Raw genomic sequence first — 144179 nt, forward strand, 5'->3', positions numbered from 1 at the left:
GTAAGATGAACATGACCCACCCAAAACACAGGTGACCTTCTGGATCTCTTTCTGTCACATTTCCAGTCATCATTCATCCAAGAGAGATTTTTATCCTTTCAAAGCCAAAGACACAGATTTGAATAGCCTGTCCAGTTTCTCCTAATCTTGTAATTTAATATTAAAAAGAAGATGTGGTGGGAGGAGAACTTAACTACTTTTTCCAGGTTTTAACTACTTTTTCCTGTTAAAACCATTCTTGTCCTTTTAATATTTGTTACAAATAGGATAATATCCCCAGCTTTTTACCTGTCTATCCTGACTCATTTTTCTAAGGTCTCCCTTATCTATGGATGAAATTCACTAGGGCATTGGCCTAATTTACCTTGGTGTTTGATCAGCACTAAAGTTGTCATCTATCAAATGATTAAGAGTTTAATAAATATTTTTCTGGCTGGACGTGGTAGCCTGTAATCCCAGCTACTCAGGAGGCAGAGATTTGAAGATGGAGGTTCAAAGCCAGCCCTGGCACTAAATAATGAGAGACTCATCTCAAATTAACTACTAGAAAATGGGAAGTTGGGCTGTGGCCCAAGGATAGGGCAGTAGCCTTGAGCTGAAGGCCAGAGCCCAGGCCCAGATTTCAAGCTGCATGCCTCATGATGTAATTTATCTATATCTATATGGTAAATGCAAAGATATTGCAGCTACAATAAAACTATATATCCTCAAGGATAGTTAACATAGTTCTACTAGTTGGAAGTTAGACTCATACATCTTAAAGGTAACTTCCAAATATAAAACATTGTCATTAGATTCATTGGATATTCTGATTGAGAATTACCACTATATTTAGTAGCTTGGATTTTCAAACTTCAAAACACTAGATTAGAATGAAATACTTTGGTACTGCAAGCCCATTGAACATAAATTAATATTCTATGTTTCAGAGGTTTGAAATCATAGACTTGCGCAGGATAATAATTATAAGAATTAATTTTTTTATCATCATACATGCTTTAATGATAAGAAACAGCTCAATGTATATGTCATGTTTAAGGTACCTAGAAAATTCTTTCAAAGATTTAGACATGTTCATATGTATTGAAATGTATTTGTAATTCAGTAAGTACATATGACCCTTAAATACTTGGACTACGCAATTGTGCCATTAGGTTGGGTTGCATTTCTTGCCGTGAGAACATTCACTTGTCCAAACTCAAAGAAGAATGGGATTGGAGACAGGACGTAGAGTGAAAGGAAGATTAGTATTTAATTTCTGTCTTGAAGGGTGACTGTTGAGAGGGTATCTCCAGAGCACTCCTAGGAAATGTTTCATCTTCCTAGTGTCCTGGTATCTCCCGTGATGTCCCATTGCCTAAGGACCACGGGCTGTACAAGTTTCCTTCGGGTCTCCCAAGCCTCATTATTTTCTACTAGGGAATTAAGACACGTGTCTTGGGATAGATTGAATTGCAGAAATTGATTTTTGTGTATCCACACCTCTTTGTTATCTTTTAGCAGGAAAGTTTCCAAATATGTTTTGGCCATACACATGTTTTTTTTTTATTTCATTTCTCACTTCATTATGGCCCACTCTTCTCCTATTTATTGCCCCTTTCTTTGTGTTTAAGAACTTTTTAAATGCATGACCTTAACAGTTGCCACTGTAAACTCATGACCAGGTGAGACACCTTACTTTGAAAATGAATGCCAATAATCATCTCTTACACCTGCCACCTCACATTTTAATTATAGACCTCAAGCTCTCCTACACTTATTGAGTAATGTTTTTATAGTTTCTTACTAGTCTCCATTTATATCAGTAACTTGGATTCTAAGATAAAGATTCAAAGTTCTATGCATCTTTGTTAATACGTCCAGAGGGTTTTTTTTGGGGGGGGGGGTCCTGGGGCCTGAACTCTGGGCCTGGGTGCTGTCCCTGAGCTTTTCAGCTCAAGGCTACCACCCTACTCCTGAAGCCACAGTCCCACTTCCCGTTTTCCAGTGATTAATTGGAGATAAGAGTCTCATGGTCTTTTGTGCTCAGGCTAGTTTTGAACTGTGGTCCTCAGATCGCAGCCTCCTGAGTGGCTAGGAGGGAGCCACCAGGCCCTGCCGTTCAGGTATTTTTTAAAGCCTATCATCAATTGTTTTAATATTATCTATGATTGTGGATTCCTTTTTCTCTACCTGTTAAAGAATTAAAAGGTAGGCATGTGTTTGAAGTACATAGACCAAGTTTATTTAAAAGGAAAATCAAAGAAGGGAAAGAAAAATAACAAAATGGACTTTCTGAGAAGGGAATCTAGAGACATGTATCCTTTATCTGAGCCCACCTTCTGTTCTGCCTCCCCAACTCCCAGACCCTTTCAAGGAGGAGCGCATCTTTGATTTGATTGGTTAAGTGATGGCACTCCATCACCAAGACCTTTCTAAGTGGATCCTATGCCTCGGAGCAACAGCATGGAAGAATGATGCCTCTGCCTTACTTTAATAAAGCATGGGTCACAGTCTTGCTTTGATGGTAAAAAATGCGAGTAGGGAGCAATCAGGAATCAGAAGGCAAGAGCATGAAGAGAGAATCTTTTCCATTACAAAGGAATAATCCTGTTTTAGAGTTAAACATCCCCTCCCCCTTTAGCCTCTACAAATCTAGTGATGATGGACCATATATTTACTGTTTTTACCAAAAATTCACTGCCTTGTCACTGATCCTTCTCTCTACTCAAGATCCACTTTTCAGAAAATAGGTTGAGTATTGAGAACAAAATCTTTTAGAAGATCTGGATCCCATCTGGAAAGCTAAAGCCACGTGATGAGAAGTAACTGACCCTTACCACAATTGCTGCTCAATCTAGACATGTCTCTGGCCTAGGGGGAAGGAATTGATACAGACTGGTTGCCTTTCCTGTAGCATCTAGATCTGGGTAATGGGATTTACCAGTGCTTACCTGCGGCCAACTTCCTGTCTCAATACTTTCTCTTGTTGATATTATCTAGCCATCATTCACTATGTATGTATGTGCAGTGAGCTCTGCTATATACCTTATATAAGATAATACATTCAATACTCAGGATAATATTGAATCATCATTATCATCAAGGAAGGAGACTGAGGTTTAGATGTTAAATAATTTACCAAGATTTAACTATTTGTAAGCAGAATTCCAGCCTGGGCTGTTTCTGTGTCTTTGCTTTTAACCACTGTACATGACAGGCTAGATTTAGTAACAGGGAATTCTTATATTTGGTTTATTATTCTTTTGTAGAGTGAGAAAAGAAGAATTTCTGGGACAGGTCAGTAAGAGAAAAACAGAAAACCAAGACAATAGCCTAGGAAAAATATTTTCCACATTACATTCTGTCTTTCATCTTCTCCTGCCTCCCTATGAGGACACAGCTAGAAAGATGAGGAGACAGGGAATTTATATTATTTGTAACAAGTATCAAAAGGACCACCAGACTCAGAAGTGAAAACCAAGAAGTAAACTGAAAGACTAATACTGAAAAAACTTCCCTTTCCTCCATACTCCATTTTAAATTTAATGTTATATTTCAGAAGTAGGAGAGTTACAGAGGAATCATCTAGATTTGCTTTGTCCACTGAAGTCATAAAAATAAGAGAACTCGTTTTGAATATGAGAAGACAGAAAGTTTAAAAGGCTTATCTGACTAAACAAGTCCTGACAGTAGGATAGACCTCACCCATCTTACCACTCAAATATCTTTGCCAAAGTTTAGAAATGAGTTTACTTAGCTCAGAAAGTATAAAATCCAAACATTTGAACCACAATCTTGAGTCTTTAACTCTCACTTCTGGATTATGAGCAGAAAGTATTTCTCTTTTTTCTGCATATCTCCTTACTTTATTTTATTATATAAATAGGAGTTAGGCCCTTGGGAAATTGAGTTCTCATACAACATGCAGGCAGTGGGTTAAGTTAAATCTAAACACAGAGCAATGAAAATGAAGCAGGATATACAACAAGAAAATGAGGCATGGTCAATTTACAGCAAATATAGGAGATATTCATACATGATTTAGGGACCAAAGTCATTTAAGGGAAAATGAGACAGAATCCTTTGAGGAAACTGAGGCCTGGTGATGACAACTTAAAAATATGATATTTAGAAACATAAAAGTGCCATCATTTGCTTCAAAGAGATACAACAAGATGCATTCCTTTTTGAGGGATGCACTCCTCATCCTAAGAATTAACACTTGACTGATAGAATGTATACCTTCCTGAAAAAAATGCTTCTCAAAACTTAAGCAGTTTCCTACCCAAAATGTAGGTAAGAAGGCACTTTCCTTATCTCAAGGATATGGATCTGTTTAATGGCACGATGCACTCTCATGTTGCTTCTCTCTGGGGCAGCAACACAGGAACGGGGAGGGACACACCGGGCCAGCCTATATTCCCCCAGGAGCCCAGCCAGATGGTAAGTATCAATGACCCAGCCCTCCCTCAATTGCTGGGGAAGAAAAAAACCACGCTGAGTCAGAAGCAGTGTTAACCATGAAAGCGCATCAGATCTCTCTGCTGATCTCTGCTGATCTGATCTGCTGTTCTTTCATGCTCTCTCTTTATTGCGTCAGACAATTAGTTATATACTGTTGGGGTAAGAGAAGGTGGGAACTGGGAAGCTAGCCAATAGGAAGAGGGCCACTGGGCTACCACTAAGGGTCTGGGTGGGGACTTTCAGGTACTGGGCAGGACAGGTGCAGGAAAGTGCGCGAGACCTGAGCTGCTGCAAGACCCACGAAGCTGCGGGGGGCTCAATAGAGTCACATACACAGAGATACCTTAAGAGCGGTATGCAAAGGACCGAATGCCTGGTCAAAGCCCTTTAATTGCCGCTGAGCCAGAATCAGGCCTCAGAGATGGAGGTCAGGCCCCAAAGTCTCACCTGCAAACAGTTCCCAAAACATCCAGAAATTCAGAAAATAACACCAGGAGTGATTAGAACAAAGACAAAACACCCAATTTTGTACAACTTTGAAGCCAAATTCCCATACCTTACCATACAAGTACCCCCAACTGCCAAAAGAGCTGTGTGTGTGTGTGTGTGTGTGTGTGTGTGTGTGTGTGTGTTGTTCTCTCCCACTCAAGAGTATTCACACACTGTGTGTGTGTGTTCCTTCTCTTTCTGCTTATCTGTTGTTTGCTTTTTGTCTATTTTTCTGTTTGTGTGCTTGCTTGTTTGCTTGCTTCCTCAGTAAAGCTCCACCAAGTTTTCTTACCATCATGATTTGTCCAGAACTTCTTATTTTGCAATCAAGGTCAAGAATCCTAAATGAGGAGTTCCTAAATTTAAATGGAAACTTACTAACCTTCACCTGTGTTCAGTGACAAACTGAGGACAGAAGCTAAAGGGAAATAAGAATGTAGAAAGATACCTTGGGTAGGGCAAAAGGGTAAGGAAGCAAATATGTGGCATTGAGTTTGTAGTGCCAAAACCCTGTATGAAAATTAAAAGGCACTCACTGTTGTGAGGGTCCTCAAAACGTAGCCAGACGGAAATACATTAAAAAAAACACCTTAAACAATGTAATTGCCATGGCTTAGTCTGAGTATCTTCAGTGGGATCATTCTGTTTATCAAATAAATTTTCTGCTTCCTGTTCATCTGTTGTACATGACTTTCATTCTCTCAGGGTCTTCAGTCACAAATTCCAATTTACACCACTCTGTATTAATATTAAATAAATTCTTGCTAAACATTTCACTTTGTCATACTCTCTCTTTTTTGTGACACACCTTTAAATTCTTTTCATGCATGAATCTTAAGGACCTGTGATTTTATCTGAAGGATGAGGGACTCCTTTATCCATCCTTTAGTGATACCCCTATGTTTGGATGTCCTATTGGACATTAAAAATAATGGTCATAAAAATTCAAAAACTTCCAAGATGGCTGTGGATGACTGGAAACTAGTTAAATTTTTTCTAATGAATGAACTTTTGAGCCTAAGAATCAATAAACAGGAAAAGTGCAGCTGTGTTTACAAAGAGGCTTCATAATAGTCCAAGTCAGAACTTCTTAGTTATTCTCCCTTAATGAGCTCCATATGATACATGGTAGTTTAAGAAGCTAATGATCACCTTTGTGGCTGAAAAGTGGACAGATTGTAACTAAAGAATGGCCCAGTTACTTATCAAAGCAATCGGATAGAATACTGCAGTAACATGCCAGATTTTCTGAGGAGGAAATTCTCCAGAGCCCTATGGTGAAAGGCTGGAGTTTGCAAGTTCATCAGACGGACATTGATTGATATTGAATGTCATTTTCAACCATTTACAACTCTGGACTTGAAGGACTGACCCATGAGAACAGATAATAAACTGAGTTGGATTTTTCCAAATTGAAAATGATTTGCCTCCATGTCTTGCTTACCATTTCACAGAAAAGTGTTTCTGTTCCAGTCATCAGTGGCATAGGGTGAAGCAGGGCTAATTGAACAATAAAATCTCCACTCTGTGGACATAATTGGCAAAGGACCTATAGTTTCACAGTTCTAGCTAAACTGTGGGAGATGGGGACCCATCGCCTTTGTGCTACCTTACAGACAGTGATTTTACTTTGTATGATATCCTCTACATTTTCATTTGTAGTATAGTAATTTGTATGCTGACATACTTTTCCTTCTTATAATATTGATATACATTTACTTAATATTGAAAGTTATATTTTATTCATCTTTACAATTAAAAAAAACTTTTAGTTGTACTGGGGCTTGAACTCAGCCTCACACTTGTTCAGCTTGCTTCCTAGAGTTAGGCTCAACTGAATCATGCCTCTAGATGTGAGATCTGTCCGACAGATCTCAGCCTTCTGAGTAGCTAGAAACAACCATGAACAACTGATTCCCAGTAATACTTTTTAGAGTTTTTTTTAATTAACGTGATCCTTACTATATTATATACCTCATATATGTGTAGCTACATACAATTTTAATTCATTATTCTAATCTAGAATGGTTGATAATTATCTTGAGGTAGGATATATGGGAAGTTTAATAATATTCATAGAAGAAAATTGCCAGCTGCGTGTGGTGGCTCACATCTGTAATTCTAGCTACTCAAGAGGTCGAGATTTGAGAATCATGGTTCAAAGCCAGTCCATACACTAAAGTCTGTGAAACTCTTATCTCCAATTAACCACCAGAAAACCAGAAGTGGCATTATGTCACAAGGGATAGGGCAGTAGACTTGAGTTGAAGAGCTCAGAGACAAAGCCCAGGCCCAGAGTTCAAGCCCTAGGACTGACCAAAAAAAAAATATATAGTAAATTGCCTTTGTTAGTTGAAATACAGAAAATCTTACTGGAACAGAACTTACGATATTTTCTGCTTTTGTTGTTTAAAGATATAATAACATTTTTATTGTATTTTATGTTGGGATAATGTATAGAGGGGTTATAGTTACATTCACCAGGTAGTAGGTACATTTCTTCTCTAACACTGACACCTCTTCTCATGTTTTTTTTCCCCTTTCCTTCCCCCCTTCTACCTCCCAGAATATATATATATATATATATATATATATGATATCTATAGAGAAAATGTTAACTATGTTTAAATCCAGTTCTGACACACACATACAATACCCTCCCCCACGCACACCTTGAATCTTTTCTTTTTTTCTTTTTTTTTTTTGGTGGGTCATGGGACCTGAACTAAGGGCCTGAGCACTGTCCCTGAGCCTCTTTGTGCTCAAGGCTAGCACTATCCTACTTAGCCACAGCACCACTTTTGGTTTTTGAGTGTTATCTGGAAATGAGTCTCCCTGGGATCTTTTCTGTGCAGGCAGACTTGGAACCACTATCCTCTGACCTCAGCCTTCTAGGTAGCTAGGATTACAGGTGGAAGACAAAGGCTCCTGGCTACCTTGAAGGCTTTGTATTACTATTAACCCCATTAAAATCTGTGATCTCTCTTGTGATATGTTTATACGTTAAAAGACAAACAAGCTTGACACCTTAATCCTTAGAAGGCCAAGTCTAGTTTCTTTTTGAAAAAGGAAAAGTGAGTAACAATGTTAAATTGTTGTTATATTGCATAAATATCCAATAATTTCAGAATATAATTTGAATTTTAAAATTCAAGACCTTTTTTGTGCTAGCATTGGGGCTTGAACTCAGAAAATCTTGCTATCATTTGCTTTTTTTTTCACATAAGGCTGGTAATCTATCACTTGAATCATATCTATATGTCCACCTCTTTTGCTGGGAGCCTCTATGACTTTTCTGCCTAGAAGACAGATTTGAATTGTGACCCTCTGATCTGTTTTTTGAGTAGCAAGAATAACAAATGTGAACTACCAGCACCTGGTAAATTTATTCTTTCACAGCAGAGTAATAATATTTAACAAATTATTGAAGCCAGGCATTGTGGCTCATGCCTGTAATCCTAGCTAAGGAGGTTAATTGCTGAGGATCGCTGTTTTTTTTTTGATGGGTCATGGGGTTTGATCTTGGCCAGGGCCCTGGTCCTGAGCTCTTCAGCTCAAAGCTATAGCCCTACCCTTGAGCCAATTCCCACTTTCAGTTTTCTAGAAGTTAATTGGAGATAATAGTCTCAGGTCCTTTTGTGCCCCTGCTGGCTTTGAACCTTGATCCTCAGATATCAGCCTCCTGAGTTGCTAGGATTACAGCAGTGAGCCACTGCACCCAGCTAAGTACGGGAGATCTTCATCTCCAACTAACCACTAGAAAACCGGAAGTGGGCTGTGGTTTCAGGAGTAGGGTGGTAGCCTTGAGCTGAAGAGCTCAGGGACATCGCCCAGGCCCAGAGTTCAAGCCTCACCACCTACCAAAAAAATGTTATTGAATAGAACAAAAACATTTAAATGTTTTAACTATCTTTTTTTACACCTATGCATGTAATCTCAAGTTGTCCTAATATAAATGCTAAATTGAGTGTTTTTAGATCAGCTTAATTTCAGTTCTTCACATCTAAAGGAAAATATTTTAATTTCATTTGCCACTGGAGATGAACTCTTATGACTAAAACACTTAATATTGAATAAAATATGTGTTACTTGAAAGGAGTATTTGAAAAAGTTTACATTCAAGATCAGCACACTGAAAAGAAATGAAACATTAATCAGTTAATGGAACAGAAAAGGAACAAGCCACATTTATTACTCTGATCATTGTTCAACATGGTAAAGGACAAAAGAAAGGTGATATTGATCAAGATGCATCGTATTGGGCTGGGAGTTTAAATGGCCTAATGATAGAGTGCTTGCGAAACATGCATGAAGACCCCAGTTATGTGAAAGTTTTTAGATTGTTGAGTAATGAAGATAACTGAACAGCTCTGTTTTAAAGAAATTAATGTCACAATTAAATGCAGTATCTGTCCCTGGACTGAATCTTGAATAGCAACAGACCATAGAGAGGTAATTGGCAAATTTGATTTAAGTCTCTAGATGGTGAGATCTTATTGTTCATTGTACTATTATAGTTACGTAGAGAAACTTCATGTGTTTCAGGAGTACACAACTTCAGTGCACTGAAGATCATTTTATCTGATATTTTGCTTTAAGAGATTTAGAAACATTTATCTCCTGTACATGTAGTGGGAACCAAGCAAAGCCAACGTGAAAAGAAAAACATGAAATTTTGCAGAATTTGGATGAAAGATGTATAGAACTTCTATGTAATGTTTCTTCAGCTTATTTGGAAGTCTGAAACAATGTTAAAACAGTAGTTTCTTTTCCTTTTTTATAAATAAAAGAGTAATATGTCCACAATGTAAAATGGAGTATGAGAGGTGGCTAGGAGATTGATTGGGCATATGATGGCAAAAATCAGTTTTAGTGTTTTTGGAGGGAAATTTGAAAGCAGTTACCTACAATTTAAATGTGGACATCTTCTAATCCAGCACATCCATTGTAGTATCAGTCTCATGCAAACATTCACATTCATCCACAAAGGCATTTATTGTGATTTTTTGGGGAGTAATTGTTTGTTTTAGTGCTGGAGATGGAACTCATGGCCTTATTCCTGTTACTGTATTCTTGTAACACAGTTGGTTTTGCATTAGGAATAAAGGCCTTCAAAAAATAAATAAACCTATATTTCTACTTGGAAAGAAGTCAAATTAAGGCCAAAGTAGTTTTTCCCTTTTGGAAGAACTCCAGTACACATCAAATGGGAAAACTGTAAAAACTTGGTATGTGCCAGACTGCTGAGAGTTCAAGCATAAAAAAGTTTATTGGAGGGGATTGTACAAGAGAGAAGGTACAGGGAAGTGTAAGAGATGCAGGGGAAGGGAAAGTAGGAGCATGGGAAGGGGAAGGGAAAGGGAAGGGCTGCAAGAGCAGAACTAATAATGGAGGGGAAAGGTGTCACTCCAGGGACGTGCAGGAAAGAAACAGCAGAAGTGATGACATCACAGATGTGCCAGGTACCTGAGTAGGGGTGGGGACTTCTAGGGAAGGGTCATCCGTATACCAAGGGAGACCAAAAAGCAAGGGGCCATTTTCCCCAGTGGACCTAACACTTAGAAACTGTACTTGAAGCTATAGATCATTTATGCTTTCCTTTACTCATTACATTATCTTCAGTATTTAAGGGTTTAGCTAGAGGTTGGAAATGTGGAACATCCACACAGGTTAGATTGCCCTGGATTGAAGTTACTGACTCTTTGAGAGAAAGGGTTATGAACTATCAGAAAGATGGGCGAGAATGATGGAAGGGGTGACATTGATTGTACTCATAAACTTACATGTTGAATTGAAATCCCTTGTATAACTATTTAAAGATAATTTTTAAAAATAAAATTAATTCACAAATCGTTAGCAAACACAAATCATAATCATTCATACACACTTAGTTATGGGATAGATATTTATATCTACTTGAGTATGAAAATCAATCTTTACAGACTATCAGTGTATTACAGAAATCATTCACATGATTTTCAGCAAACCAGCAAATATGTTTTTAAATAGTGACAACTGTCTTCAATATGGTACATCTTCTACCAAAAAGTCTAGAGTATGAATACGATTTGCAATAGATTAAAAAACATACCATAAGCAAATATCACAAATAAAAATATAAGTGATTTAAATCACATGTATGACTAGATATAATTATATATGTGTGTATATATAGAGATAACTACATAGTTACATTATGGATTATGGTAGAATATTGAAGTTCCATAGGATTATTTACTTTATTTCAAAATTATTCAGATATATATGGAGCATGATTTTGTAACTATGAGTACTATAAGAAATTTAATGAGTAGTAAGATTAATGAAAGTTAAATTCTTCAATGAACTGCCTAGCATTGAATTCTATCTGGCATTTTGCCTAAGCAAAATATATTTAACTTTATTATATTAATTAATTGGCCAATTGGCTTATTGGCTATTTCAAAGTCTTGTTCAAAACGTTCTAAACAATGACCTTATATACTACTGTGGTCTAAAGTTTTATGTAAATTACTGAAATCTCTAATTTTAGTAGTGGCATCAAGAAATAGGTATATTAGATATGACACTGGTAGGAAATGGGGAGCCTTAAGACTAAGACTTTCATGTTACAACAACATCAAAGTAAGTAATTTTAGTCATCTACACTTTTTGCAGAAAAATAACTCATAATTAGAAATGAAATCTAAAGTAAGAAAAGAAACTACTCAGTCCTTGGTTGTTTTGTAACATTTTACAAAATATTCATATAAACAAAGGGAGTGAATTCATAAGACATTTTAAATTTTATGTAAAATATATCAGCTTTTAAACAAAATAAAGGTGTTAAAATGCTTTGATGCACACACACACACACACACACACACACACATATATATATATATATTTCTAACTCAAGTTGCCCCTATGAATAAGGTACTTATTTCTTCTGAGATTCCTAAAAATGACATGAAAGTACATATTTACTACTGCATGCCAATTCAAAATACATGATATTGTTATTAAGGCACAAAGCTCTTTTGTACTTTGTATCAACAAATGAAATGCATGAAAATATATTTGTTTTAAGGTGCATTAAGTACATTGATTTTTATCTTAAGTACATAATTGAGACATTTATCATTTATTTGCTTTTATTTTATCAGAAGTCAGAATCCTATAGATATTCATGTAAGCCCAGATTTCCTTTTGTTTCAAAAATACCTACTATGTTTTATTATATGGCATCTTGAAACACAGGCACACTTTTAAAGGAGTTGATTTTACACATTAATAGTTTCTGAATTTTATTTTTCCACAGAACCTGCATAAGTATAACTGATATGCTTCTACTTACAAAGCTTAAACAATATTTTATATAACTGCTTCAACTGCAATAATACCATCTAAATTCATACAAGGATAAGATGGCTCTTTTTAAAACCTACAAGAAGGAAATTGGAAATGCTGCATACATCAGAATGGTGACATTGATGGGGTTGACGTGCATACTAGTGTTTCATCAGGTTTATCAGAAGAATTTGCAGGTTACATTAACTGAAGATGATTGTTTGGGTTTATATTATGTAGTAGGCAGATCTTTTATTCATTAGTGAAGCAGCAGGTTTGCTAGACATATATACATCACCATTACAGCACAGACATTACAGGATCATGCTGCCATTCAAAAGTAAGGTGCTTCATTTGATTGCAATCAAATGGCATTCAAAGTGCATTTTTTTGCTATGAAAATGCAAAAGTTTTCACAGATCAGCATTTATGAATTGGGTTTGTCACAATGAGATGGGCTTTCATCTTATACAAATGGAAAAGACTTATCATAGATATATAGACCAATATATAACATTGAAGAACAAGAAGCAGAAAGGAAATAATGCTCTTGCATACAGATCGATTCGCTTTGCTGCTGTTGGGATAACAGGTTTGGCGGGGGGAGGCTTCTTATTGTTCTTTGCCTGGGATTTCCCAAGTCCATTGTTGACTTCAATAGGCTTTCCATAGCAGTCATAATTGGATAGTTCAAAATCTCTTGGTAGGCTTCCAACTATGCTGAAGTCATTAGATCTCAAATCAGACTTAGAAGTACAAACCTTTTTGCATCTGGTCTCACCAACCTGAAGATAAAAATTAAAGATAGACATATTTAGAATCTTTTTATTGATAAAAAAAATCTGATTTTAAAATAATTTTTAAATTAGTCATGAAACAGATGGTACATAATTATGTGCTATTAACAATAAAATATGTATAGGTACCATATGTGTTTATGTTCCATAATGAATACATCAAATATATGTATATGTATACATGTACCACATATGTACCTGTGTGTATATACCATAAGTATTTATATATGCATGTGTACATGTATAGGTACATATGTATATGTGCATCATGTATATATTACCAGATATGTATACATGTACTATAATTTAGTATAGCAAATTATATTAAATATAGACCTTATTTAGAATCTTTTTATTGATAAAACATCTGATATTTTATTGGTAAAACAAATAAATACTTTTAAATCACTATCTTCATAAGAGACTATGTTTTCCCAAGAAAGAATCAACAAGGTAATAGTCATGTGTTTAAACTATCAGATTGCTCAAACATTCAAAATACTGCCTAAATAAGCTTTATGTAATAGAATAAGCTTTTGCTTATTTCATGTTGAGGATTCAAAACACAAATCAACATTTATTTTAGATATTACCAGGCTTGTGATGTTTTTAGAATTTTTTTTTTCTTTTGTGAGTGTACTGGGGCTTGAACTCAGGACCTTCTCCTCTTGCTTGGATTTTTTTTCTCTTTTCCCACAACATTTATTTAACTTACATCAAAAAATATTTACCATTTGGATACAGGTTTTTTAGTGAGGTTGCAGCAATACAAATTCATAGATTTTACACGAAAGACATATGAATCTTACATAGTCTGGCTGCTAGAATATAAAATTATAGTGGAATTGTATTACTTAAATTTTTTATTGTAATGTGTAGTGGGGTTACAGTTATATTCACCAGATAAAGGATACATTACCTCTCATACATTGATACCCCTTCTCATGTTTTTGTCCCCATTTCCCTCTCTCCATCCCCTCCCCATCATCTTGTTTACCCACCTCCTCTTTCCTATTTTAAATAAACAAACAAATATATATACACAATATATCAGGTAACAAAGTCAGATACTGTAACAATATTACAGATTAACTAAAGGGCAACAAAAGAAAAGAGAAATAACATAGTACATAATGAACAACAATAACATAATATAAAGCTCTTGTTTCCATATCCTGCAGATCCTTTCATTTAGCTTCATCTTACGTGGCCTTATTAGACCTAACAGACATCTGCAGATTATTCTACCCAGCAACACCAGAATATACATTCTCTCAGCAGCACATGGAACATTTTCTAAAATAGACCACATTTTAGGGCGTAAAGCAAACCTGTGCAGATTTAGAAACACTGAAATTATTCCCTGCATTCTCTCAGACAACAAGGGAATTAAGTTGGAACAGAAAACCAATCTCCACCAAGTAAAACCCTGTAATGCATGGAGATTGAACAACACATTATTGAATCACCAGTGGGTCATCAAGGAGATCAAAACAGAAATTCAACAGTTTATGGAATTTAACAAAAGGAGCACACAAAATACCAGCTCCTTTGCTTGGATTATTTTTGGAAAGACTATTGCTCTCTCACTTGCACCATAGCTCCACTTCTGGATTTTTGCTGGTTAATTGTAAATAAAGGTTTTAAAGGTTGGTCTTACAAAGCTTCCTTCAAACCTCAGTCTTCAAATCCCAATCTCCTGAGCAGTTAGCATTATAGGCATGAGCCACTTAAATAGTGAGAAAATAAAAGTCTATCCTTGTTCTAATATGTAAAAATGACACACACAATAGAATACAAAATGTAGGTATTGCAGAAATCTTGAACTGTGAGGTTTGATTTCCTTATTGATCCTATTTCTAATGGGATTGCTTATAAACAACCTACATATTTGTCCCTCTAATAAGACAGACTATCTCTTAACAAGACCCACAAAAAAAAAATCAAGAATGATCACAGAAGCAGAGACTTTCTAGTGTCAGGCATTTCCAACTTGTTCAATTAAACAACCATACTCAAAAAGCATAAAAAATTATATTTACCTCAGCTAGACTATATGGTACAGAGATCTGTCAACTCCTAATCTCTAATTTGTTAACTGAATCAGTTCATCACCAAATCAATAATTAACTCCAACTGAACTCTCACAAGCAATAAAAAATGCCCAGAAAGAATCAGAGGTGTGTAGGTTAATCTGCAATGCCTTAGTATAACATTGTAACAAAAGGACACAGAGATATAATGTAGATTCTTTTCCTTTAGCTAGTCCTGGGGCTTGAACTCAGGGTCTGAGTGGTGTCCCTAAATCTATTTGTGCTCAAGGATAATGCTCTACTACTTGAGCCTCAGCACCACTTTCAGAGTTCTGTGAGTAGTTTATTGGAGATAAGAGTGTCATGGGGGCTGGGAGCTTGGCCTAGTGGTAGAGTGCTTGCCTAGCATGCATGAAGACCTGGTTTCAATTCCTCAGTACCAAATACATAGAAAAAAGAAGTAGTGTTGTGGCAAAAGTGGTAGATCTCAAGCCCTGAGGAAGCCCAAGGACAGTGTTTAGGCCCTGAGTTCAAGGCTCAGGACTGACAAAAAAAAAAAAGGGTGTCATAGACTTTCCTCCCCAGGCTGGCTTTGAACCACAATCTTCAGATGTGAGCCTTTTGAGTAGCTAGGATTACAGAAGTGAGCTACTAGAGCCCAGCCTCCTGACTTTCTTGATCCACCCTTGGAATTTTCATTATTGACATGTGTCAGGAATTTACTAAAGAACAAACCATCTCATTGTTCATTTGTTCTATATCATAATTACTCCAGTTTTTTCTTTCCTTTTATAATACATCAAGTAGTTATATAGTTCTATTTATATTTTGCAAGGTTATAATTGGATAAAAGCATGAATCTTATTCTCTAAGAGTATTTTAGCAACCAGGAGACTGTCCTTTATTTCAACAAATGCTGATAGACATTTCCTTGGCAAGTGCCAGATGAAATGTTCAGAGATGAACTGCAAAAGTATGCAAGACACTGAATGCAATGACAAGAGCATAAGAATTTATTACTCCTGCCAATCAACACATTGTATCCTTAACATTACACAATTGTTATTTAATTTTTTCCTGATTAAACCATTTTTATATTCTTTTACAATAGTAGACAAATACTGACTTTGTTATTATAAATGTAGACCACATCTATATTTTCTCAAACCTGTTGGCTAAGAACTTTTTGAAAAGATGAAACATGTACCTGGAACATGTTGATAAGGAGAAACAGAAATTGAGGAGTTAATATATTGACTTACAGAGAGACTGCTCATTAAAAAAATAGCCCAGATAGAAAGGACTTCTTTTTTAATGGTTTTTATTTTAGTTGTGGTAGGACAAATTGGGAAAAAGCAGATTTTCCTAACAAACTCCATCTCACCCCACTTTTATATTTTATTTTTTTTATTGTAATTAGTAAAAGGGTTACATGATATTTGCCAGATAGAAGGTGCATTAATTCACATACATTGATACCCTTTCACATGTCTTGGTACCCATTTCCCTCCCCCCCCACACTCCCCACCCGTCTTGGTTTTCCCCCCTTCCCTATCAAATTTCAAATATCCAAATACAAATAAATTCAATATATCAGATAACAAAGTGAGATACTATAACAATATGAGATAACCAAGGGACAGCAAAGGAGATGAGAGACAACATAGTACATTAATCACCCCACTTTTAAAATGTGCAATCACAGCCTACCTAGTGGGAAAGCTGTCCTGAGCCTGAAAGAGCTGACTCTGTATCTGTGTGGATGTAACCATCCAAACATCCGGATAAATGTGTGTAACATGACACATTAGATGTAGCTAATGAGTTAATGGAGCAAGAAAGGGAACAAAGGTAGTAACTAAAAAATAAATGTTATTGTGGAGTTATATACATTTTTTTTAAAATTTTAGCCTCTAGTTGTTTCCTATTCCATTTAGGTTGTCCAAGTTTAACTTTAAAGATGACTCCTTTCAGCAATTAGTCTACCGACTAGGCTCCACTGCATGTGCACATGTGTGTACAGTGCTTTTACCCAGGGCATCCGTACCTTGCCTATTATTGCTACAGACAGACCTGCAGCCAACAGACCGTGCTGAGAGATTCAGCTTCATGTGTTCTCCGAAAGATGCCGTAGCTCAAAACCTAGATATATAAGGCCCTATAGGATGAGGCTAAATGAAAGGATCTCCAGGATATGGAAACAAGAGCTTTATCTTGAATGATTGTTGTTCTTAATGTACTAGGTTATTTCTCTTCTCTTTTGTTGCCCTTTGGTTAATCTCATATTATTACAGTATCTGAATTTGTTACCTGGTATATTGTATATTTGTATGAATATTGTAAATTTATATATACACCTGGTATATATGTTTATTTATTTATTTGAAATAGGAAAGGGAAGGGGGAACAAGATGAGTGGGAGGGGGTTAGGGGAGGGAAATAGGGACAAAAACATGAGAAGGGGTATCAATGCGTGAGAAGTACCCTCTATCTGGTGAATATAATTGTAATCCCTCTATATATTACAATAAAAAAGTAAATCTACCTTGCAACAGAGAGAAAAAAAAGAAGACAAAGGAGAGAGAGGAAAACAGGATAAATGCAGTTATTTGTGTGAATGAGGGTAATGTAGACTATGATACATTTTGTATATCTGAATATAGTTAAAAATTAGATATATTTTGGTTTGCAGATTCACAGTAAATGACTTTTATGTATTGAAAAAAAGGCAGAGATGGTACTGAGGCTCAAGGACAGTGCTCAGGCCCTGAGTTCAAGGCCCTGAACTGGCAAAAAAAAAGATTAAGATAAAAAATTAAAATGCTTACTATATGATGTTTTCTAAAAATCTGAATAAAGAGAAATATATTTTTATGAAAAAAGACAAGATTAGCTAAGTTTTGTGACATAAATCATTGCTTTGATTGGAGTAAAAGTTAAAAGCTAGTATGTCAGATCTTTGCGTAATCCTCATACCATCAAAACAATCTTCAACGTCTAGAATGCTATGACACTGCAGTAATTTCTTTCTCCTTTAAAATTCTCAAAACTGTATACAGGCACTAACTCTGCTTCAGGATCTACTTGCCAAACAACAAAGCACATTAATTTCTACAATTGACATGGGAAGCATGACTTCCTATGGCTTATTTTTATTTTCTCAGTTGTTCTCTCCTATTTTTTTTATTTTTTATTTTTTGCCAGTCCTGGGCTTGAACTCAGGGCCTGAGCACTGTCCTTGGACTTTCTCAAGGCTAGAGCTCTACCACTTGAGCCTCAGCACCACTTCTGGCTTTTTTTTCTATGTATGTGGTACCAAGGAATTGAACCCGGTTCTTGGTGCATGCTAGGCAAGCACTTTAACCACTAGGCCAAACTCCCGGCCCTCCTATTTGTTTTTCATAAATAACAATGAAGTGAATTTCCCATGGAAATGCACTTATTATAAGTTATTTTTTACATGTCTTAGCGTCTGCAAGTAACAAACCATGTGACCAGATTTATATAGTAGACCATAAATTTAGTATTGATATGTTAAAATCTTAATTTCATTTATATAGTACTATACTTTGCTTCTGTAGCTATTTATTTATTTATTTATTGTAAGTCCTGGGGCTTGTATTCAAGGCCTGGGCACTATCCCTGAGATTCTTTTGCTCAAAATTAGCACTCTATCACGTGAGCCACAGCACTACTTCAGCTTTTCCTGTTTATGTGATACTGAGTAATCAAACCCAGGGCTTCATGCATAATAGGCAAGCACTTTACCATTAAGCCCCATTCCCAGCCTCTGCAGAAATTTCAATGTTAGCTTTTCTTTAATATTAATAACATACAAATGCATTCTTAGATATGTTATTTGAGACATGTTAGGTTTTTAGATACATCATTCATTAAAGTATTGCTCAAATATATTTGAGGATTCTTGTATTTACAAGCAGTAGTTTTATGTGTGTGTGTGTGTGTGTGTGTGTGTGTGTGCGTGCACTTTTGTATGCAAATGTTAGTGAAGCAATTTTCTGCTTGTAAGAGTCCCCAAGGTTCTTAAATAAGTTATGGTTCATAAAGTAGTTGTCAAGTCTTTTCTTGTTCCATTTATCAACAAGAATACACACACAAAAATGCTAATTTTTACTTAATGCTATGGAGATCTTATCATTTTATTAAATATATACATGAATGTACAAGAGTTTATAAGAACCATTTTCAATATTCATATCACATAAAGAACAAAATGATCTATTTAAATAAAACCATAATCCTATCTAACACTGTTAAAGTACATTTTGCTATATTAATGGGTACTTCTTAATCCTCAGTTTTTCTTATTATCAATATTTTTCATTTATTATCATCATATAAACTTATATGACTTCTAAAAGTTAATAGTCACAAAACTGAAGTAGCTTGATAACATAATGGACACTTGCCACTTAGATTCTCTTTGTGATCTCTTAAATTCTGAATCCATACACATTTAAAGTAATTCTATTTTATACATTTCAAGAAATAATCTTTCTTGATTGAAGACATAGGCATGGCCTAATGGGAATTAGGTTCTTCTGTATGATAAAAATTGTTGAGAGGAAATAATCTGATATATTCTTACCCAGTTTAAATTAATGCTTTCTCTTTTTGCCAGTCCTGGGCTTGACCTCAGGGCCTGAGCACTGTCCTTGGACTTTCTCAAGGCTAGAGCTCTACCACTTGAGCCTCAGCACCATTTCTGCTTTTTTCTATGTATGTGGTACTGAGGTCTTCCTGCATGCTAGGCAAGCACTATACCATTAGGGCCAAACTCCTGGCCCAGTGCTTATTTTTAAGACATGTATATGCCATAAAGAAACAACAATCTTATTTGTAAATCAACAGCAACTTATTTTTAATGCATTCGAAATTGTAGGCATGACTACTGTTTCCTTATTTTCTTTTGGTCTAACAAAGCACTGTATGTAGTGTACATTTAAGCGTTGGAAATCGGATGATGGGTTGGGTTCCAATGTCTCATGCTTGTAATCCTAGCTACTTGGAAGGATGAGACCTGAGGATTGTGATTCAAAATCTGCTGTGGCACAAGAGTCCTTGTGAAAACTCTTATCTCCAGTTAACCACTAGGAGACTGGTAGTGGAGTTGTGGTTCCAAATGGTAAAGCATAGACTTCAGTAAATAAGACAGCTTCTGTGTGGTGAATTCAAGTCCCATGACTCTCTCTCTCTCTCTCTCTCTCTCTCTCTCTCTCTCTCTCTCTCTCTCTCTCTCTCTCTCTCTCTCTCTCCCTCTCACACACACACACACACACACACACACACACACACAAAAAAAAAAAAAATAACAAAAAGGAAATAGGATAACAGTAACAACTTAAGATGCTCAAACTTTTTTGCTTGAATGAAAAGAGAAATACCCGAGAGAAACTAGTCACACAATATTGAACAGGCTAAAAACATGCCACCTTTACAGTGAGAAAAAAAAAACCCAACACTGTTCTACACATGGTATATTTTGTGTTACAATCACAGTTATCAATGTTATACGAAAAACTAGATTTTAAATCTTTTTGTTTTTATTACAATTTACTTTCTTAGTAAGCACAATATTAGTTTTTAATAAACTCTTAAATTTTTCTGCATTTTAAATTCCATTATACTTTTACAAATTTATATTGTTATTCTGTCTAAAGAAGTAAATCATCTTATTAAAAATGTGTTTTTCATATTGTTACTTTATCTGACTTTGTTACCTGGTATATTGTACATACATTTATTTTGAAATAGGGAAGGGAAGGGAAGGGGGAAAAAGATGATTGGGAGGGAGTTGGAGAAGGAAAACAGGGACAAAAACATGAGAAGAATATCAGTGTTCAAGAAGTAATGCACCTACTACCTGCCGAATGTAACTGTAACCCCTCTATATATTATCCTGACAATAAAAAATAAAATAAAATAAAACAAATGTGTTTTGGGGCGGGGAGTGTGGCCTAGTGATAGAGTGCTTGCCTGGCATGCATGAAGCCCTGAGTTGAATTCTTCAGTCCCATATACACAGGAAAACACAGAAGTGGTGCCGTGTCTCAACTAGTAGAGCACTAGATTTGAGAAAGCTTTTGGACAAAGCCCAAGTACTGAGTTCAAGCCTCAGGACAGGCAAAAAACAAACAAATAGATAAATAATGTTTTATAAATCAAAATCCACTGGAACAAATGCATTTTGAATCCTAAACCATTGCAAAAACCATTGAATAACTAGGTCATAATTAAAATATTTCCATTTTTATGTTTTTCTTTTCATTTCCAGGTATCTAATAAACATATGAATCTATCAAGTTATAGATTTAATATAGTTGATATGCACTTTAACTCAAACTCATTTGGGGGCTCATATTATAATTTTGAATCCCATTTCAAAATACATATATCATATGGATACAGTGTTTATTTTTTTTTTGCCAGTCCTGGGCTTGAGCTCAGGGCCTGAGCACTGTCCTTGGACTTTCTCAAGGCTAGAGCTCTACCACTTGAGCCTCAGCACCACTTCCGGCTTTTTTCTATGTATGTGGTACCGAGGAATCGAACCCGGGTCTTCATGCATGCTAGGCAAGCACTTTAACCACTAGGCCAAACTCCCAGCCCACAGTGTTTATTTTTAAAGGCCCATTTTACTTGTTGAAGTATAAAAATAAGATTTGTTCCTTATGATAGAATAAAACTTCAAGTTTATGCTTCAATTTAATAAACCATTTTTTCTGGGTTCTGGGCTCATTCTCTAATACAAGAAGAAATAACAAATATGATTGCAAAAACTGAAAGACAGAATGTCTCTGCAAAGAAAAACTGCCAACAAAATTCATACACACACACACACATACACACACACACGTATGCATGCATATCAATGGAAAGTTTAGAAGTGAAAAATACAATAACCAAATTACAAACTTGTTTTGGGATCAAAAGAAAAACAGTACTGCAAAGGAATAACCAGGGAAATGAAAGAACAGAAAGTGATGCTCAATCTCAGTGACAAAGAGAAAACTGAGTAGAAAAAAAAGAATAGAGCCCTAGGAACACAGAACTATAAATGATCTAGTATTTGTGTTATCAAAGCCTTGGGCAGAGAGAAGGAGAACAAGTCTGAGAAACCACTCAAAGGAGTGTGGCCTAGTGCCAGAGTGCTTACCTAGCATGCACAAAGCCCTGGGTTCAATTCCTCAGTATCATATACACAGAAAAAGCCAGAAGTGATGTTATGGCTCAAGTGGTAGAGTGCTGGCCTTGAGAAAGCTCAAGGACAGTGCCCAGGCCCTAAGTTCAAGCCCCAGGACTGTCCCCAAAAAAGATGAAAAAAGAAAAGAAAGAAAGAATAAGTGCAAGCTTCCATATGTAGAGCAAGATCTAAATCTACATTTTGCACCAGTTAACAAAGTCCCAACAAAACTAATCCAAAGAGATCCATTCAAGGATTCCTTATAATTAAACTTCTAGTCTTTCAAAATTGAAATCAACCTCATTGGAATTCAGAGATAAGTGACACTTTACTTACAGGGACTAAACAACAAGAATGGTTAGTGTCATGAGAAACCATGGTGGCCAGAATGAAGTAGCACAAATTAGGTGTTGGAACTTCCATCCCACAACCTTATATCCCAGGAAAATACCTTGCAGGAATCAAAGAGAAATCACACCAAATCAGACCTCCTCAGAGTCATCAACAGAGTTTACCCAAAATAAGGGACAAAGGAATTCTTCAAACAGAAGTGAAGCAATAAAACATAACCTTGGAATATCAGGATTTATTTTAGAAACTATTTTTGATAAGAAAATAAAATCTATAATACTCTCTAGTGTGATCCTAAATGTATGTAGGAACAATATTTATGACATATATAGAAGCAAACAAAGAAACAATGGGAAGTAATGCCATGTTACATCACAAAAGTAGTTAAATGATGATACATGAAGGCTGTGGTAAAAGTTACATATACAAAACAATGTCTAGAGGAAGCAATGAGGTACTAATATGAGAAAATGCGCTTAAAACAACATATCGTGCTCAAATTGGAATTCTACCACAAGTCACTCCCTCAAAACCAGGAAAAAGAAAACAAAGAAACAATGAAATTAGAAAATAAAATTCAGATGGCAGCCTCAATATATACTAATAATTATACTAAGTTTAAATGCTCTAATACACAATCTAATGCCAGGTGCTGGGGGCTCATGTTTGTAATCCTTACTACTCAGAAGGCTGAGATATGAGGACAGAGGTTCAAAGCTAACCAGGCCAGAGAAGTGAATGAGGTTCTTATCTCCAATTAAATACAATAAAAACAAAAGTTGGAAATGAGCTGTGGCTCAAGTGCTAGAGTAATAAAGTTCAGGCACAACACCCAGACCCTGAGTTCAGGCCCGAGGACAGGCAGCAAAAGAAGATCATTCACACATCAACACCATCACTTCTGTAAGTTAGGGTAATTCTACCTAGCAAAAATGTTCTCCCTGCTCTTCATGAAGAGTCTTTGATTAAAATGTTACATGACCCTTAAAACTGCAGCTAATCCTTTAAAGAAGGGTTAGTCCCAGTGCCTAGAAAATGAATGTAATGACTTAACAGAGAAAAACATTCTCACCTGCAGAGTGCTAATGTGGACAGGAGTGCCCGGGCCATTCACAGTGTGCTTTTTAGCTGCATTCCCACCCTTTCCATCTGCTTGCTCTGCCTTAGCGATCCTGGCCTTTTCTGCTTCCACTCTTTTGGGGTTGTTCAGCATCACTTGGACAACGGCGTACTCCACCAGGGAGGCAAACCCAAAGAGAAGGCAAGCGATGAGCCACACATCAAGAGCCTTTACATAGGACACTTTGGGAAGTTCAGCAGCCAGGGTGGTGCACTCAGAAGCCAAGCTGAGCACTGAGAAAATGCCTAGAGGCAGACAAAGAAACAGTTGTGAAATGATCTGCATTGTTCTTTCCTCAGCTTCCTCACCAGTAACTTTCCATGGACCACGAACAATTCACTACATTCCTGAAAAACTCAAGGACCAGAATACAGTAATAGAAACATGTTTTCTATGCAAAGATTACTGATTATGGTTGAGGAATATAATAATATGTGTAAATAATTACTTTAAAAATAAATAGAAATTTGTCTAGTACCGGTGCTTGATATCAGGTTTTCTGCTCAATTTTTTACTCAAGGCTCTAATTTTCTACCACTTGAACTCTGCTTCTGGCTTTTTACTGGCTAGTTGGAGGTGTCTTTCAGTTTTTCTGCATGGGCTGGTTTTCAACCAGGATCCTCAGACCTCAGCCTACTGAGTAGGAATAAAGTGTGAGCCACAAACAGTGCCCTGCTTAAAAATAAATTGAAATTAAGCCAGGCACTGATGACTTATATCTATAATCCTAGCCACTCAGAAGGCTGAGATTTGAGGATCATGGTCAAGGCTAGCTCCGGCAGGAAAGTCTATGAGACACTTATCTTCAATTAATTACCACAAGCTGGAATTGGACCTGTGGTTCAGTGGGAAAGAGCTAGCCTTGAGCAAAAAAAATTAAGTGGCCGTGAGTTTGGCCTAGTGGTAGAGTGCTTGCCTAGCATGCACAAAAACCCAGGTTCGATTCCTCAGTACCACATACATAGAAAAAGCCAGATATTGTGCTGTGGCTCAAATGGTAGAGCTCTAGCCTTGAAGAAGTCCAAGGACAGTGCTCAGGCCCTGAGCTCAAGCCCAGTAATGGCAAAAAAAAAAAAAAAAGCAAAAACAGAAATTAAGAGCAAGGCTTAAATCAGAATATGGTTTAAAAGGTAAAAATGTCTAAACTACTGCCAACAGCTATGAGGAACGAGTGTTACTTCCCTAGTCTCTGATTAGAGAGTGTTACTTCAGTTTTCTACTTTGTTTTAGGGAGATTTCAGTTGTAAGGACAACTAAATCTGAGCAAGAATAGAACATGCAAGGATATTTTCTGATACAATTTTTTCACAATCTAAAACACAATAGAAGAAACAAACTAGACACCTCTATTCCAATTTATTTCTAAAAAAATTTAAATGATCCCAACATTTCAAGGAAAGGAAGGAAATTCTTGTTTTTTTTTGTAATATTAGCTATATATGGAAATCAAACATAATACAGATCACTTGAGGTAAGATAGTTAAGGCTAAGAATAAAACCACAAAAATTACAATAATGCAATGTTTTCTTCCCACTTGCTATTTTTAGGAAGGGGATGAGGAGACATGACTTTTTGACACTGGCTACCCCAAACACACTGGGAGGCTTGGTCAGGGTTAGAGGAGACTCACCTTAAGTCAGGAAGGTAACGTTTAAGTAGCCTTCATAAGTCCCTCTCACTTGGGCTCTGTAGTTTTCTCTGCTTAAATTTGAATATCTCTCAGAATTACTCAATACAGCATTCTAATCACTAAATGCTTCTTGAATAGGTTTTCTTTTTCTCTCTCTTCTATATTTGGTAGATACTACATTGCTAGTTGTAACCAATAAAACGCTGAAGACATTATTCTTTTTTTTTTGTCAGTCCTGGGGCTTGAACTCAGGCCTGAGCATTGTCCTTGGGCTTTCTCAAGGCTAGAGCTCTACCACTTGAGTCACAGCACCATTTCCAGCTTTTCTATATATATGGTACTGAGGCATGGAACCCTGGGTCTTCGTGCATGCTGGGCAAGCACGCCACCACTAGGCCAAACTCCCAGCCCCGACAATATTTTTTAATTATCATATCTCAAAATCTTTATTACATAGAGTAATATATATCTACAACAAGCAAACCCTCAGCCTAATTTTAATTATGTTCTAAAATCTAAGTGCCAGTGATTATATATAGAGATTCCCTTTTTGAATACTTGTTTGTTAAATACATCATTTGAAATATGATGTAAAAATCAATGTTAATAAATTCTTCAATAAAAAAGCTTCTGACAAGTGTCCAGTTTTAAAGAAAATTAGTTAAGATCTAAGGTTACTAGTTAAAATGACGTTCAGAAAAATGTAGTCACATTTCAAGAGAAATCAATATTAGATATGTAAAGACACAATATTAGGTAAGCACCCAATTTACTATTTTCTAATTTACTATTATCCTCAGTTCTGAAGATAAACTAACAATAAATTAATATACCTATATAAATATATTTTAAAACTTTGTAGACAGGTGCTCGTAGCTCATGCCTGTAATCCTAGGTACTCAGGGGGCTAGTTCTGAGAAACTTGGTTCAAAGCCAGCCTATTATCTCCAACTAACTACCAGAAAAACCAGAAATGGCACTGTGGCTCAAGAGGTAGAGCACTAGTCAGAGCTGAAGAGCTCAAGGACAATGCTCAGGCTCAAAGTTCAAATCCCACAACTGACAAAAAACAAGTTTGCAGGGAAGTGGTTCACATGTAGTCTCATCTCATCTAGTCAGGTGTCTGAGATTAGAAGAATTGAACTTCAAGGAATGTCAGAGCAAGGAATGAGAAAGTACCTCAACAGAAAGGCTAGGTACTCTGACACATGTGTGTCTTCTTAGCTACATGAGAGGCATAGTCCAGGCTAGCCCACACTAAAAAGCAAGACCCTACCCAAAGCATAACTAAAACAAAACACTAGGAACAAGACTCAAGACATAGTGCATCTGCCCAGTTCCTGATTTCTAGCCTAGTACTACCAAACTCTCCCTGGTCAATAGTATAAATCCCAAGATTTTCTAACCTAGAACAGGAATGGGAGAGAAAATTCCAAGATCTTATTAATGATTCCACTCTCAATATCTGCAGATATTAAGTTGGTAGACCATCTTTCTGAGTCAATTATATTCTTTTTCAAATTTTAGGTATAAACCTATCAATCAAAAACAAGTCTTAATGCCTTGAGACAGAGTACAATGATGGCTGTGGCTGCAGTTCCATGGTACTTTTCTCTTTTCCTTTCTTCCTTCCTTCCTTCCTTCCTTCCTTCCTTCCTTCTTTCCTTCCTTCCTTTCCTTCATTATCCTCCATTTTCCCCTTCCCATCTCAACCTTCACATTAAACGGTCTGTTTTATGCATAATATACATGGACTATAATGGCAGCATTTGTCCAGCCTCCCTCAGTCTGTTCCTGTGCCTAACCTCCACCTCACTTTACCCAGTTCCCAAAACACGTATCCACTTCCTGATAGTTGTTTTGATAGGCAGTACTTTCGCTGTTCAGAGGAGTTATGACTTTGGATTCCTCCCCCAAATATACCCTCCGTTAGTCAGTTTGTTTGTGTGTAATTATATTTTATGTGAAAAGTCAACTGATGTGCTTGAACACTTTCCCTAATATATTAGGAAATTTATTATAGAGAATAGGATACAGAAGGCTTTAAAAGCACTGTGATAGATTTTATATCACATTTGATAGAGAATACTAAGAACTATATTAATTTGGGAGTGACAAATTGAATCAAAGTAAGTAGAAAGAAAATAAATATGAGTGAACAATCAATAAAAAGAAAGCAAACAAAAAGTAGTGAAATCAAAGCTTTTGTGTTGTAACTATCAATAGAATTAATCAGCTTAGCTAATCAAGATAAACAAGAACTGGTCATTTTGCAGTATTGGGAATGAAAGTTGGAAAGTGCTGTAGTCAAACATAAAAAGAAAACAGAATATTGAGAGTCTCTGTGCTAAGCATGATAGCTCAAAGCAACCAGAAATCAGTTGATGTATATTTTAAGATCAATTCAAGGTCACTACTATAGGAACACAAATAAAAATAAATAAATAAAAACTATTCATTTTGAAAACTCACAATACATCCTTAAGAAAAGCCCTCAGCAAACTACTTTATTAAAACTTTACAGCAAGTTCCTAGCCACCCTGAAAGTAAACTAAATATCAAATCAGTAGTGTGTGGTTCGACTCTTCATAGATTCAGAAGTCAAGCATCACTAAGTCATTCTTTTAATCATTGCACTAGAGACTGTTAAGTAGGCTCTGTAGTAAGGCAAATTAAGTGTTAGTGAAGATATGAGACCAATGTCCCACCAATGTCTGCACTGTCAGAATCCCAAAGTAGGAACAACCCAAATGTCCTTTACTTGTTGGGTGGAGGAACAAAGCATGATAAAGTCATATTGGAATATCATTTAGAAACCAGTTGATAAACTGGCAACATGGTCACTGGTATCACTTGAAAACTCCCAGCTTCTCTTTCTACCCTAAGTTAGCTGTGAAAAGTCTAAAATCTACCCACACAATTATACAGTCACAACCAGCAGCAATGACTCCCTGGCCTGTGACAGCACATTGCTGGACCTGGCTCCTTGTGTTTCCAGGATCTCATCCTGTTTTCCTCCCACTGTTTCTTCATCTTTTCCTTCACTGTCTATTGTTTTTCATCAAAATTGTCTATCTTACTGTGCAGACAATTAAATGAAAACACTTGTAGCTCGTAAATACATACAAATTATATGTACCAAGTGAAAAACATTTTTATTCCCATTATTTTCCCCTCTTTGCTTTGACCAAGCACAATTTGCTTTCAGGCTGCCTTGGCGTCTGTCTCTTGCTCTCTTAAAGCTCATCCAAAGAGATTTTCCTCTGTCTTCACCTCAAACCAAGGAAGTTATAGCAGCAAAGATAGGTGTATGTTGTTGAATTGAGTGCCAATGCAGAGCTCTAACATCACTCAAACTGCAATCTTCAGACACAACAATCCCATTTCCCTTCAGCCTCTCCTAAGGCAACTTCTCTATCTTCATTCTCTATGATTCCATTCACTCCCATTACTTGAAAAACCACCTGTATGCTAGCAAATTTAAAGTTGTTGTTGTAGCTTTCACTCTGCCAAGGAGCAGAAGACGAGGCTAATCAAGTACCTAGGGTTTATGTCCACCCAGCAGCCATCTAAAGAGCTAGGATAGTGTGGGAAACTAGAAGTCTGCTTGGAGCTTTTCCCACCTCAATTAATGGCTAATATCATTTTTCAGTGTTTAAGCAAAAGAATTCTTTATGTTAGGCTTGACTTTTTTTTTCCCTCCACATACCTATACATTTTTATCATCTCAGCCTTAGTTGTCACCTGCCCTCTAGTGTACAATGGAATTACTTACCTGGATTATTGCCCCAAGCCCCTTTCTTCTCTTGCTTTACATCCTATCTTCAACAAGGAAATGGATTAAAATCAAACTTGGCCAACATTGGTGGTGGTTCATGTTCTAAAGTCTTTTGGGGTCTTTTGGGGAATATGCATTCCACATCAGATCATGTGGTACAGTCTTATAACTGGCTTAACTGGGACATGTCTTCACTGGCCTCCCTCTGCCTGTATGTTAACCTCCTCACTGATCCCTACCACCCAGGCACGACCCTGTCTCAGGGTCGTGCCCTGAGGATTCCTGTCCAAGCCCACACAGCCATCTTCTAACTATCCCCGGTTTCTGCTTCACTTCTGTCATTTCTACGTCTGAGATCCCCTCTCCTGAGACTTCACCTGACAAGCCAGCTTTTCTCCCTAATGCCACTATCTTACTTGTTATCTTCTGTATTTATAGAAAGATTTCTATCCAAACATCGAATTGCTTTTAATTGTGGTACTACGAGGGTTTTTAAACTTCACTAATCTTTTAAAGTAATTTTACTTAACAAAATGTATTTAATAAAAGAAAAAGTAGAAGTGATTAATTGTGAGCAATACCCCGAATACACAGAAAATATTTGATCTCATAAACACTGATAAAATCGAGTGTAGATTAAAATATTGACTCAAAACCAAACACCACCTTCAAGTAATAGCCTACCATTACTTCCAAAACATATGATTTTGAATACTTGATCACATTTTCTATTACAAAAAGATCTGAGTAGAAAATCCCATATCTAAAATGCTTATTACTAGAAATGTTTCTTATTGCTGTATTTTTGGTTTTGGAATATTTGCATGTATACTACATGATTAATTAGAGAGGGAAATCAAGGTTAAATACAAAATTTATATTTCCTATAATGTGGCCTGATAGATATGATACAAGTCTTTGAATGCACTTGCATTCGGACTGTGACTTGTTATATTGAAGCCAATTATGGGAATTTCCAATTTCAGACTTGGGAAGGCTCCACTTCTACAGCACAATCCTGAGGTAAAAGAAAGGTAGAGAAACTCTTACCCAGCGGCACTCTGGCAGCGCTGGCATCTGGATTGATCCAGAAGGACAGCCAGGAGAGGACCACAATCAGCAAAGTTGGGGCATAGACACCCATCATGTAGAAACCGACCTGTCTCCTCAAGGTGAAGATAACCTCTACACACGTGTAGTAGCCTTTAGAAACACAGAGTACAGGGGTGAGTTCTCAGATATGTCCATCTGCAGAAGTCATTCCTACATGTGGAAATCATAAGACACTTGTTCCCAGAGCTACTAAATGTCAACACCACTACACAGTTTTTTCCTAAGTGTACATAATTTATGTGCTCCCAAAGTATGATATTCTGGAACATTCTCAACTTGATGGTTTGTCACTTCTTTACAAATGAGAAGTAGAACACATTTACTGAACACCCAACCAATCGAAGCCAACTACTGACAAGTGTGTCCTATGGGCAAAATGCCCTATGGGAACAAGAAATAAAAGCAGAAAATGAAAACAGAAAGGAGAGGTCTTTGAATACACAATACATTTTTAGTCATATGTAGAACGCCTGTGGAGAAGGTACATACAGTTTACAACATTTTTCCATATATCTTTAAAAAAACCTGTTTAATTAAAAAAAAACTCAGGGAGTATTGGAAGGAAGGAAACATTAGCAAAGGCCAGATGTTGGTGGTGTCAGTCTATCCACACAAAAGAGTGCAATGTGTGAATTCTACATATTCCTGCCCAGTCTTCACTCCTGCACACCTGCCTCTGAAGATCTCTACTGGAGAAGATAACTTAGATTTTCACAAGCTGAGACAGATGCAGACTTCTTTGCAACATAATTCTAGGACCATTATGATATCAAGTAACTCCCAAATCATGAACCACTCGTAATCTTGTGAGGGCCTAAGAAAATAAATGAAAGATAAAAATATTCTTGGATCTCTTCCTCTTACTCAAGAGATACTTCCTGGTGTTCTAGATTATTTTAACTAGGGATTACACTAAACACAAGAAGGCTATTTACTCTCTGTGTGTATATATATGTATATATGTATACATACATATATATTCTAAAGTTAAAATAGCTTCAATTGTTTTTTACTTAAACTGTGTATAATTATTTGAAAACAATGAAGATAAGTGAGCAGAGATTAATCAAAACAGTTATACCAGAAAAGATGATGCAACTGTCTTACAATAAAAAGTGATATTTGCCTAGTCTTCATAATTAAAATAAATATTCATAAGTGTGGCATGGAAATCAGCTGCATATTTATTTATGACAGTACCTAGAGAAGCATATACATTCAACAGGCTCTTAATAAACGCTGACTAAAAGAAAGGCTATTTGTATTCTGATACCAGGAAAGTTAGATGAGGAAACTCTCCTTTACCCAGTTTGAATTACAACTATTGCTGCCTCTGAGAGAGCAGATAGACAATAAAGCTAAGTGGGAACCAACATAATTAGTTGATTGGAACAGAAGTAAATCCTAATTATGCCTCATGTATTCATATTATATCAAAAACAAAAAGAAATAGCTTTTGATTAAATTTTACTTTCATGAAAACTAGGCAATATATCAAATCTTTCTAGGAAAATATATTAAAGAAACCTTTCTCTATGTTCTTGCTGCCTGAAAACAAGAACATATGTTTCTAACTAGCCATCACCTGCAATATTCAGAATCATAACCTTTAATATACTGCGTTTAAGAAGGATCTCAGTACTTTCTAAAATGTGGCTCCAGGTAAACTTGCTTTGTAAGAATATCACTTTTTCATGTATATTTTATTTATACCACTGCATGTATACTTACTGAATGTGAAGTAGAAAGGAATACATTTGTGTTCATATATACACACACACACACACACACACACACACACACACACACACACACATATATATATATATATATATACTTCACTATTATTTTGGTTGTGACAAAGATCCTAAAATTTTACTGTAGAGTAGCACACTTTAACATTTTCTATTCCACTCCACCATATTGTCATCCTAGATGACATTAGTCCTATGTTGTGCAATGAGTTTCTGCCATGTTCCTTTTGCCCAGGTGCCACTGGAGCAGTTTCAGAAGACGTGGATGTGTTCAACATGAAAATATGTCTGATATTATGGTGATTTGCTCCATAAACTTTTATGAGAAACATTTGATCTTTTTTTATCTTTCCCTAGTACTGTTGCATTTATGAGAGGCAGGTGGGCAGCTAATTGATATAAATGTTCACTGGGAAAATTCAATTTAGTTTCTATTTCCTATAAGGTTTTATTTCATTATGCAGTCAGGATCCTAATTTCGGATTTTTTGTATACTTTCTTCCCATATATCACCCCATCTTTGTTACTTAGCTACTAGAAAACGGTAATTATAATAAAGTTAAGCTGAGTCATTACTTTTATGCAGATTATATACTGGCCATAATTTTGCCTATGCATTGCTTTATTATAAGTATCTACTAACCTTCTTGCTCAATTTTCCACACATCATGAATGAGTTTTAAATTAGTCTCTCTATATTATCCAAACATCAAACACATTTTACTTATCCTTAGATAATGGCTTATGTCAATGTTGATAAAGTACCCAAGACTGGAAGCATTGAGAATTTTTAATTGTAAGACTTTTTTTTTGCTGTTTTCTGTAGCTAATAAGATCTTAGAGGGCTTATTTATGATGAATTAAAAATGACATAATTTTTTTTCTTCTAATTCTTGAACAATCAACAAAGTTCTTTCTTCTATGGTACATCCAATATCCTTCTAAGAACTAATATGTACATTTAGTTTGTTTACTTATTTATTTCCTTAGAATATGAATCTATAAAGAGCAGGGATCTTATAAGTGAAAAATTGAACACAACAATGATTTTAAGACAATCTATGTAGTGTTGTAACACCTAATTACAAATAATATTATTAGTTTTATTCTTGTCATTATAAATAAATTGAGAAATTGTCACTCGTACTGATAATCCTACCTACTCAGGATGCTGACTTCAGTCTGAAGTCAGACAAGGCAGAAAAAAACAAGAAGACCTTTATTCCAATTGGTCAGAAAAATGCTGGAAATGGAGGAATGATTCAAACAGTTGACAGTCATAGGTGATAGAGCTGAGTGGAAAGGTAGAACTTGAGTTCAAGCTCCAGTAAAAGTGTAAAAACTTCCCCAAACAGCATAGACTCTATGTGTTTTGAAATGGTAACTTTATAATCTGGAAATGGATAACTATTTTCAAATTATAACAGGACTCAATTGGTAGTGTGACAGTATCAAGTTCAATATTCTAGTGATTCTTTAAAACAGTATCACCTTTCTCAAGGTGACTTTGCTTAATTAGCCGAATGTGTCAGAGGATATTGAGATACATAAATTAGAGGATTATTAGGATAATAAATCATAACATTCCTGTAAAGCATTTAATATAATTCCTTTTCTAGCAAGATGTCAACAAACCATCTATTTAAGTATGTCTCTCAGTGAAAAAAATACTCCCAGAAGGGCCGGGAGTTTGGCCTAGTGGTAGAGTGCTTGCCTAGCATGCACGAAGACCCGGGTTCAATTCCTTGGTACCACATCCATAGAAAAAAGCGGGAAGTGGTGCTGAGGCTCAAGTGGTAGTACTCTAGCCTTGAGAGAAAGACAAAGGACAGTGCTCAGGCCTTGAGTCCAATCCCATGACTGGCAAAAAAAAAAATACTCCCAGAAGATGACTTGTCAATCTCGAACAGGTGTAATTTCCACTTGAAGGAGCTCAGATAGGTCAAGGATTGCTAAACCTATCCCCATGTACTGTGATAGAAAGTCAGTTGGTCAAGTTGGTCAGTCAGTCCGTCAGTCCACCAGACAATTATTTTGCACTTTACTTATTTTATGTGTTGTATAAAGGAGCAAGCTAGCTAGTTTAGAGTTACCTATGCACCTATGACTTCACTGAGTACTCTGATGGTCATTTTTAAGAACATTATCTTACTAGAAAAATGTTGCTGTTATTAATAATTATTAAGATTTACTTATAATTATATAATTGCACTATATTAGCCATACATTATTATTATTATTATTATTATTATTATTATTATTATTATTCCAAACTTCTGTTCAGTCTCATACTGTCTTGTGTCTTGCTTGCTCATGGCTGACCCTGCACTTTTGAGCCTAATCTCTAGTCTAGTATTTTGCTGCTTAATTGAAAATGTAATCTGATTTGCCTTTGAACACTTTTCTCTTGGTCTGTCTCTAGTAAGTAGAATTACAGGTATGAGTTACCAGCTTCTGGATTAAAACTTGACAATTATTTAACAGCATGGTTAGTTGATTGCTATTTCTCTTGTGCTAATGAACATAAGGTCTATAAAAGAAAAGATTGCTTATTTAAAATGTGATATAATCGGCCAATGAATTTGGAAGCCAATAATAAATACTAAAGTTAGTTCCTTGATATTTGTAATATTGTATAAATAGGTATATTTTATATTCAATAGTGTAATAATATAGCCTTCTGCTCATATATCTTATCTGTTTAAATTCTACATGGTTATACTACTATACTACATAATAAGAAATTATATAAGCATTTCCCATGTGTAGTGACTTTTAAATTCTAGAATGTAGATGCTTTGTCCAGCCTTCTGAAACAAAATAAACAACTGAAAGATAAAAAATGAAAGAAATTACAGTATTGCAAATCAATATAAATATTGCCATAAAGTTAAACTTCATTTTTATCTTTTGTCACCATTTCATTCTCGAGATAGAATTAGTATTGAGTGGCAACTTAAAAGATAAATTGGTTATTACTTAACTACTATTAAATTAAATAACACTAACAACAGCATTTAACAACCTCAATGACTAATAACCACTAGTACACAATATAAGGTTAAACAGCAATTGTAGTATAACAGCAGTGTGTGCTATATTTCTGGCAAAACACATTGCAGTTTAATGAGTAAAGATAATCTCTGTGTTTTTCATGATCAGCTGTACTAGGATTTAGGCAAAATACCACAAAGGGAATAGTCATTGGTGCCCAATTATCTCACACTCTTGATTTTAGCCAAGCATGAAGATCAATATTCTTTTATAGCTAACAAAATAGGTCCCACACTGTATACGAAGACAATTGATAAATACAGATGGATGACATGGTTCATATCCACAAGGTTTAGCCCTGAAAAAGTCTTCCTAAAAGCAAAATTTATTGGTAACATCTGAGAAACTACTCTCTGGGAAAGTTTGCGTGGCTAGGATTAAAAATGAAAAACCTCTCACTGGTAGACATATACAGAAAAACACATTTATCTGCTAATCAAAATAATTCAATGAATGCAATCCTTTGAGAGATTTAACATACAATTGTGAAGAAAATAGGATTAAAGGAAACTTACTTCAGCTACTTTTCAATCATTTCTCTAAGCTTGTATTAGTATTTAAGTGCATCTTTAGAATATATCTGTTTTGGAGGATTATAATGGCTCAAAAGCCATATAGGATGAGACTAAGTGGAATGAACTTCAGGATATGGAAACAAGAGTTTTATCTTTGTGTTTGTTGTTCTTAATGTACTATGTGAAGCTATTTCATTTTTCTTCTTTTCCCCCTAAGTTTTATCCTATATTGTTACTGAATCAGACTTTTGGTACTTGGTATGTTGTGTATATGTTTATTTGGGTATTTGAAAATGGGAAGGTAAGGGAATAACAAGATGAGTGGGAGGGGTTGGAGGAAGGAAAGTGGGGGAAAAACATGGGAAGGGGTAACAATATTCAAGAAGTAATGCTCCTACGACCAGATGAAGGCAACTGCAACCCTCTGTACATCACCCTAACAATAAAGTAAAATAAAAAGGAATATACCTGTTTTGTTTAATTAAGAGAAATCACTTACCAGTACCTTTGTAGTACTTTGTACAGTTGCCATATTCAATATCCTCCTTTTTGATATCAAATTGAGGCAAGGCAATTTTTTCTAACTGAACAGGATCCCCTGACTGCCAGATAAATCGTAAATCATCAGTTGTATAACCAACTATAAACAAAAATAAGCAAATAAAATATTAGATAGAAAATTAGCTATTAATGCTTTTATTATTTTGTCTTAAGAAAATAGGATTGTTATATGACATTATAGTTTATGCTGAGAAGTAAAATTCACACCACTCATAAGAATATTATCTCAGGAGTCACAGATAATCATTTTAAAGACAGAACAAGTTCAAATACCAATGTCTTGTTTAATCGCTAAATTCTTAGAGCATTCTATCTATATATGTCACCACTTCATGTCAGAATTCTTTAAACCCTGTCAATAAAACTTGGGGTACAATCTTTCTGGATGTATATGTTTACAATCATGCTTTTTGTGACCCAGAAATTTTTAAGTTCCTTATATTTTGAAGAAATTACTGCACAGTTTCTTCCAGGAATAACAGTGAATAATACAAAGCTATTCTTCAAATGGGCATTATGACATCACCATTCAGTCTCCTGAATCACAGGTACTACAGCCATAGTTCAAGGTGTATGGCATATAACAGTCTATGACTGAATCATCGAGGTAATCTGTTCTTAAAAATATTACAGCCAGGTACCAGTGGTTTGTTCCTATAATCCTAGCTTTACAGGAGGCTGAGATCAGAGGATAATGACTGAAAACCAAACGGCAGTCTGTGAGACTGTGACTCAGAAAGTCAGAAGAGGAGCTGTAGGCCAAGTAATAGAAATCTAACCTTGAGCAAAACACAACTCAAGGCCAGAGCCCAGGCCCAGGGCCAGTAACAAATTATAATAATGATAATGATAATGATAATGATAATGATAATAATACTTAAAAACATCAAGTAAATGTGCATATACAAAATACACATTTTTATAAAAAGATACATTAATGCATATAAACCCTAAAGATATATAAACATATAAATCTCATACTTAAGTTCGAAGAAAATAAATTTCGTTAAAGGTAATATAAATCAGTATTATTCTAAAACCAATAAATAACTCAAAATAAGTAAGTATAAATTTTAATAAGCACATATGTTTTGTAAGTGTATTGTTTATTACTCCTTACAGAATTAAGTCATGACATTTAAGTACCCAGGCTGAAGAGTACTTCTCCTGCTTATATTAATATTTCAATGTATATTCCATGCTTACATTTTTAAAAATATAATACATCATTTTTCTATGCATTTATAGAAAATTTTGATTAATATATTCAGAATATATTTATAAACTAAAAAGCTCAAATCTTGTTAAAATATTTTTTCATTCATCCAACGCAATTTCTTGGCTGGATTTTGGAGAAATTTTAAATTGTCTTCAAATTTTCTGCCATGAAAACATGGTTTTAAACTCAGAGATGATGCTATTGTTCCATGTTGTTTTCTTGACATTTGCTTTATTGCTCATTCACAAGAGAAGGGCACTTAAGGAAAGTTAGAAGTACAAAGATTCACATCAACTGAACTAAATGCAGACTAGAAAAGATTTGTCTATCTCAGCATGGCTTGATAGAGTAAAAGAATAATTATAATTCTCTCAAGTGATGTAGTGATACTATTAATTACTTATGACTAAAACAGGTCTGTTTTATCATAGTTATATAAGGTGTTAATAAGATATCTCATTTAGACATAAGCATTGCGTTTCATAACCTCTAGGAAGTTATTTACATACAGCTCTCGAGTTGCATCTTGCAACGCTGTGTGTCCATGGGGAACAAAGTCAAGTCCAAAGGGCATGAAAGAGTAATCGATAACCTGAAAGCAGGAACAGGGAGATAAGAAGTACTGCATGTACAGCTCTATGTGATCCATTCATTTGACAATAAATAGAGACGTGGTAAATATCAAATGGTACCTCATGCTGACAAGGACATCTCCATCCCGAAAAATAAAAAGTAGGATGTTTTCCTGGGTTACATCATGAAAATTGGCACTTTTTTCATTTGCAAAGAATAAATCGGGTTTCCATAAACATTTGTACATTGTGGGATCCACTGTCAGTGCATCTGAACCTCTAAAGTCACTAGGGAGCTTCAGCCTGGGGTCATTCCATTTTTGTCTCAAGAAGATGTTAACTCTGTAATCCTAGGAAAAATAAAGAAATGTGTGGATGTGTCTACTTAAGGTTATTTTTCGTTCCTTAAAAAATAACGTGGCCACATTTATATTTGTTCCTAATTTTGAGGATGTGTTCGTACTAGAATGAAAAGGGTTATATGATTAGCAATAAGAAATTTTACTCTTCCAACATCAACCAGGGTCCCATCTCAACCATTATGAAAAGAGAAAAGTCTTGAGGCTATCTTATTCTCAAAACATGTTTTTCATCGCACTGGCTCGTGAAATGTTAGAATATAACTTTGCCATTAATTGTTCCTTAAATATAGACACCAACAATTCAAACTGGTTAGGTGGTATCAGCATGCAAGGACGAGAGCTCCCAAAGTTCGCTGTCTTCCTCTAGATGAAGGACAAAATCAAGTAACGGTAGAAAGCAGGGGAAAATATCACCATTTATCTTCTAAGCAGCAAACTAAAAGTGAATAAGGTGTGTGCTTGATATCACCAAGAATCACAGGAATGTCAAAATCCAAGTTGTTTTGATTCTTTTATTTTATTAAGGTCCATCATTATATAACTATGTCTTTGAATCAATCCATGTAAACATGCATTTACAATATTATGATAGGGGCTGGGAGTTTAGCCTAGTGGTAAAGTGCTTGCCTAGCATGCACAAAGACCTGTGTTTGATTCCTCAGTACCACATACATAGAAAAGGCAAGCAAGAAGTGTTGCTGTGGCTCAAGTGATATAGCTCTAGCCTTAAGAAAGTCCAAGGACAATGCTCAGGCCCTGAGTTCAAGCCCCAGGACTGCAAATAAAATAAAATAAAATATTATAATAAACATTATGACTTAACTACCAGGTATCGACTATCAGTATAATAAATAATCATGAGATTATCTATATATAATTCATAAGCTTTTTATTGAACCTATAGTCCTATATTGTAGTCAAAGACATCAAACAAAAATACCCAAGATGAACATTTCTTATTTAATTAGTATATATTAATAGTATGAGGTATTTTTGTGTTACTGTTAGTGCTTTGGTGTCATTCTCAGGGATTGAACTTAGGGCCTGGGCATTCTCCTTGAGTTTTATTGCTCAAGGCTAGTGCTCTACCACTTCAGCTCCATTTCCAGTTTTTGGTTAACTGGAGATGAGTACACAGACTTTTGCCCGGGCTGGCTTCAAACAGGAATCTTCAGCTATGAGCCTCCACAATTATAGGCATGAGCCATGGACTTTGGACCTTTCTATAGATTCTTTTTTCTTAATTAAATATTTTTTAAAATTCTTATCATAAAGATGATGTACAAAGGGGTTACCATTTCATGAGTCAATAGTGAACACATTTCTTTTGGGACAATGTCATCCCTTTCTTCATTCTCTCCAAGTTTCCCATTCATTTTACAATAATGTACTTTGATCAAGTTCACCCTCTTCACTGTACTCTTAGTTTCCCTCTTTTCCTTTCCAAACAATATTTGGTAGGCTTCATTACGCTACTATGATAGAACTTTCTTTAGTTCATATTTTGTGCTTTTTCATGCATCCCAATCTTATCTTCATATAGTTACATACTATGTGCTGAGCATATGAAGTGTAAGGAGTTTACCAAAACAGGTAACCATCAGAGATTTTGCTATGAAGACTTCCTCTGGAAGATGTATACAACTACTTCTGTAAGTATCCTACATAGTTTCCTCAAGGAAATTCCATTAGCAATTCATATCCTCAAGGACATATGCAATTGTCCTTGTACTGAACTTGCACATTTACTCTGATTCCAGTTAGTTCTCTGTATTAAAAAAAAATATTTCCTCCTCCTCCTCCTCCTCCTCCTCCTCTTCCTGTTCCTCCTTTTTCTTCTTCTTCTTCCTCCTCCTCCTCCTCCTCCTCCTCCTCCTCCTCCTCCTCCTCCTCCTCCTCCTCCTCCTCCTCCTTCTTCTTCTTCTTCTTCTTCTTCTTCTTCTTCTTCTTCTTCTTCTTCCTCTCCTCCCTCTCCTCCTTCTCCTCCTCCTTCTTCATCTTCCTCCTCCTCCTTCTCTTCCTCCTCATCCCTCTGTTCTTCTCTCTCTCCTCCTCCTTCTTCCTACTTTGGTATTAGACTTGAATTTCTGATTCTGGGCTTTTCTTTTGCTCAGCAGTTTGCTCAGCTGTACCACTTGAGCCACAAGATTCCTTTTTGCAAAGTTTAGTTATTTTCCCCTTCTTCCTTTATTATTATTATAAGTAATTGCACACAGATATTTTAATTCAACAAGTCAGTATATGAGTAAACTATCTTTCCCAAACCCATTCACACCCTCAAATTACCTAATTCCATTTTTACATTGTAGATTGAATATAAGGACTATATACGCCTGTCCTTTCCATCTATATTACTCTGTCTCTCTTTGACCCACCTCCACACTAGTATTCATTTTTTAAAATTATCTTTAAGTAGTTGTACAAAGGAATTAAAAATATTTTATGAATGCAACATATCATGATCAATGTCACCACTTTCAGCATTCTCACCCATCCCTCCTCTGCACCATCCTTCCCTGGTCCTTAATTATGGAGGATATACCTTGGATTTGGATGTATTCTCCCCATCACTTTTGGCTTTTCAGTGATTAATTATAGATAAGACTCTCACTTTCCTGCCCAGAGAAGATAAAGACTTTCCTACCCAGGATACCTTCTAACTATGACATTCAGATCTCAGTTGGCTGAATAACTAGGATTATAGGTGTGAACTACTCACCTGACTTTGTATTATTATCATAACCCTTAAATCCTTTCAAGAAATAAGGATTGATTAAAAACAAATGAAGTGACATTTTAGAGATCATTGTATTCTCCAAGATAAAGACGTCTTATTTTAGCCTAATATTAGGTGTCCTTATTTTAACAGGATATTACATACATGTACAGAGACAGAAATATTAAAACCTCATTAGTGTACTGGCTTCTGCAGCATATATACTAAAATCAGAAACATAGACCAACATGATCCCGCTGTAGGAGGTTGAATTCTTTCTAGGGGAGGCATTACTGTGAAGGAGCAGACAATAGAGAAGAGGAAAAGAAGTGAACATGGAGAAAATATATACAGATATGAAAATTTTAAAAAGTGACTAGAGAAAGAGGAATGGTAAAGGGGTGATTATTATGATCATAAACACATAAATGGACTTCTTCAAATGAAGCCTCTTAGCCAGTTGCTGATGGCTCATGTCTGTGATCCTAGCAATGCAGGAAGGTGAGATGTGCAAATCATGATTTGTACTATCTTGAGCAGGAAAGTCCATGAAACTCTTATCTTCAATTCTATCAAAAAGCCAGAAGTGAAACTGTGGCTCAGTTTGTAGTATTCCATCCTTGAGTGAAAAACATCATTAGCTACTTCAATTGAAAACAATATAGCAAAATTAGTTTTCTTTTCGAAGACTCATTAGAGTATTTTACTTTATGGCAGTACTGAGATTTGTTGTCAGGCCTCACACTTAAATACATGGCATGTTTGCTATTAGTTATTTTTCAGATGAGGTCTCATGTATTGGCTGGATCCAGCCTTAGAGGGTAAACCTGCTCTGTTTATAGTTGGGATTGAAGCTGTCAACCACAAACATCTAGTTTATTGAGGTAAGATTCTGTTAACTTTTTCCTACGGACTACAAACGTGAATCCTCTTACCCCTGCCTTCCAATAGCTTAGATTGCATGTGTGCACTGTGGTACACAGTTAAATATGACAATTTTCATAATGCTTCCTCATGTGCATTATTTCCACAAATCTGAATTTCAGAGGTCTAATCAAAGTTTTTACACAGCTCAGAACTATGTTTATGTCATGCATCAGCCTACCAAGTTCAAAGTGTTTTTTTCTCAAAAGAAGGCCGTGTGGTAGAGAGAAAATCCTTGCAGTACATAAAGAGCCATGAACAAACCAAAACCCATCTGCAGAAAAGTAGGAATGACATTACTCTTTAACATTCACCCTCCTCTGTAGTTCAAATATCATTGCAATGACTCTCACAAAATTACATTTATCTAATTCAGAGAGTCAGATAATTGGGAATGAACACAAGCTTGGACACATTAAGGTTCTGACCCAAATCTTCACATAGCATCTTAGAAGCTTTTACTCTGAGCTACTTGCTCAGAGCTATTTCTTGATGTAATGCCAAACAAAAAGAAATTAAAAAATCAGACAAAACTGTAACAGTCTAATGTGATTTCTGAATAAAATATTAGTGTAGACCTTTTAAACTTTTCATATAAAACCTACTATATAAATAAGCTAGCTTTATTCCCATTTTCAATATGGGAATATAGTCACAGAATGCATCTATACATTTAGAAAAGCATTTGTTTAAATTGTCCCTAATTCCTAGGTGACTGATCTCTTAGCCATTCATTCATTCAAATATGATTTATTAGCCATATGTTCCTCTTCTTGCTTTGAGTACTAAAGGTACATCTGTTAGTACTTCTGCATTTACAGAAATAACTATAGGGATAAAGATAATCAGTAAAAAGTCCATCTAAAAGGCTGTGCAAAGGAAAAACAGTTTGTTCTGAGAATATAGACCCTAGACTGGTGATTGGTTTAAAATAACCAAATGAGTTGACACCTATGTTCAGATCTGAAAGGTCTTAAAGTTAGACAAATGTGAGTCTGAATTATATGCTAAGCAATTTTGTTTTTGGGGGAGAAAGCCAATAGCCAATATTGCTTTATCTGTTTTTACAACACAAAGGAAACATTAAAAACTTACAGTGTGGAGAACCCTACTGAGACAAACCATGTAACAAAGCAATATAAGGCAGGAATAACAATAAAGTTACAACATATGTTTTTAAATTTTTTCCATTATTTTTATTGTAATTAATAGAAGGGTTACATTATATTCACCAGATAGAAGGTGCATTACTTCACACTACAACATAGGGTTTTTAAGGGGGGGTACATGTGGTGACCTATGCGAAGTGCATAGGACATACTTGGACAGTTATTGTTTTGTACTATGGTAATTTAAAAAAAAACACCAGTGGCAGTGGTAATATGCTGCTTTCATTTTAATCAGTACTGCATAAAGTGTAAATAATTCAGTTTTTGCCAGATAGTGATCACTGACCTACAATCATTCCTAAAGTAGTTTACTTCCAAAAAAAATGTCAGCACAGTACAAGTTTTCAGCATGCTGTACATTTTGCTTCAAGATGCATCATTGTAAGCTCAATACATCTTGCAAACTTCATATCTTTTCTCTATTTTTTTTCTTCCAGTCCTGGGGTATTGTCCCTAAGCTCTTCAGCTCAAGGCTAACTCCCCTACCCTTGAGCCACAGGGCCACTTCTGGTTTTCTGGTGATTAACTGAAGATAAGAGTCTCTCGGTCTTTAGACTCAAAGGAACATAGGCTTAATGGTTTCCCTCATTTGTCATAATCAGTAGAAACCTTGGGCTCTACTAGCAGACATTTACAATAGAACAAAACCTAGAGACATAAGGCCATATAGAATGACACTAAATGAAAGGACCTCCAGGATATAGAAACAAAAGCCCTATAATGAGTGATTGTTGTCCTTAATGTACTATGTTATCTCTCATCTCTTTTGCTGTCCCTTGGTTATCTCATATTGTTACAGTATTTCACCTGGTTATCTGATATATTCTATATATGCATATTTGGTTATTTGAAGTCTGATAGGGAAGGGAGGAAAACAAGATGAGGCGTGGGGATGGAGGGTGGGAAATGGGGACCAAGACATGAGAAAGGGTATCAATGAATGTGAAGTAATGCACATTCTATATGGTGAATATAATGTAACCCTTCTATTAATTACGATAAAATATATATGAAACAAAAGAGTCTCTCGGGCTTTGTAGTGCTCCGGGTGGCTTTGAACCAGGATCCTCAGATCTCAGATTCCTGAGTAGCTTAGGATTATAGGCATGAGCCACCGTGTCTGGCTTCTTCTCTAATTTTTAAAAATGTTATTTTTACTGGATATTCATCAGTCATATTCTTATGAGCTTCACACAAACTGACAACCTTACCTTATCATCTTATTCAATTCATTATTTTTGGTTAATATGTTTTATTATTTTATTTTGAAAGACCTTCAAGGGTGTGTTTCTATTATTTATGTAGCTACATACTATTGTACTCCATATAAGTTACAGCAATCTTATATAACATTTAAGGATGTTTTAAAATTTTAAATTTGTATTAATAATTGGAATTTGATAGTAATTAAAAGATAAAGACTCATCATGTAGTATTCTTTGTTTAATGTTTAATGAGAATTTCCAAAGAATTGGCAGTTACTAGCATTTGAAATGGGCTATACTAAAATAACTCTCTTTGAAACCTATTCATTTTCATTTTCAATTATTCTGTCACATTAATTGTAGTGTTCTAATTTATTTTTCAGTGAACAAATTCCCATCAGAAACAGACTGCTTTGATCAGTGGGAAATTACTTAATTGTTTTTAAAGTACTTGGTGACAAATACTATTAATTGTTAATTCCAAATAGCACACTATTAGTCATTATCTGGATAATGGATGTTCTCTGAAATTTTCAGGATCAATTAACAACCAAATTAAACTGCTTCTTTAAGGCAATAAAACATTTTACAACAAGACACTAAAGTGGTTAGGCTCTATTAATGATATTTTGCTAGTAAGAACTATTTATCCTCATTTTGTAATATTAGACTAGCATTGTCGAGTGTCATTTTTACTTCTTACAAGTTCAAAATGTAATTAATCTATTATTTTAATATATTCAAGAAACATGATCACTCTTGAAGTATTTGGGAGAATTATAACTGAAGTACTATGAACAAAGCTGTTAGAATTCAAGTCTGAAAGGATTTAATAGTTGGACAGTGCAGTTAAAAGTTACACATAAGAATTATAAACAAATTGTCAATTAAAGTGTTTAGTTTATATCCTAGTGGTTTTTCTTTCATACCTAATTTTAAAGATTTTAGTTAAATGTTATTTAGTATTACCTATGGATATTTTGTTTTCCAAATAAATAACAGCCTATTTTAATAGCAGTGACTTTTGATAGGTCTTAATATTTCTATGCCATAAAAACCAAATGTATGGGGTAATTTATAAACAATATAATTTATTGATTACAGTTCTAGAGGCTGAGAAGCTTAAGAACAGTATTTGCCCAGGGCAGGATCCTCAGAAACCTATCTTCTAGGTGTACCATCTTCATCTGGCAGAAGACGAAAATAGGTAATCTTTTTGTTGCTGTTGTTGCTGGTTGTGGGGCTTGAACTCATGGCCTGGGTACTGTCACTGAGCTCTTTTGCTCAAGGCTAGTGCTTTACCACTTTGAGCCACAACAACACTTCCAGTTTTTAAATGGCTAATTGGAGATAAGAGTCTTACAGGGAATTTCCTGGCTGGGTTGGCTTCAAATCTCAATCCTCAGATTTCAGCCTCCTGGGTAGCTAGGATTATAGGCATGAACCATTGGTGGTAGCTGAAAATAAGCAATTTTTACTAGGGAATTAATCTGACTCAAGAGGGTTCCACAATCACTTTATCATCCCACAACACCATTATATTTAGTTTTTACTATAAAACACATCTAGGAGTCACTTGTAATCGAAGGTGTATCTAGAAAATGCCCACTACCCTTCTATTATCAAGAAGGAAAGAATAAATGATGTTATGACAGCCTGGGAAGTTTATGATTCTTCATGCTGTTGATTTAATATTTTGTATCCATTGATAACAAAAGTCAAGTTGCTAGAATGAGAAAATAAGACTTGAATATATTCCTTGTTATTTAATGTAACACTAACTTGCAAAGTTTAAACACTAATGCTATACAATATTGGTTGCAAGCAAAAAGGTAAAGAAGTTTTTGATGAAAACTTGTATTTTCTCTTTCACCTTGATGAAGTTATCATTTCTGTATATGGTAACAGCTACAATGAAATCACAATGCAATACAACTAAGAATAATACATATCATATATTATAGTGTCCTACTGCTACTGTAAGATACCTACCAAAACTTTAGTAATCTAAAATATCACAATTAAAAAGTTTTGAGGTCTACAAGCCCTCAATCAGTTTTATTAGCCTGAATTCAAGGTATCTCTCTACAAGCTGATTCCTTATTAGGCTTTAGAGAATGCATCCATTTTCTTATGTTTTGCAGCTTCTCTTGGTCACTTGCACTTTTTAAGCCATGATCCTTCCTCTCATCATGCCATCTGTATACTTCCTTTTCCAGAACTGCTACCATTGGCTCATACCTTTCTGTTTCTGTCTTGTAAGATCCTTGTGATTACAACTAAGGCATTTGAAAAGTTTCTCTTAATTATATCTAGAAAGTTGTTTCACCATGAAAACCAACCAATCCATGGGTGGTGAAAAGAATACAAAGATAGATGGAGACCATTACTCAGCCTACAAAATAAATATGAATTATTTCAAGGTGATTTGACGTTTAAGATGTAGAATAAAACTTACTGAGATGAAAAATAGAAAAAAAGGAATGATTTTTGTCCAGTACTATTCTCTAACAAATGAAATTATGTGGGAAAATTTATCACAATTTTAAAAAAAGGAAAAATAAACTCAGATGAGTTGAAAAGAAAGGACTGTAAGCCTACATATACCATCATCTTTGTTGCTTTCAAACAACAAAGAGGATCAACTGGAAGGAACTCAAAATAAGTGCTGGAAATTTGATTGGAAATGTTTCCCTTTTCTTGATAGACACAACTGTGTTACCCCAAATAAGCTCAAGTCCCTTGCTAAAACACACAAACATACATGTAACAGAAAGTTGTGGAAGTATAAAAGAACAGAAATAACCCAACGTAATTACAAAGCACACCTAAACTAGAGAAAGAAAATGGACCATATAGACATGTTCTAGTTCCATGAAGGAACTCTTCTGTATTCTTAATAAGACAAAGTACTTAGGTCCTGATTATTACAATAAACAATCATGCCTAGCCTTTACCTCATGAGTGCAGCAGTTTACATTTTCATCTATGAAAATCCCACTGGCTTAATCCAAAGGAAGGAAATGAATGGAAAAAGCAACAAATATTATCAGCATAAGTGAGGAACAGATGCCACCTACACAAACAAGTCTGCACTCGATGCCCTAATGCGCTTATTTCAGTTATCAGGAATACAACCACAAAATATGATAAAATTAGAAGTGACCTTCTGAAGAAGAAGGGTAACACGTTTTGTTTGAAATGATTTTGATGATATAATTATTGATATACAATACTGATAATTATTCCTTACAAAACTGTAGATTAGTCCAATGCAAATGGACATACATCTGAGTAAGAGAAACTATCAGGACACAGAGTGAGATGAAACTACCTAAAGACCAATATAACAAGTAAGGAAAAGTTATATTGTCATTTTCCTTACAATACAATTTATGATTTGTGAATTACAGGAGATTATTTCTAGCTTGACCAGAAACACTGAAAATCTGAAACAGAAAACCAAAAGTAAAGAAGCAGAGCAGTTGCTGGTGGCTCAGTGCTTATCCCTCTCAGGAGCCTGAGATCTGAGAATCCTGGTTCAAAGCTAGCCTGGGCAAAAAAGTCTACAAGAGTCTTATTTCCAATCAACCACTCAAAACCCAGCAGTGAGGCTGTGGCTCAAAGTGGTAGAATCAAAGCCTTGAACAGAAAAGCTCATGGACAGCACCCATGCCCTGAGTTCAAGCCCAGTGACTGACAGAAAAAAACAAAAGTAAAGTAAAGAAACAGGAAGGAAATTTCCCCATGTCAAGTATCATTGGCTAAGTGTTCTTAATAAATCTTAATTAATGAAATCAATGCTAATTACCTTGATTACCTCAATGTTGGAAAATCTATGTTGAAATGTACTGGATAAACGAATTGTTTCTTTCTCTTCAGAAGTTGCAATCTGACTAGCTGCTATGCATATCACATTCTTTATTGTTTTCCTGAATGAATAATTGCTGTTTTGATGAAGAATAGTCTAAACTGGTAAAAAAAAAAATGATGGGCTGTTGAAGTTACCAAAATGTTAGTACTTAACTTTATTTCAGCAGATCCTTGTAGAAAGGATTTCCATGTAAACAAAGTCACAATTTTATAAGGAGACTACTGTTACTGGTTCATTTTTAGGATGAGATTTAGTTGTGGAATCTTATATTTGTTTTCAAATACATGGTAAGCAAAAATTTACCTTCATTGAAGAGTTTCTTCAAGGTATTCATCTTGTTTGCCCCTTTAGGTGAAATACAGCCACTATAAAATAGTCTGACACCTCAGGACTATCAACCTTTCTGTTGGTGTGAAGAGTTAACCTTTGTATAGAGAAATCCAATCTCTCTGCTTTTCTCAACCTTCTGTCTCTGTTTTCCCAACTTCCGGCTCAGGGAAGCTTTTGTTTGCTTGCTTTTGTTGTGAGTTTCTCCCTAGTCTTTATTTCTGTTCAGTAACAAATAATGAAGAAAAACATTTATCTAGAACTGTTTTTGTCTTATAAAACATTTTATTGTCATCTTTATAACTTGTGCCTTTCTTGTTAAGAAAACAAAGTTGAACCAATGTATAGAGCAACCTATAGTGAATGACATCCTCAAAAACATATCTATAAAGATTCATAGGGATATATGAAATAAACATCAATGAAAGCAAAACTATGATGAAATAGAATAATAGTTCAATCTACTTGGTGAGTGTGGTTTTGATTTTGAACACTTAGGCTATGTCAGTCCAATTCAAGATAAAGAACAGTCTGGTTTTCATCAAGGTTATCTGATCAAAAGAAACAACACATATAAACAATTTGACACCTCTGGATAAAAGCCTTCCAGAATTTCCAAAATTGGCACTCTACAATACTGCCATTATTCATTTTTGTTACTCAACCAAACAGATGTTCTACTTCAATGTAGAGTGTAACTTTGTTCTGCCGGGCTTTTCATACAAAGAAGCAAAGAACGGAAGTTATTCATTTCTGCATTCAATAGTTGGTAATAAAAGAAATTATTGATGTGTTCACTCTTATGTGCTATTGTGTTTGGTATCTTAGGAAAATGGAGAAGTACAATATATTATTACTAACTTTAAGAGGATTACAGTATACTGGAGAAAAAAAGGATACACATACACACACACACACATATATCAACAATTCAATATAGGATAGAAGTTGTACAATTTAAGAAGCAAATGATAGAGATGAAAAGATACAAATTTAAGAGATCAAACAGGTAAAGACTCATGAATAAGGTCTTAGAAGATAAGCAGTGGATGGACATAGGGATACAGTAGGGGTGAAGACTAAAAAGTGGTTCAGAAGTAGTTTTTTTTCATCATAGATATTGTAATGAGTTCACAGAATGATAAAAGGTCTTCCATTTTATATCCCATTTCCCACATGTTGTCAACAAACACAAGCAAGTGATTACCTAGAGAAATTCATATTTGGAATTAATTTTCATAAATAATGCAACTGGATTCTATAAGATGAAGATGTATGACAGAATAATGGGCAGCCTGGGGTCTTCTAATGTACAACTGGTAGATTTTCTGAATGGCACGCCCTCTATTATAGAACACTCCAAACAGCTGGGTGTTGGTAGCTGATACCTCAGGCTAGCTACTTGGGAGGCTGAGATCTGAGGATCATGGTTTGAAGCCAACCCAGTCAGGAAAGTCCTTGTGATTCTTATCTCCAATTAAGGCATAGCCCAGAGTTCAAGCTCAAACAATGGCACAAAACAACAGAAATCAATAAAGCTGATTGTCATTCATGGTTTTACAATAATAAACATGTTCCTTTTTGACAAACCACATGCAAATGATGCTTCTTATTGGAGAAAAATGAGTTAGGTGCAGTTAACATGATGAGAAATATGTTGGGGTATTTCTTTTTCAGCAGGGCCTAGGGCTTATTGGCTTGGCACTTTATTACTTGAGCTATATCTCCATCCCTATTTTGGTAGCTATGCTTTTTTTCTGCTTGTTCACACTACTGAGCACTGATCCACCAACATTTCAAATTTCCAAAGTTGCTGGTGACACGAGTCAACCACCACATCCAGCTATCCTCTGTGGAGTTGGAGTTGTCAGACTCTTCTACCCTGACTAGCTTCAAACTGTAATCCTCTGTCTCTCATCCTTCTGTGCAGCAACAATAATAACTGTGTGCCACCAGCACCCAGCTACAAATGCAGTGTATTTGATTTTGTTACATCCAAGACCATTCAGGGTAATCAGTCTGTGATGGTTTGCAGAGGTTCCTACTTTGGCCCATATAGACAAATAACTGCACCCAATACATAAAGAATTAAGTATTGCAGAATAACAAGTCAAACAGGAGACTAAGTGTTTGTTATAATGTGTATATTAATCCTAGATATGAGCATCCGGGAAGGTAGAAAATGGGTAGTGATTGTTGCCAAATAAATACTCTCAGTATTAGTCCCACTCCCACCAACAACCGTCAGCCCTACCATCACCACCACACCGCCGTCACCACTCCTAGTTTCAAATGGGTTGCCACTTCCTGCAGTTGATTTTTTGCTCCTAAATCTCACTATTTTTTTTTGCTTGGGCTGGCCTTGGATGAAGACTTCTACTTCCTGTCTAGCTGCGACTACAAGGCTGTACCACAATGCCCCACTTAGGTTTTGAATTAGTCTTGCTAACTTTAGCTTTGGCTTGCCTCAAACTATGCTCTTCCCATTTCTGCCACCGGCAGGGTAAAAGTATTCCCCCAAATTCAAACATATATACTATTTGGAGCAGGGGGTGGGGGGGGAAAGGGGGGTGTGGAGAAGGAAGGATATCCAGAATTTTCATTGCACAAATCCTTTTCCTAGAAGGTAGGTAGCCATTTCTCAGGGGAAATACATGTATTTTTTTTTCCAGGCTTGAAAGTGTCAGTGAAGCATTAAAGCATTAAACTTGAATCACAAAGTTAAATGGGTACCAGTATCAATGGTATAACACAATCTAGGATTTGGGCTATTTTATACTGGTCCAGAACATTGATTTTCTTTATGATTATTCCTTATTTTTCAGTTTTAACGCTATTCACACTATTCTGTAGCAGAAACATTGACAATTCAGAGCATTAAGTAATCATCTTACCATTGTTGTTTCTTGAATGGATCCAAAACTGTTAATAAAAATGTTGACTACTACATCAACAGGAATCCCTATGACACAAAGAACACAGTCATTAGCTGCAAAAATCTTGGCTAGATTCTGCATAATCCAGTTTATATATCCTTTATTTATCCTTTTTCAGAAATCTACAATAAGACATGAAATCTTTGGTCTTAAGGTAATATATTTAGATTTTTTTCTAAGTAGGGATCACATAAAAGCCAAAAGCATGTTGAATTATATTTTATGTATTTATTAACCAAAAATAACTTTCCTCTTAAATTGCAGACACTTGAAAAAATATGTTTTCATTTCAACAATGTTTTAATTGGCCTATTAAAGAATCTTCAAGAAAGTGTAAACTGTTTCTTAAACAACTGGAGCTTTCTTATATTTTTCTAATAATTTCCAGTTCTTACATTAATTGGTATAACTTTTATTAGTATGCTTTTTTTTTAATCAGACATAATGGGGGCATTAAAAGGATTTCCGTCTGGAAAGTAATTTTAAAGTTCATGGACTGTAAGCTAATGTATGTTCAAATGTTACACATATCTTTCTTTTTAACTCCTTGTGGCTTCTGGTTGGGCTATCAAAGGGAAAATATGACTGTAGCCTTTTAGCCATCTAGCGTCTGACTGATGGAAAACAGGTGGCTAATCATTCCAGGACAGACATGTGACAGCCCAGACCAAGGCTGCTGTTGAAAGTAACTGAATAGGCCTGGTAATGAACAGAAATCCTGTTTTTACAACATACGTGTATAGCTATTTGACTGGAAGCAGCTGCAGACTTTTTCTTTGCAAAGGAGAGTCAAAAAAATTAAGCCTTAAAATGTTAATCTGATCTACATCAAAACCTGTCCTCAGCCATCAATAAGGATTACAGCATTCCCTTATGTGAAAATATTTTGCACAATCTTTCCTAACTCATCAAGAAGATTTAGACAACAACAACAACAAAGATGAAAGCAGAACAAAAAATGTGGTTTATATAAATATGTAATCTGCTCATGATTTTTAAGTACAGTTTTCATTCTTGAAAGGTGTAATAAATGGTAATCTTTTGTTGGGATAAACATCATCTCTGTTGTAGACCACATAGTGACTTTTGTTCATAAAGTTCACATTTTTTAAAAACCACATGGCCATTCTCTATTTCAGCAAAAGCGTAGAAGGAATGTATTTTCAAAGTGAAATAGCAACAAAAGTAGAATTTAAGTGCATGCCACAACTGCTCTCCCTAAAGAATACTTTTACAATCACAATGGTTATTGTACAAATTCTAAAGTCTTTGTCTGTAAATGATTGCAGGTGTGTCAGAGGCTAAGTTTTAAATCACCGAACATATAAAAACACAGCACTTAGAAAACCTATTACAGAGCTTAACCTATTCATTACCATGTAAACTCTTGTTTTTATTCTCTACTTGTAGCCATATAAAATTATTGGAATCAATATATTGCTTATTAATAAATATTTTAGGCACTAAATTTTTCTGAACCTAAGCAGACTTCAGAATAGTTACATGACAATTTGAAATCTCATTGTTTTGACCCTGATAAAGAATGATTATATATAGATAAAATTATTTTCTAAACTATAAAGAATGAATAGGGTTGGGGGAGGGAGGGTGGAGCAACAAACCTTTGAAATTTGGTCTTATCCTGGGGTCATAACTGACTAAAAGCCTGTTCAAGATGTTGCTGGTGGAGTTAGCAGGGACTCTCGCGAGGTCTTCTGGTGACTGCTGACTATGAGAAAGAAGAAAAAAACCTGGTAAAGATTAAGAAACTAAAATAGATTTTTTAAAAAACAAATCCACAACTATTATATGGCCTTTCTAAGTAGAATTAAAAAGTAGAAAGCACTGCTGGAAGCACAAGAGATATTTGAATGAAAACTAACAACAAAAATAAATACTTTAACATTTAATTTTACTAAATCCATAATACTTTGTTGTAAACACTCTAGGTTAGTTTTTATTAAGTATACTTAAGCAAATATTTCACTGTCCTTTGAGAAGTTGTGATCGAAGTCTAAGCATGCACAAAAAGGATATATGTACTTGGGTTGAACTCAGAGCCTTTCTTCCTCACTTAGCTTTCATTCATAGCTTGGGCCCTACCACTTGAGCTAAATAACTAGCTTTTTTTCTGGTTAATTGGAGAAAAAGTCACATAGGTTTGTATGTCAGGGTTGGATTTAAATTTCAAGTCTCCAGTCTCAGCCTCTACAGTTGCTCGGGACTGTAAGTGTGAGTCACTGGCACCCAACTCAAAGAATGTTTTAAAATGATACTTATACTTAATTCTCCACCTAAGCAAAGATTCATGTAAATAATATAATGTGGCCAGAGAGACACTCTAAAATGTCATAAAATCACACAGATACTAGAAAAATGAATTTTCCCAAGAATCCCAGTGGCTGACCTCCCTGTTGAGTTAAATATTAAAGTTTATTTAAGAAATCTGATAAGACTGAATTAATACATATAATTCTTCAAAATAGAAAGCATTGAGATAGGAAACACTAAAGTAGAAAATGAAAATGAATCAACTAAATTTCCCAAAGGTAAAGGAGCAAATACAGAATTTAAAAAATGGTAGTATCAAATAGAATATCACACCTTCAGAGATTTGAGTTTTGCTAATGAGATTTTCTATTTCATTGCAGGTGAATTTTTAACCTCCTTAGAGTCAATTGTTCTTCCTAATCAAACACTCGGAACACTACAGGGAATAAAGGGCTGTAGGAAACTTGAGTATTAAGATGAAAATTAGTGTTCAAACCCATCTATAAGTTTTCTCACTCTAGGGAGGAAAATAGAATTGACTATGAAATACACTTGTATTGGATGAATTAAAGACAGCTATTATTGTGTTTCATGATGTGTTAGTTCTAAGTGCAGTCCTTATAAGCAATGAAAAGACAACACTAATTTTTGCAGTTTAAAACTTTCAGGCCTCTTTTTTATCATCTGTAAGCTGAGTCAATTAGACTCAACTTCAAGCCATGTATCTCTAGCACATTTTGTAATTCTTCCATTAATCTGTACAGAATAAGTCCTTCCTACACTATTGGATTTCTTCTTTCTCAATGTGCAAATCTGAACCCAGACTGTCATCTAAATTGCCTTAATACTCATATCTTCCCTAAATTTTGGTCTCTATCATGTCACATCAGTGCAATAAAATAAAAATGAATTAAGAAATTATTTGGCATTTATTTCATAGCTCTTTCCCCATACTGATATGTAGATACCAACTACACAAATAAGATTGCTTCAGACCATCTTATTTTTGTGATAGGTAGATAGGAATTCTTACCATGCAAATTGAAACTGTCATATTCAGGAAATCATCAGTTACTCCTCTAATCCTGACTGCGTGGATGGAAAAGCAAGCAATTTAATTTCAGTTTGGCAATGTGGAACTTAAGCATCAGTGATTCCATTTTAATGCTTAACCTAGTCTCTCCATTTGCCAGTGAAGAAGCCTTGACCATATCAATATCATCCTGCAATTCCTTTTTTAAAAAGCAATGCTGGAATTTGAATATGGAGCCTCATGCTCGATTGCTGGGTACTCTACACAGGAACCACATCTTTAGCCCTGCTTCTTATTATTTTGGAGAAAGTGTCTCTAAACATTTCTGTATAAGCTGGTTTTGAACAGAATTCTTTCAGATCACAGCCTCCTCAGGAGCTAGGACTATTTAAATGAACTACTAGCATTTCTGTAGTTGTTTTATTATACCTAGATATGTTATATAATATTAGTACACAGATTTATATGTACTATATACTATTAGTATACTATAATACTGTATATTATATGTCTCTATTTCTCCTCATAGTTTTGTGCTTAACTACAGAAACTCAATGCCAATTGATTAAAAAAACCTTAAAATATCAAACCAAAGCTAAACTTACCAGGGATTATTTTTGACCAGTCCTGGGCTTGGGCTCAAGGCCTGAGAACTGTCCTTAAACTTTCTCAAGGCTAGAGCTCTACCACTTGAGCCACAGCACCACTCCTGGCTTTTTGCTATGTATATGCTACTAAAGAGTAAAACCTGAGTCTTCATGCATGCTAGGCCAGCGATCTACCACTAGGCCAAACTCCCGGCCCCTTACCATGGAATTTTTCAAGTATCAGATAGCCCCTTGTCTTTTCTTTTTATTATTTTAATATGTGTTTCCACAACTGTCACAGCTAACCCAACTGATATAATATTTTAATCAGCAGTTTACCTTTCTTTACAGTAGAAACTCCAGAATACTAAATTTAAATAAATCCCCATGCAATTTATATTCACATGCATGAATTCAGGTTTTCCCCAACCTAAAATATTATTTTGTTTGTTTTACAAAGAATAGACCCACATTAAAATAATCTCTACTGATGAAAACACACACATCCGTACAATAGTGAAAGCTAGTATTTTTGAAAATAAGCATAGGTCAAGAAGAATTAAATTATTTTAACTAGGCTTTGGACTTCAGGTCTGCTTCAGCATTTAAGTTTCCATCCCCTAAGTCTCAGTCCAATGTTTTATTCATTTGACTACACTATTTGTTTTATTTCAACAAATCTATCAACAATTAGAATGTATTTCAAGGCAGGATATTCCATGTCTTGGAAATATGATATTAATTTTAAGAAAATAACTTACCCTATTCAGTCAAAGTTATCAAATGACTAGAGAAAATAATGTTTTATATCAAAACCTTTCTACAACTAGTTCTCTTTTGTTCCTTTGCCTAAACTTGAACCAAAGTCATTACTAATATGTAAAGTTATGCAAGGAATGTGTCAGGATATAGAGCAATGTGATGTAATGTCTCCTAGCACTGAAAGAAAAATCCACAATTGCTTTCTAAATGGAGAACTTCAATTTTCCATTAACTGTAGAATGTTCTCATTTATACATGATCCCACAGTGAGCAGTTCAAAACAGGTTTGTTTGAGCATACTGTCTCAATCTCCCTCAACTCAATATTCTGAGTCTAAAGGAATTATTACTTTATTATTTTATAGGGTTATAAGTTCAACATGGTCAAAAGGCCTCTCAGATCTGAGAGTGGAACGATGGGAGTTGTTCTGGGCATGACATTGAACAAGTTCAAGGCCCCAGACATAAGGGAAGAATGAGGTATGTAGAACTTAGAGGCTGTGCTAGTTCTGTCACAGTGACTCTGGAGCCCTTCAAGTAAAAAGCTATCACAGAGAATCCAATGAGAGTTATGTTCTTTTCCCAAACTACACAATATTTGCAGTTCTGTGGACCACAGAGTAAGAAAGACTCCACAGAAACAAATGTAATCATTCATCTGTATGCAGCAGGAGCTCTGACTCTGTGGGATGCTTTGATTGGTGTTAATTTTCCTCCTGAGACAGGAGAAGATACAAGAAAAAACAAAAGATCCTTGTTGGGTTAGATATTAGGTAACAAATGCCTTATTTTCTGAATTCCACTCTGAGGGTTTTCAAAGGACTTATCAAAGAAAGCAATACAACTGCAAATAGTGGCCATAGTGTTTCATTATAGTGTTGGCATTATAGTGTAAAAGCCAGTTGAGTAGAAAACATGTCAAAACAGTCATGGGAAGCCAACAGACAGAAATCCCTGTGGTCAACTCTAGAGAACTTTCAGCAACAAAATAAACCAGAACTGTCTTACAATCTGAAATATGAAAGAAAACCCATCAGTCCATTCAGAAATAAATAAGAAATTGAGTAAAAAAATACACAGGGAAAACAGACAGATCTCCTATTGAGAATTCTCAGAATGGGTTCAGATCCTCTGGTCTCAAATTGATGTGTAAGTGTGAGCTGGGCACAGGAGCTGCCTTCCCAACACCTGGAGAGTGCATCAGAAGAGAAAGAGGAATTGATGGTGGAGACACTTGACAACTGCCTCAGCAAAAATTGGAAGTTACCCTTAGCTGTGATACATCATGTTCATTGCATAGACCCTTGAAACAAAATGATCCTATGGTTTTCCTCCCCTAAAGTGAATCAGGGATATTCATTAAAACATCATCAAGCTGGGCACGGTGGCTCATGCCTGAAATTCTAGCTACTCAGGAGGCTGAGATTTGAGGATAGTGGTTCAAAGCCAGCCCATGGAACTCAAGGGCAGAAGACTCTTGTTTCCAATTAACCACTAGAAAACCAGAAGTGGCACTGTGGCTCAAGGGGTAGGGTGGTAGCATTGAGCTGAAGAGCTCAGGAGTAGCACTCAGGCTCAGAATTCAAGCCCTATGACCGACAAAAACAAAAACAAAACAAACAAAACAAAAAACATCAGAAAATCTAAATTGGGAGATAATCTGTAAAATGCACAACTAATAGTCTCCAAACTATCAAACTCTTCAAAACATGCAATGTCTAAACCACAAGGAATATGAGGACTAAATGTAACAGAATAATGATGGGATCTAGGGATAGATAAAAAACATCAAACAGAAATTAGGGATATCTAAATAAAATGGAAACATCAGTTAGGAACAAGCTGTCAATACCGGTTCCTTAATTATAAAATGAAGATGTATCACACTAATGAAAAACCAACAGCAGAAAAAAAATATTGGTACAAGTACTGGGAACAGTTTGGGCTACCTTGACAGCTTTTCTATAAATCCCAAAGTGTTTTAAAACAAAATGTTCTTCTCCTTTAAAGGGGAGTTTCAGAAAAGTTAGTATTATTCAACTCCAAATCCCAGTATTTTCCAATTCCCAATCTTAGCCATGAGCACAGAATTTTCCAGGGATTTGTATATGTCCAGGCCAGTAACAGGACAGTCACAAGTCTGATCAACATGGTAGCATCTGCAAGTGTAACAGTTCCAGAGCCTTGCTACAGATCTAATGGATAAGGCTAGCTAATCTTAGACTTTCAGTCTCCAAAACTAGAAACTTAAATACATTTCTTTTATAACGTATCTGGCTTTTAGGCATATTTTATAGCAGTAGAAATTGATGAATACACTAAGATTCTTTAAAGAAATTTAAAAAAACAATAAAACTTTATCAACAGTGCAATTGCTAAAATGTGTATTGTCTTTTTCTTTTAGTTGAGTTATTCCTTATTTCTCTAGACTCTGTCAGAGTATTTATTAAGTACCATTCATACTTCAGGCTTTTATTCTGAAACAATAGCAGTATTTAAGGTAGGAATAAAGACTTTAACCTTAAGTACTCAGGAAGCCAAGACTCAGGCTCTCAGTTTGAAGCTAGCCCAGGCAGAATACTCTAGCTGACTCCATTTCCAATTAACAAGCAAAATCTGGGCTTTGAGGCAAAGCTCAGTGTCAGCCATGAGCATGAAATTCAAGTTACATGCAAGACTCTGAGTTCAAAATCCCACATAGTAACAACCAAAAACCTACAGTATTAAAACCATGAGTTTACAAAAGCAGAACATGTGATCTTCAATCTTGAATGTAGGAAAGATTCAGGTGAAGACATTCACAATTTACCAATGTCTAAATTCTGGCCACTGGCCCAAGATTCGATTTCTCTCTTTTCTTCTCTTCTCTTCTCTTATCTTCTCTTCTCTTCTCTTCTCTTCTCTCTCTCTTTTTGCTAGTTTCTGAGGATTGAACTTAGGGCATGGGCACTGAACTTGAGCTTTCTCAAGGCTAGGGCTGCTCTACCACTTGAGCCACAGCACTGCTTTCAGCTTTCTCTGTGTACATGGAACCTAGGAATCAAACCCAGGGCTTCATGCATGCTAGGCAAGCACTCTGCCACTAGACCACACTCCCAGCCTATGATTTAATTTTTTAGAATGCAGTTCAGACATCATTATTTTTAAAAATACAACAAAACTAAACAAGCATTTCTTCAGAAGATTCCAAGAGGTAGAAAAAACAGTTTGACAAGAATTTATACAGACAAAAATGGCATGCTTGAAACATGAGCCGTTCTGTCATTTAGTTAGCAGATGGGGGAATGCAAATCAACAATTTTGTCAAAAATAAACTACACTAGAAAAGGTGAAAATCCAGAGGAGTGAGAAGTCAGGGAAATGTATATTTCCTACATGGTTGCTTAAAGTGGTAAAATAACACTGAACGAATAAAATGAGGACATAGCAAGGGAACTGATTCCCAGCTGGTAGAGAAAAAGATGAGATGGGGTGGACAGAGAAACACTAAAGAAATAGAATGAGGTATGACTGTAGTTAGATATCTTGGGGCTTGAACTTAGGACCTGAGCACTGACCTTGGGCTTTCTCAAGGCTAGAGTTCTACCACTTGAGCCACAGAATGTGGTACCGGAATCAAACTTGGTCTTTGTGCATGCTAGGCAAGCACTCTAACACTAGGCCACTCTCTGACTTCTGCTGTTATTTTTGAGTCTAGCCCACGTTGGTCTTGAATTCACAATCCTCTGGCTTTAGCCTCCCAAGTTTAATGAGTTAATAGGAAAGCACCACTTGCTAAAATGGTGAACTAGAAAAATCTGGACTCTCCATCCCAACATGCATACTCATATTCATTGGCAGCCCATGGATCAATATCTCTCATGAAAACTCTTAAAAGGTAGTTGAATATCCTCTATACTCCTAAGTAAGTGAGAATTCAGCCACATTGCAAACCAATAGGACAAGAGGAGAACTCTGGCACTACAATCCTCATCCCAATATGATAGGGTTAAATCCCCAGAGGATAATTTCTCCCTGAGAAGCAAAGATCTGATTTCCATGAACAGGAGAATGCCACAGTTGTAGTGAGAGTTGGAATCAGAGACAAGAGTGAGCACAAATATTCCTTTTCTCTGCTTTTCTGTTCCTTATGCCCTCCCCCCAACACATGGAGGGTCAAACTTCCTTTCATATATAACTTTCACAGACATGCTCCAAACCCACACTTTACAGCACCCTAAGTATCCCTTAATCCAGTCCTGCTGACACCTAAATTGAAAATTGAATGGCCAAAAGACAAGGAAAAGGAAGAACTGTAAAAGCAATGACTAAAGCAGATCGTCTTGGAGAAATGATCATCTCTAAGGCTATCAGTTATCATATTGCAAAAAGACAAAACAGACTTTTAGTTGAAACTGTCATCTGACAGGACTAGCTCACTCGCTCATGCTCTCTCTCTCTCTCTCTCTCCCTTTCTCCCTCTCTCTATGTCACACACACACACACACACACACACACACACACACACACACACACCACAATCACAAGAGTTTTAGAAAGACATTAGAGAATGAGAAAAGGGCCAGAACACTAGAAAGACATAATAGTAAGTATGTAATCACCCAATTTAGAATCATAAATATATAGTGAAAATAATCATGGAAAGTAATTACAATACTGTAACAGAAGAATTTCAAACTCTGCTTTAAACAATAGAGAAGACAATCAGAAAACACAGATCAGAAAAGAAACAGGAACTTGTTCTCTACTATAGGCCAAATGTACTCTCCTCTCTTCTCCTTTCTTTGTTTATTTTTTGCTAGTTCTGAGGATTGAACTCAGGGCATGGGCACTGAACTTGAGCTTTCTCAAGGCTAGGGCTGCTCTACCACTTGAGCCACAGCACTGCTTTCAGCTTTCTCTGTGTACATGGAACCTAGGAATCAAACCCAGGGCTTCATGCATGCTAGGCAAGCACTCTGCCACTAGGCCACACTCCCAGCCTATGATTTAATTTTTTAGAATGCAGTTCAGGCATCATTATTTTTAAAAATACAACAAAACTAAACAAGCATTTTTTCAGATGATTCCAAGAGGTAGAAAAAACAGTTTGACAAGAATTTATAGAGAGAAAAAGTAGAGGTCATCCAAGAGTAGCAGAATATCTTCCAAAGCATAGATAAACATTCTATAGGTAAATCACATGTCATGACAAAATGCTTTAATGAGCCTAACATGGAATAAGTGTCTTTTTCAATGGTATCAGACCAAGTCTTTTCTAATGCGTATAGAATGAAATTAGAATTCAAGAGCCAAAGGAAAACTGGTAGTCTCACAAATACGTGTTTTCAACATATTTTGAGTGATCAAAATGACAAAAGAAAAACCAAAGTTAAAATTAGAAAATACCTTTAGACAAAAACACAATATACTCAAATAAGTGCTAAATAATATAAAAGCACTATGCAAAATAAATGTATAGTGTTAAATAACTACATAAAATGTTCTCACATATACAGTCCATATTTACAAAGTACTACAAGAATAATATAAGTAGAAAGCTAGCAGAATTTAGGAAATAAAATGCAGAAATTATGAGAGAAAAGAGATAATAAACATTTCTGAGCAAAATAATACCTTGAATTTGGAAAATGTAAATAAGATTAGAAAACATTAACAAGAAAAACAAAGAAAATGAGATAATACTCAAAATCAACATTGAAACTACAAATGATTCCACAAAGTACAAAGCATTGTAAGAGAATATGGTAAGTTACTTTATGTCAACAAGCTAGAAAACTCAGAAATAATGGAAAAATTCTATGCATCACATTAAGTCTGAATCATGTAGAACAGAAAATCTGAATTTATTTATAGGTTGTAAGAAAAAATGACTCAGTAGCCAAAACTTCCCAATAAAGAAGAGTTCAGGGGACCAGGAGTTTGGCCTAGTGGTAAAAGTGCTTGCCTAGCATGCAGGAAGACCCAGGTTCGATTCCTCGGTACCACATACATAGAAAAAAAAAGCCAGTAGTGGTGCTGAGGCTCAAGTGGTAGAACTCTAGCCTTGAGAAAGTCCAAGAACAGGGCTCAGGCCCTGAGCTCAAGCCCAGGACTGGCAAAAAAAAAAAAAAAGAAGAGTTCAGAAAGAGATGGTTTCTTTGGCAAGTTATACCAAGAATTGAAAGATAAAGTAATGCTTATTTTTATCAAAATCTTCCAAAATATTGAAAGTAATGGAACACTATGAATATCTTAATGAGGACAGAATGACTCTGATTCCAAAGCCAGACAAAGACATAACAAAAAACAAAAATGCCTATAAGCCAATACTCCCAGAAACCACACACACACACACACACACACACACACACACACACACACACACACACACTCTTAGTGAAATACTTGGAAGCTAAATTCAATAGTACATTGAAGGATCTTACGCTATGGCTGACATGAATAGGATGGATAAAATAACATGATTATACCAAAGCAGGCATAGGTTATATCTGATAAGTATTAACATGCTTTCCTGATTTAAAAGAAAAAAAGTTCAACAAATGAGGAATAGGAAATCACTTCAATCTTATAAGAAATGCCTTGTCTTATAATACTATAGCTAACATAATACTCAATAGGGAAAGAGACTGGTGTTTCATGGCCAAGAACAAAGTACTGTCAAATCTAAGCAAGAGTAGTTAGACAAGGGGGAAAAAGCAAGCAAAAGGCATCCACATTAAAAAAAGAAGTCTCTGTTTTTTCAGACATGATCTTGACCAGAAACAGTTTGAAACAGATGCACATAATTTATACATGTGTGGGCATGAACACAATCACATACACACAGTACCCACACTCAGCATTGATGGTAAATTCACTCAAATTAAGAGATACAGTATCAATTTTTTAATACACCAATAGGAATTCTACAAAAATTTGAAAAGAAACTCATTCATAAAATCAACAAAAAGAAAAATATTTAACAGTAAGCTTAATTAAGGTAATGAAAAATATTGTATACAAAAAAAGAATTTTATGAAAAATGAAATGTTAGGCTGGAGATGTGGCCCAAGCAACACAGGCTTCCCTAGTAAGTATGAGGATCTAAGTTAAATTCCTAGCTGTGAAAAGAAGAAGGAGGAGGAAGAGGAAGAGGGAGAGGAGGAGGATGAAGAGGAGGATAAAAATGGAAAGACATTTGTAGATGGAACACTGAATAATATTTAATATTGCCAAATATACTACCAAAGAGGAATATTAGGATGAAATGTAATCTCTATCAAAATCCCAATGGAAATCAAGAAAGAAATGAAAAGAAGTTCTAGATCTGGTATGACCCTGTGTTACAGTTTTTGACACTATAACAAATACCTGAGTGAAACAGTAGCAAGGGTGAGAGATTTACTTTGGATCACAGCTTCAGATGGTGGAGTCCATCATGGAGAAAAGAGGAAAGAGTATGGTATGACAGCGGACTTGATTTTATGGCAGCCAGAAAAAGAAAAAGATGTCTGTCTTAGTGGGCATTCTCCCTTTTTTCCCCCATTAAGTTTAGTTTTCGATAAATGATGCAGAGCAAATGGGCCATTTACCTTAAACTACATATAGAAATCAACATGAAATGGATTAACAGATTAAATAAAAGACCTGAGAAGTTCTAGAAGAAAACATGAGAACAACAAAAAAACTTTATGACATTAATCTTGGCAATGTCAAGGTAACAAAACTCATAGTAGACTAATAGGACTGTACTAACAATCATATTCTCGTCCTTTGATAACTCCCTATTACTATCACCTGCTTCTGTAGATTTCCTACTATGATTTTCTACTTGACGACCTCTCATGACCTTAAAAGATACTTTAAAGATACTACAATACCTTTAAGACACAGATTCTTTTATTAGGACAATTCATTTAGCACTTCCTCTTTTTGGCTATCACTTCATGAATTCTAACCTCAGCAATTTACTTCTAGACAACTTTATATGCTCTTGCAGCATTTGTATTATTAGGATTCTATGCTGTTCCATTTTTGAAAGTTCTTTCTACATGCTCTCCAAGTCAGTGTTATGTCACCTAAGGCATCAATTACTATATTTATTAATGTAATGCCAAAGTCCTTAGCCTCCAATTCTTCCCTTCCAAAGCAGTCTGTTGTGGCTTGCTGGGCACATCATTAAGTTTCCCCTAAGGTATCTGCCCCCCTATCCTAAAGAACCTCTAAAGATCCGCTCTTGATTTCTTTTTTTTTTAATGTCATATTTATCTACTTTCAAACTCAATGGGTGTTATGGCTTTCTCTCTCTTTATCACATGTCTTCTGTTTTTATTATTTACCATAGCAAAGATACCTAATCACCCTAGATGTCCCTCAGTGGATCAAAGAAAATGTGGTATACATAGGACAATGAAATTCTACTCATCCATTAGGAAGAATGATACTGTGCCATTTGTAAGGAAATGGAAAGACTTGGAAAAAAACATATAAAGCAAAGTAAGCCAAAGAAACATAGGCTGGGTGGTTCTCTGTTTTGTTTTTGTTGCTGCTTTGTTTATTTTTGTTTTTTTTTTTTGTAACTAGAACATGCCTGTAAATCTACAAGTAAACACACTGAATGACTAAAATAAATAACACTAGAATAAAAATAAGTAACACTAGAATATGATAAATTATATATGACCTTAGTCATTAACACAGAGGCCAAAGGAGGCTATGCTATGCTTAGGAGTGGTGGACAAAGGCTCCTTAGCAATGGGCAGATGGTCATATATTCTAGGGAATGAACTCCAAGAAAAGAAAACAAGAGGTATGCTTTAGTGGCCATTGTTGCTATTTTTGTTTTCTGTTCCTTTTGTCTTGTTTGTCAGTTAGTTTGCATTTGGGAATGTAAGGGAGGGCACATAAAAAGTAGATTGAGAATGAACAAATACAGTAATGATTCTCACTAGACACTATGTGAAAAGACCTGGATATCTTATGGGTGAGGATGAGAGGGAAAGCATGGAAAGGGAGACATGATTCAAAAAGTTCAGTACCGATTGTATCTGATTCATGCAACTGTAATACCATTTAGTGTTCTTCAAAAAGTTCATTAAAAGTCTGCTTCTTATCAATATCATTATCCTAATAAAATATTTTAAAATAATACCTATTGGAAAAATTTTCCTCAATCATGTTTTATTTATAGAACATGATGGATACTTCTTAAGCAGAGTTTAATACAGAAAAAAAGCTCCAAATGAGCTTGCTCTCTCTATTGTTTTTGTTTTGATTTCTGAAACAATTGGCTTATTATTTAAAATATTTATAAAGTTACTACATAGAAACTAAATTTTAAAGTCTTGGCTTTTTTCTAAGGAGACTGACACATATAAACAGCAAGCTCAACCAGCATGAAACATCATTGGTTAGTGTGCCTAAAAACATCAACTCTGCAAATTAAAAATTTAAATCTCTTTTCCAACATTTCTCCTAAGTAAAGTTTGACTACATAGGATTCAGAAAGAAGAATAATAGCTAAGGGTGTTGGGTTTAGGAACATGTAGTCATTTTCCTTTTTCTTAGTCTGTAAAGCAAAACCTGGGTAGATTACAAGAGGGCCAGGTGAGGGAAGAAAATTTGAAATGTTAATCACAATTTCAAGTCTTCCCACAAATCATGGAGGAAAGATAGCTAAATCTCCTTGGCATGAACATGAACTTTCCTGGGAGAAAGGAAAATTCCTTCTAGGTGAGGAGGGAAGTAGATGTAATGACTTATAAACAAAGAATTATGCCTATTTGTGGGAGACTGAGCCACACAGATTTGGTTTCCTCCTTAAAGGCTAATAGCTGAACAATTTCTTTATTCATCAGACCCGTTATTACATAAGTATCTAAAAAACTAAAACTATCATATGCTGCATTGTATTTAAAACAAGTAACAATTCCTTCCAAGATAACCAAAATATGTGAACATGAGTGTATTGGCACTTTTAATTAGGCAACATTAAGTCTGTCCCATAGTATTTGTGGAGAACTGGCTTGATACAAAAATCCACAGATGCTAAAGTCCCACATGTAAATCTATATAGTAGTTTTATAGAACCTTCCATATACATAAATACATAGAACAACATAAATGCTTTGTAAATACCTCTGTCACTCTACTGTTTAGGAAATAATGACAAGAAAATGTCTGTACATGTTCAATACAGACACAATTTTTAGTCATTTTCTTCTTAGTTTTATTTCAATGATACTGAAGAATCACACTTTAGAAAACAAATACATCCCCCAAATCTCAGGACTCATTGAAGGTTTGATCTCCTCACAGACAAAGTTTTTAAGACTGTTTTCCATCCAGATTGGTTGAGTCCACATATAGGAAACCCAGAGGAGAACCATCTATATTCAGTACTGTTATCAAATGCTTCCTAACAAGATTAACATCATCTCTCATTCCTAACTGTCTGGATTTTGCTTAGAATCCTATTGGGAGAAAATATTCCTTGACTGAAAAATGCAAGGAGCCAACACTTTGTCCCTGATAGAACCCATAATTACATGATGATATAAAGGAATACAGATCTCTCCAGTCCATTGGCAAAAGTTTCCTTGGTGTCTGCTATGGCCAATCATTTGCCTGGGCCTCAGAAAACTACCAGCAATAAAAAAAAACCCTCCCCAAAGCATAAAATGATATGTTTTCTTGTAATTCAGCCCCTGTCTCATAAGAAAACTCACTATAAGCAGGTATCAAAAAGTTACAAGTTCCCATAACATACAGTGGTTTGACTTTTATCTGATATGTGTCAAAAACTACTACCCTTGGTACAGCTGTATTTACGTAAAGGCTGGCTATTCTGTTGTAAAGATAAATATGTTATGTTTATATTTGTTTTGCTTTTTCCACAGGCACCATTTTTCATTACTTTTTCATTTACTATATGAAGGCAAAAAATGAAAATGAAATCGACTCTGTATTATTTAAGTTAAAAACTCAGCATTCTGTCAGGAGCCGATGGTTCATCCCTCGCTACTGAAAAAACTGAGACTACAAGTCCAAAAACAGCCAGAACAAAGTCAATATCTCCAACTAACCACTCAGAAACTGGAAGTGGTGTTGTAGCTCAAAGTATATGTAACAACATGAAACATGGATAGAACAGGTCATTAGATTATGTGAAATACGCCAGGCATAGAAAGACAAGTGAATGGTTTCACTCACTTGTCAAAACTAAAAACCACATCTTATAGAGTAGATCAATGGTCATTACATAAAGGGGAAGATGAGGTGGAGATAATGAGTAGGAGTTGTATCCTGCGTAGAAATTAGGCTGTCCCATGGAGGTTGTGTATATTCACCCCAGAGCATTACACAAGGAAGAACTTGGCTAATGGAACATTCCTCAGAACATGTCCTGTCATTCGGCCACACATTGACAGAATAGGTGACCAGGGATCTGTGAAGAACTGCTACATATCAATAAGAAAATCAACAAGTAAGTAAATAATTGGAAATACACTTTGGAGAAGGAGATACTCTAAAATATACACCAAATGGCTTAAATTAAAATGATTGCCATCCAGTTTTGATGAGCATGTGGAATGGAGACTCTTCTGCACAAAATACTGGAATGTAATGGAATAGCCCTTATCATCTAATACTATGCATCTGGGTAATCCATTCCATTGACACAAAAAGCATCTGCACATGAAAGTGCACATCTACAGATGTATAGATCTTTACTGGTGATGGAACTGAACTACAAACATGCTGAACATTCACCATCAGTACTAACTGTGACAGTTGAACTCCAGCTGAGCTCTGGGATCATCTGTAAGGTAAGAACTTCACTGTAAAGACCTTCCCTTGTCCAAATGGCTTTGATGAAATTTGCTGATGACCAGATTGACACAGAGCTTCTAACTCCCTTATTCATCACACAGACTAGCTGGTTTGCCCTCACTAACCCATCTGTACTAAGTTCATTTAAGGCTTTCTCCTCAACAAACCCCACAGTTTCCTCCTGCCCCGGATGTTGAACAATCATTGAAAAATAAAATACATTATCAAAAAGGAGTTCTCTTAAAATAGAAGCAAAAATACCTGGCTCATACCTGGGTCCTGAACAGAAATAGAAGCCTTGTGCTTGAATATGGAGAAAGTGAAAGACCTTACTCTTGGAGCATTCTCTCTTGCAACTATCTTTTTCAAACAGAGTGTCCTTAACTATACTTGCATTCATGCATTTATAACACACTTCCCAATGTTAAAAAAGAGCCAAACTCACAGATACAATCTTATAGGTATAATGATTAGCAAAATAAAGTAGACAAAATAGCACCTATGCTTCTCTATGTAGATTTGAGGGTCCAGAAGAGGCAAGAATACTCCAAGGTAATAAGAATCAGAAGTGATCGGACTCTGGAAGGAGGGAATATCTGGAGAACAGCCTGTAGGAATGTCTAGAGTAAGAGAAGTGGTCCATATTTTTGTCTGAGTGACAGATTCACAGGGTTCATGTCAAATGACTTGCGTATTACAACCTCAACGTAAAAGGTGAAAAAAAACAGATGAAAAAAATTTGCTACTACATTGCATAAGTTATCAAAATCTTCTACTAAGGAAACAATAAACTGGACAATTCACAAGCTAACATTTGTTGATATATACAGTGTATTGTACAATTAAAACTATAAATGCAGCAGTGACACTCACTAGGAACTACATCGAAAATGAACTATACAACTTGTGCGGGAAGGGTCAGGAGAGACAACTGGGAGAAAACGAGGGAAGAAGTAACATGGTTGAAAAGAAATGTACTCATTACCTGACTTATGTAACTGTAATTCCTCTATATCTCATCCTTACAATAAAAATAAATAAAATAAAACTACAAGGACAATACTGCTTTCATTCATCAGCTGGTAATAGATAAATAGGTACTTATATTATTCTTTAAAATGTATATTATCACCTATTTCAATTTCAATATAGATTCATAATGATGACAAAAAATCTAGTATATCATTTTAAGCCTACCTAAACAATGTATGAAAGATATAACTTATTTCTCATCTCATATTAAAACACACACACAAAGCAGATGTGGTGCATGTCTGCAATCCCTGTACTCAGCTGAGAAAGCAGGAGGATTGAGTCTAAGCTACTACATACATAGTAAGACCTTTCCTTGAAAAAGTGAAATGATAACAAAATACAGTTTCTGTAACTTGCGGAGGAAGCATGTCCATTCTGGAGACAGTGGCTGAATTTGAATACTGGCCCACCATTGGACTAGTAATGAGGCTTTAGATGCTTCATCATGTATCAGTATGCTCCTCTGTGACCAGGAATAATAACCCCAGAAAATGACCTTACAGATGCCTGTTTCCAGAACTAAATTAAATAGTGCAAATAAAGAGCCTGGAGTCCCATCTCATATTTGTATATAATTAATGTCACACGAAGGAAAAGAAAAGATTGTTTTTGTTTACAAAGTAAGACAAGTGCTCAAAAACAAAAATATAAAATGAACATAGAAAACAAAAATAAATTAAATCTCAACTCATTGCAAGTTACCAATATCTGGTTTGGTTATACAAATACACATGCTATCCTAATTTTTTATATCAATAAATAATACAAATTCAAATAATGCATTTCTAAATTCATACTCTGATTCAACTTTTCTCTAGAAATTACGGGAAATATGTTTAAGAAGGGAGTGGTGGCCTCATCAGGACCTAAAACCTAAAACTTAACAAAGCAATTAAGCAGAGTAAGCCAGAGCAGAATGAGCCAGGACAGGAATTGAGAACAGAAATGAATAATTTAAACTTCCTAACCCTTCCAGTGAACCCATTCAACAAATACTGCAGAGCCTTTGACTGAAGGAGCTTTTGTTCCCCTCAGCACTGGGAAGGAAGCAGAGAAAGGGCCAAACTTCCCACCCACGCTTGCTCTTCTGCCTGTAAGACTCTTTGCAGCTTCTCTTCATGGAACTTCTTCTATGGAAAGTATGTGTACAAAGAAAAGAAAGTTGCCTGTCAAATGACTATTTTCATTGTTCTACACACAGGTACTGGTGTCTGAAAAATGATGTGAATCTTAAGGAAGAACTCATCAAAAGTTAGGCATGCTGGGTCATGCCTATAATCCTGTAAAAATGTTCAGAAGAGTCCATGTCATCCAATGGCTGGACACTGTGGCATGGGCCTGTCATCGCAGCTGAGAGAAGGCAGCACAGATCAAGATCAGGTCTAGGCTGGCAAGAATATAGAGTTGAAAACTCACCCACCAAGGGGCAGGAGATAAGATCAAGTGGTGAGGTAATCCTGTACCAAGCACAAAGTTCCTAAGCTCAACACTCCAGTACAACCAAAAGGAACAAATACATTAGATAAAGAAGCAACAAATACTGTGCCACTCAGAGAGATGAGGTGAACCCTACCAGTATGGAAAGTGATCAAACACTCCTTTTTGTCCCTTCCAATTTATGGCTTTGCAACTGATGTCACTTTTGATTGAACAGTATGAATCCACAGGACTCTACTATAAATTCTAGTCCTCTGTGCCAAGGGAACCTGGTCTGTGAGCCAGCTGCCCCAGTCTACCGGGCTGACATCTCCATCAAAATTCATGAGTCACTTTGGGAAATAAATGTTCCTCCTGACACTTTCAGTTCCACTCAAAATTGCCACTCTATCAATAATCTGTTTGATCCTGAATAAGATTGCCTTTGATCATGATATAGCCTCTTTGAATGAATGAGCGGACAATTTCACAAAATTAATTAATACCACAAAGCTGAAGCTTGTCTTGTCTGAGGGGTTAAGGTCAAAGGAAAGGAAGAAAGATGAACAGACAGAGAAAGGGTGGGAAAGTACAGCTGTATAACTCAAATGCATACAGGAAATACAGTAAAGAAATCTGAGGCATTTGATGAGGTTGGGGTGGATGGTATGTAAGTAGGAGGGTGTAACAGGAAGAATGACATTGATGGAGATGCATGGGACATATAAATTGATATATTGCATTGGAACTCATTTCATAACTATTTATTCATAATAAAAAGTGATTTTAATAAAAGAAACTTCTACTCTCACAGTAGGCACTGCTGCCAGATACCTGCCCTGAGACAATCAGGCTATAGAGGGGTTGGGTATTGCTGGGTTTTACTCTAATCCCTGCCTTGTCATCTTCATCACTGTCTTAAGAGTATTTCAACACCTCTTCTTGAGAACTTTGGATTTCAAAGTTTAGGAAAAGATTATCAGATTTCTCCATGTTAGCCCCTGGTATTCTGCAGGGAAAGCCCCACAGTCTGGCATTGGGGCCCATCACCCTCTCAGTCCCTAGTAGTCAATGTTCCTCAGTTGTGTTCTAAAAGTCTGTGCCCATATTTATTTGATTTTCCTCATTTCCTCCTCGCTCACACAATCCACACCTAAATCACGGTAAATATTTAGTATTTCTTTTATTTTTGGTGATATTAGGATTTAAACTCAACAAAACAAATATAAACTCAATAAAATAAATAAAATATTGTAGATTTGGGGGAAGGCACAAACAATGTAATTCCTTTGCAAGGCATAATGGGGTGGGGTCAAAGGGAAAAGGGTAGATGAATAAAGAGAAAAACAGAGGAGAATGAAGTCAATTTAATGCACATGCTACAAAACTGAGAAGAGTGAGAGAAGGGGTGAGAGATATGTGTGAGAATATTGAAAAAGGTCACTATGTTCACAAAATGTTCAATGGCAACTCCTTTCTATAGCTACTTAAAAGTAATATATTTTTTAAAATATAGTACTTAACATCATAGGTTTTGAGGGCCAAAAGCATGGTATCTATTTCCTAACAGGACCTACCTGGCTACATTAAAATCTAACAGAGAAATAGAAAGGAAACTGGCCACATACAAAAGGAGCCAATCACAAAGAGTCATCTTATTTTACCATAACTTCCCTTCACAAGAACTTACCCCATAATCCTAGCAGCATCCTCCCTTCTAAGCATGGCTTCTCCAAGACACAAATCCTCCAAAGAGGAAACAGCTCTTCAAGCTTTCCATGTAGGACTACATTTCCAGTACCCCATTCCTGGGAATCACATTCAGTCACCAAACCACAGCAATTAATTTCATGTTCCTTAATATAAATCAACCAACAACCATTCCTATATTTTGGATTGGATATAACATGATATAAGGACAAAAGGCTTTCAAATACATCCAAGACTTATTTTTCCAAATATACCAAGGAATTACTTTTAAAATAATAATGTTAAGCTTATGTAAACAAATATTTAAAATCTATAAACATAGTTGATTTCAATTTTAATAAACTGTTTACAAATTCAAGCTTGTTTTTGCATCCCAACCACTGGCTCAATTACAAATGGGTCATTTCTCCAGGGAACTACAAAACAAAACAATACAACAACAACAAAAAACCTCTCTATGTCAAAACTAACTCACAACAGCTAAGATAGGGGAGTAAACTTAGAGATACAACAGTAGACAAAGAACAGGCAGAATAATACATAACAAAATACTGTTCAGAGACGGGTGCTGGTAGCTCATGCCTGTAATCCTAGCTACTCAGGAGGATCTGAGGATTGAGATTTGAAGCCAGCCCATGCAGGAAAATCTGTTGAGACTCTTAACTCCAAATAATCACCAGAAAATCATAATAGTGCTATGGTTGAAAGTGATAGACCACTATCCTTGAATGAAATAGCCCAGGGACAGCACCAGGGCCCTGAGTTCAAGCTTGACAAAAATTATTTAAAAAAAGAAATACTATTCAGGTATAAATGATTAATACAGCATCAAAAATATCATTGGAAAACAACATGTTAGACAAAATAAGTCATATGCACACAGACAAATTCCCATGTTCTCTCTCATAGCTGAATATCTTAGAAAAGTGCCTTTGGAAGGTATAATTGTTCTTAAAGGCTGTGAAGTATGGGGAAGGTGGTGGTGGAGAGAGAGAAGGAGATTAGACAACAGGTTCTTAAATGCACAGGAACTTTGCATTAGCAATTTGCTTAGTGTTTTGCCGTCTAATAAGAGTCTGTACTCTTATTACTCATCTATGATATATTTTATAGATAACTAGATGATATGTATTTTATAAATAACTGGACCAGTAGCAAAGTATTACATTGTGTTTCATTAATATGTGCAATAACTCTCGGTTAATGATATACTGTAAAAGTCCAGGCATGATGGCTCAAGCCTGTCATCCTAGATCCTAGCTACTTAGACGGTGGAGATAAGGGGATAGTGGTTCTATTAAGATCAGTATAAACAAAGCAAATTCAGAAGATCCCTTCTCAAACAATAGCTATGCATTCAGGCAAATACCTGTCATCCCAGTGATACAAGGAAGCCTAGATAGGAGGAGCACAGTCTAGTCTGGGCGGTGCATATAGGGAGACTATATAGTTCATAAATGATCAATGTAAAAAGAACTGGCATAGTGGTGCAAATGGCTGAGTGCCTGCCTACCAAGGACTTCCCAGTACCTCCAAAGAAATTGTAAAGCTGTTTTAGGAAATGGAAATGTTAACTGTCACTCTGTGTTAACACTTAAAAACATTAATCACATACCACCACATATGCATTTACATCTTATATATTATATGTATATACATGTATAAAATTAATATTTGTATTAAAAGATGAAGAGTTTAGAGTAGCATGTAAAATATAGTAATTTATATTTTAGAAATTCTATTACTTTCCCTTCATGATTATTATAGTATTCTATCCGCTATCCAAAAGAAAGCCTTTTCAAAAAATTCTTGAGGGCCTTGTGTCTTATTGCATAGCCTAGGGAAATTGTGTGCGTGCGTGCGTGCGTGTGTGTGTGTGTGTGTGTGTGTTTGTGTGTGTTGATTGTGGGGCTTGAACTCAAGGTCTGGGTGCTATCCATTAAAAGGCTAGCCTTCTATTACTTGAGCCCCAACTCCATCTGGTTTTGTAGTGGCTAACTGGAGATAAGAATCTCATACCCAGGCTGACTTTGATCTATGATCCTCATATCTCAGATGCCTGAGTAAATAGACTTATAGCATGAGACACTGGTCTTGGACCTAGGAACTGTTTCTCTTCCTGCTGTTGCCTATCAAACACATGTGCCACTGTAAGGAATTTAAAATTTGTATTGTTATTATAAAGATGGTGTATAGAGGGGTTACAGTTACACAATTCAGGTAAAAAGACATCATCACCCCTTTCCTCACTCTTGCCAGTTTCTGCAGGGTATCTTCAGATGATTAATTTTATTAATGTTAATATTTCTGAAAATTTCACACATTCCTAATAAGTATTTTGACAAAGAAGAGAGACGAAAGAAAACACCACGAAGCTCTATACACTAATTTCTTGAACCAGTGAAGAATTACTAACCACAATCAATTAGATAGCACGTGGCAAGAGGGGTCAGTACAACTAAAATTTCATGGGATTTATCTGTCCTGTATGCTTTTATGACTAGGACTTAAATGGAATAAAGGTGAGTCCTGATGTCTATCAGTAGATCTAGACTATAACAGCTATCCAACTAAGGTGTTCTGCTTTGAATCTGCACCTTATTTAAATGTGATGTTAAAAGGTGTAGATGTGATATCATATAAGCCCATTATTAGGAATGCTTAATTATGTTTCTCAACTTAAAAAGGCTTTTAAGAAGGAAAAATGGTTAGATTTCCTTTATCTTTCTTTGTGAACTTAGTAGATTAACGGGCAAATGGGACAAAAATGCTACTCAAGGTCACATTTTCTACTCATCTAAGATTATAGAATCATTCCAGCAATTTTCTTCAATATAATAAATTTTCTCTTTCTCTTATCATGTTATAAGTATGTTTAATTATCTTCTAGCTGTTTAAATCCATTTCTTGATTCTACAGTCCCTCCAACTACAGCTAGTATATTATCTTACAACAAATTTTCTTAAAGACCTTAACACCTGCACTGCTAGATCTCTTCTTCAAAATATCTCTTGAATTCAAACTATTAAAGCTTTGTAATTACTGTGTAGAAAATCTCATCTTATCAAGGTCAATAGTTCCTCCCTCTCAATAAGAGTTCTTGATAGTCTTGCTCCTCGGGTATCTTAAAGCTTGAAAGGTTTTTTTTCTTTTTTTTTAAAGTCAACTTTGAGTTCCAAGTAAAGAACTCACAATTAGTTCTGATCTTATTTTACCAGCTTCTTCTCTTCATTTTCCTGTCTTTCTTTCAATTTCATTTACAATCATTTCTCACATACCTTAATTTTTCTAATTAAGCCCCTCTCATCTTTCCTCCCTTTCTTCTTTGCTCCCATTCTCCCTCCCTCCGTCCCTCCCTCTCTCCCTTTCTTCTGTCCTTCCTTCTTTCCTTCCTTCCTTCCTTCCTTCCTTCCTTCCTTCCTTCCTTTCTTCCTTCCTTTCTTCCTTCCTTCCTCCCTTCCTTTCTTCTTTCCTTCCCTTCCTCCCTCCCTCCCTCCTTGCTTTTGCAGTAATGGGGAACTGGACTCAAAGCATCTAATTAGGAGCTCTATCACTTAAAAGGGTATCAATGTGTGAGAACAATGCACCTACTATCTGGTGAATGTACCTGTAACCCCTCTATATATTACAATAAAAAAGAACCTTATCACTTAAATAGCCCTTTTATCTTTGTTATTAAGTTTGAATCTTCCTAGGGTGACCTTTAATTCATGAACTTCCTGTTTCTGATCCCAAGCAGCTTGGATTACAGATAGCTACCATCACACCTAGCTGTTTTCTGTATGATGTCATACAATTGCACAATTTACAGAATCTTTATGCCAACACCTGATACCCAGACTATTTCTCAAAATTTCTGGTCAATGCCTGTTGACATTTCCTCAAGTACAGCTAAGCAATACTTCCAACTCAACATATCCCAAATCAAATTCCTGGATTCTTCTCATTTCCAACCTACCCTTAGTTGAAGACATGTTATACTTTACTTCCTCATTATATATGTGCACACAGTATGCACAGGGAATAGTCTTTCCATTCCCCACAGCACCAGCTCAGAATGAATTCTTGCAGATGAAACTGCCATTGCTGGCTACCATCTAAGGTGAGCAGCACTAATCAAACTAATGACTGGTTGCTATGTGGGGAACATATATCTGTGAAGAAACAGCTTACAAGACCATGCTAGCTAAGACTATGCTATAAGACTGCAGCATTCTGGCACTGTAGTTCCAGGGATAGGGCAATAGCCTTGAGCTGAAGAGCTCATGGACATTGCCAGGCCCAGAGTTCAAGCTCAACGACTGACAAAAATAAGTAAGTAAATGAATAAATAACTTGACAAAACTAAATTTCACTAAAAGACTGTAAGTAAACATAACACATTCCCTGAAAGTGATTAAAAAAACAAATTAAGGTTACATAACAATAAAAGTGAAAAGTGTATTCCCATGAGTAAAGGTAATTCCAACAAGCATAAAAGTAGTGGCAGTAACATTGTTGAAGCCAGGTAGTGGATGTTTGTAATCCCAGCTAGTCAGGAGGCAGATATAGGAGGATTATACCCTGAAGTAAGCTGGTCGATATTAGAAAAATATTCTATATGACAAACAAATGTAAAGCAAAAAGAACTGGGCTGTGGCACAAGATCAAGCTCAATAGCTTGAGTTCAATCTCCACTTCTGTAGTAAAAACTTCAGCTGAGAAGCCGATCTACATTTAACTTTCAGATTTCCAACAAGTTGGAGAGAGCTTTAAGAAAGGTAAATCTTACTTCTCACAATTTCTAATTTTCCAGATAAACAGGATGGACTCTGATGTAGACAATATCACCAAAGAGTTAGCCTTAAACACCAATCTATTCCTGACCTGACATGGTAATCTTAAGAAAACTGCAGAGGCCTTTTGTGCAACCTAAGTCATTCTCACGTGAAGGCTATTGGGAAATTGTCTGCTTTATAGACTCATCCTGAAAGTTCAGTGGGTGTTCCCTGGATGGGAACTCTCACATAAAAGGCTTGCAACAAATGTCCAAGTAATAAGGTGAAGGGTTTCTCTCCTGATACTGTATCTTTAAAAATGTGCTTACATAATAGAAGTGCAGCACCAGGAATGGGTTTCAAATGCAAAATTACTTTAAACTCTTTCAAAAGAAGTTCTGATGTTACAAACACAGCTCATTCAGTTGGTGGAACTTTTACAGGTTAGAAAATACTATCTCTTATAATTAGAAATTCTACCAGTAAAGAAGCTCATGAAACTGATTATTTAAACTTTATAGATAAGAAAATCTGGAGAAATAAAGTGACTACTTTTTCAAGACCCCCAAACTATGAAATGATCAATGCTCAAACTTGGGATTTTCCTTTGTGGAGCTCTCAGCTCCTTCATTTACTTAAATCAACATCTTTTTCAGCCTGCTGTATGACAAGCCACGTTACCCACACAGCACTTCAGCTATACTCTCAACTTTGATAACAGCTTCAGAAGGAAAAAAAAAATCTGAGAGATGACTTAACTTATTAGCTGCACCTGATTCCTTTTGTGGGAGACCTCAGAGGGAAAAAAAAAAAAAAAAAAAAACTTTGCTCATTCAGATGTGAGTGTTTGGGAAAAGTTGTTTTTGCCAAAATGAAAGTCTCCTAACTTGAAGAAAAATGACTTGAGTATTTGTTTCCAATGAAAAACCTGTGACCTTTCAAACATCAGAATCATAGAGAAAATATTAGCCATCATGAACTTCTCAACGTTTACCCTCTCCAATGAGATAAGAAGTCAGATCAAATGGAGCTGATTTTTTGATGTTATATAATGAAAAATGTCAACATTTGGAAGATTTGCAAAAATGAGCAAACCAATATTTTCTAAATGCCTCATATATGATGTTATAAAATCTCTTTTGAACAAGAGTCCATTCAGTGTCTAAGACAGAGCAGTGAATTTTAATGACAGAGAACACAATGTTCACTGATGTGCTTTCAGAGTTCATGATGAAACTATCTTTTAAGAAACTATCACTCGTTAACTTTTGGCACAACATTAGAGAACATTCACAACTATGAAAAGACTATTGAAGCACTCTCCCCTTTTCCAGTCATATGTCTTTATGAGGCCATATTTCCTTCACATAATTCAGCCAGAGATAATATCATAATGAGCATAATACAGAAGCAGATAGGAGAATTTCATTATCTCTCACGAAACCATCCATTAAACTGAACAATAACAATGTGAAATAATGCCCGCTAATTCACCTACTTGACTTTTTGAAAATATAGCTCATTTCATTAAAAATAAGTTATTATTTGTATTAATATTTAATGTGCACTACGTTGTTTCTTGCAGTATTTGAGTTGGAACTGAAGGCACCAGGAAAGACACATCCTTTACTATTCAGCTATACCTGGACACCAACATCACTAATTTTAAAATCCAATACGGAATTGAAAATAATTGCTTAGAAACCACAAAAGTAGGTATAGCTACAGCTAAAGATGAATGGAAATCAGTAGAGGGAAAAATCTGAAAGAACCAAAGTATCCTCTCCACAAAGCTTAATATTTCAGAGCAGAATCAAAATAGAAGATATATGCAGTGAGGTAGGCTAATTAGTTACAGTCACTTGGACAGAAGACTCAGGATGAGCAGCGTAAAGGAAGCAAAGGGGCAGGGTGGGAGTGGGGGGGCTCATGCATGAGGCCCTGTCTCAGGCTGTAGAAGACGGTGAGTAGCCCTTACCAGGTTATAATGAAGATTTAGGATAAGGTCTGGAGATTTATTTAAAAGGAATAAAAATCTTTATCAAAAAGTAGAACAGTGAAATGTATTTAGTGAAGTAAAGCTCAAGAATGTAGCCATTTTAATTCAAGAATTACAGCAACATAGGGGAAAAAAACAAAGATAATGAACTACAAGTTATAGATAGAAGACAGAAGATAAGTAAGTAAGTCAGACAGACAGGCAGGCAGACAGACAGACAGACAGACAGATTGATACAGGCAAAATCTATCCAGAATGTTAACAAGCCTTTACGGAAAAAAAGAACTAAAACAGAGAAGAGACAAAAATTAACTATGGGAGAGGTCAGGTGAGGAAAGCAAGAGCTCCAGAGAGACTGCAGGAGATGAGAACCACACTTTCCAGGGAAGGTCTGTCCTTTATTTCTAGGACAGGAACAGAGGAAGGATGCAATGGGTAGGAAAGGTTAAACACAGAGACATTGAGTTTTTGCCTAGTAATCTCCATTCTTTTTTTTTTTAAGTAGAAGAATGTTATGTATAGACTGAAATAGTAGGAAAAGGGTGGGGATGGCATAGAAAAAGGGAAACAGAGCTGCTAAGGGACAAGGAAGTCCTCACTAAAGCCAAATTCAAACCCAAGATAAATAAATAGTCTTAGTAGCTGAAAATATTTACATATGTAGAATTAAATCAGGCAAGTAGGAAGAGAAATTAAAGATTATCTCAGAGAGGGTTGCAGTAATATATTCCAATCGCCTTGTCAGCCGTATCAGTGGTACCCTAAAAGTTAAACACTAAAACACAGACTTCCACACATCCCTCCCCTCACAGGTCAGCATTTCCTGTTCTGTCATTCTCAAGAATCATTCTCTGGAACCTTAAGTCTCTTTGAACACTCATACATTCCTACTATTGTTTCCTTACATGAGGACTAATAAAGGTCAGATGTTTCAAGTCTTCCAACATATTTTAATAGCAATTTTGTAAGTGTTCCACTGTTATTCCAATCAGAGCTTTAGAATTATTATTTCATATTTACATCACTTCTCAGAAGAGCTATTAGTATGTACATAAATTTGAATAATTTGCCTGATGAGTTCTGAGTATAAATTTCCCTGAAATAACTATGGTAAGGGAGGTCATTTTTGAAGAGTTCTCAGCTGTTTACAGTGAATGAGTCCCATGTGAATGAATCCTACAGTAAATGAATGCTATGACTCCTTCAGGGAGCAACACCATGAGAATGAAGGAGAATTTCATAAATATGCTCTATTCTTTCCCATTTTGCATAAGTTAGTTATCTCCCCCCCAAAAGTAAACGAAGATGGATCTTTCTAAGTCAAATCCCTTAATATGTGAAAACAGAACAGGCTGAAGCTGTAGACAATTCAACTTCTACATTGATTGTAACACTTTTAAATCACTGTAATTTGATAGTAAGTGAATTATAAAACTGGACCTCTTCATAAATTACTTGGTTAAGAAATAGAATTTTCTGGGCCAGGAGTTTGGCCTAGTGGTAGACTGCTTGCCTAGCATGCACAAAGACCTTGTTTCGATTCCTCAGTACCACATACATAGGGGGAAAAAGCCAGAAATGGTGCTGTTGCTCAAGGGGTAGAGCTCTAGCCTTGAGAATGCCCAAGATCAGTGCCCAGGCCCTGAGTTCAATGCCCAAGACTGGCCAAAAAAAAAAAAGAAATAGGATTTTCTATACTCTTTTACAAGATTGACTGGGTCAAATTAGTTAACAAAAAATTGTGACAATCAAATATCTGAATTAATCAACCATAAATCTACAGGTTCCAACACGATAAGGTAGGGTCAAGGGAACTGGGATAGAAGAATCAAGAGAAAAAAAGGTAGAAAATGCCATTAAAAAAAAAACAATGCATATCCTCCATAATCAAGAAAAGTGAAGGAAGATGGGTTTGGGGGGAGGCCATAAGAATGCTCAGAATGGTAATAGTGACAAAGACTCATTGTATTCACAAAATTCTTTGTTGAGTGAAACTCCTTTCTACAACTATTTAAAGGTAATAATAAAAAAGAATGAAATCTGATCAAGTTGCAGAGTATAAAGAAGGAACAATAGAGAATCTAGAATATGAAAGACTTCAACATTCACTTTAATCATAGATTCTAGAAAAGAAATTTAATAATACTTAATTTCCCAAATCATACTTAGTTTGGGTTGTGTCACTATACTTGTTCAATAACTGGTGACAAAAAAAACCTTCAAAAATAATCAATTATTTTATTTGGACAACGGTATACTATGCATTAATTTGAACTCCTGTCTTTTAATCTCTTCGGTATTAATTCTATAATTTAGGAAGGCAAAAAATAGTGTGTCTCCTGGATGGAATCATTGTATTCAATAATATGTAAAACAACAACAAAAACTATGTCACTTGTTGGTAGGCATGGGAGGGGGAAAATGGCACACAATGGGGGATGACTCTGATCAAGAAATATTTTACTCATAACCTGACTTAGAGACTTGGAACCACTTTGTACAATTACTTAATAACACCAACAAAAAAGTTAGAATGCTCTAAAAAAAAAGTCTGTCTTCTTTACCATATGCAATAACACCTTAAATAGCTGATTAGTCTTCTGTTCTTCAAAGAAAACAACTGGTAGTTACAATCAATTCAGTGACTTGTGATACACGCAAAAGGCAATCAGGGCTCTTTGAAAAACTTTCATGTAATTCAAACTATTGTAAAATACAGCAGTGAGAATTTAACAGAATGCTTTAAGTAAAATATTCACAATAACACCAAACTTTTTAAAAAATTCTAAATATAATATCTTTTTCCATGTCCAAGACATCAAAGGATTAACTTCAACAGCAGGCTATGCAAATTACTCTAAGGCTATGCAAATTACTCTAACTCCCAATTAAAACTTAAAATTAATTAAGAGAAGATAATATTTAAGATAAGCCCTAAAAATCTTACAGAATTTGGACAGACCAATGAAGTTGTCATATCATGCATAAGTAAATAGAAATAGGGGAAGATATTCTTTTATTATTTATTTATTTATTTTTTGGTGGGTCATGGGGTTTGAACTTGGCCTAGGCACTGTCCCTGAGCTCTTCAGTTCAAGGCTACCACCCTTCCTGGGAGCCAAGCCCCACTTCCTGTTTTTTAGAGGTTAATTGGAGATAAGAATCTCAGGTCCTCTTGTTCCTGGGCAAGCTTTGAATTTTTATCCTCAGATCTCAGACTCCTGAGTTGCTAGATTTACCAGCGTGAGCCACGGCGCCAGCTAGATTATTCTTTCTACAGGACTAGATTCAAACGAAATGAAAATAAATTAGATCCATGGAAATCAACTTGAGAGTTACTATGAACTATAAAGTATGTGGCTTAAAGAAGAAGAAGCAAATGAATACAGCATATCCAAGTAGATTATAATGACCAGAAAAGTATGGGGTAAATGACTGGAACCAATAGGAGAACTTTGTAATTGCTATGTTTGAAAGGATGATTAGGGACAATGAATGCACTCAAGAAAAACTTGAAAACAGTGATATTGGAGAACATTTCAAGAGTAAGAAAGGCAAGTTCATGCCTCAATAACTGTAATAATGAGGATGCCAATTTAAAAAATTTGAGAATTATTTGGAAAGGGAAAACTATTAAATTCAAGAAACCACACAGTAATAACACACCACTTACATGGAATTGAACAATACATAGTAAAAAGAGACATAACTGACCATTCTTAAAAATGTTTTGACCTAGATATAAAGCAATCACATTACAGGCAATTTTCAACTGTATCCATTTTATAATTTGCCCAAATCTCTTTCCATCAGCCTTTCTTCCCTTGGCCAGTTTGTTTTGTCTAGACACTTTCCACAAGGAAGCAAGAAACCGGAACTAAACTATCTAATCAATCTAGTCTGTAAGTTAATATTATATAGTAGAATCACAACACAAAAAAATGACCACTATAATGCTTTAGCAATACATAATGACTGTGATGTTTCCCAGTGGTCTAACCCTTCTTACCACATACTGAACTGCTGGATACACAGGCTAGTATTACGGGGGTATATATGAGGAAACAAAAAACTTTCTTGAAATGGATACAAAACAGATTACATTGGGAGGGTATGTGGTATGAGGGAGAAAAGCATGGGAAGGGGTATCAGTGTTCAAGAAGTAATGTACCCACTACCTGATCAATGTAACTGTAAGTCCTCTATACATCATCCCAACAATTTTTTAAATGCAAAAAAATATTACATTCACACATACATTATTTTTGGCTTATAAACAAATAAGTAGAAATAACATCTTTCCTAATATGCATACAGAACTAGAATAAACATTAAGTAATTTTTGGTCATTAAAGCTAGAGTGTAAATAGTTTGGAGCAAAGTTAATTTAATGTGACCACAGGGCCACAAGCCTAACATAAGTAACAGTAGCCTTTCTATGGAAGGAATTATTAAACTTCTCAGATCTAAGACTGAGTATGCTCCAAAACTGAAAGAAAGGAAGACAATTCAAATGCAACTGGCAAACAGATGCATTTACCTTTAGTTTGCAAGCATCTGAAATTCAGGTAGTCGTCAACAAGAGGAGCGTCTGAAGCTCAGGAAAGGCATAGTTGTCTGTGTGTTCCCAGACATCACATAGTCTAGCCAAGTGCAGACCTGAAAAGGGCTTCATCTGCTATGAGTGAAATAACAAGCAATGTTCTTTTTTGTTGTTTAATATTGTTGTAGGAATAATTTTCTTGTTTTTATTACTGTTATTTAATCAAATATTTTGTTTGTTCTAAGTTGCAGTATAATGCAGACAATAAACACAAGTCTACATTGCTATGCCTTCTCCCAAACTGATGTAGACATAGATCATTTCTATTTATTATTCTGCAATCATTTTTTTGGTGGCATAACAGCAGCTCAGTATTCGTTTTCCAATGGACTTTGGTCAGAAAAGAGGAAGTGTTCTCTCTTTGTGTCTGTTTGTCTGTCTGTCTGTCTGTCTGTCTGTCTCTCTCTCTCTCTCTCTCTCTCTCTCTCTCTCTCTCTCTCTCTCTCTCTCTCTCTGTGTGTGTGTCTGTATGTCTGTGTGTGTGTGTGTGTATTTGAAAGTGATCATTTTAAGAATGTGATTATCCATGAAATTTCAAAGAGCAGTTCTACCATTCAAGGTTCTTAACCCCTTATTAGTAGTGAGTGAGTAAGTAGTGAGTAAGTAATCCATATTTACTTTAAAATCTAGAGCTTTCCAAGTCAATGTATCAAATATAAAGGCAGAGCAGATCTAGTTAAATAAATGTATCAAGATAAATTGGAGCCAAGATGATTTTCTCCATGTCATTTTGCTATTAGTTAATTGCAGGCTATAATCAAATTCACTATGTTTGAATCACAGAATCATAAAATATCTCACAACTTTAAATAACCTTACATATCAACACTGGCTCTAACCACCTAACTAATGTTCAAACTTTCTTGGAAATATGCCCACCAAGTAATTATCTCATATGTCTGAATGCCTTCACAAACAGAATCTTCCCACATACCTCTCCAGACAATTATATCTCCGCAAAACTCTGTTAGAAAATTCTTCTCAATTTGGAGCCAAACATATCACTCCCCACAGCTTCTTCTCATTAGTCTTAGTGAAAGCTGTTGTTGCCAAGACAATATCTACTTTCTTATGTATAGCAGAGTTCTTTTAAACATTTGAAAACAACTTTAATTATCTGAACTCCTTCAGCTCTACCTATTATGACATGATTTAATTGCTTTTGCTATTATTCCTCTCTCCTGAAAATATTAACTAGGGCCTTCTGTAATTCTATGAATCAAAGTTATATGCATAAGAATAAAAATAGTGAAATAAAATAATAATTTTGTTTTGAACACTATACATATATATATACATTTATGTCATCATTACATTATTGAATATTTTTCCAAATAATTCCTGCCAATTTGTTTTTGCCCAAACTCTAGTAAACTAGTGGTTTCTAAAGCAATCTGTAATTGGTTCCTCATTGCTGTCAGACCTGGCCCATCACTTTTTTCCTTCAGATTATGATTTACTACAGGTCTCAGTACCATGTAATTTCAGTTTGAATGAATCTTTCCTGTTTATGTTTTTTTTTAGTTATTGATAAAATACTGGAAGGGATAAGACCAAAATTCCAACAGAAAATAAGTAATCCACTGATTTTCTTGGTCTGAGGCCATATTTCTAAGCATTAATCACAGGATTATATGAATTATATTTAAATGACTAATGAAAATCCAGGTATTAATGATACAATAAGAGGTAGCCAAAGATACTTAGGCTTAAACTCTTATTTACTCTTTAAATTGGTTTTTAGCTGACAGAGAGTTATACAACTCTTTTGTTCTCTGGTCATTAAGCAAAATAAGACAGTCCCGGAGAATTTACAATTTAAGAAGAAAACATACAATTAAAACTGATGAGTGCAATAAAATATTATGAACCTGAAAGGCAAGTCGAGGATTGTGGTGATTATCTAATTCTGACCACCAAAACTAGAAAAAAGAGTCTCCAGATATAACAGTGGTAAAGCATGGCCCGGAGGAAACAGTAGTGAATGAGAGCTGTAGTTCTAGCTATGGCTTTGGGCAAATCACTGAAGCAGGGGTTGACAAAAGAAGAAAGAAAGTAATGGTATTTTAAGTAAAGGAATGAACCCTTTCAGAGATGAGAACGTTCAAGCATAGATGAGCCATGATTCACTCATGCAATGGAGTAGGGCCTGGAGCCAGGATGAAGAAAATACTGTTGGTGAGGTCAAGAACTAGTTCAAGAGACGATATGTAAAACAATATTCAACACATATCCTACAGAATTAAGAAAAGTGAGGCAAAAGGTTGGTTAGGAGGGATGGATGGGGAGGATGACATTGCCCAACTCTGTACATAACTGTTTTGTTGAATGGCAAGTCCTTTGTACTATTAACAGATAATACACATTTTTAAAGGACAGTGTGTAGCATCAAGAAATTGGAATCTTATACAAAAAGATGTGGGGTCTCTTAAAGGGTTCTCCATATTGAAATCATCTGACCAGGCTTAACCATTAGAAAATAGTATTTGTGTGGAATATGACTTCATGAGGAAGACAAGAAGTAGGAAAACGAAACCAGAATGCACTCAGGAGGGTAGAGATGAGTAGCAATGTCCACATGAGAATAAAAAGGAAGCACAGAATCCAGAGGTGGTAAACATCTTGCACTGGTATGTTTTATGACTGGTGACATTGAGAAAGTTAAGTAGAACGAGAAGGTCTAGTGCTATCCTCTGGATATGTTTTGGATGGCAAAGAAGGTGGTGTATGCTTTGCTGGGAAAGGCCAAGGGGAATAGTTGGAAAATAGTGGGAAGGAGGTCTGATTTCAGCCGGATCATTTTGAAGCCAGTCTAGATCATGAAGGGATAGGTGGGATGTAAGGTGTGGTGCTTTCTAGAGAGGTCTGAGTTCGACATAGACTTGAAAGTTAACAGTGAGTGGTGGCATTCACAGAAATGAATCTGCATAACATCACTCCAGAAGAACAGAAAGCTGGAACTAAGACTGCGATATTAAAGTTATTGCCAAATTCAACATACATTCACATGGTTGCTTTAGTTACATATGAAACAATAAGGAATCTAAGCATCATGTTGTAATTTCCTAGTATTTCAAAACAATATGGGTTTTAAAAAAGAAAAAGGCCAGGAGAATGTTCAATATCCAAATCATAGCCTATAATATTAAGGAGCAAAATAATTTATTTCTCTGTAATTTAAAGCAAGACCCTTCAGATACTTATCAACTTTGGGAAAAACTACTGTAATAACAATAAAACAGGAAGATTTTTATCTTATTGGCAACACATCAACTACATACATATATATATATATTTATATATATATATATTCCAATGACACTCAAAAAAGTTTACATCAAATATAATGTAGTATCATAATTTGTATATAACTTCTATATTTTGTAATGTCAACTACTCCCCTTATTCAAGCTGCTTAATAGCTAATTTCTGTACACCAAGTGAGCAATTAAATTATTTTCTAAATAACAAGTAACTTGCACATTCTTGCACAGACCATTATTATACCTGAGATTCTTAACCTGAGTGTGTGTTAAAATTTGCTATAATAGATACCATGGTAAATAAAGAGAACCTAATCTTTCTTCTATAGTTCACAAATCAGTGATTTTTCTTCCTTTTTCTTTTTGTGCCATCTCTGGGCTTGAGCGCAGGGCCTGAGCACTGTCCTTGGGCTTTCTCAAGGCTAGAGCTCTACCACTTGTGCCTCAGCACCGCTTCTGGCTATTTTTTTTCTGTATGTATGGTACTGAGGAATCGAATCTGGGTCTTTGAGCATGCTAGGCAAGCACTCTACCACTAGACCAAACTCCAGGCCCCTTTTTCTTCCTTTTTGATTTGTTCTTCCCCTTCCCCCATCTTTTTTCTGTTTGCCAGTTCTCAGGGCCTGGGTGTTGTCCCTAACATTCTGTTGATCAAGGATAACACTCTACCACTTCTGGCTCTATCTTAAATACCTACAGACACTGAGGCAACTTAAAAGCATAACTATGAAAAAGCCATCAAACATTTTCTAAAATGCTCATGTAAGACACAAGGTAGTTATTGGACTTGTTGCTGTGGTCTTCATATCAGTTGAATTAGACCATTTTTGTGCATGCCAGAACTGAGGCTTGAACTCAGGGAGGGCCTGGGAGCTGTATTTAAGCCTTTTCACTCAAGGATGAATTTCTACCACTTAAGCCACACAGCCTGATGGCTTTTTTGGAGATAAGAATATCATGGACTTTCCAGCCCAGGCTGGTTTAAATTGCTCTCCTCAGATCTCAGCCTCCTGAGTGGCTAAGACTAGAGTCAGGAGCCATGAGTGGAGGTGGTATTATGACTTTTGGTAGGGGCTTTGGCCTGGGTAAGAGGAGAAAACAAACACTTGCTGTTTCCTCATATAGGGATACCTGACTAATCCAAAACAGTTGGACCCCTACAGAGAACCACAATGAATGCATGACATATGCCACAGTATGTCAGTGTTCATCCTTACCAAAGGAAAGGTTAAAATAGGCAACATGTAAAACTTGGAATTTTTCAAAAAAAATACCTGGAATTTTTTCTATTCCCCCTGAAGAAGAAATTCTAAGAACGTCTAGTCCGCTCCAGTGCAAATATACTGTTTATTCCACAAAAATTGGAAGTAGGGTATTGACGTGAATATGGATGATGGTTATTGCAGAGCCTGCCCCAGTTGAAACTCTACTGGCCATGTGGCCATGTGTAATTGAGGGCTATCTTGTAAAGCATCCAATAATCTGGCTGAGTAAGTGCTACTATGAGAGACATAGTCAGAATATGCCTGTGCTTTAGTTAATGTTAGAGTTTAGTCTCCATGACTCAGTTTCTCATATCCATTCAAGTATCAATTGCAAAATGTCAATCCCAGTACCCTTGTTTCATAAAATAAATTTCATAAAGTAGTTTTATGTTTCTTACAGGGCATTTGTAAGATTAAGAGATGATGGCGCTGGAATAGAATGTTGTTAATAATCAATATGATATTTTAGAATTCTTCATTAAAAATAACCCATAGCAGAAAAATTTTATTATAGATCTCTCTATATATTGTATAGTTCATCCACCATATTATATTTTATCATGGTTATTTATGTATATACTATTCGCCTATTCTATTGAAAATTGTCTGCTATTATGATCCAGTAACATTAACTTGTCCTATAAAAATCATAGTCCAAGATGCTAAAGTTTATCTTTTGGAGGCAATATATCTGGGGTTAGAGTTTACAAGTTACTTCAGATTTGCTCACAGGCTTTTTGAGAAATATGTTAATTTTCTAATATAAGTCTTTTACAACAAATATTGAAAGGATTTTTACATAATTTTTTCTATTATGTAAAATATAAACTAAATGAGCATTCAGATCATAGTTTAGATCATTTTAAAATGCATATTCATTTTGGATTGCTTTTAAATCAGCTTTTTGAACTGATATTTGCTGAAAATATGGATCCTCAATGGCCAATTAAAGTTATATATTCAGCCCAAAAAAACAAAGTGACTACTTCCTGCTTTAATAAATTGTGAAGAAAAGTATATAAATCCAAAGCATGAACAAAACTTTACAAGACACTACCTTTAGCACATGAAAATAACTATCACATTCTTAACCTCTTTCCAAGCTGTCTCTTTCTACATATGGAATAAAAAAGTGTATAATTTTGTATGGAAGTTTTGTGAATGTGTGTTTTAATAAGCGATCTTGCTTTGATAAAAAATGCATTAACATTTCTCTCTATAAGGATATAAGACATGAATAACATACGAAGGACATAGATACTGCTTCTTTTTCCCTTTCCCTTTCTTTGAAGACTTCTCTTTAGAATAGGCTTCTTCAACCCACAAGGAAATTAAAATAAAAAAGGTGATTGTCAAGAAAAACTTCATCTTGAAAAGTTAAATTGGAGATCAATCTGCAAGAGAGAACATGAAAATGTTTATAGGTATCAAGCAAATGACAAGTGTATGAGTCATTTTAAGAAGAATTGTCCTTAGTAACCATAGGACAAATCAAAATTTCACATGGTTCCACATCATTATATATTTACATGTAATATAAATATATATATAAACTATCCACGTAGGGAAGTCTTTGTAAATATAACTGTAAAAGTCAGTTTAAATAACAGTACACAGAAAAGACTTCAATGAGGGTAAATGGATAAAATTTCTGACTCTAAGGTTACATAAAATTATAAATAGATATTGCATTTGACAGATACCATATGTTAGAGTGGTTGCCTCTGACTAGCTCAGTTGGAGTAATTTTTGTTTTTTCTTTCAAAATATCTTCTTTGAACTATGTATGTTTATGTATGCAAAAACACTAAAAGCATTTAATTCTTAGTATTAGCTGACAGAGATAAAATTTTAGTATCGAAACTTGACACTCTAAACTTACTGTGTTTTAATTTATACACATTAAATTCTGAGGCAACTTTTTACCCAAAAGGCACACATAATCCCTTAAGTTAGCTTGCTGTCTTTCCAAATCATGTGATACCAACATTTATCATCAAAAAGATAGATTACTCTAGAAATTCCAAGTGCTATGTCAGAAAACCAAACCCCAAGTGTGGTCACAATCTTCCAAATAATATTCTTAGCTACACATTGATTAATATATATATTATATATAATATGTTCAAAACTGAATTGCATTCTTGGCAGAGTCTGATGTATCAAAAACAAACATTAACACCTAGTCTTGAAGCATCTAATAACCCGGCGTTCTTAATTTCCAAAGCTGAAACTGTTTCCTTCTGCCTTAAACACAGCATTAAGAGTTGTCGCATCCTTCATGCTTCTGAATCCCCAGCTCTCAAATCTGCATGTCCAATGTCATGATTTCCTGTCCTCTTCTCCCAGGCTATTTCCCCTACATTTATCTTGTGCCTCTCCCAGGCAATCCAGGAAGGCACCTCCCTAGATCCTTACAGAAGACAGCCCAGGGGGCCCTGGAGACCCACAGGAAAGTTGTCCCCCATCAACTTGCAATCTTAGCTGCTCCGGCCTCCACCCCAGCCCCTGGCGCCACCGGCTTCTCCCTGATTCCCAGGACCACCGCACCAGGTACTGGTGACAACCCATACCCAGAGAAGCAGCAGGGCCTTGCCCACTACCACCCAACCCCTGGGTGACACCCACCCCGGAGATCCCCTTCTCCCTACCCCTCCCTCCTGGGGCGGGGGACCTGGGCACCTTCCGGCCAGCCAGCATCTCCCAGGACGCCCTCCTGCAGCGGTGACGCGCGGCCCGGCTTAGCGCCCGCACCCCGCTCCCTCCCCGGGTGCTGGACAGCCCGTCTTCCCCCCCCCCCCGGCCCCCCGCCGCAGTGCCCCCGCGGCCCGCAACGCCGGGCCAGCGGAGCATCAGCTGTCCCCAGATTCCCGCCGCCTTCTCGCCTGTTCTTCCCTCCTCCAGCCCAGGCCTCCCAGCGCAGCTTCCCGCGCTTACCCCGACCCACTCCGCTCTGCGTCCCCGGACGCCAGGCCCGACCGCGTCCTGGGCTCTGGCCGAGGTGCCGTGGCGCTCGGTTGTCGCGGGCGCAGCGCGGGGGCAGCTTGGTCCCCGCAGCCCGCCCGCCCGCCCGCCGAGAGCCTGACGCGCCTGCTCCGAGTGCGGAGCGTGCGCCGTGGCGCGCGGGGCTCGGGCTGCTGCGGGGACCGCGGGCCGCGCGCGGGGCGGGACAGCGGCGGGGACAGGGAAAAAGGTGTCTGGGCCCGGCCAGGAAGGACGTCATCGCATGGTCCCTCCACGCGTGTGGAGGAGGTGTGAGGGCAAAGAAGAAGAGTTGTCCAACCCCCACTCCCCACTCCTCCAGTTGTGGTGGAGCACGAGGAGGGGGAGTACAAAAGAGAACAGCTCTGGGGAACACAAAGTCTTGGGGTACAGGGCTGGGATGGCTTAGGGGTTCGCGTTTAGCCTCCACAGCACCTCAGACAGATAGCAAGTGACCTTCCTCAGCCACAAGAGGTGGCATGATTTTGATGATATCATCCTTTGCGTGTAGTTCTGTTATCTGATTCTCAGAGTGGAGGTTCCAGGGACCAAAAGCCTCACCTCTGCAAGCAGGCTTAAACGGGCCCAAATGACTAAACTTCTATAGCCTCCAAGCTTATGATGTTCTTAACACACTTTACATAATTCACATTTGTAATAAACTGCTGCTTCCGAACACCTTTTGCTCTTGTTGGACGACTCCTTTGGCCCTAGTGACATCTTGCTTGTCACCCTTCCCATTTTATAGATGGGAAATTGAGGCAGGGAGAAGAGAAGCAAGCTTTGCTCACGCAAGGTAGGACAAGATAGGGGTTTGCATGAAACAGATCATCTTTTCTTTCAAGTAATCAAGAAATGGATACATGTTTCAAATTGCAGGCTTTTTCACCTCCTGTAATGATAGGAACTTACTTTTTATTTACATGTTATATGGATACGTTACGAAGAACTGTCTACCTGGTAATTGACTTCTTACTTTCGCTAGTATTGTCTTTGTAACTCTGCTACCCACTTATGTATTATGGTGGAGAATGAGGTTATTCAAAGAACAAAAAATACGTCCAAGTGTTTGGATGGATTTATGGCATGTCTTCCCCCAAGTCTAAGGCATATTGTCGATGAATTCAAAAGCACTCTTGCAGATCTGTGAATCAGTCTTTAATGTGTTCAAACATCTCTGCTATGAAAATACTGTGCTAGATTCATATATTTTTGTTATAATGGGAATAGTGCTACTTCTAAAAGTATGGCCTAATCAAATCTTTTCCTCCAAGTGTGTCCACTGTTGACCTGCTTTTCCGTATTTTTCTGTCTCTATTCCTTATCTCAGTAATGAACTCATCTACTCACATGCTGATGATTCCTAAATTTATTACTCCTGAAGAGAATGCTTTAGAGTTCTGGCTCTAGTTTCTTTATATCCAAATGTTTCCTCTACATCTCAACATTGAATTTTAATGAATATGTCAAGGTCATCATTGAACTATCATTCTGCCTGGACTTGTTCCACATTCAGCCTTCTTTCCATTGTTCAAGCCAAAAGGTATGAGTCTGCTCTATTTCTTTTGTTCTCTCTCTCTTAAATCCAAAGGTGAGGAAACTCTATTTGTTGCTTTCTAATTATATCCAAAACCCAGCTACTTCTCATTGCTTTTACATAGGCGATAAGGAGAACAATAACCTGGACTGAGCCAAGTTAGATTATTTCATAGCATCCTAGTTGTTCTTTCTACTGTCCTTCCTTTCTCTGGGATTTCTTTACCTAATAGCCAGAAAAAATGCCTCCATAGCATACCATGTGCCATAACACATCATTCTTCACTCGTCAACCCAGCAGGGAATCCCCCATGAGGATGTAAATCCAGTTCACTGAATGGTCTCTGCAGAGGCTCTAACTTCTCCCGAGTTCCCTTGCTCACTCTGCTTTAGCTGCTGTTATCTCTTCTGGTGTGGTCTTACCTTGGGTTACTAGCTTTAGCTTTTCCAAGGCCTAAAATGCTTCCCTCCTCCCCTGGGCAGCCATATACCTAACTCTTTCATATCTTTGACTTTTCTTTCTGGTTTAGACTGTCACTTTCTCACCAAGTGGTAATGAATGTTATTTAAAAGGCAAGTTTCTCCATGTATGGATTCCTTATCCTTTTCTATCTCATGGTGCTTATCTTCTAATATATTATACTAGGTGTTTATTTTGTTTATTACAATTCTTTTCTTGAAAAAGTATAAGCCCAACAAAGACAGATTTTTTTTTGTCTCTTTACATCACTAATATCACCCAAGAGCCTAAAATAAGACTCAGTAAGTAAGCAATTATTAGTCCAGCTATTTAATATTTTCAAATTTCTTGTTTCTTTATAATAAAAATGAATATAACCATGTATTATTTAAATAATTGTTCTGGGAAATGAATAGGTTATTTGATATTAGAGCCTGCCATTTTTGTTTTCATTTGCTTCATGCTCTATGACTTACACAACCTATTATATATTTATTTCAACTTTTTGGTCATTTTCTCTAAACATGTGCTAGGAATATTGTGTAGGTTTCTCTCAGAATATGCAATAAGAACTGTTTTTTCTATGTGCATGTGGCTGTTTCAAAATAAATTTACTTTACTTAAATCAGCCCTTAGTATTTTGTCAGGTTAGGAAGTAAATATTAAGCCAGGCATAGGTGACTCATGCTGCTCCGGAGACTGAGTTCTGAAGGTTGAGGTTCAACTCCAGTTTGGGCAGAAAAGTCCTTGTGAGGCTCTTCTCCAATTAACCACTCAAAACCTGGGAGTGGAACTCTCACTCAAAGTGGCAGAGCACTAGCCTTGAGCAAAAGAGTTCAGGGAGAGTGCCAGATCCTGAGCTGGAGCCCCATGACCAAGACAAAAGAGGAAAAAGTAAATATTGGAAGAAGAGAGATTATTCTTACCAAACCATTTGTTCATGTAGCATGAATACCTATTACCACCTTGTTTGATAACCTAGGTCTTGATTATAATCTTCTATCTTTCTTATTTTCTGTTTGTATGAGTCATAGTAGCAAATGATAGCAAATTTTAAGTTGTTTGTGAGATTTTTTCATTAAAAATAAACCCAGATCATTGATATTGTAACCATCATATTTTCAAAGTCATGTCCAGTTCTTTTGGATGTGTAAATATTTCCCCCTAAAAATCATCATCATCAAAGCTTTCTTAAAACAGAAATTGAAAACAGAGTTTTAATAGAAGATGATGAAATCATCTAAGCCTCTTTATGAATTTTAGGCCCTCTTCATGAATTTTAAAATATGCAAAACTTACATTAGGAAATGATGAGTAACCAATGTTTTGAACATAATGAAAATAATCTTTGATAACCCAAATCACTGCTATGCTTTCCTGACATGACATATATGATTAACATGCTCTCCAGGCTCTTGATTACTTCTTCATCTAACTTTTAAATGATAGTATGTATTGCTTACCAGCTCTTTACTGCTTACAAGAAATGGTTTTCCTATAATACTTTGAAAGATTCAAGAGCTGAGGAAGTGGCTCAAGGTTTAGTACACTCCTCTAGCTTGTACAAGGTCCTGGGTCCAATCTCCTTAGAGGCTCAGGAAAGCAGATGAATTTATAGATGGTAATTGAATTAGAGGGAAGGCACAAGATTCTTTTTTTTTTCATGTTATATTATAGCTTTAACACAGTTTTACATCATGAGGGTAAAGCTCAGCAGTAAAGAATGAGCTCAGCATATGTGGAAATTTGGGTCCCATCTCCAGCACCTTGGAAACAATCTCTGCCTTTAGAGTTGATGAGCGGCTTGATTCTGCACATAGATGCACTTTCAAAGAATTGTGGCTGAAGATTAGAAAACTGACTCCACGAGTGCTGTTCTAGACCAGATTGAGCTCTGACTGCATACTCCAGATTGGCTTTACTGATTAGCATGCAGATTGTTTTTTTTTTTTTACTTCAATGTTTCCTGTTCAACATGGGATTAGCAATCATAACAAAAAAATGATGGCTATTGAGTTTAAGCAGAGTACTATGTTAAACATACTATGCAAAGTGCTTTATGATTATGATATCCTCAATAGTAGGGGGTTAAATACTATTCTTATATTTTACAGTTGAAGAAGCAGAAGTCTCCTATGTGTTTTCTAAAATCACTTTGGTACACAGATAGGAACTTAAGTATGTCTGACTCCGGACACTGTGTTTCTAAAATATTTTTATGTGGCAGTAAATTGTATTTTCAATCACATCCTATAATAATATTTAACCAAAATACCAAATAAATTATAATGCCATGATAAAATTAAGGCACAGGAAATAGGAATAAGATCATTCTGTTTGTGAATCACGGAACTGAGGAAACAGTTCAACCCATCATGTGATTAACAACATCTCCTGGTCTGTAATCTTAGTCTGTTCCTCCTGTGGAGGGTGGTAGGGTCTTGCAGGTGTCCAGAAATAAAATATAATCAAGATTAGAATGTTCTCAGAGTTTTCACTGCAATAGCAGTAGTGTGAAATAATATATCCTTACAACGTTTAAACAGACTGAGTATGTATCCTAAGTCCTCAGCAAAACAGAGAAAGTTTGCAAAGAAGAAAGACAGAGATAGAGAATGAGCAAGAGAGAGGGGTGGGGACATTGCTCTCCTTATCTCCTATGTAAGAACTATGATATTTTTACTGGTGTGTGTGTGTGTGGGTGTGGGTGTGGGTGTGTTCTGGGACTTAAAGCCATGACCTGAATGCTATCCTTGGGAATTTTCTTTTCTTTTTGTTTTTGATCAAGGCTAGCTCTCTAATACTTGAGGTACAGAGCTACTTCCAGCATTTTTGTTGATTAATTGGAGATAAGAGTCTCCTGGACTTTATAGTCTAGACTGACTTCAAACCATGACTGTCATATCTTGGTCTCTTGAGTAGCGAGGAATAGAGTAAATGAGCCACTGGCATCTGACTTATATTTTTTTGTTTCGTTCTGTTTTTTTCTAAAGAATATGCAAATGTATAGGCAATAGCCCTTCCGTGTGTGTGTGTGTGTGTGTGTGTGTGTGTGTGTGTGTGTGTGTGTGTGTGATTATTTGTGTTCAAGTTTAGCACTATACTACTAGAGCCACAGGTCCATTCTGGCTTTTGCAGAGAGCATTCTCATGGGCTTTCCTTTTGTTTGTTATGTTTTTTTTATGCTTTTGCTTTTTTTTCCTCAGTCCTGAGGCTTGGACTCAGGGTCGAGCATTGTCCTTGGGCTTTCTCAAGGCTAGAGCTCTGCTACTTGAGCCACAGCATCACTTCTAGCTTTTTCTGCGTATGTGGTACCAAGGAATCAAATCCAGGTCTTCGTGCCTGCTAAGCAAGCACTCTACCACTAGGCCACGCTCCCATCCCCTTGCTTTTGTTTTATAGTCAAAATAAACTATAAAATAAAATAATGGCATCCATCAAATGATTAGAATTTTAAAGTAAGGCTTTAAAATTAGGCACGCCAGGCAAGGCTACATTCCGTCATCCTTATGAAATAAGCTTCATGGACCTGTTTAAGATTTCATATCTGACTAATTTTTAAATCTTTCTTCAGTCAGAGACTTATGCTGCAGTCCCCATGTAGCAGCAAGAATGACTGTCCTAGGATAATGCCATCAGCAGACAAAAATGAAAGCAGAGATGACTTTCAACTCTGGGACAGGCTTGCTCTAAGAAAAATATTAATAACTCAGTAGTTAGGTTAGAAAAATGGAGCTGGGATATAGTTGCAAAGTAAAACTCAATAGCTTTGAATTTTTCTAAAATCCATTATTAAGCCACAAATCCTCCGTGGAAAAAATAATAGAATAAAAGGTGAAAGTAAATGTTATCATAGTTCTAAGACAGTATTTTCTCATATTAATTTTCATTTTATAAATGCAAAATCTTGACAACACTGTGTAGCCCAGCTCAATGAGTAGAGTATTTGTGTTTTCTTCGTCTGTTTGTTGACATTTTAATCCCGGTGGGCCATTACTTTCCATATATATATATATATATATATATATATATATATATGTATTCAGCTCCAGAGAGCTTGTGATCCTGATTCCATCATGGAAATGCACAGGAAATATAGCAAGAGACTGCTTCTGTAACATTGTGTTGTGGGATTTCTCAGCCTCTGGAACTATGAGAAAGAAATGTCATTGTTTGAGCTTTTCCATGGTATTTTTGTTATAGCAGCCCAGGCAGAATAAGATATGAGACATCTAATGCTTTGAATATGTTAGACCACAAAGTTGTTTTTAAGTTGCCTATGGAAATATTCCATACACCCATGCTTCTAAGAAATACAATAGAAAAAAATGCTGTCAGGTAATAAAATTACTCAATAAAAATGAAGGTGTGGTAAAGGAATGGTGAAATCAATCACACAATACTTGTCATATTTCCTGTGAGAGAAGAATGTAAGGTAAAATCAGAAGACTGTACAGAGCCTGACCAGGCTTCTTATAACAGCAATGAACTAAGGGGAAGAGAGAGATAAGTAAACTGGGGACATGAAGATAAATAGAAATGACCAAACCTGGTAGATATTCTACAGTGTCCACTCAGCCATCTTTGAGTATTTCTTTTTTTTTTTTTTTGCCAGTCCTGGGCTTGAGCTCAGGGCCTGAGCACTGTCCTTGGACTTTCTCAAGGCTAGAGCTCTACCACTTGAGCCTCAGCACCACTTCCGACTTTTTTCAATGTATGTGGTACCGAGGAATCGAACCTGGGTCTTCATGCATGCTAGGCAAGCACTTTAACCACTAGGCCAAACTCCCGGCCCCCTTTGAGTATTTCTTATAGGTTCTTTTCATTTAGCCCATTCCCTTCAGGACAACTGGTACTTTCCGTAGGCTGTTTGCTCGTCTCATTCTACATAATTTTTCTATTGATTTAAACATTTTCTCTACTTTCATTACTATATCTTTATGTGGCTAGCTTAGTTTAGGCTGCAATAATGAAATGCCATGTTATGTGTGACTTAAACAGTACATGTAGCCCTTTCATATTTATGAAGCTGGTGCATCCAAGATAAAGGGCCGAGCAGATATCTTCTGGCGAGGTCCACTTTCTGGTTTGAAGACATTCCACTTCACTTTGTGTTATCACATGGACTTAGAGAAAAAGCATCTCAGTTCTTCTAAAAAGGATACAATTCCATTGAAGAGGCCTTCTGAATAATAATGCTTAGAATTCCAAAATTGAGGGAATATAATTTCCTCAAATGATATGATTGAGACCATATGATCTCTTCAACCTTGGTAATACTTTCTTTCCTTATTAAAGACCCCAGTTTGAGACCTTAGAGTCTCTTCTAGCGCAGAGTTCTATGGAAAAATCCAAGCTATACAGTAACTACTTTCCAGATTTCTTAGTTGTTGTTCTTGTAAAGATACTCAAACAGGAATCTTTTAACTTCCACAGATCCTTCCAAACTTCTAATGCTCCAGATTGTTCTGCTGAGATGAAAAGCACTGTTTCCCCTGATTTCCCAAATTACCATGCCCACTTGTGTCCTCACACATATCTCAGTCCACTGGCTTCTTTCTCTTTTTGAAACAAGCAAGGCCTTCACATAGTGGCCTTAACAACTGTGTGTCTCATGAGAAATGTTCTTATTTTTCATTGTAAAAGTGATGTACAGAGGGGTTACAGTCAGGTAATGAATACATTTCTAAGTATACTTCTTCCTCCCTGCCCTCTTCCCCTCCTCTACTAAAATTGTATATTTAATTTTCAACATAGTGTCTGGTGAGTATCACTGCTGAATTGGCTCATCCTTTGTCTCACCTTTTCTGTGCTTTCTCCTTCCATTCCCCAAATCAGATAAAGTTATATACCAGGCAGAGAAATCAAAAATAGTGACAAAGGGGGGAAATAAAAAGAGAGAGAAGAAAAATAAAGAATCATAAACAATACAAAATGTGCCTATAAATCTACAAGGAAACTCAATGGATAGTAAAAGACAAAAATTACACTTGGACATGATTAATTAAACAGGACTGGAAACGTTCACACAGTAGAACAAAGAAGGGTGTTCTTATGAAAGGATCACAAGGACTCAATAGCTATGTGCAAATGATCATATAAAATGATGCTTATGGAAATGAACTCAAGAAATGGAAAAGTAAGAAATGTTCTCTTACCAATTCTTCTGACAGCTGGAATATTTCCTTTATATTTATGTGGAATTTTTTTTTACCTCTCTACATTACTGTGATGCCATTTTTCCATTCTGTTACACAGCTTGTTGTCTTCATAAACTTTTCAGTCAGAGGTTACCTTGTTATTTTCTTTTACTAAAATATAAAATCAGAGAGATTTTCCCTATTCATATATCCTCTGAATTCAGCATTGTGCGTGCCATATCATAAGATCTTCACTTTTTTCTTTAATTTCTCTGTCTGTCTGTTCTCTCCATCTCTCTGTCTCTCACTCTGTCTCTCTCTGTGCCTCTCTCAAGGAGGCTTGGGTAGTACTGAAGATTTAATTCAAGATATCATGCTTACGACACTAGGTAAAGCTTAAAGGAATTTAAAAAAAAAAACGTATTGACATTTCTAAACTGAATTGCTAGTTAAATGGCTGACTTCCACACTCATGACCAATGACACTAGCTAGAGGTTCTAACAGGAAAGCAGTCACTTACAAGAGCATGAGTTGCATCTGCCTCTATTTCCGACAGATACATGTTCAAATTTTACTTGTATATACACACAGAAGCTAGACATGTTATTAATTTTTCTAGAGTGAATTAAAAGTTAGGAAAAAGTTATAAACCTGTGTTGTGACTCATACCTGTAAACCCAGCTAGAAGGTAGCAACACAAGTACCTCAGTTGGAGGACAGCCCAGTCCCAGGAAGACCTGATTTCAACAAGCCAGGTGTGTTGGCTTATGCCTGTAACCTCAGGAACTACAAAGTGTAAGTCGGAGAATCTCAATACAAACACAAGATAAAAGCAGTAGACACCATTTGAACAATAACAAAAGTATCTGAGGTTGTTGCTCAAATGGTAGAATGCCTGCCAACCAAGGATGAAACTCTGAATGCAAACCCTAATACTATCCCCTCAAAAATATATTTATAGGGAAAACTGGAGCAATCTGCAGTGGTTCAGCAGCAGAAGAAAAGCTTATTTATTTGATTTTCTGAGGTGGTTGGCATTTGCTATTCTCACAGTGATGGGAGCTGCTGGAAGTTTGTTCTACTGGCAACAGCTCAACAAAAACCCAGGACCTGTCGAATATTTTCACAATCCTAACCTATCAGTGGTGTCTACCTCTGAAGTGCCTGTAAGGTTTGATCAAGCGTGTGACAGAAACTGAGGAGCAGGAAGCACATGTTTTCAGAGAGAAAGTAATGTGTGTGCTTTACAGATGTTTTATTATTTTAAAGAACTGTGGTTCTACACTCTTGTTGAAAGAAAGCACTGGTTCTCCAGTTGAGACTTGTTGGGCATCAGAATGGGTTTAACTCACTTAAAAGCTTCTTGTATTCTGATAAGAGTGTTATGAAAATATTACATTGGCAGGAAAATGGATGAAATTTGAGTTTATCATGTTTAGTACCATAAGCCAAGCTTACACAGCAAAATACCATAAGTTTTCACTCACTTGTGGAACCTAGACAGACATAAAATGGTGATTATGATAGTGATGGTGGCGGTGGTGATGATGATGATGATGATGATGATGATGATGATGACAATGATGGTGATGATGGAGTATGAATGTAAAAAAGAAGTAGTCTGGGGGGGATCAGCAATAGGAGAGAGAGGGAGATGAAAAGATACTAAGTAGTTATGAGGACTGAAATTTAATTCACAGACACACACAGATAGCATAGTAAAAAACCATCAAACATAGTTGGAGAAAGAAGGAGGATAGAAAGTGATAGAAATATAAAGGAGAGGATGAGATTGTTCAAAGTACACTGTATATGTGTATGAAATTATCACAGAGAAGCTATTTTATATTATTACTTCATGTAATTAAAATATATTAAAATGTTTAGTTTTCTCATCTGGGGAATCCCACCATTTCTTGAAGAGACAGTTTATATATTTTAAAATTTTGTTGTTGGGGTGATGTGCAGAGGAGCTACAGTTACATTCATCAGGTATTGGATACATTACTTCTTGAACAATATTACCCCGTCCCATGTTTTCCTCCCACTGACCCTCCCTCACCACCTCTCGTTCATCTTGTATTCCTCCTACCAGGAAGAGACAGTTTCTTAGTGCATGTTTGCTAATTGGAGCACACAAGTGGAATCAGGTGACATGCATGCATTCTGAATCTTGCTGATTGTATAGTATGAATTCTCCAGAAAGTGAGATTGAGCCCAGGGAATTCTCATGAGTGACCTTGCCCAGCAGCTGTGGTCCAGTGCTATATAGAAGATGTTGTTACTGCAAAGGTTGTCAATAGGGAGTGGAAAATTTTGTCATTGATGCCATGCTGTTCAATCCTTGTAGATGATCGGTGAAGAGAATAAAATGGATGAAAATAGCTTGTGTATCTTCACCACTCCAGAGGCAGGATTTCCACGTGATGATTTATTTTTGTTCTTTTTTTTCCAGAGTTCTCCATGTCAACTAGCACTTTCTTATGCCAAAAGATTGATGTCTTAAATTCCATTTGCCAGATTACTTTGTTGAATGATTACACTGCTTTGTTTTTGCCAGTTTTGCTATGCAACAGTAACAACAGCAGAGTGGATTAAAACAAATAATAAAATAATCACAAAAGAGAAGACACACAGAAGGTACTGGATACTGCTTGAATTGTTACCAATGGTTATATCTTCTATTACCACCACTTGTAGCCACAGAGAACCCTAGATGGATGATAAAGATGTGCTTTGTGATACCAACATGTGAGATACCTTGCAAGAATGCTCTTTTCTCTGTGGGTGTTCTAGGACACTCCTGCTGGGAAATTGTGAGATACCTTACAAGAATGCTCTTTTCTCTGTGGGTGTTCTAGGACTCTCCTGCTAGGAAACTGAAGTGCATGTATGTAGAAAAATCCTTTTATTTTTGAAAACTTCCAGCATGTTGTAAGAACAATTCAATTTGGCTTATGTACTATATAATATTTCTGCAACTGACACCTAAAATTCCCCCCCACACAAGGTCTTCATCCTCATTAGGTAGTGGCCTCAGACTAAACATCTGGGACTATTTCATTAAATTATTACAAGAGTTTTACATCCAATTACCTCCACTTGTTGTGGAAACATGTTGTTTCCCATGCTATTAAAACACATTTTTTACTTCATATAGATATTGTTGCAACAGCAATTAAAGTTTTTCTTCCACAAGCCAGGTCATCTTCAGAACATGATTCCCGCTACTCACTTTGTGTATTAATAATTTTAATAACCATTCTTACATGTGTAATACTTTTGTTGATTTTTTTTCTTCATCATGATGTCTTCTCTCCAAGTCCATGAGTAAAGCAATACTTTACAACACTATGAGTTTATACACTCATTCTATTCCCTAGATAGATATTGTTCCTGAGCTTAATTTTCTTACATGGGTGATGGAATTTTGCATCCTTCCTATGGCTTAAACTTTTTTTGGAAGATAAGTGACAAAGTTCTATGTACTGCCAATGAAAATCATTTTGAAACAATCTCTAATGCTGATTAGCAAGGAAAATACAATAAGCAATTACAGATTGAGAAAAGGCTGAATTCTATGGACACAACTGGCTATGTTTCAATTGTCAGGAAATGAGGTTAACCTGTTAAAGAGTACTATACTTTTAATAATCTGCTAAGAAATCATAGTATAAAAGAATCTATAACTGAGTAGTTGTACAATGGAGTTTTCATTAAACAGAGCATTTTATGAACACAGTTCCTCTTGATCAATGTCACCCTGGGCTTTGAGCTCAGGGCCTGAATACTGTCCTTGGACTTTCTCAAGGGTAGAACTCCATCACTTGAGCCACAGCACCACTTCTGGCTTTTTTCTATGTAGGTGGTACTGAGGAGTCGAACCCAGGTCTAATGTTTTGATCTGCTTGGTTGAGATTAATTCTCAAGGTGGATTCTGTTCCCAAACTCTACACCACTAGAATTGATACTGTTTGTTGGCTAAAGGTTTGATGTTTTCTTTTTCAGAAATATCAAACTTAAGCTGGGTGTGGTGGCTCACACCTGTGAATTCTAAGCTTCTCAGGAGACTGAGATCTGAGGATTGAGGTTCAAAGCCAGCAGGGAACTAAAGTCTGTGAGACTCTGATCTCCAATTAGTCACTCAAAACTCGAAGTGGCATTGTGGCTCAAAGGGTAGGGCAGTAGCCTTGAGTAGAAAAGATCAGGGACAACGTCCAGGAGCTGGGGTAGGGTGGTAACCTTGAGCTGGAATGCTCAGAACAGCACCCAGGCCCAGAGTCGAGCCTCACGACTCAACAACAACAACAAAAATAGAAATAAAAACTCAAAAAATAGAGTACTTGTACAAATGTATGTAGAACATGGCTTAGCAAATGAGAAATGAAGATTGAAAAGTTATCTATGATAGAGTGATAAAGGAAGGAAAATTTGGGCGCCATAATTTATTTATGTTTGATTTTCATCAGTTAAGATGTATTTTTATACTATAATGTAAGTGTTAGTAAAAGTGTGCTTAATTAAAAAGAAAAGAAAACGGTTAACCAGGCAATGGTACTTCAGATTATGGCTAGATGGAGTGAGCGTTGACTTTCTTGGATACAGAATAAAAAAATAAAAATAAAAAACAACAACAACCAAAAAATATTAAAAAAAGATTGTTTAGGAGGTCTATACTAAAGTAACCTTCTTTATTATCAGATAGATCTCACTGGCTAAGAATCAAACTAATATGTTGTGTTGTTTAATTTCACTTTTAGTAGATGAGGGGTAATCTCGAAAGTCAAAAATTAATAGAACAGACACATTTCATTTTATAAACTCTATACTTCATGTACTGTTAACTAAGCAAGTAGGGATAAACTGACATGTTCAATAACTAGCATTTATTTAAAGATTAAAAATAAGAGTGGCTCATTTTGGCAGCACATATAGTAAGCCTAAAATAAGCATGATCTCTGCACAAGGATGAGAATGTAAATTCATGAAGCATTCTATACTAAAAAGAGAAAAAAGAAAAAGATAATAAATCCACTCTGATTTTGAAGCTCTGTGACTACCTTTGTGCTGGCTCCTTTTGTTAGCTCATTCTTTACCTATTATAATGACTCATTTTATCATCTATAGGACAAACAACAGTAATTAATTTATTTTATCCAAATCTGACACTTCTTTATGGGCTGCTCTGTAAAGCTTCCATATTCTGCATGATTTAAACAACAAAAATACATTTCCTCATAAGTTCTGAAGCCTGGAAATCAACTGACAAGGTGCTGACAACTCTTGCTGCTTCTTCATACAATTGTCCCTGTGTGAAGACACTTCATGGTGTCTCTTCTTCTACTATTCAAACACCAGTCATATTCGATTAGATTTTCACTCATTCTTATTTAAACTTAGTGGCTCTTTAAACCTTATTTTCTAAATAACTCACATTGTGAGGTATTGGAGATTGGGTGTTCAACATATAAATTTGACAGGTGGAAAATAAACATGTCATATTACTGCTATAAGCAAATGTAAAAGCAAAGGAATGAAATTTTAAAGTGGTCAATTGTTATTTTCTTCTCTTATTCTGAAGATAAAGATAAATCTATTTCAATACATGAACATGGCTACCTAGTATTCTGTATTGGGTTCTAGAAATGGGATGTGAACAGGACTTTGAAAAGGCCGCTGAAATGCACAAAGGTGCATGGGAAAGATATTTCAAAAGAAGGAGTTGTGATGCTTTGACTATTAAGTATGTTAAGTAACCATTCCAAGACAACAATAAGTTTTTGAATTTGGATACCCATATGGCTAATGGGACATTTTCACACATCAAAGTAAATGGAGAAGCACAATTGTAAGAAGAAGAATGGAATGTTTCATTACAAGTGCAGTGAGATTGAGACACCAGATGGTTTTACCGGATAGGCTGGTGCACTTAGATGAAAATGCAGGCTGGTATAATGCTAACCAGTACATTAAGAGAAACAAAAAGATATCTCATTGTACTGATGGGAATGATACACTTAAAGCAAGAAAGGTAGAAGCTGAGACATTAATAAATACACTAATAAAGAGCAGTGCCACAGTGGTGAGAAAGTTGTCAGCTTGAAAAAATTGTTTGGCAAAATGGAAGCCTATTGTCTGTCATTGCAATGCCCTTAATGACAGAAATAAAGAAAAAGGAAGAAAGAATGGGCAAACGAAAAGCAAACATGAATCAGTTGCCTGATACCAACATCAATATGTCAACTTTTGTAGCATTGGGAGTAGATACCATAGCTTATTTGTTCTATACATTAAGGCCAGGATTGATATTATTTTCATATCTTAATGGCTTCAATTATTTATATTAAGTTCAATGTCTATAAAAATGTCTTGCAGAGAAATATATGGAAGCCAAAATACAGCACTGAAGAAAAAGTGAAACTGGAAAAAGAATTAGATATAGAGACAGAAAAGTAGATAATAAGTGTATGTCACATTGATAGGTTGAGTTGCCCATTATAATGCTATTAGTGAAGAGCAAGTATGAACATTTTTCAGCACTAGTTGAGGTCAGCCAAGAGGAGATTTCTGTAAACCATTCATGGAGTTCATTGTATAAACTCTACATCACAAAACAAAATAGTTCATAGCACTTTTGATCATTATCCATCTCTGATTCTAGGGTTCTATTTATCTTTTACAGTAATTCTAAATTATTGAACACAAGCAGTTTACTATATTTCCCTTCATATGTTAATGAAACCTAGGACTTAGATATTGAAACCAACAAGACTAGAGCAATTTGTCAGATTGTAATATTTTGGAGGTACTACATAGCAGAATAAGTTTAAGCAAGAAAATTACTTATTTAGACTGAAGAAGTGCCAGAGGCAAGCATCTTAGTTCATACTTGTAACCCCAGATGCTCAAGAGAAAGATGTGAAAAGCTCACAATCTGAAGCCAATCTAAGCAACAGCACACAACTCTATCTAAAAAATAAGTTAATGCCAAAAGGGATCAGGTTGTGAGTTAAGTGTCAGTAGGCCTTGAGTGGAAACCACAGTATCTCCAAAAATTGATTGAATGGGTACCACATCTTACTTACATTGTATATTAACAACAACAACAATACACACATATCATATATATTTATATATATTGATATAAAAATGTTGTCCATTGTAGAGCTTGAATTTTGAGCTTGGGCGCTGTCTCTGAGCTCTGCAGCTCAAGGCTTGTGCTCTACCACTTCAGCCACAGCACTACTTCTGGTTATTTGGTGGTTTAATTGGAAATAAGAGTCTCATGAACTATACTGCTCAGGGTGGCCTTGAATTGTGATCCTCAGATGTCAGCCCCCTGAGTAGCTAGGATTACAGGCATGAGCCACCAGGGCCCTGCTTAACAAAACATTTTTTCATATGTTTTTTATTGTAATTAATAGAGGGGTTACATTATATTCATCAGTTAGAATGTACATTACTTTACAAATATTGATACCCTTTCTCATGTCCTGTTTCCCATTTCTTCCCCCCTCCCCCTCACAACTTGATTTCCCCCTTCCCTCTCCTATTTCAAACAACCAATTAAGCATATATAAAATATATCAGATAACAAGGTGAAATATTGTAACAATATGAGATAAACAAGGGACAGTAAAAGAGATGAGAGATAACATAGTACATCAAGGACAACAATCATTCATTATTTTTTTATCATTAAAAGCTTTATTTTTATTTATATATTTCTATTGTAATTAAGAAAAGGGTTACATGATATTTGCCAGATAGAAGGTGCATTAATTCACATACATTGATACCCTTTCACATGTCTTGGTACCCATTTCCCTCCCCCCACCCACCACCCACTCCCCGTATTGGTTTTCCCCCCTTCCCTATCAAGTTTCAGATAACCAAATACAAATAAATTCAATATATCAGATAACAAAGTGAGATACTGTAACAATATGAGATACCCAAGGGACAGCAAAGGAGATGAGGGATAACATAGTACATTAAGGACAACAATCATTCGTTATATGGCTTTTGTTTCAATATCCTGGAGGTCCTTTCAATTAGCTTCATACTATATGGCCTTATGTATCAAGGTTTTGCTCTATTGCAGATCTCTGCTAGTAGAGCCCAAGGTTTCTACTGATTATGACAAATGAGGGAAACCATTGAGCCTAAGTTCCTTTGAGTCTGGCTTACTTCACTTAATATGATTTTTTCTAAGTCTTTCCATTTCCTAACAAATGGGGCGATGTCATTCTTTCTGACAGCAGCATAGAATTCCATTGTATACAAATACCACAACTTGTTGATCCACTCATCACCTGAGGGACATCTAGGTTGGTTCCATATCTTTGCTATGGTAAATAGTACTGCAATGAACATTGTTGTGCTAGTGGATTTAGTATGCCCTAGATTCTGGACGGTTGGGTAAATGCCAAGTAGTGGAATTGCTGGGTCATAGGGGAGTTCTATGTTTAGCCTTTTGAGGCACTGCCATACTGCTTTCCATAGTGGTTGAATGAGTTTGCACTCCCACCAACAGTGTAGTAGTGATTCCTCCTGGCCACATCCCCTCCAGCATCTGTTATTATTCGTTTTCCTGATCCTGGCCATTCTAACTGGAGTGAGGTGGAATCTTAGAGTTGTTTTGATTTGCATTTCTTTTATGACCAGAGATGCAATCACTCATTATTTAACAAAACATTTTTAATATCTATTATAGGCAAAATGTTAGGTAGACAAGTTGGCAACTGTAATGTAAACATTATTGTGAAATGGAGCTACAATAAAATGATGGAAAGTTGTAGAAAAACTCGCAGTTTTATAAAATCAGTGTGAGTCATTACACTCAATACACATATAGAAAAATGGAGCTAGAAAACTTGAAAGAATGGCCACGTTCAATTGATACTCCTGTGTACAATATTTATTATTATGTATATGTGCATTTGGTTATTTGAAATAGGATAGGGAAGAGGGGAAACAAGATAAGGTGTGGGAGTGGGGGGAGGGAAATGGGGACCAAGACATGAGAAAGGGTATCAATGTCTGTGAAGTAATGCACCTTCTTTCTGGTGAATATAATGCAACCCTTCTATTAATTATAATAAAATTTTATGAATAAAATTTTTGGCAAAAAAATGACAGAGCTGTATAATAAGAATTGTCACAGGGGCATTTACAACCAGTCTGGGAGTGCACAGCCCATCCTGGCGGGCTCAGGAAGTTGTTTTATTTTATTATTTTTTGTTATCTTTCTGCATGTGTGTTCTGATCTTCAAGCTTGAACTCAGGGCTTGGCCATTTTTTGCTCGGGGTTTGAAATCTACATTTGAGCCACAGACCCCCTTTTGGCTTCTATTTTTAAGTGTATGTGTGTGGTTAACTGGATTTTCTTGCCTGACTAGCTTTGAACAACAATCTTCAGATCTCAGTCTCTTGAGTATGTAGGGTTATAGACATGAACCACTGGCGCCCACCTTTGTATTATTTTTCAATAGCTGTGCAATGAGGTTTCAATTCAGCTGTCAATTTGTGAGTACAATGCATTTTGTACGGTGTCACCCATTTCAGGAAGGCTTCTCAAAGGAGATGATCCAGATGAACATCATCACATAATTAAGTTAAGCTGGTCCCAATTTGTTCTGGTTCAGAGACTTTTTTATTCTTATTCTGGAAGGGCAGACAATGATGCATGTGTATTCTTTCATAGGACATTAGCCAAATATATCTTCACAGTATCAGCAAGGCCTAAATATCAGAAGAATGAAAATGAGAAGAGGTAAAGCCAGAGTGGTAACACTGAGTAATGAGACACAGGAACACTTTACACCATACTTGGGAGTTTAGTTCTACTCCAATCTGAAGTTTATGAGAGCCACTATTGGATTTTAAGGAGCTAAAACATAAGAAGATTTACCTTGAAAAAGGGAAATTAACTAAGAGCCTAGTGACTTTGAATTGTCTCCAAATCCTAAAGAATTTCATTAAAATAGATTAAGCAAATAATGTAAGGACAAGAAATCTCAAAATAGCACTGCAATTTAAAAATAGCAGGACATTGTCATTTCAAGTTGTGATATAACATTTCCTTTTTGTCATATCTACTGAAACAGCTACACACTAATTAATTTAAAAGACAAATAGAATCCTATAAATAGAGGTAGACAGTTATCAAAAGTGCAATGAACTATTTTGTTTTGTGATGATGTTTATGCGATAAACTCCCTGAATGTTTATGGAGATCTCCCTCTTGGATGACCTACAAATAATGCTGAAAAATGTTAGTTCTTGCTTTTCCTGACTGGTGTTAGGTCTGAAGGATGGATTGCTGTTTGTAGTTGTATCCCAGTATTTTGTGCTCTTTCTTTTATATGATTCAGGTGGTAGGTTGTCTTATTTATTCCTTGGCCTAGTATGTTTGACAAGGGCATAAGCCTGTTTTTCCTAACTATACCCTCATGTATTTTCATGTGCTTCCAATTTTTGTGAGTTCAAAGTGGTAATCATGTATGTAAATAACACATTAGTATGTTCCCTAAATTGGAGGGACCAGCCTGGGCAGAAATGCTTGCTATATTACATATCCAAGATAAGCAGCAGAAAGCAGGACTCGAAGGGTCATTGGTCTAGTAAGCACAAGGCCTTTAGTTCAAACCTAAGCAGGGTCAAGAAGAAAAAAAGAGACAGATGAATTTGTTTTGGATACTACCAAAATAAATACAATAATTCCCAGAAAAAATTCTTCATTGGCGACCATTCCTTTTTGGTTGGAACAATCTTTGCAGACAAGATATGTAATTGAAGGGCCAGAAGTGAGAGCTAGTTGTACAGTGCTTGCCTAGCATGCATAATCATAGCCCTGGATTCGATTCCTCAGTACCACATACACAAAAAAAAGCTCTAAGTGGTGCCGTGGCTCAAGCAGTAGAGCATTAGTCTTGAGAAAGCTCAAAAACAGTGCCCAGGCCTTAAGTTCAAGCCCCAAGACTGCCACCCCCCCCAAAAAAAAGATACAAAATTGATTGAATTAATAGTTTGAAACAAGATTTGGAAACAAGATAATATGTCTGATTCAAATGTCAAGTTGGTATAGTAACTCCTCAAATGACTAAAGTAACACTGGTTTTATTAACCTGGTAAAGGACCGTGGCTGAAATTTCACTAGATTCATCATGTATGCAGAAATGTTGCCTTTAATGAATTTTTAATTACAAATGGGAATAGAGATAGAAGAAAATTAGAAAAGTCAAGAAGGAAGGAAAGCCAAAATTTAAGTAGGCCAAAGAAACTAGAATATAAGCACATAAATAAAAAGCAAATTTAATATTACTTCCATTGTTTCTGTTTCTGTATATTCCATTTACCTCCATGCTGACACATAGAAATATATTTCAATAATAAGCCTCTTCCTTTTCACTTTATATCAGGACATTGTTATTTTGTGAGTAAATAGGGCATTGTTACTTGACAAAATATCATAATTAAACATATCTCCAATGCACTATTATAACTGTATTCCATCACTTTAGTTAATTCAAAAATGAGGATCTCAATTATTAATAAATAGTAAAATATAGAAAAGTTTTCAGACATTGAAAATTATTTTGCCATAAATTCAGAGACTTATCTGGCTAAAAATAGCTGCATTGTAGATAAAGTGATCAATGAAACATGCATATGAAATAATTTATATTGTTGACAATTAGAATTTGCATGGAAATGGATTGATCAAAGAACTTGGGATAATCAAATCTACATCTTGAAAAGTGAACTAAGTTATTTTCAGGCTGTCACCAAAGTAAATGACACATTGATTAGAACCTAAATGTTAAGGTATAAAATATTGACTCTAATAGTTGCAGAAGAATAACTAACTGTTTAAGCCAAACATTTCATTTCTTAAAACTGTAGAGGAGAGACTCTCAGTTTTCTACTTCATAACTGCAGAGAATAAACAAGGAATAAATTTCTACAATGTGCATAGGAAACACAAATTACAAAGGACAATAATGCCTGTCCAATGAGCAGAACTGAGGAGTCAGCAACATAGTTTCCAAGCACCAGGAGGTACAGTTATTGATAAGGTAGGAAAATGGCAAATGAAAGTGGGGATTAGAAATTGAGAAAAAAGGGCTGGGAGTTTGGCCTAGTGGTAGAATGCTTGCCTAGCATGCATGAAGACCTGGGTTCAATTCCTCGGTACCACATACATAGAAAAAAGCCAGAAATGGTGCTGAGGCTCAAGTGATAGAGCTCTAGCCTTGAGAAAATCCAAGGACAATGCTCAGGCCCTGAGCTCAAACCCAGGACTGGACCAAAAAAAAAAAAAAAGAAATTGAGAAAAAAAATGTTACTGGAGATTGACTAGTAGATTACAGTAGCTACCTAAATGTCGGGGTTTTTAGTCCTTCTTGCCTCCTGACCCGCAAGAAGGACAGAGAGAACAAGCCCCGACTAAGAGGAGACCGAGAAAGGTTAGGGCCCACTGGAGGCCCACACCCAGCCCTCCCTCCCGGGAGGGAAGACACTCAAGACGGGCCAGGGAGACTCGTCAAAGCAAGACTAGTTTATTGGGAAAATACAATGGGATGCAGGAGCCTATCAGCATAGAGGTGGGCATGGAAGGGGGAGGTAGGTGCTGTCCAAGAGGGGGGCGGAGCCAAGCCCAGATTAGAGATAGCCTTACTTTACATCACAAACCATAGCCAAGCCTCCCAACCAGGTGACAGGCAGGTTAGATCCCAAGACCAGGAAATGAGCCCATTTTCCTGATGTGATGTGCCCCACAACTAAACAGTAATATCAAATGGCTATGATTTGAAGTGTTCAGGAGAGCCATGTGGTAAAGGTTTAGTCCTGGGTCCTTAACCTGGGAGTTAGTAGAAATCTCAGGAGGTAGATCTGAGGGATAGAAATCTCAGGAAGTAGATATGAGTGGGAGGGTAGGTGGGCATGTCATTGAAGGGACAGGAATCCTGGCCCCTGTCTGCTTACCTGATTCTATAAGGTAAGTAGCTTTGTTCTACCAAATATACCCTGAAAAGATATGCAAACACTAATAGGTTCAAAAAACAACAGAGCTAACTAACCATGGACAGAAACTTTGAAAGCAGTTTTTCCCCCATAAATTGAATATCTACAGTATTGTGTGACAGTGACTGAAATCTTCAAGTATAAAAATATCACTGAAGTGATAGTGTCTATCAGGTAGACATTTTCTACATATTAACACAACCAAGATTTCAAATATGCCTTTGCTATTTTAAATTATTTTAACTATGATTAATATGTAATAGCGGTACATATTTCTTGGATGTAGTATGATTTCTGCAATATATAGCATACTCTTTTAATATTTATGAATGAAGAAACAGAAACAGAGAAAGGTTGAGTACCTATATCAACATAATGTTTTCAACAAATTATTCAGCATTACCAGAAAGAAAACTATATCTTTTGGCATATCAGTTTCTTACACAATATTATCTATTAACTATTTTTATTCACACTTTGCAGAAAGGAATTATGAGTCTCAAGAAAAGCAGGTATTGTTCGTAAGGTTATATATACAATGAAGGGCAAACTAAACTTTAGTGCAAAATGTTACATAGGAAAAGTAGCATAAGAATTTATTTTACACTATACTACATATGCGTACATATATGTATATATCACATATTCATATATATGAATATTTTATACACTTGTGTAGCACAGATGAGAATCTTGTGCTAAGTGACAGACATCTAAAGTGAATTTTGAAGTTGAGAATGTGGTCGTTTTAATTATCAGTTTGATTGCACTAAAGGATGCAGAATAGCTGACAATCTGTTTCCTAAAGGAACTCCCATTGAAAGCATAGGTTAAGTAAATAGTACTGTTCTCACAACCCAGATGGATATTATTTACTCTTAAGGGCTTGGATAAAGGAAAAAATATAGAGGTGGAAATGGTCTCCAAGCTGGGACCTCCACCTTCTGTTCTCTTGTGGCCATCTTATAATCGTAGCATCCCTGAGCTGCCAGCTTGCTGATGGAAGACGCTGGGCCATGTATGCTACTCCTTTATGAAATAATATTCAAAACAGGAGCTGTGTGGCTTAAGTGGTAGAGAGCCAATCTTGAACAAAAGAAGCGTGGGGACAGCACCCAGACCCTCTGAGTTTAACTCCCAGGACTGGAAAAAAAGAAAGAATGAAAGAAATAATATTTATGCTGATTCTTCTCCAAGGATTCCTGACTAATGAAAGGGATATGCTCCCCAAACAGTGATATCTGGGGCTGGGAATGTGGCTTTGTAGTAGAGTGCTTGCATGCATGAAGCCATGGGCTCAATTCATCTGTACCACATAAACAGAAAAAGCCAAAAGTGGCATTGTGGCTCAAGTGGTACAACACTAGCCTTGAGCATCTTGTGTTGAGAGCTTTTGATGAGCTTTATAGTAAGCCAGGGACTATGTTTATGCTCATGATTACTGTCTAACAATGGTTTGGGTAGAAATTATTATTGGCCTCTGTAGTGGGTTTATATAGGCCTCAATCCACTAGTCAGTTCATGCTCATCCATTCCACCTACAATGAAGGCTCCATTGTAGTGGAGTGTGGGACATTCAGTGGGAGACCCAGAGATCACATCCTCTTGAACTGTGTTATGACACAGTACAAGACAGTTGGCATACTCAAGAGAAAAAGCTATGGATGCTATCTTTTCCCAGTAAATGCAAACTGTGTATGATCTTCTTTTCTGATATGAGCAAAAAAGAAGATACCGATCAAATCAGTGGCCATATTTCAGGTATATGTTGCTTTACTCTAGCTAAAAGCATCACGTGAGAGCCAGCATTCACAGCCAGGATCAGTGCTAGACTGGCTTTGCAGTAGTTTGCTGCTCTTCTTTAACGAAAGCACATGACGCAGCTGCAGAATCACATTCTAGCACTGCTTTTTGAAAACTCCTGGAACTGACGACTGTTTCTGAGAAATTTATTAGGTGTCTTCTGGGAGGTCCCACAATTATAGAACAGGTAGAAGGGAAACAAGAGTGGACAGAGAAAGAAATTAAGCAGTGATACTGTGTCCATACAAACTTTTGGTTTCATTGGATTCCTTGGACAAGCCTTTCGGGAGCCTTTTAGAATTGAGTTATGAGGGAGACTGCAATTTTATGTTCCCATTCTAGATGCAGGCTCACCCAGAGGAAGATGTGAATCTTTAACGAGCCAGGTTTCTTCAGACAACATCATCTCTAGAAGAGGAAGATAGCTGAAAACCATATTTCAGAAGCAATTGGATCAGCTGAAAAAATTCTTTCTATTTTAAGGGAGAAATAGATTACACACCTATCAGAGCAGCCACCACAATCAGATGACAGAGAATTTTTAGGTCGGCTATACAAGCAGTATGTAGCTATTTGGTATAGTCTAGCATTGATTTTCTTCATCAAGATCACTTTAGTTACCGGTGTTTTCTGTCTTCATTCGACGTTAGGTTCATCAAGTTTTTTTAAAGATGGAAACTTTTGGACCGGTAGTATAGCCTATTGCTAGAGTGCTCACCTAGCATGCACGAAGCCCTGAATTCGATTCTTTACTACCATAAACACAGGAAAAGCCAGAAGTGACGTTGTGGCTAAAGTGACAGGGCACTAACCTTGAACAAAAAGTGCCCAAAGACAATGCTCAGGCCCTGTGTTCAAGCCCCAGGACTGGCAAAAAAGAAAAGATTGCAAACATTTTAGGATTTTGTTTTGGATTGCATTGCATTGTATCTATGCATATTGCGGATAAAACTGAATCTTTGCATTGCAGTGTTTTCAAATACTGTGATTCTTGGTAGACTTATCCATCTCTGCATTCAACTCAAATAAGATTTCTGGTTTCTAGAAATCTCTCTTATCTATATTTGATATTTGTTGCTACTAATATAATTGTATTTTTATTTTGCTTTGGTTGTTTTTTATTGCTGGAACACAAATGATTTTTTGCAGAGTAAATACATATCTAATTGCTACACTCCCCTAGTGACTCTAATAATTTTCACATTGCTTATATTCTGAGACATATATTGATTGAGACATGAACAATAGCTTAAGTTATTTCCTTTATTTAAAATGACTATGTCCTTTTGATCTTTGCTTTATCCTAACTGGCTAAATTTTCAGTGGTAAATAAGCTATTAAAATGTCAACTCTTTTTAGTGTAAATTTTGTCATTATGTTATAACTGTGTAAAATGTTTGCTCTAGGATATTTTTTTTGCCAGTCCTGGGCTTGAGCTCAGGGCCTGAGCAATGTCCTTGGACTTTCTCCCGGCTAGAGCTCTACCACTTGAGCCTCAGCACCCACTTCCGGCTTTTTTCTATGTATGTGGTACCAAGGAATCGAATCTGGGTCTTCATGCACGCTAAGCAAGCGCTTTAACCACTAGGCAAAACTCCCGGCCCCTGCTCTAGGATATTTTTATATTATATATCTATTGATTTTATAGGCTAATTGGGGATTAATATACTTCCTTATGGATCAATATCGTTCCCTCTTTTTTATTTTGTATTATCATATTATTATTATTATTATTATTATTATTATTTAGTCATGGGGCTTGAACTCTGGACCTAAGCCCTTCAGCTCAAGGTTACTGCCCTACTCCTTGAGCCACAGTGACACTTTCAGTTTTCTAGTGGTTCATTGGAGTTAAGAGTCTTTCAGACTTTAATGCCCAAGCTGGCTTTGAACCAGGATCCTCAGATCTCAGCCTCCTGAGTAGCTAGGATTACAAGTGTGAGCCACTGTACCCAGCATCATATATTATTTGCACAGTGAAGGACTTTCTGTGCTATTTCCATATATACATGCAAAACACAGGCTGATGAAGTTTTCCTCTTCTATCACTCTGATCATTTCCACTGCTTCCTGAGATAGTTGCAATAAGTTCCATCATGTATAAAGTCCTTGGCAGTGCTTCTCAGTGCTTCTCCTTCCCCAAGAGGACATGTTCAATATTCCTCTCATCCATTTTTAAGGACCAGGTTTTGCATGAAAGAGAACATGTTGTATTTGTCTTTGTTAGTCATGGTTGTTTTACTTAGCATAAGTTACACATATTTTTTCCCCACAAATGACATCATTGCACTCATTGTATGTCTGAGTAATACTCCATTAGGTCGATGGGCCATATTTTCTTTATCCATTCATTGGGTAATGAGCACTGAGGTTGATTTCATGGCTTGGCTATCATGAATACATGGCTGTGCAGAAATTGCTATTCTACGTTGATTGGTATTCTTTAGGTGTATGCTAGGACCATACGGTAGGCCTATAGTTTCATGAAGAAGCTCTACATTAATTTCCATAATGATTGAACTGATATATTTCCTACTTATAGTATCATTATCAGCATTTGTTGTTTTTGATACAGCCTTTCTGATTGAAGAGATATGAAGTTCAGTGATTTTGTTTCACATTTCTTTTAATGTTAGACATATATTTAAGTATTAATTAACAATTTATACTTCTACTGAAAATCACTCAAATCATTTTCTTTTTTTTTTTTTTTTGCCAGTCCTGGGCTTGAGCTCAGGGCCTGAGCACTATCCTTGGACTTTCTCAAGGCTAGAACTCTACCACTTGACCCTCAGCACCACTTCCAGCTTTTTCTATATATGTGGTACCAAGGAATCGAACCTGGGTCTTCGTGCTTGCTAGGCAAGCACTTTAACCACTAGGCCAAGTTCCTGGCCAACTCAAATCATTTTCTATATATTCTATATATTTGTTGGCTCAAATTTTAGAGGTCCATGTATATATTCTAGGTATTACTTCTTTACCTGGTAAATAACTCTCAAAGATATTTTCCCCATTCTGTAGGTTTCTTTTGATTCTGGTAATTGTTTCCTTTGCTGTGTAGAAGCTAAGCTTTTTTACCTTGATACAATCCCATTTGCAAATTACTTATTCTTATTTTTTTTTGCCAGTTCTGGGAATTGAACTCAGGACCTGGGCACTGTCCCTGAGCTTCTTTTTGCTCAAGGCTAGCGCTCTACCATTTGAGCCACCCTACCACTTCCAGCTTTTTCTGTTTTTGTGGTACTGTAGAATCGAACCCAGGCCTTCATGCACGTTACGCAAGCACTCTATCACTAAACCACATTCCCAGCTCTTGTTCTTATTTTTTAAGCCATTGGAATTCTATTCCTATAAGTCTTCCATAAGCATGAGCAATCAAGAATTTTTCCTGTTTTCCTCTAATAGTTTCATTTTCTCATGCATTAAGATTTTTTATTTCAACTTGACTTTTGTGTAAAAAGGTATGTATCAGGTTTCAGTCTTCCAAATATAGCTATACAATTTGCCTAACACATTTCATGAAAAGACTATCTTCTTTCTAATAGAATTTTTCTAAATTATTGTTAAAAATCAGAAGACATAGCTATTTTAATGCATTCACTTTCTATTTTCAATATGCTTAAGCTTTTTTATCATGAAAAAGTCCATTTTGTCAATTGAGTTTTCTAAATATATCAAAATAACCATTTCACTTTCCTCCTATCCTTTCCATTCTTAGTGTGGTATGACCATCTGATAAAACTTTTTTAATATTAAACTACTTTTGCATGTAGAAAACCCATCTGGTACTGGTATATATCTATTTATAAACATATACTGAATCCAAAATGCTAATAGAGAGATTTTGTGTTTATGTTCTTGAATATCCTATAAGTTTTCATATAATTTTCTTGCTAATGTCCAGGATCAAGATTTGCATATAAATTTATTAAAAATTAACTAGAAGTTTTCTATTTTCTGGGAAATTTCTGAAAATGTCTAATTGGTGTATTTCTTAATTTGATTCTTCCTTTAAATATACAGAAAGATAAATTGTGATCCTATCTGTTCTAGGATTTTCATTGTGAGGTTTTCTAAAATGTACTCAATTTTTTGTTATAATTTATTACAGAATGATATTCCGTCTCTCAATAATTATTGAGCACATTCTATGTGCCAAGTGATATGCCAAATGCATACATTGGGTACCATTGTGATAGAAACCAATGCCATAAAGTGAGTCTAACCGAGCCGGTGTTGGAGGAGCAAAGGTAAATTGCAAGTGCCTTTATTGTGGAATAATACTCTAGAGCAGTGACAAATTTTCCCAGAACATAGCAATGAATGCAACATTTAGATTCTGATGAATTCTAAGTTTTAGGTTCCTGTATCCAAAATAATGGGGCGCTTTATGCTCATCTAGGCATATTAAGTACGAATAATTTGTAAAAAACAGTAATGATTTGTTGCTTTTAATCCTTAAATTATCTCTTTTTTTCTTTCAAATTTCCTATTAGTGTAGATGCTCCTTTTCATAGTTATTCCTCAGTGTAGTACCAGATGTCCCTGTGACAAAATCCCATCCTTTGTGGACCTCTGTTTCATTTTAGTGGGACAACTTGGATTCTCTGCTGTCATTGCTTCTCCCTACCACATGGGGTCTCTGTTGACAGCTGGAGTTCTACTGTCTTGAGGTGACTGCCTCATGAATCTCCCAAGGAGGATCATAGTCTCTGAGAAAGACTAGAACTTTCTACAGCTACTTAAAGATAACACCAAACTAAAAGTAAGCAAAAATCTCCAGTGCTCTGATTCACACAATACTGTTTCTTGTGCTCATCTGGTCTGCCATTGGCAGCCAGGGCCCTCTCTTTCAGAGTACTGTTTCTGTTTTGCTTTCAATAGTTGTCTGCAAGGCTTTGTGCCAGTGTCTACATTCCTAAGAGTCTAACTGTCCCCCTTTCTCTCAAAACTAAAAAGACCCAGTATATCCCTTTTGTTCACTTTGTCTACCTACTCTATACTACTTACCCAGGGTCTAATCCTATCCCAAGCAGAACAAAACAAACAAAAAATGTCTAGATTGCCTTTTATTAGATGGAGGAAGCTTCTCTATCTTCTCAGAAAGAGAAAAGCTGTTATCGTATCTCACAGGTGATTTGTAATCATAAGGATTATCTGAGTAACTTTCTAGACTTTCACTGTGGAACAAGGTTAGGAAGAAACAAACACAAGTTTATTTGGAATGTGTACACTAAACAAGATGATGTTTTCTTATTAATCTCTCTTTAGTTGCAGGTGCTATTGGCATGGAAAAATATTAGGTTAGTTAAAACCTTGTGAAAATACTTCATACATTCAACAATAAGACCACTTCCTGGGTTTTTCTTTTCTAGGATAACACCAGGATTTCTCATACTTTCCCCTTGAATTATTATTTTCTAGCCTTTATTCACGCTTCCCTGATCTTTTCAACTTATTTTCATGTCTTTTCAAAAGTACAGTGACCAAAGTAGCCACAATATCTGAATAAAGAGCTCATGAATGCATAATATAGAGGAAAGATTACTTCCAAATGTTCCACAAGTTGTTCCATTTAATAAATTCCAGATTCTCAGTGTCTGGGTGAACATCAGATTCTAGGTTTTCTTTTCTGTGATGGGTACATATAACATTTTTATTCTTCTAGTCGATTTTGTTTCAGAAACCAATATTTTTGTTGATGTCACTTTGGTTCTCATTTCAACATTCCAGAGTAATGGTTACATTTCAGAATGTTAAGTTATCCTGTATCTCAGCCCTTACATATATGTGTGTGAGAAAGATCACTCAATAGTTTAGGTTATTGAATTTTAAAATAAGTATTTTGTATTTTTCCTTCCATAATATTTATGAGGAAGATCTCTATTAAAACAGTCACTCAAAATTTCCTCTCATTCTGGGGAAAAGTAACTGTATCATGCACTTCTTCAGCAATATTTCATAAAAAAACAATAGTCTAATTCTACTACAATTAAGCACTTTTTAACAAAGTACTTTTGCTAAATAGAATATTTTAATTTAGCTTTATACAGGAAAATAAACTACATTGCTAGTAGCAAATAAGTTGATCAATCATTCATTCATACTATTTTTTATGCTAAGATTTGAAGTCAGGCCTTCATGATTGCAAGGTAGGTACTCTACCACTTGATCCATGCCTCTAGCTCCTCTGACGCTGGTGATATTCAAAGTCGGGTCTTGCTTTATGCCCATCCTATGCAGACTGCAATCCTCTCCTTTGTGTTGCCTTTTAGCTATGGGAATAGCAGCCATTGTACTTTTCCTCTACCTGAGAAAACAAGGCAAGTGCCACCATGCCTAGACATAGAATCCATCAAACTTCTTTTTGGCTGGGCTGGGCTCTTATCTTCAGATCTTCACTTCCCAAGTAGCTAGGATTTAAAGCTTACACCACTGGGCCCAGCTTGTTGCTATTATTTACCAAAACAATAAGCAATCTACCATGTATATAAATTGATTATTAAAACTAGATTAAAAGCTAGTTATTTAAATACAAGACCTAAATTTCCATTTCAAAGAACTTACTGAGTTGAAGACGAATAACATATAGAAATTTTTAAGTCTATAAACATAAATGCCAAAGAGTTGTAGTTTGAGTACAAAAAACTATTTTGTGAGGATTAGAGAGCTTGTGAATATTATTTCCCTTGAAACCTAAGTGAAGTTTGATAGATATATTCAAGTAGCACAATAAATATTTTTTTGTCACTTACTGCTTTGTGGTGGTCCTGGGCTTTTCTTTTGTTACCAGGTCCTTATATACCTTCCAATAGTGTGCTCTGTGAACTTGGACTGGGATTCTGCATGCTACACTTCTCAGATTTCTTCTCCAGCAATTCCCATTTGGTTCTGCCACTGGGAGGGACTAGAGAGAGGCAAAGGGTTAAGAGGACCAAATCTCTCATCAGCATGTGAGCACAGTGATGTTTCCAGGTTGGAAATCTTCCATTTTGCGTTCCTGCTGGGACCTATCAATAATATTCAGGCAATGGGATCCACGCTGAGATTTGTTCTTGGGGTCTTGCTACCCTAATCCCCTCGTGTTATACCCAGACCTAGGGTTGGTAGCTACATTTTTTTAATCTCATGTAATTTTTCTTAGAGTTTCCCTTTGCTCCAAAACCCTCCAACACTTGGGTAGCAAATTTCCCACATTAAATCCCTATTGTATAAAACCTTTTCATCCCAGGCCTAGAAGATGACCCACCTCAGGAGGAAAATTGGCATTTGATGTCTGTTTTTCAGAAATTCATACAATGAAATTCAGAATCCTTTGCAAACTTAGAAAAAGAAACTTGAAAGATATAACATCAAACTTCCTTAGAATAGCGTTATCTAAAAATAATACATTACAATAAATAACACATCTGTTGCCTGAACTAGGTTCTAAAGTCAATGTGTGCTGGACAGTGGTATAAAGAAAGAAAGGAGTAGGAGAGAAATGAAAGTTTGAACAAATTACATCAAAAGCTCACTTTGGAAAATATAAACCAGAAGTGTGCAAAACACAAGTCTAGTCCCATCAACTTATCTTTTAAAATAGCCCATTAATAAAGCAAGTATAATTTTGGTTTAAATACTCCATTTAAAACATTGATTCAGGAAGCTGGATACCACTCTCTCATACCTGTAATCCAAGATGCTTAGCAGGCTGCGACCTGCATGACTGTGGAGCAAAGACAGCCTAAGCAGAAAAAGTTCCTAAGAATCTATCTTAAAATAGCCAACAAAAAGCCAGGCTGGAGGTGTGGCTTATGATATAGAACACCAGCTGTCAGCAAGCAAAGGGGACATGATGAAAAGTCGATCAATGGGTACAAAATCATGGAAAGAAAAGAGAAAGGATATTGTATATTTTCACCATGAAAAAGATGGTAACTGAGGAGATGAACATTTACCTTGATTTGAGCATAACAAACTAGATACATATACTGAAAATATCATATGGCATACTATTTGTTCACCTCTTCTCTATCCCTTAAAATAAATCATTTTTAATTTAAAATAAATTTAAATTTATTATAAAAGTAAATAACATTGGCAGTATAATTTAATATTATCTATGAAACATATTCTTTAAATAATCCAGCTTGAATTATTTTTCCATTTGCTTTGAACATTTGTAATTGAAACATCATAGATTACATTGAAAAGAAAGTTTATGCGATACATTGTTTCACTAAGAGGTGCAGGTCAGATGTTTGTGGAGTTGTAGAAAATGTACAACTTATTATGTCATCATGTTCCCTAGAAGAGAGTTTTGGAATTTAAGAAACATAATATTGCTAGCCAATTTTAGTTGTCTAGAAGTAGAAGGCCTTTAAAAGTGCTGATATGAGCACATAAGTACTGTGCTAATTAGAAATGATTTAGTGCTCTTCCTAGGACACATTTATTTTATAAGGATTTCTGTAGGATTTAATAACTAAAATGAATTTGAGTACAAAATAAATGCTCATAGTTTTAATTATACAAACAGTATACGCTACTATTCAAGAAATGCTTACAAAAGACATTTCCATCATGGTTGTTATTAATCTTTTGTGGAATTTAATTATTATCTTGTTAATACATTATATCATAAAGACATCATAAAAGATTTGTCTTTTTAATTTTTATTGTAATTAATAGAAGAGTTACATTATGTTTGCCAGATAGAAGGTGCATTATGTAACAATCACTGCTACCCCTTCTCATGTTTTTGTCCCCACCCCTTTCCCTCAACTTGTTTTTCTCCCCTTCCCTATCCTATTTCAAATAAACATATATACAATATATCAGATAACAAGGTAAGATACTGTAACAATACGAGATAACCAAGGGACAACAAAAGACATGAGAAATAACATAGTATATTAAGAACAACAATCATGCATTACATGGCTCTTTTTTCTATATCCTGGAGGTCTTTTCATTTAGCATCATCTTATATGGCCTCATGTATCTAGGTTTTGCCCTATTGTAAACCTCTGCTAGCAGAGTCCAAGGTTTATCCTAATTATGACACATGAGGGAAACCATTGAGCCTATGTTCCTTTGAGTCTGGCTTACTTCACTTAGTTTGATTTTTTCTAAGTCTTTCCATTTCCTTACAAATGGGGCAATGTTGTTCTTTCTGACAGCAGCATAGAATTCCAATGTGTATACATACCACATCGTGTTGATCCAAGCATCAACTGAGGGGCATTTAGGTTGGTTCCATCGTTGTGCTGGTGTATTTAGTATGTTCTTGTTGCTGGTCAATGCCAAGTAGTGGAATTGCTGGGTGATAGGGGAGCTCTATGTTTAGTCTTTTGAGGAACTGCAATACTGCTTTCCATAGTGCTTGATTGAGTTTATACCCCCACAAACAATATAGTAGTGATCCCTCCTGGCCACATTCCTGCCAGCACCTACTGTTATTAGATTTCTTGATCATGGCCATTCTCACTGGAGTGAGGTGGAATCTTAGAGTTGTTTTGATGTGCATTTCTTTTATGGCCAGAGATGTCGAGCATTTCTTCATATGTCTATAGGCCATTCTTATTTCTTCAGAGAAGACTCTCTTTACATCTTTGACCCATCTTTTAATGGGACGGTTGTTTCTTTGGAGATTAATTTTGGAGTGATTGAATTTTTCGAGCTGTTGATATATTTTAAATATGAGGCCTTAGTCTGTTGTGTGGTTAGTGAAGAGCTTCTTCCACTCTGTGGGCTTTCTATTTAGCTTGCTAGCTAGGTCTTTTACCATACAGAAGCTCTGCATTTTAATGCAGTCCCACTCATCCAAATTTTCTTTGATTTGTTCTGTTTCTGTGTCATTATTAAGAAAGTTTTGACCTGTGCCAAGGAGACCTAGGGTATCTTCTATTCCTTCTTGTAGTTTTCAGTGTATCTGCTTTTACAACCAGGTCTTTGATGCATTTGGAGTTAATCCTGGTGCAGAATGACACAGAAAGATCTGGAGAGTTGTCTTTATTAAAAGCAAGCTTTTAGAAGCAAGAATTTTTCTATAGAATTTTGTTCATCTTTTGGTGTTAAGTTTTACCAAGGTGAATTACTGTGATTCTTATAAAGGTTCCTTTATTAATATCTCATTTTATAGATAATAGATTTTTTTTCTGTCAGGATTATATTGAGATAGCTCCTGCTTTCCACAGTCATCCAATTATGCTATGCCAAGTGCATTCACCATTTCTGACTACAGAAAAGCATATTTTCCATAAGCAACAGCATAAACAAATTAAGGCATATGATTAACGTGTTCAATTATACAAGATAACTTGTATAATTAAAATTGCATAAATAGTATAAATATTTGAATTATAGCCCAAGTATTACTCTATACTTGAACAGTGTGGTGTGAGTGAAGGGAATTTTTAGAAAATTGCCACCAGATAAATTAAACAAAAATTATTTTATCATGAACATAAAAAATATTAAAACCCCCCAAAAAGAGTGGTTGAGTTATCTTTAATAGTCTAAGGGAAGTTTTTTGTTGCTTTGTACACTTTCAGACTAATATATCATCAGTTTAATCTACTGATTGGGAATTATCCTCTAAATTCTCCAGTCTTCAGACTTTATAAACAAGGGTGTCCATGGGATTAGAAAACTCTACAGCAGAGGCTTTCATGAGGGATGAAGCATAGCTTACAGGTAGAGCACTTGCCTATATGTGTGTGAAGAGAACCTGGGTTTGATGCCTAGCACCATGTACAGACAGGCAGACAACAGATGATAGGTAGATACATAGATAGATACATAGATAGAGAGAGAGATAGAGTACTGTAGCATGCCATATTGAAACTAACACTGTTTCTTGGTAACATTCCTGGACAAGCAAGTAATAGATAAAATTTGAGTCTGCTTTATTACCTTGTCTGGTGATTTGCCTACCACTTTACTCCTCTTCAAGCTCCAGTCAGCATAAACTGCTATTCACACCCTTTCATCTCTAGTGACACTTCTAATAACACCCAAGTTACCTGTCACTCTTGGATGGAAGCAACCTGCTAACAGAAGCCTCCAGTAAAACAGGCCTAAAAACTACTCCAGGACTTTGCCAATTAAGTGCTGATGTGTGCAGCTGATATGATTTCTAAGAATGAATTTTGAATGGGGAAATGTTAGTACCCACAGCCTGTTTGAGGAACCAACTGAGGGGTTGGGGTTATCCTACTACATCTCCTTGTTAGTATCCTAACTTTGAACTTGGGAAACTGCTATCAGATACGTAAGTAGGGAAAGACCTCAGGGAGAGAGAAGGAATGTAATGAATGATCTTTGAGAGGACAGAGTCTGTGAATTTAAAAAGTTGGAATTATTTTTTATTTCACTGTGAAGTTTCATAAAAAATTAAGTTTGCAGATTATAATTTTTGAACCAAAGAGGCTGAATGAGAAGAAAACTAAAATTAATCTTACTTCAATGAAAAACAGAGACCATAGTCTTCATCAGAAAATAATGTGATTATTTTATCTCTGACCACCCCAAAGTATATTGTTTTCTTCAACCAGTTAAAGATGCAATTTTGGCATGATTTTATAAAACTGGAGCCAGATTATCTTATTTTATTTGGGTCCCTGGTTTTTCTCATGAGTCAGAACTCCGGGACAGCCCATATATGGAACTTTCTAATTATCTTCAGAGCCTCTTTACAAGAACCTCTTATCTTAGAATCTTGGTTTTTTTGTAAAGAAATGAGCATTTTGCTTCAAGAAAAAAATATGTAGAGAATAACTGGTGAAATGGTCTACATAAGAAAACTCATAGTCGTGATTTGACATACTAGTATTTGGCATACTAGTAATTTTCTTTGTCATCAAACAGCTTATTATTAGATTATGAAATTAAGCCATTGAATTATTAGGCCATTCAATACATGAGAAATAAGATTTTCTTAATAATAAAAATTCCCATAGGGAATGGATTTGAAATTCTGGGAGCTCATTGGTTCTATACCATTTGATGCCAACAGTGGGTCTTGAACTGAGTCTTATGCTGTTCCTTTACTTTGTTCTATAGGATTTTATTATCTTATTGAATATCTTTGAGTTGGTATTCAAAAGGGTGGATATAGATTATTACCTTTGTTTCCAAAATTGAGTTATTTCACTATAGTTTGATACAATTCCATGAACATGTAGTTCATGCGAGTTGTCAATATTTTTTCTGCTGAGTAAAGTGTTATCACAATTCAAAACAGTGAGAAGAAGCACTTTGCCTAAGATTGTCCTTCTATGCTGTTTCTTCCCAACTCTCAAGGGCCCAAAAAGAGCATGGTATCAGATGTTTATGTCCACACAATTACATAAACTGATTAATTTATTTAATTACTTACACAAGACAAATTGGAGAAAGATAATACATAATACTCATCATTAAAATAAATGTTCAAGAACTCAATTGTTTTAGAGGTGAATATTAGACCCATTTTAACATTTTTCTTCTATAAGGAAATTAAGAACAGATTCAAAATTCAAAACTATCTTCTTTTTTTTTTTTTTAAAGCCAGAGACAGAAGTCTTTTTTTTTTTTTTCTTGCCAGTCCTGGGCTTGAGCTCAGGGCCTGAGCACTGTCCTTGGACTTTCTCAAGGTTAGAGCTCTACTACTTGAGCCTCAGCACCACTTCCGGCTTTTTTTCTATGTATGTGGTACCGAGGAATCGGTAGGCAAGCACTTTAACCACTAGGCCAAACTCCCGGCCCCTCAAAACTATCTTCTTTGCAACACGTGTTCTTTCAGGGTGAAGAGCATCACTGGATGTGTTCTACCCTTGGGAAAGGTAGAGACTGGGAAAGTCTTGGGAAAGGTGCAGACTATTAATGTGGAAGGTTTGGGGTGCAGTTGATTCATTTCCTTCTCCAGTGAATTTTTCTACAGAGCTGAGTCCAATTTTAATTTTATATGGTTTATTATTTTTTTGTTAATGGCTCAAATAGATAATGAACTCATAAAATAACCCACATGATTTAGCAATTAGCTCCCTTGAACCAGGAACTTTGGACTCCAAGACACTTTGTTCTTTGGCAGTGAGCTTCAAACATATTTACACGGTGATATTTATAGTACCTTGGTGTGCCTGGATTGTTTTTTCCTTTTTTTCGATAATAAAAAAGGCTATGAATGAAATTCACAAATTAGTGACTTTAAATGTTGGATTTATAAATATAACTTGACCTTTTTAATATTTCAATTTTACCCAGCAGGAAAAAATGTTTTATCATATACTTTCACTTATTTACATACTGTATCTTTTCCAGTGTGGTTTAGAATTCCAAGGCTCAAACAATTCTCCTACCTCAGCCTCATTAATAGCTGAAACTAGAGAGACACAACACTGTACCTTGTTTCCAGTTTTATTGGTTCTGCCTCATATTATAGGGTCCACTTCAATGCCTGTTTGCTCACTCTTTCCCATATATGAGGAATTGTGTTATATTAAATTTAAAATGATGAGAATAAAGTATTTGGTCATTTTAATCAAATGGAACTTTACGCATGTCATTTGATCCATTATTTAAGAACTTATCAGCTAGAAATTTTAGACTGAGAAAGTTTTACTTCTTTATTGAAGCAAAATAAAAATAACTACCTAGTCTTTCTGATCCCCTCAACATCAACTACCACTCTAATGCCACTCAAAAATGAGAGTTCGGGGTCTGAGAGTGTGGCCTTGTAGTAGAATGCTTGCTTAGCATGCATAAAACTCAGTTCCATTTCTCAGTACCATACACAAAGAAAAAGCTGGAAGTGGTGCTGTGGTAGAGCAAGTGGCAAAGTGCTAGCCTTAAGAAACCTCACATATGGTGCCTAGGCCCTGAGTTCAAGCCCCAGAACTAGCAAAAAATATTTTTAAATGGGTGTTTTAAAAATTGTTATGTTTTGCTAGGTATTAAAATCCAGGTTAATGTCTAAGAAGGATTATCTCTATCCACAGAAGAAAGAATTAGTTTGTTAACAGAGCATAAAATAGCAAGATAAAAGTCTTTGCTTATTGAAGAGAATAGGAGAGAATTCTCCATTAATTTTCAGAACTCTGAATCCCTGAAGGGAAAGAGGGATGGATTTAAATAAGTTTAAGAAGCTTCCTTCGATCTTACATATTTACCAATAAAGTTAAACTTTGAAAGTCTTTTTTTAAGAGAGAGAGAGAGAGAGAGAGAGAGAGAGAGAGAGAGAGAGAGAGACTGAGCCTTGAATTCTTGGCCTGGACACTAGAATTTAGCATTTTTCACTCGAAGCTTGTGCTCTACCACTTAAACGACAGCTCCACTTCCATCTTTCTGCTAGTTTATTGAAAATAAATGTCTCATCGATTTTTTTTGTACAGATTGTCTTTGAACTTCGGTCTTTAGATTTCGGCTTCTTTAGTAGCTGGAATTATAGATATGAGCCACTGGGTCAGTTTAGACTTGTTTTTTTTGGACTGGAGAAGGTGCTTGTATTGTCTTGACTTAAACCCCAAGAAACTTCATAGCTGTGTGTGCAAGCATGTTTACCTCTCCACCCCACTTTGCATCATTCACATCAGTCAAACCCAGCAATCCATTCTCCATTTGGATACTTGCAATCTGTAAAGTATTTTTACTTAAACAATAATCATTGCAAATGGAAAATTATTTTAGTAAAAAAGATTACTATTATACTGAAACATTAAAAATGCCCTAAGAGGACCGGGAATTTGGCCTAGTGGTAGAGTGCTTGCCTAACATGCATGGAGACTCGGGTTCGATTCCTTGGTATTACATACATAGAAAAAAAAAAAAAGCCGAGGGGGTCCTGAGGCTCAGGTGGTAGAGATCTAGCCTTGAGAAAGTCCAAGGATAGTGCTGAAGCCCTAAGCCCAAGCCTAGGACTGGCAAAAAAAATGCCCTAAGATATTTCTGTTGTTTTTTTTTTTTTTTGGTTGGTTTTTGTTGTTGTTGTTGTTGTTTTGTTTTGTTTTGTTTTGTGGCTCATGGGGCTTGAACTCGGCCTGAGCGCTATCCCTGAACTTTTCTACTCAAGGCCACCCCTACCCTTGAACCAAGCCCACTTCCTGTTTTCTACAGGTTAATTGGAGAGAGAAGTCTCAGGTACTTTTGGGCCCGGGCTGGCTTTAAACCTTGATTCTCAGATCTCAGTCTCCTGAGTAGCTAGGATTACAGGTATGAGCTATTTCTATTCTCACAAATCTCACTTTTTTAATATTTATAAAAACAATTCTTTACAAAGCTCCATTTTCTGACCTCTCTCTTTCTTTCCCCAGACAGAAATGGATCCAAAGTCAGCTGGGAGAATGGTGTCTAGCTGTTGACAGAATCATCTGGCATTTTAAAGCACATTTCAGCAATTTTACTTTGTCTTTTGACCTAGACATCTCTTTATAACTTTTTGTCCTGATCCTCCATCCTAAATTTCCTGTCTACCTGCAAGAGATTCCTGCAGCCTATTTTTCATCCTTTTCCATTCGTTTGTTGAGCTCACCAAATTCTTGCTTAAAATAGGACACTGATGAAAGCTATGAAGAAAACAGCTATTGTTCAGGCTGGAAATGTCTGTGGCCAAGAATAGCAATGATTTCTCTGGTGCCATTTCTATCACTAAGGCTCTTGTTTCTGGCAATTCAAAAATCAGCATTTGGAGATTTTATTGAACAAAGGAAAATTTAGTTAATGAGCCAACAAAAATGATCAGCCTCTAAGCCTCAATGTAGATGGGAAAATAAGCAAAAGAATGAATGTGTTTAACCATGTTAATGCATTGCATTGCCATTTGAAAGAATGTCACCTATGAACCTTTGGAATAAGCAAAACATAGGCTAAGAGATGGTAATAAAACCTCATCTTCTGAGGGCTGATTTGGACACCATCCCAGAGAATATATTATTACAGCATAATGGAAGTACATGATCTAACACCTTAAACTCAAAGCCTTTCAACCAAATATTAATTTATTGATACTACTGATTATGATTATACACATAAAGCATACATTTTAAACAAGAACCCAAAAGAAGCATGGTAGAAAATTATTATTTATATATTGTGCTTTGATTGTAACACCAATTTGAAAAATGTTCTACAAAGAGGTCAGGTATTTTTCAATATTCTAGCAATAACTTATGCAGGACTGAGCTCCAGGAAATTAGGATCACCAGCCAGGGCAAAGAGTATAACAAAAGACAGACCTGTTAGAAAGTTCTGACTGACTTCAATTCATTATCTAAGATAAACTTGGTTTATCTTGGTTGGGTCATACATATAAGGACACTCTCAAGTCTTTGATCTAGTTTATAGCTGAATTTAAAAACTTCATATCCTCTTGAAACATTATAACTGGGTTGATGGGCATAATGAAATTGAGCTTTCAGACAATTTGAGGTTATGGCCTAAATTGGCCCGATAACTACTTGCCCCAATTCTGTACCTCACAGTGGAAGTTTGATAGAATGGTGTTACAGAGAGAGCAAGCAAAAGGAATCTAAATAGCATGGAGTTAAATGTTGTACACTAGAAAGGTAGGAACATCAAATTCCAATCCTAATCTTGGCTCCTCTTTATTTTGGAAGTATTTAGAATACTTTATATTTGCTACTTCTATTTCTCTACTAGGTGTGAATGCTAAAATGCTAAGCGTAGCTCTAAAGTTATATGTTAAACTATAACAAAACAAACCTGAAAATTTGAAAGTGTCAAATATGACTTTTGATTCATTTATTTTAGTTTGGAGAGCTAAGTTTTCTCTGAGACAAAATTGACCTCATAGTCTGAAATTATGACCAGCATTGTCCTTAGAATCACCCTGAGTTGATGTCTCTCAGCAATGCACAGCCCCACACCCCCTGTGGATATTGACCTGGGAGGGCCACATATGTACTCTGGATGGCTCACCTGATAACCACAGCCTACACTGCAAATTCTGCACACTGGTTTGCTTTGTCATGGAATGTACAAAACTCATTAGTAGTATGGCTGTTGCTTCCCTAAAATTGAAAACTAATCTGTAATGGATGTGTTAAATGAATCAAATTGGGAGCTTAATTAAATCTGATCTGATATTGGATAAGCCCTTGAAACATTATGAAAAAGTTTGCATATTGGCCTCACCACTTCCATCATTATTCTGATCTTTAGTATTACACACTGTGCCTAATATATTTTAATTAAAATGTGGTACATTGGATGAATGATGAAATAGTTTGTAATATTTTGTAGTTACAAACAACGTGCCTATAGTCTTAGCTACTCACAGTGTTGAGACTGGGGAAGAAAAGAGCACAAGACTCCATCTTCAAAATAAGCAGCAAAAACCCAGGCTGTGTGTATGGCTCAAATGGTAAAACACGAGCTGAACAAATTACGGTCCTGGGTTCAAATCCTGAAATCAACCACAAAAGTATTTTTCTTTTATGTCTCTTGGAAAGTATAGAGAATATTTAAATTAAGATATTTAAATTAAAATATTTAAAATTGGTACATTAAGTCAATATCTGATAATGTCTTCCCCTCATTATCAGATATGTATGTGTTTTTATGTATGTGTGAAGCAAAGCATAAATTAGGACTCTGTCTTTAAAGTTATCAATACAAAAAGAACTCGAAGGTATTGTTAAGCACCAGACTCTGAATTTAATCCTCATTTATTTCAAAAGATGACAGGATAAAACGCTATGGCTCAAGCCTATAGTTGCAAGTACTTGTGAGACAGTGATTTGTGGTTGATTGTTAGAGACTAGCTAAAGCAAACTCCATCTCAATCCATGACTGGGGCAAAGGCTTTCACCTGGAAATAGAGAAACAAAGAAATGAACAGATAAGAGGCTCAGAGTCTAGGCCACTCAGACATAAAGTGAAACTCTTGTCTTGAAAATACTCAACACAAAAATGAGCTGGCAGAGTTGCTGAAATGATAGGTTGCTTAGCTAGCAGAGGGAGCCTGAGATCAAACCACACTAAAAGAAAAGACAAACATGGCTAATAGCTGTTACATCTGAGCCAAATTCCTAGACCATGCTTTTGAAGGCTAAATTTTATCATATTGATTTTTCAATTTTTCTAAGAAAATATACCTTTCATCCATTAAATGCGTAATGTAAAATCTACTTGGTGATGAATTTGTACCTTTAACATGTCAGTACCAAAATTCAGAGTTTTGCACTTGTTCACCCAATACACTATTACTTGAGCTACATCTCCAGGATGACGTTTTGCTGGTTATTTGGGCAATAGAGCCTCTTAGACTTCTCTGGCATGGCTGGCTTGAAAAATCAATACTTTTGTCTTTATTAATTCTTTTTCAAACTATACTGCTTCTCTTAGAATTTTAGAATCCAGAAGGTATTATGGCACTGTTTCCTAATCATTGAATTTAACATTTAAAATAAATTTTGCAAATCATCTGCAAGAATTCAGTCTATACTGAAAACTAAAATCCTAAAAGTAAATTATACACCAGAAGTCCTTGCCCACAGGCTTTCCTGCCAATACCGGCAATCCCTACCTCCCACAACACAATTCCTCTACATACACCTATATCCCAAAGAGAACCAAAACTACAACCTGCCACCATCCACATCCCCTTGCTGGTGCTTTTAGTTGCTGATTTTCTATTAATCTTCAATAATCTTATTTTATGATGTATTTATTGGCTGATCAATGAGATTTACTCTTTAAGTTAAAACATTTGAGGACAAGGTAACTTTTACAACAACTCTTAAGACATATTAAAATATCTCTTCTATTATACATTTTAAAAGTATTTTTGTGTTTTGTAGTTGGATATGATTCTACTATTTTATAGCTTCCAGAGGACAATATTTTAACCCATTTGCTATCAAGAATGTTTTACTTTGAAAAAAAAAATGTTTTACTTCGTATTAGAACTCCCTCTCCCTCCCTCCTTCTCTCTCTCTCTCTCTCTCTCTCTCTCTCTCTCTCTCTCTCTCTCTCTCTCTCTCTCTCTCTCTCTCTCTCTCTCTCTCTCTGTATCTCTCTCCATGTCTCTCTTTCTCCTTCTCCCTGCTCCCCTCTTTGTAATTTCCCCTGTGGAAAGTAAAAATTATAGTTGTAATTGACTCTTCAAAGTATTTTCTCTGAGCAGTCCCAAAAGAATATTTGATTTCTTTCAATTACAATAAATTTAAATATTAACAAGTAGTCAATTTTTATTAAAGTTAGAATAATTTTTACTTAAAAACTAAACTTAAAAGATTTATACAAGTAACACACAAAAAGGGAAAACTGTAATAATAATACATGGTTCGTAAAATACTTGATTTCCCATGTAGCTCAATGAAAAATCTGGTAAAACTTGTGCATGTAAGGGCAAGGAATTAAATAATAACATGCATGTATCGCAATGGGAAAATGCTGAAGGATGTGTTAAAAAATACACTTTAAACTTCTAGACTTATAAATTATGTTGTGTATTTTACATTATTTTAAATTTAAAATCCTAATTTCTGTATTTTTTATTGTAGACTCATTTGGAGATTTTTCTCTACTGGGTAGAAGTCAGAATTGGATAATGATGTCTATAGGATGCAGACCACAGTGACAATACAATATCACATTTAACATGGGGTTAATTCAGAAGGATAGAAGTTCTAAAGGACTTCAGATGTAGTATAAAATGCCAGAGTTCTTTCTGCATATTTTGTAGCTATCTCTATCATGGACTCTGTCATTCTCCAAGACTGGAGAAACAAGTTTAATTCTCCTGAAGTTATGTTTTAAATTCAAGGTTTAATCTTACTTTGATTCACATTAGTATATTGACATAATACTAACAATATTATTTCTTGTTCTCCAAGTTTTATGTGGATATAAATATTGAAGAATAAGCCCTTATAATTACAAACCAAGAAAATTTCCCAGTTTTCAATAATGGCAATCATAATCACTTAAGAATTCTTAGATCTTTTAATTTTTTCTTCCTACATACACTAGGAAAATATATTAGCAGATCTGAGAAATGTGATATTTCTTAACTTTTATCAGAAGTATTATGAACTCAAGTCATTTTAAGCAGAGTATATACATATTATCATCTTACATGTTAATTTGGCAATCTTTCAAGTTTTCATTTTAGTATAGAAATAAATATGCCTGCATCTTAATTATTTAAAAGAGATTCCTTGAGTATTTAAACTCTAAACACTGTAAATCGCTGAGACATACTCAAAGATCAATCTATCTACCTACCTATCTATCTATAACCTTATGAAATAACTCATCCAGAGGTTATTACAGAATTATAAAGAGGGCTAAATCCTAGAACCAAGTGCTAGTAACAAGCTGGTATGCCTTTAATATCATATGAAACTCCACATCATAACCTAGGCTTGATTTATACTTTTAGTTTTTATTTCCTCAATCTTGACTTAAATTTAGGAACTCTGTGCCAGAGGTCATTTCTACCTACTGTACCGATGTATGCTAAATATGATGTGGAAGTGCACAAGCCAAGAAATCTCACTTACTTCACTTAAGTGCTTCTTGTATGTGCTGGTAATATTTGAACCAAAGGTTTGACACCCTTCCTTAGCTTTTTCACTCAAAGCTCCTGCTCTATCACTTGAGCCATACCGCCACTTCCAAGTGTTTATTGATTACAGTATATGTTCTTCCCAAGCTCACAGTTGGCTTCACTTTATCAATTTCTAAAGAGATTCTGGTTGATACAGGACTTACTACTTAGTAACTACAGTTTCTGCGATCCACTTTCTTCTTGATTGCTGAGTAGGAAAAAGAGGAAACTAAAACACAAATGTAAATAAAACAGTCAGATTAAAGGCAATCATTTTGAAGCCTACTGTTATTTCACCCTTTCACTTTCACTCACATGTAAATGTCACATGGCTAAGTCACAGGGCTCTCCCAGATGGCAGTACACCAGGTACTTATAGACCAGTACATGAATCTCGGCCACACTCACAGGCACAATTTCATGAAACATTCAACTTAAGTGGGGACATAGATATATTTGATGAAATTGTAGAAGATAGAAAACAGAAAGAAGACACATATGACCAATGATATAATTAGTAATGAAGACGAATACAAATAAGTAATATTTATTTGGAGTTTAGAAGTGTCAGGCATACTCTAGGAACTGATTTCATTATTGTACAGATGAAAAAATTGAAGTTCAGGAGGTTAAATAATTAGTCCAAGGTCACACAAGGGATAGTAAAACCAAATTTTAGGCAATCTCTCTTCAGATTTTACTAAAATAGCAAAAGAAATCAGAGAGTCAGTTTGGTGGTTTCCATGAAGCTCACAAGATGACATCACTGCCGTAGTAGAAGCGTTTGGAATGCTTTTGGAAGACGTAGCTTTAATCTTCCAACTTTTAGATGGTAGTTACAAAAAACAGTCAGACTAAGGGCAAACATCTTGAAACCTACTGCCAAAAGGAAAGTGTGAACCAAGGCAAAATGTGTTTCACTAATTAGGATTTAGGCTACCATTTGGCAAGACCTTTACATCTCACTCCACACCTGATAGTCATTTCCATATGCTAACAGCTTTCTGGCACTCTGTGATGAGTAGCTGCATCCATGTATTACCTCTGGACATGCGTCCTATTCCTCAACCAGGCTGTGGCTATTACACTCCATATCTATCAAATCTCCTGATGACTGGATATAGGTGAAAGGCGCAAGGATTCTGCAGGAATTGTACAGAAGCTGCTGATGTCAGTTTTCCACCTGTTCATTTTAAGCTCAAATTCATATAGATGCCGTAACTACTATTAAGGCAAAGACTGAAGCAATCAAAGACTGAAGCAATCAGCTCCAAGGCCAGGTATACCTCCTTGGTTCTTTGGGGTCATACCGCCATTTCATTCACTCATTTAACCTACATGGGATGTAAGCCAGAAAGTACAGGCATGAGTGAAAGATGAAGCTAACTGCTCAAACTTCAGATAACAAGAGCATATTCTTTACCTAAAGTGGTGCATAAACCAATGAGATTCCAAGATTCAAAGGAGATTTGAGATGTAAATATCTTAAACCTGGATACTCAGAGGTAAATTACATTTCTCTATCATCACATTCCACTATTCATAAGCAGTAAGGAAGTTGAAAGGAAATTTTCTCCTTAAAACATATTAATTTAGGGTATTGGTGTAACTCATTGTAGAGCTTGCCTAAATGCACAAAGTTCTCAGTTCGATTCTAGGCACTGTAAGGGACAAAAAGGGTTATGAAATTAAATATTATATTTTAAATAACCTTATAAGTATTTCACACTTTTAAATATTTTTAAAAGTAAATAATCTTTTTAAAGTATTTTTTAAAATTAAACTTTAATTTTTTTTTTTTTTTTGCTGCTGGGGACGACAACCAAAGATCTGTTCAGGCTAAATTGAACTCTCTACCACTGTGCTGTTTTGCCAGAACCTGGAGACACCTTTAAGTAGTTACTTTTGCACTGCTTTCTGCCATTGCTTCAGTTAGAGTCCCATTATCTTTTTTTGTCTATTCGACTAAGTCATTTCTTCAACATACATGCAGTACTTATGATGTGCTAGACATGCCAGATAGTACACTTGAAGAAGATAAATAAAGTAAGACTTGCGATCACAGGAGACACACAATGAAACGAGACAGTGTGACTTGCTGTTTAAACCACTTGGAATTTAATTATGAAACAAACGTGTCCTAGTTTCAACAGCTTAACCAAATGAAACACAATTTTACATTTTCTGAAAGGTAAGAAATTTTCCACTTCCATCTGTATAATCTGTAGGTAAGAAGGGAGAGAAATGCCTTTGCCGTGACTCATAAATCCAGGCTTTCTTTCCAGTAGCTCCAGCTTAAAAATGAAATCTTTTTTTGTTTTAATTAAATAGGAGAAAGAAAGATAGAATATGAATCATTGCACAGAGGTTTAATAGACTTACAGGTAGATTGTGTGGCCCCAATGTAATCACAAAGATGATAGTTCACAGGACCTATCTATGAGACTAGAAGATCATTGTAAATATTGAAAATCAGTGCTTGCAAAAGAATGCTCCTAGAAGTGTGTTCTCTGCTCTGATAACACCTAACAAAAATGAGTTAAAGATCACATGACATCATAGCTCATACATATAATGATGAAGGTGAGGGTTGAGGCAGGCTGGGTTGAGGTTATTCTGGACTGCACAGTAGTATTCAGGTCAACCTTGCCTACAGCCTGGCACTCTGTCTCTAAAAGAGAGCATGGTGGCTTCATTGTTCACTTCTTTCACAAACAAGTATCTTTTATACATCAAGGAAAGATAGCAAGCAAAGAGGAATATATAATAGGGATGCAATGCATATTCTTCTTTCTGAATGCACACAACTGGGTAGGGGATTAGAGCAAATTTCACAGTATACCATGTGGAAAAGTCCAACTTGAGGCAAAAATACTGTGGTAAACAACTCAGGAAACACTATTCTTTCAGAACTCATATCATTAGCAATTCTCCCTAGCCAATATTTTCAATGAAAATGGTATCACCAAAGACTGAGCACTACTCTGCTCCTGATTTCTAGTCAGGCACAGGTAAAGAGAGACCAGAACTAGAACAGGGAAGGAGCAGTGTGGTTAGAAGAGATAAGAGAGTAACCCAGGTCATAACAATGGTTGTCCTCTGGCTTTGACTCAGGTCCCTTCTCACTCTTTCCTATGTGTATGTTGATTCACTATGGGCAAACACCTACGAACTATTTCCTAGATGTAAAAGTAGCCAAAGCCTGGAAACCATAGTTCATGCTAACAAGATTCTTTTGTGTAAACATTCAAATTTAGCCACATAGTTGGGGCTTTTTTTGTAACTGCTATTTTAATTAGTAAATAAGGTTACTGAGCTGTTACTCTATAAAGATAGTTATGGCAATGAGAGTTACTTTTCCAGTGGTAAGTGCAGTTACAGGCAGTTTTAGTACATGCTTGTTAGTTGTTGTTAGCTCCCATCAAAGATTGGTTTTCATCAGGCCAGTAATGGGTAATACTTTTAATCGTTTCATATGCATCAAGAAATGGCTGCTAAGTACATTACTACTAAAAATAGCTTTACAGAAGGATGTCACCATACTTTGTATTTTAAAAATCATTTTTGCTGTCACCTGAGCATAATACAAACTTCTAGAAACTTTTTTATATATGTGGAGTAACTATTCTATGAAACAAATCTGTCAAAGATCCATTTGACCACTGATTTTTCAATATTTGTAATGATTACTAGAAAATATATAAATGCATATCTATTCCTGTTTGACAATTGCATTCCATGTGTAATTTAATCTGTATTTGTGATTTTCCATGAAGAATTTAGTTTTTATTTCTTTTTTCTTACATAATATTTAGAATTTAGGCTGGAGTTTGCCCTAGTGGTAGAGTGTTTGCTTAGCATGCCTAAAGCCCAGGATTTGATTCCTTGGTACCACATACACAGAAAAAGCCAGAAGTGATGCTGTGGCTCATGTGGTAGAATGTTAGCCTTGAGAAAGCTGAAGGATAGTGCCTATGCTCTGAAGTTAAGCCCCAGGACTAGCAAAAACTTTAAAAAAATTAAATAAAATTTAGACTCTAACTGTGAATAAAAATGTGGTATAAAGTGTGTTTTTTAGAATAAGATATACTGACTTCAAAAATTTCTTGCTGCTGTTACCAAGAGCAGGAACTCACAGAGAGTATAGAAAAGACAATGCCTCTCCTCATGAGAATATTGTATAAATGAATTGGAAAATAACGAAGGTGAAGAATGGCCAGCTACAAGGATAAACATTCTGTCCCCTCCTCTACTTCTCTGCAGCCACATGGTATCACTCCATCTCTCCTATTGTCTACATTTACATTGTATCTTTCTCTCCATTTTTCAACTTTATAAAGGGACTCTTCTTCCTCTCAGGCTAAGAGCTTCTTCGCTCTGAACAGATACTAATAACATAGCTCTTTCCATCACTTCAGCTGCTGCTCTCTGATTTCCTTTCCCATTCAAATTTAGATGAGCTTATTCATATTTACCCCAATCCAGCTTAGAGCTGTGGCTCAAGTAGCAGAGAATTATCCTTGAGAAGGATGGTGCCCAGGCAAGGACTGGCATATATATATATATATATATATATATATTGTTTCTATCCAGGCCTTTTTTAAGCTGCTTAATAAATTTATTAAGTAAATAAGGTTAACATTTATTGGCAATGTGTGCAATGTGTCATAGTAAAATCACATTTCTAATTTGTTGCACCAAAGTTGAGTATTTTTCAATGCAAAGATGTCTCATTTTGAAAAATGTCAATAAATATGATTTTACTAATGATACTAACATTTTTTATATTATCTGTGATTTGCAAAAAAATCTACTTTAATGTTAAAGATAATAATCTAATTATATCTGGGATCTGCCTTAACATTATCCACTATTTAAAATTATACATTTTTTCACATTAAAATGCCTATTTAGAGTAGTAGTGTAATTATTAAGTAATTTCTTCCATAAATGGAATGAACTAACAAAAATTAATACAGGCCGGAAGTTTGGCCTAGTAGTAGAGTGCTTGCCTAGCATTCACGAAGACGCGGGTTCAGTTTCTTGGTACCACATACATAGAAAAAAGCCAGAAGTGGTGCTGAGGCTCAAGTGGTAGAGCTCTATCCTTGAGAAAGCCCATAGACAGTGTTCAAGCCCAGGACTGGCAAAAAAAAAAATAATCCAGGAAGACTTCATACTGGGTATTTTTATTTGAAAGATAATAGCAGTGCACAGATTTGGTAACATAGAATTCGACTACTTATGGTCTTGGTGGAATAGCTCATAAAAGCAAAGGTTTTGAGTTAAGGAGTACATAAATACCTACAAATCAAATTCCTCACATTTTATTTTTCGTTCATCAATTTATTTATTTGTTTATTTATTGTCATTACCTGGACTTGAACATAGGTCTTATCCTCTTGCTTGGATTTTTCATTCAACAAATGAGCCTCTACCACTGGAGCCATGCCTGAACTTCCAATCTTCTACTTGTTAATTGGAAGCAGAGAGTCTCAGGATTTGTCTGCCAGGGCTTGCTCTCAACAGTGATCTTTAGATCTCAGGCTCCTGAGTAGCTAGGAAAACTGACATGAGCCATCATTTCTTGATAAACTAACTTGAATATTAGTCATTGTGTGAAGGTTTGTATAGCATATCTCTCTGAGCTATCTGTCTTTCCACAGTGTTTATTGCTTTTGATGGTTGCCACTTGAACTTCTCTCTATCATACATGTTGATTGTGAATAAGGTGGACTATCCTTGAGAGCTATATCTCCCTTTCTTATAATCTTCACATTGTATTATATCACTTCTTGTCTTTGGGATCTATAGCAGATGTATCCTTACTTAAGTCACAGGCACTACTATAATCCACAGCTTGTAGCTAGTCCTTAATGCCTCTCTTTCTAGCTACATTACAGATTTTCTTTTCTTTCTTTAATTTATTTTTTTTTGCCAGTCCTGGGCTTGATTTCCAGGCCTGGGTACTGTCCTTGGGCTTTCTCAAGGCTAGCCCTTTACCACTTCCAACTTTTCTGTGTATGTGGTACTGAAGAATCAAACCCAGGGTTTTGTACATGCTAGGCAAGCACTTAACCGTTAGGCCATATTCCTGGCCCTATGCTACGTATTTCTGATAACATTACCCAAAGGCAGTGATCCCATATGACAAGCACTCTTCCAGTTGGGCACCTCTCTATCACAAGACAGACCTTCTGTCCTCAGTTCATTGCATATATTTTTCCTCATACTGTAATTTGAACTCAGGGCCAGGCCTCATTCCTCAGCTTTCTGCACTCATAGCTAGTGCTCTATCACCTGAACCACTACTCTTCTTCTGTCATTTAGGAGGTTCATTGGAAGTGTCTCACAGACTTTTCTTCTCTAAGTTGAGTCTCATAGACTTCCCTTCCCCTGGTTGGCTTCAAATCATGACTCTCACTTTTCAGCCTTCTGAGTAATTATGATTGAGTATAAGTTAGGGAAACCCAATTATTCCTTATTCTTAAGTAGATTGAGGCAGGTCATATATATTCAGGATTTTATTAACTTTTTGCTAGTTTAACATGATATATTGAAATCAATTAAAAAATCACACTCAGGGGGCCAGGAGTTTGGTCTAGTGATAGTGCTTGTCTAACATGCATGAAGACCCAGGTTCGATTCCTCGGTCCTACATACATAGAAAAAAGCTGGAAGTGATGCTGTGGCTCCAGTGGTAGAGTACCTGCCTTGAGGAAAAAAAAGTACAAGGATAGTGCTCAAGCCCTGAGTTCAAGCCTCATGACTCACTCAGGTCACAATAATGATGAAACCTCAATGAATGTGTCAGATGACAATAGCACTTCAATGAATAATTCTGATGTTCCAGTTAAAATGAACCCCAGATCAACAAAACTTGAAGTGTTCATCTATCATAAAGCCTGTATCTACAAAGCAAATTAAAAATTAAAAAAAAAACTGAGTAGAGCCCTGGGCCACTGATTAAAACCTGTAACCTTAACTACACAAGAGGCTGAGATCTAAGGAGCCTCCTTCCAAACAGGTCAGGAAGGTCCTAGCGAATCTTATCTCCAACTAAGCACCAAAAAGCCAGAAGTGGAGATTTGATTAAAGTGGTAGAGTGCCAGCCTTGAGAGAAAAAGCTCAGGGATTGGGTCTAATCTGTGAGTGCAAGCCTCAATACTCATACACAGACACATAAAGACATACACAGATACATACAAACACAAACACACATATACACACACAGTTAAATATGATCACAATCCTGGAGACATACAACATATTGCCAAGGAAATGGTGACAACTTGAAAAGCTAATTTCCAATCACCAATATAAATAAATTTGACACATTATGCTATAACATAACCTATTTCTCTATTCTAAGTAGATGATACTAAAATGCTGGAAGATGAGCAGTACATAGATAGATAAATAGATAGATAGACAGATATGTATCTATAGCTATAGATTTGTATCTATAGATACATACATATCTTAAATCATGTGGGAGAACCAATATAAGCATTGTATTAATTAAGTAAGCAATTAATTTATCAACATAGTATAATATGATGCTCGTGGAATTATCTACTTTTAAATGTTTTCCATTTTAATTTTTATTTCTTCTGTCATTCTAAATAAAATTGAGTACAATATCCACTTTCATTATTATAATTTGATTGTATTTCTATAAAAAAGAATGTTTCAAATTATATGAGCCCTATATGTGCATAAAAGTGATATAAAAACTCAGCTTTTGCAAATATACATATAGATTATTTTCATCTGAATGGTGTGTACACAAATATTAAAATTTTGTTTGTGTGTATTCAAGACAGAGCTCTCACTTTGGTGTTTTACCATTGAGCCTTTTGCATGTTAATTAATGAAAGAGGTTTTTTATTAATTAATGAAAGAGTTTTCTGCTGGATTTTCATGTCTCAGCCTGTTGAGTGACTAGGATTAGAGGAAAAAGCAATACACACTGGGCTTAAGAGTAAAACTTGTTATCTGATATATTGGATATATGCATATTTGGTTATTTGAAATTGGATAAGGAAAGGGGGGAAACAAGATGAGGGGCAGGGGTGGGGGGAGGGAAATGGGGACCAAGACAAGAGAAAGGGTATCAATATATGTGAAGTAATGCACCTTTTATCTGGTGAATATAATGTAACCCTTCTATTAATTACAGTAAAAATATATAAAAAAGAGTAAAATGTTAACATGCACTGTTATTTGTGTTTCTAAATGTTGATCCACAGTTTATCTTAGATGAGAATATGAGCTCCTATTGCTTTACTGAAATAAAATTCAAAATGTTAAGATTACTACATGTATTTTTTTTTTGCCAGTCCTGGGCTTGAGCGCAGGGCCTGAGCACTGTCCTTGGACTTTCTCAAGGCTAGAGCTCTACCACTTGAGCCTCAGCACCACTTCTGGCTTTTTTTTTCTATGTATGTGGTACCGAGGAATTGAACCTGTGTCTTCATGCATGCTAGGCAAGCACTTAAACCACTAGGCCAAACCCCTGGCCCCTACTACATGTATTTTTATAAAGAAAGATTATTAGCCTTTAATCTATGTTCCAGACAATATCTGTGCTGAATGAGAGAGTGCGTATGATTGTGTTTGGAGAAAAGAGAGGACACATTAGCCCTGATGAAATACTGGCATTGTACTTGAATGGAAAAACAACAGAGGGGCCGGGAGTTTGGCCTAGTGGTGGAGTGCTTGCCTAGCATGCACGAAGGACTCGGGTTCGATTCCTCAGTACCACATACATAGAAAAAAGTTGGAAGTGGTGCTGAGGCTCAAGTGGTAGAGCTCTAGCCTTGAGAAAGTCCTTGGACAATGCTCAGGCCCTGAAATCAAGCTCAGGACTGACAAAAAAAAAGAACAAAACAGGTGTTCAGTCTAGCCCATTGCTAATCTCACTTCTATCCAACTCAGGGCTCTTTCTCTTACTGTCATGCAGAAAATCAGACACTGAAGGAAACTTTCCAAAATGACAGGGCAATTCAGCAGGATAGATAAAACTGATCATTACTGAATGCATTCTGGTTGTTCTGTGACATGAAACCCAAGAAAAGTTTAGTGTCATGACAGATTGGTCAGTGATTAGTATTAGCCATTATCAAGGTTGATCAAGATTCTTCTCATTTACATAGGTCTTTTTGCTTTTATATTACAGAGAAAATAAGGAATAACTGAGACTGGAACTCTAGTACTAGTAGCAAAGAGTCAAATAATGATGGCTGCAATAAAATAATGATGGTTTCATATAAAACAGATCTAAAACAGTCAGGCTGAAAATTTGACCATATCCTTACAGACCAAGATTCCTTTTTAATATCTATTTGCCTTTATCAGAATGTACTCCAGATTTTTAAAAAAAATGGCTGCAAGAGCTGGCACGGTGGCTCACACCTGTAATTCTAGCTTGTCAGGAGGCTGAGATCTGAGGATAAAGGTTCAAAGACAGCCTGGGCATAAAAAAACCTGAGACTCTTAACTCCAATTAACCTCTAGAAAATGGGAAGTGGGGCTTGACTCAGGATAGGGAGGTAGCCTTGAGCTGAAGAGCTCAGAGACAGAACCCAGGCCAAGTTCAAGCCCCATGACTCACAAAAACAAAATGGCTACAAGAGCACGAGCCATCTATTGGTATTTTTCTGTAGCAAGGTGAAAGAAAATTGAGCAATGAAA

At 36.0% G+C, this 144179-nt stretch overlaps 1 protein-coding gene across 1 annotated transcript; it reads right to left on the bottom strand.

The window, feature by feature from the left end:
- Positions 1–10219: 10219 nt before the first annotated feature.
- Glrb (glycine receptor beta) lies at positions 10220–91066 on the bottom strand. Its single transcript, XM_090343203.1, has 10 exons — positions 90931–91066; positions 89240–89387; positions 53102–53208; positions 51438–51505; positions 38087–38316; positions 37904–37986; positions 36114–36254; positions 30229–30381; positions 23722–24014; positions 10220–13049 (listed from the first exon to the last, which is right to left on the bottom strand). The coding sequence occupies exons 2-10, from the start codon at positions 89359–89361 to the stop codon at positions 12753–12755; spliced, it is 1494 nt and encodes a 497-aa protein (XP_090199329.1). The 5' UTR covers positions 89362–89387; positions 90931–91066; the 3' UTR covers positions 10220–12752.
- Between the last annotated feature and the right edge of the window lie 53113 nt (positions 91067–144179).

This window comes from Megascapheus bottae, chromosome 13 (assembly GCF_031878675.1).
Source record: "Megascapheus bottae isolate mThoBot1 chromosome 13, mThoBot2.hap1, whole genome shotgun sequence".
In the NCBI taxonomy this organism is placed as follows: Eukaryota; Metazoa; Chordata; class Mammalia; order Rodentia; family Geomyidae; genus Megascapheus; species Megascapheus bottae.

Excerpts from the sequence above, each read along its gene's own strand:
- Glrb (XM_090343203.1), bottom strand. The coding sequence starts at position 89,361 with ATGAAGTTTTTCTTGACAATCACCTTTTTTATTTTAATTTCCTTGTGG. Across the intron at positions 30,382-36,113 it reads AAAGTACTACAAAGGTACTG|GCTACTACACGTGTGTAGAG; the intron begins GTAAGTGATTTC and ends GTGTTTCTAAAG. Across the intron at positions 24,015-30,228 it reads CGCTGCCAGAGTGCCGCTGG|GCATTTTCTCAGTGCTCAGC; the intron begins GTAAGAGTTTCT and ends GTCTGCCTCTAG.